Source organism: Macrotis lagotis, chromosome 4, assembly GCF_037893015.1.
Source record: "Macrotis lagotis isolate mMagLag1 chromosome 4, bilby.v1.9.chrom.fasta, whole genome shotgun sequence".
In the NCBI taxonomy this organism is placed as follows: domain Eukaryota; kingdom Metazoa; phylum Chordata; class Mammalia; order Peramelemorphia; family Peramelidae; genus Macrotis; species Macrotis lagotis.
The window spans coordinates 213,851,137-213,995,315 of record NC_133661.1 but is presented as its reverse complement, the minus strand read 5'-3'; the positions used below and the strand labels follow the sequence as shown (position 1 = coordinate 213,995,315).

The 144,179-nt window shown below is 34.4% G+C and overlaps 1 long non-coding RNA gene and 1 pseudogene across 1 annotated transcript; both read left to right on the top strand.

The window, feature by feature from the left end:
• Positions 1-27,710: 27,710 nt before the first annotated feature.
• LOC141520298 (uncharacterized) lies at positions 27,711-139,479 on the top strand. The gene is made up of 5 exons (XR_012477581.1): positions 27,711-27,987; positions 41,026-41,166; positions 41,625-41,678; positions 129,743-129,830; positions 138,810-139,479. It is a non-coding gene; the product is annotated as an uncharacterized LOC141520298 (long non-coding RNA).
• Positions 51,964-55,998, top strand: LOC141520494 (THO complex subunit 3 pseudogene; annotated as a pseudogene).
• Positions 139,480-144,179: the final 4,700 nt, after the last annotated feature.

Here is a 144,179-nt window from a genome sequence, read left to right as displayed (position 1 = left end):
AAGCTATCCCTTTTCCTCATGATTTCTAATATATACAGATATAGATACATATATGTATATATAGATAGATAAGTCATTATAGCTATGTATGAAAAAGAAAATCTTGTTTATACCTGTCACATATATATGTTGTGTTTTCATAATTTAGCTATAAACACACAAATATACAAATAAACTCTCTCTCTCTCTCTCTCTCTCTCTCACACACACACACACACACACACATATTGTGTTTGGAACAGATCCATGATGATACATTGGTATACAAAAGGCCTGACAAGGAACTTCCTTGACTCATGCCAATTATCATGAGTTCAATAATACACATATATGTACATGCATATGCATATATACATGGATACATATACATAATTTGGTCAAAATGAACATCTACCTATATGCATGAAGCATGTTCATGTGTGTACTAATAAGCATGTTTATCATGTATTTGGACCACATGATACATGTATGCAGATATTTTATGTGATGCATATATATATAAATACACTTACACACATGTGTGAGTATGTCATCTTGATAATCTGTGTTTCTATTTATCTCTTCCCTCTATATATTCATGTCTATGGACATAGGGAGGTAGATGGAGATAGATAGGTAGGTAGATAGAAAGATTGATAGATAGTAATGTTGTTAATCCTGAAATATTGAATTGGATAGAAATAAAATCTCAGGGCAATTTTTTTCTCACCTGGTATCACACCTATTACAATCACCTTCTCTTCAAATGTAAGAGCAATAAAAGAACAGAACAAAATGAAAAGAACAGAAGGTGAATAAAAGCATTGAGAAAAGAAAACAGGAATTTTAGACAGCCTTAAGGACAAAGAAAAAAGAAAATAAAGACAAATCAAGTAACAAGTATTTATTAAGTACTTCTCTCTTTTGAACATTTTATTAGCCCTGGGAATACAAGGAAGGAAAAAACAAGCAAATATTCTTTGCCCTGGGAGATTTTACCATCTATGAGGAAAGGCAACTTATACAATAATGTTTGTCTTTCATTTTCAAAGACAACCACAACATCATGATAAGCAAGTGAATTGGATTTGAGTGGGGGGGTGCAAATTACCAGCCTCACTTTCTCCCCCCCCCCCCAAGAGCCATCAGGGTTCAGTGGTCAGGTATGATCCAAGTAACTGGAGATGGCCATGGACACAAGGCAATTAGGGTTAAATGCCTGCCCAAGGTCACACAGCTAGTAAGAGTCAAGTGTCTGAGGCTGAATTCGAACTCCTGCTCTCCTAACTCCAAGGTCAGTGTTCTATCCACTGTGTTATCTAGCTGCCCTTGGGCAACATATATACACACATGCATGTTTGTACATTTGTGTATATATATATATGCATACACATATATGAACTGACTACAAAATAAAATAGAAAGAAATCAGAAAGGGGCTGAGCAAATTGATAAAAATAAAGAAATTACTATATTTTTAGTTATTTAATTAATAAATAGCTAAATGATATCTTAAGTTCTCTTCCATTTTAATCACTGTGTGATTCTGTGTTTCACTGAATGAACTAACGGTGTTTGAAGGGGCAGAACAGGAAATGATATCACAGAAAAAATAAATAAGGGGAACAAAAGCAGCAGAGTAAACATATAAGTTCCTGTCATCCAGTTCTCTATTGATTCACACATGCCAGTTGTTTGGAAGCAAGCAGAAATATGTAAGACACCAAAAAAGAAGTAATAGATACTCTAGGGTCATATCTTAACTAAAATGAATCAATTTTCATAAATTTTTAAAAAGTATCAAAACAAGCATATCGTCTAGAGCACCTTTTCTCAGTTTTTGATACTGAAATCCTTTTAGACTATAAAAAAAATGAATGATGACTCAACCTGCAAATTTTTATGTTGATTTTATGCTGATAGGTTGAAATTAGGCTTCTTAAAATTATTATGAAAATAACTTTGACCTCACATACACCCAGAAATAATCTTGGGAATTCTATGAGGTTACAGGACTATGCTTTGAGAACCTCTGGATTATAGGGTACTTTCATAAGTAAGCACATTATCTAAGAGGTCAAACCTTCACAACCTCTTTGTGGGCGGTTGGTATAAAAGCTTCCAATATGTATTAACTAAGATAAAGTGCTAGGACTTAGAATATCCAGGAAGGCTACATTACAAAGAAATAGGTATATCTGGCAGAAGCAAAAGATAATGATAAAAAAAATCAACTTTACTTCTTAGCCCAATCTTAGAAGAAAGTTGATTTCTTTACCAGCATTAAAAGTCTCTTGGTTTCTTTCTTGTCTGTCCATAACACAAATAATACTGTCAAGTTTTTGTTGCTATTTTGTTTTGAATGAATGAATGAATAAGTAACAGAAGCAGAGTACAGAAGGAGAATCAAGAAGTGAGTCTTGGAGGCAGGCAAAAAATACTAGCAGCTTTGAGAATGTCTGCATTTAAAGATCAGAGTTTTTGCAAAGTAAAAAAAAACTAGGACTTCAACCAAGGTAATCTAGCCAGAAAAACTGAGTATAATCCTTCAGGTGAAAAGTGGATATTTAATGAAATAGAGGATTTCCACGTATTCCTTATAAAAAGACTAGAGGATGAATAGATTCCTAAACTTTTAAACAAGACTCAAGAGGAATTTTAGAAAAGCAAACATAAAAGAGTAATTGTAAGGGATTCAATGGAATTGTGTGATTTATATTCCTATTTGGGGAGAAGACACACGTAATTCCTAAGAACTTTATCATTATTAGGGCAGTTTGGGGTAGTCTGAATAAACAGAGGGCACAGGTGTTTATGTCAATTATGTTGGGATGATCTCCAAAAAAATAGAGGTGGACAGCTAGGTGACATGTGAATAGAACACCAGTCCTAGAGTCAGGAGGACCTGAGTGTCAACTCATATACTTAATAAACACTTAGCTGTGTGATCTTGGGCAAGTCACTTAACCCCATTGACTTTAAAAAAAACAAAAAATGTAGGATTGCGAAAGAAGGGTACACAGGGAGAAGGGGTAAAGGAGGATCAGAATTGGATACATTTTCTCATATAAAGGAGGAAGAACTTTTATAGAAGATAGAAAAATGGGAGGTGAGAGTGGCAAGCAATGGTTGAACTTCACTATTATTGGAATTGATTCAAAGAAGGAAGACTATATATTTCATAAACACATGAATACATGCAAACACACTACACACACATATATGTAAACACATTCTCAATTGGTTATTTACATCTAGCTTAAAGGGGAGGGCAGATTGAGGGAGATGGTAGTTGAAAGCAAGGTAGACTTTTGAGGAGGGGCAGGATGAAGAGAGAGAAAGTTAAAGGAAAACGGGACGAAGATAATTTTAGTTAGTGATCATAACTGTGATCATAAATTGTAACTACTAACTCAAAGAACAGAAGAGGAGAGCAAAATGGATTGGAAACCATATTTCAATAATATATTATATGCAAGGGATACATTTAGAATAGAAAGTCATAGGCAAAATTGAAATGAATGTCTGTAGCAGTCTATTAGCTTCAACTGAAGGGAAGAGAGCAAGGGAAACTATGCTTTGCTAAAAGGTACTAGAGACAATGAAGTAATATCAAAAACTTTTACAGCAAATTTCTCTAATAAAGACATCATTTCTCATTTTAGATAACTTAGTAAAATTTATTAAAATAAGAGCTATTCCCTAACTGGTAAATTATTGAAAATATGAAAAGGCATTTTTTCAGAATAAGAATAATCATGTAGTCACATGAGAAAATGTTAAAAAAATCATTATTGATTAGATAGTCAAATTAAGGTAATTTTGAAGTACTACCTGACACCTAGCAGAAATGATAAATATAGTAAAAGATAAAAGAAAATTGGTGCATTAATGAATTGGTGGAGTAGTGAAATGGTCCCACCATTGTCTGGAGAATAATCTAGAACTACATCCAAAGGACTGTGAAATTATAACTGTGCATCCATATCTATATAAAAATAGATATATAGATATCAATCTTTTGATCCAGCAATACCATTACTATGTCAATACCCTAAAGAAGTCCAAAATGGAGTAATATTATATACATATATATATATATATATATGTATATATGCTTTTTGCACAGCAAAGAATTGGAAATTAAGAGTTGTCCATAAATTGAGGAATAGCGGAACATGCTGTGGCATATAACTGTGATGGAATACTATGACAAATGACAAGGTGGTAAGGGGGGGAGAGGGATTTCAGAAAAAAATGGTAAAATCTATTTGAACTAATACAAAATGAAGGCAAAAGAACCAGGAAATCATTGTGCACAGAAAAAGCAAAATTGTAATGAAGATTAAATGCAAGACTTTGTTACTCTGATCAATATGGGGATCCAAGACAAGTCCAAAGGATTTATGATAGGAAAAAAATGCTATCCACCTCCAGAGAGAAAACTGATTAATTCTGAGTGCAAATTTAAGTATAATTTTATTCCTTACTTTTACAGTTGATGAAGGTGAAGGTGAGAAAGGATTTCACTGCTCCCTACTGGGATTCCCTCTGGGATTGTGGCTATCTCTCTGTCACAGAAAATGGCAAGTTGATGTGTAGTGGGCTTGAATCAGATGGCATTATCATCATCATCATCATCATCATCACAAGCTACCATTTAGTGGTTTAAAGACAAACAGATGTTCAGTGAATTTGATCAAATATTACATAGGCTTTCTTCAAAGAATCATATGCTTACATATGTATATATACTTATATGTGCATGTGTGGATGTACTTGTTTATCTAGTGTTTTATGAATATTATATCATATTAGTTCTCACAATAATCCTGAATTAGGTGTTCTTGGCTCCATTTTACATATGAGAAAATTGAGGTTTAGTAAGATAAAGTGACTTTTCTAGGGTCACACAGTTAGTAAATATCTAAGACAAGTCCAGTATTTATCAATTATGCCTCATAGCTACCCGAATTTAGTGGTCATTTAGTGCAATACCCTCATTTTACAATTGAGGTAAAGGGCATCCAATGAAATTAAGAGACTTGCCAAAGGTCATACAAGTAGTAAGCAGCAGAGTTGTGATTAAAAAACAAGTTTAATGACCTCATATAGATTATTGATTTCACTAACAAAGCTCAGGTTGAAAGTCAAGGATCAAGTGAAAAGAGTCAGTGATAACTAGAAAAAAATGTGGTACTTAGAGTATCAGTGTCTGAAAGAGAGCTTCCATCACAGATAAGGCTGGGGAGAGGGTCAATTTCTTTGTAGGATAGGCACTTCCACAAGATATACAGTCCTTGCTGAACTTCAAAGGAACTGATATTTTCGTAGGCATCTTTCTGGTCTAATGACAGACCTGATAAAATATTATCATTGTTGTTTCATTGTTTCTGTATTCTCTTCCACAGAGTCTGTGACATGATTTTGATAGAACAAGATAATAATAGTGAATTTTAGCCAGTAAAATAACCAGGAAAGAGTTGATGTGGTCTATGGTCTCTTTGAGTTCTAGATTTCTAGGTTTCCACATAGTATGTGACATTTATAAAAGTATTTTCTAATGTATCTCTTCAGTTAAACTATTCCAATATTTTAGATTTGATTTCTTGGTGGATTACCTGAAAGAGAAAAATGTGTGGAATGTAAGAATCATTAAAAATTGCAGAATTTCACATCACCTTATTATATTCAGTTATAAATTTTAAAATCCTTATTAAGCATCTACAATAATGAGTATTCAGATATCATTTTAGTTCAAATACTTTAAGTCTGAGATCCAACTTTTTTTGCCCAAACATAGAAAAATCAATTATAATATTTTAATCCATTAAGACAGTTAAATATTATCAAGAATTGGTATACAATGAACATACTGCCCTGTGATTGCAACAATTGGGCTTTATATTTTAAGAGTTTAAAAACTCAGATACTTATAATCATAACCCATCTTGGGAGGGGAAATTAATATTTTAATAACATCAATGGATCCATAGCCTTTGTGGGTACTTCCTAAAAAGGTAAAAATAATGACCCATCTATATCTTCGCATCCCGTGTAAGTCTTGTCCATATTCTCCAATAAATCTCCCATGGAAAATTATGTGTCAAAAAAAATCTTGAATTTCCTTCTTAAATTTGACTATGGGGGGGGCTAGGATGCTTCAAGGAAAATTATACAGGGAGGAGGATATCATCAAATGAATGGGTTATCTGTCAGGGAGGCAAATTAACCAACATTTCAATTCAATGACTTTCCAGAGTTCTAAGACTGGCCATTCTACTGATTATTGAGTTTCACTTCCTCTGTGCTCCACAAAAGTATTTTAGTGTATGAAGATGGATATGAGGATGATGGAGGAGAAACTGGGATTATGAGAACAACCTGCAAAGATTGCCCAAAGCTTGATTTTTTTGGTGGATCACTGAAACAAAGGTTTCATAAGAATCATAAAAAAAATTGCAGAGTAACTCCATGTCCCCTTGTTACAAAGACTCAATCATAAAACATTTAACAATGTTGCTCTGAAACAGAGACCAAAGCATTGTTTTTTTCTGTCACTTTGTTTGAGTTCGAACTAAAGTTGATATGCCTCATGAAGGGAATCCTTTGGTAGAAAGATGTAAAGTGTTTTATTTCTGCTTCCCCTCCCCCAAAATTTTGTCATTAAGAACCATTAAAATGTGGCATAGAAAGAGAGAAAGGGGCTCACTAAGCCCCACTGAGTGTGCATCTTAACCCTTTCTTGTCTCTACAATGACCAGAAAGTGAGCTAAAAATAATGTGCTAATTCTAAAAGCTGTTGAGCACCTAAACAAGCTAAATAGGAGATGCCAAGTAAATTTTTGTCTCACTGAATTCCAAATAATAAAAATATGCACACTTCAATTTGAAAATTAAAAAGGAATTTGAAAGGGCACTCTACCCTTAGAGCAGCTGTAAATTACCAGCTTAATAAATTACAAAGACTGTGTACAGCTATTTATTCTTCCGTTCAATAAAAAAATATAGTTACTATGGCAACTACCAAATCGCACCCTGTGTATGCTACCTCTGAGATACAAACCACTTTCTATAAGAAAAGATATTTAGTAATATGTCATATGAGCTGAACATTTGTAAATGTTTTCAGATACATTTTTAAAACAGCTGATATACATATGCACAATAACTTGATCTCTCAGTTTCCTTAGTGGAACCTTGACATAGTGGATAGTGTTAAATAGTCCTGAGATACCTAGGTAGAAATCTTGTTTTTCATACTTACTAGTCCTATGATCATAAGAAACTTTTCTTACTTTTAATTTCCTACTATGTATTATCTGTAATATGAAAGCTTTAAGGCAATAAATATTATGATTCGAAAATCTTAGTACAAATTTAAACTACTTCAACTCATAAATACACATACACACATGTTATTATTAAGGACCAAATAAGATAGTCTATGTAAAGTGTTCTGTAAACCTTAAAATAAGTATTATTAGTAGTATTACTGTTAGCTTCTAAAACAATTTTTATTTCTGAGAAAAATTGTGTTAATCAAAAATTATGTATTAACAAATGGATCCTGTCCCAAAAGATTTTAAAATAAGCCCCAAAGACCATTTTTTTTCAATGTCATGAAGGTATTTAATGATCAAAATGTGTAAAAGTTAACTTTTCCTAGGGAACTTGATATAGGGTTCCAACAGTTTTAAAAGCATGCTAAGAAGTGACTTGGGACTAAAGTGATACCTGGCACATTTTTCCAGAATATAGCTTTCAATACTCAGCCAAGACATCGTGTTTCCAGTCCCCAATGTTCCTGCTATGTTCAGTTCAGACTCTGCCCACAGGACATGAAATGGTACATAGACAGGCAGTGTTCACTTAGAGCTCTGTTCAGACAAAATGTTATGAACCCCTCAGGTGCACATATGCTTTAGAAAGACTGGGGAACATGGCTCCACACCCAGCCAGCTGATTTAGCTGAAGGTTAGATCAAGCATTGAGACGTGTTTTGTCATGTCTCTTTGGCTTCCTGTGGAAAGACTCAAAGGGTGGTGATTCTCTCAGAATATGTCCGCACTAGGTAAATAGGAGGGTTTGGGCCACCAGGGTGACTGATGTGGTTCCTTTAATCAAAAACTTGAATCATTTCATATAAAGTTTGCCAAGTTTCTTCCATTCTAAATCTCACTTACTCCTTCACTTTATCTATGAAAATTAAGATTTAGAGAATGAAAGGATCACAGATTTAAAATTGGAAGGAAACTTGAAAGGCATTCCTCATTTTATGAAGGAGAGAATTGAGACTGTGAGATGAGAATGACTTGTTCAAGGTCACTTGGTTAGTCAATGTCAGAGGTGAGCTTCAAACTTAAGTAGTCTGACTTCAAATTCAGAGATCATTCTTTTATATATTTTTTCAATTAATTTTTTTCTCTTTCCAACTTCTGCCTTTTAGACAAAAAGGAAAAATAGAAATCTTGGAATAACAATACACAATCAATTCCAGCTTTGGTTATGTCCTAAAAATGTCTTAATTTGTACTGTGAGTCCATCGTCTTTCCACCAGGAGATGGATACTGTGCTTCATCATGGTTCCATTGAAATCAAGTTTGGTTATTTCATTGATCAGAGTTCTGATGTCTTTCAAAGCCATTTGTCTTTAGACTATTGTATAAATTGTTTCCATCAATCTGCTTACTTGATCTTGCATCAGTTTATGCAAGTCTTTCCAAGTTCCTCTGAAACTCTCACTTTCATAATTTCTTACAACACAGCAATATTTTATTATACTAATTTGTCATTCCCTAATTTTCAATACCCCCTTAGTTTCCAGTTCCTTGACACTAAAAAAATGTTATGAATAGTTTGCATATATAGACACTTTTTCTCTTTCTTTTATCTCTTTGGGGTATAGGCCTAGAAGTACTAGTATTGCTGGGTCAAAAGGTACAGTGCTCTTTCCAGCATACAACATTAACATTATCAAAATAGTGATCCCTAAAGCCTTTGTATATGGGAAATTCTTTTGCTGGACTATTTAGTTTGCCTCTCTCATTATTCTACTCAGTCTATATAAAGAGGTTCTAGACATCATGTGTCTTCTTTTAGTGGAAAAAAAGGAAATTAAAATAACATCCTGATAATGTAGTGGTATGCCTAATAAGGTTAAGGTGTGTCCTCCAGGGTAACAAGATCAAATTCAGGTTTCATTTTATTCCTATTTAAATTTCCTTTCCCCTCAATCTGAAAATTTTTATTTTCCCTTTCAAATATCTCTCCATTGCAAAAAAGAAGAAAAATAAAATCATTTTATCAAATGTGTTTAGTCAAACCAACAAATTCTTGCATTGCTTCTGTTCAATATATATATATATATATTAGTATGGAAATTTGGTTTTCAGGCTCAAATCTCCATTTTAAAAAATTCCAATGAGTAATGAATTGTTTTATTTGTTTGCTTCTGGTCAGTCAATCAGCAAGTGTTCATTAAGCACATACCTTTTCCACACACTATACTAAGATTTAGAGATAAAACAATAGGAAAGAACAGTCCCACAACTCAAGAAGCATTTATTTTAATGGGGAAGACAGTAAGCCAACTGTATGTACAAACAAGTTATATATATATATATATATATATATATATATATATATATATATATATATATATATACAGAATAAATGAGAATTCTCTGAAGGAAGATACTAGAGGTAGGCCTGGTGATGGGAAATAAAAGGCCTCTTTTCAATACATATATACATATTAGAGAAAACCAGGGAAAATAAAGTCAAGAAAAGGACAATTATGTGTAAATAATAGCAAAAAGGCATCTGAATATTTGGGGAAGATTCTCATAACTTGTACATCTTGTATTGATTTTTGAGTTACTTCAATTCTGCTTTGTTCATAGAGGACAGCATCTTCTCTGATGAGGACATACAGACAGTCCTGTGCCAGTGTCTCCCATGAGAGAGACCTTGAGAGAGTCCTTGTATTGCTTTTTCTGACAATCACATAAGTGCTTGTCCTTTGTGAGTTCTCCATAAAATAGTCTTTTTTTCACAAGTGTATATTTGGACACTCAGACAACATGCTAGCCCTTCAGAGATGCGCTCTCTGCAGTAGAGCTTGAATGTTAGGCAGAATAGTGCAAGAAAGGACCTCAGTGTCTGGTGTTTTATCCAGCCGGGGCATCTTCAGAATCTTACTAAGAGAATCTAAATGGAAATAGTTCAGATTTCTGGCATAGAGCTGATAGACTGTCCAGATTTACAGGTATGCAATCATAACGTCAGTACAACAGCTCTGCAGATCTTCAGTTTGGTAGTCAATCTAATATTTCTTCTCTGTACACCTTCCTTCAGGACCTTCCAAACACTGAGATAATTCTGGCATTACATGTGTCAACCTCATTATCAGTGTTTACCTCCTTGGAAAGTATTCTGCTAAGGGAAGTGAACTTATTCACAGTATTCAGTATTTCTCCACTTGCTGCAACTGATGGTTTTACAGGGATGATGTGCTACTGGTTGATGGAAGATCTGTGCTTTCTTGGTGCTAATTGTTAGCCCAAAATTAGCACAAGCAGTAGGGAATCGAACCATACTTTGCTGTACCTCAGCCTGAAAGGCTGCACTGGGAGCATAATTATCTGCAGACAAAAAAAAATCATGCACCAACACTCTCTCCTTTTCAAGATGTGGCAGCTAAACTTGGTACGACATTTGTTCTTTTTGGAAGCATTTGTCAACATGGCTGAAAACATCAATGCAAAAAGCATGGGAGCAAGCACACATCCATGTTTCACTCTACTCAGTGGTGACTGGAAAAGCAGAAGAGCATTGTCCACTATCCAGAATCCAAACAAGCATGTTGTTGTGAAACTGACATACTATACCAATGAACTTCTCCAGGTAGCCAAATTTTGAGTAATTTTCCATAAGCACCAATTACTATCACTATCAAAGACCTTACTAAGATATGCAGGTATTTTTTTTTTTACTCTTGGTATTGCTCCTGGAATTGTCAGATAGCGAATACCATATTGACTATTCCTCAATTCTTTCTGAAGCCACACTGGCTCTCAAATAAATGGCCATCTTCCAGGTGAAGGATCAGCTTACTGATGACCTAACAATAACAAATCAATCTACCAAGGAGGACAGTGGCAAGAATTTTGCCAGCAATAATTGAGAGAAAGACCCCCTTTGATTGTCACAGGACAATTTATTACCTTTACTTTTATAGAGATTGAACTACTAGGGGCATAACCTCCTCTTGCCACTTAACCTGGAAAATTTCAGTCAGCTTTTATAAGAGCCCTGACACCTTGTAAATCTCAACTGAAATAGAATTTCCACCAGGCACTTTGCCATATGAAAGGAGTTTAATGACATTCAAAACTTCTTCATTTGAAACTTCAACTAGGGGTGAACTGGCTTCTACGTGAAGTAAACTATCAGTGACTTCAGTATTGATTGATGATGCTTGTTTAGAACACTATGGAGGTGTTCAGTCCATCTCTCTAGGAACACATACTTATCACTAATTAATATCATTAAATCAACACTAAGTAATTGAGAAATACCATAGGTTTTTGGCCCATGAGTAGCCTTCAGGACCTCATAAAAGCACTTTGGATTGTTACTATCAGCATAGAAATGAATTCCATCTCTTATTCCTGAGTCAAGAATCTTGCATCTCTTTAAACTTTGCTTATACTACTTTTTTTGAAGGAATTAAATGTTGTCTTAGAAATGGATGAACTATCCTGCTTATAAACCCTATGGAGTTCTCATTTTTCATTTAGCAGTATCTGTATTTCATTTTTATGAAACTTCTCTTGAAGTTTGTGGGTATTTTGACCCAGAGAAAATGCAGTGCTTTACACCAAATCTCTGAAAGTTTCCCATTCCTTTTTCTGTTCCATTATTGTTAATTGTGTGTTGGCTCAACTTTCCTTCCAAGTTAGTAATAAACTTCTCCTATTGAGGGAGGCACTTTCATCTAATTAATTCTTTGAATAGTCATTTTGCCTTGGGGAAACCACTTCTGCCTAATGTGAATATTTAGCTTGGAGAGGATAAGTCCATGATCAGCTCAGCATTCTGCACCAAACATTGCCTTTGTCACTTTCACATCCTGTCTGTCTCTTCTCCATACATAGTCAAACTAGATGCCAATGTTGGTTGTGAAAGTGTGTCCATGAAGTTTTATTTCAATTAGGTAAATGGAAGTTGAGAAGGTCGTGGGATGCACACATCTTCAGATGACCACTGCTGTGATTTCTAAACTCATTCCTTTCAAGGACTTCCTGCCATGTCTTGTAGTCTGAGGCTATCCTAGCATTAAAGCTTGTCTTTTTTGGTATATGGATTATAAGGGACTTCGAGTGTTCATAAAATTTTTATTTGACCTTATCAGGGTTCATCATGGTGTGAGTATAGCACTGATGATGGGGCATAGTGTTTTCCTGCAAGCGGCAATCACATTGTCATGAATCTGTCATTCATTACATTTGGTAGGCATAAAAGTTTGTTTTTTGATTAAATTAGTTTTGATTGTAAAAACTTACACCAGCTTCATAGTGCTACCCTTTACTGTGATCATGCCGCCAATTTTAGTTAGCTGGTCTTCATTTGCCAACCTTGTTTCAGAGCTATTATTTGGATGTGATGCAGAATTCTCTCACAACAAGGACTGCTTGTCTTTCAGGTCTACTCTCTATAAGTGTTAGCATATTCCATGTACTGATGATAGTGAAAATCATCATTGTATAAGTTTATATACAATTTTTGTGTGTATTTAGAATTCATGGTGAGATCTCTGCCTTCCATGGTAATCAGACCAGGGTTGGGTACAAAGATAATGTTTTAGGCAACTTTAGAATCCATTCCTTAGAGTCAAGAGTGAGCTATATAATCCTTAAAAGGCTGCTTAGTCTTTCAGGAGGCTGTCATATTCCACTGATGCTTCCAATAAAGAGAAGACCCTATAGCCTGGACTGTCTGTGTGCAGAGTTGTGACTTCAACTTCCAGTATACCCACAACCGCTGCTTTGTCACTTGTCAGTTACCACAAGACTTTCAGATAGGTAAAATGGTAAAATGGCATGGATGATGTCTTTTGATTCATGTGTACATTGGATTGGGGGAGAATTGTACAAGTCATCATTCTCATTCTCTTTTCTAGAGTCATCACAGTTCACTGGCAAGACTGAGTCAAGACAACTGGCGAAGGATCAAGATGGATGATCTTGACATCTTCAATGTCTAACCAAACTCTAAGCATTCCACAACACTTGCTTGCTGCCTTTATGGCCAATGGAACAAATTGTTTAACGTGTCCATTCCACCAGAGGACATCTTCACATGCTTGGAGCAGACATTCCCCTGACAATTTGCCATTGGAATTGAGACCCCTTGGTTACTCTCAAACTGGTTTAGCCCTTCTGCTGTCTTTACTGGAGTGTGGCCACTCACTGTGCATGCTACACACAATTGAGAGTTAGGTAGATCAGGTGGATACCAAAGATAGAAAGTAGCCCTATAAAAAAGACTCAGCAACCCTCATACCAGAGATACTGGTCTTCCCTGAACATACCCTATTCCACAAGAATTAAGAGACACTTGAGGAAGGAAGACTATTTTAATTATCTAGGCACAGGGTGATAAGAACCTGCATCAAAGTATTGGCTATACCAGAGGATAGAACAAGACCTATACAAGAGTTTTGTGAAAGTTTAATAACAGGTTATGACAAAAGATCTTATCACAATGAGGAATAAAGGATGTCACATAGCCTGATAGCCTAGGAAAGTTTAAAAGAGGGCAGAGTTTTAGAAAAAAGATGAGTATTAATTTGGAAATGTGTTTAAAAAATCTACTGTGACTTTGGTTCAAGAGGTAGCTGGTGACATAAAACTTGATTTTTAGAAAAGAGGTTAATGTTAGATAATTTAAAAATGATAAATTAAAAATAGGGAAGCTTAGAAGATTACCAAGTACAGGTAGAAAAGAAAGACAACAGCAAACCCATATGGGTTATGTAATGCTAGTGAATGACATAGATGAAAATCCAGCAAAGGGTATTAGAAGAGAGTCAGACAGTTATTAAGAGAAACAGGAATATTATTCCAAAATCCTATGGAGAAGAGAATATCAAGAAGATAGGTGTGTTAAACAGTATATAAAGTTGCAGAAAGGTAATAAATAATGAGGATTGATAGAAGTCCATTAGATTTGATTAAGAAATCACTGGAAACATTGAAGAGAATAGTGATAGATGAATGATGAGGATGGAAAGAATGTGGTTTTTAGAACAGAATGAGAGAAGATCAAGTGACATTGCAAATGGTTTTATTAAGAAGTATAGCCACAAAAGGAAGGAGAGATATAGGACAATAGATAATAAAGAGGGAATTTTTTAAATAATGGAGACATGAGCATGTTTTTAGGCAGTATAGAATAGACAAAAATTAAAGATTAGTAAGAGAGGGGACCTAGAGACAGAAAAATTTATTAGAGAAAATGAGATATAAGATATAAGGATACATGTAGAAGTTTTACTTGAATTTTGTATATGTATATATATGCCTACATACACACATGTATGTACATATGTATTTCCTATAACCATTCCCTTCTATTTTGTTTGTATATGTATCCATGTATATATATACATATATGTAAATTCACAAGTATTTAAATAATTTATTTTCTTGTCCTAATAGACCACAGAAACTGAGGATAAGAATATTGTCTTCAAATTTTGAACTTGTTTTTTGAAAATGACTACTATTTCCTAGGCTTCTAAAGTTTTAGCAGTGAAAAACATTCTTTGTAATAAAATTACAAAGACAAGATCACTAAATTCTATATTTAGAACAATGGGAAAGAAAAAAGAATAAGTAGTTATAGAGTTCTACAGTTCCAGGCACTGTACTCAGCCTTTTTATAAATATCATCTCATTTTATCAATTAAAAATAATTAATAAATATTTTCAGAAATAAAAATTATAGAAAGGATCTGTATGTATGTATGTATGTATATATGCACACACATATGTCATTGGCATTTTTAGCATCATTCATTAAAATATAGACCTGATTGAAATTCAGCAGCAGCCTTGATTTAAAAAAGGAGGTAGAAATTGAACTAATGATTTAATTAGTATAAGAAACTCAAGGATGAAAAAACTTCTATTAATTGGCAGCTGGAACCTTTTCTGCAATAGTATTAGAGTTACCCAAGGCATTGATAAGATTAAGTGACTTGCCTAGTCTTACACAGTCATGATGTATCCAATTCAGTACTTAAACCCAGAGCCCCCCCCTACCCCAGCTTTGTGGCAAGCTTATTATCCACTATGTAATACTGCCCCTACAATTCAGCAAAACGATCATATCTTTATTGACAAGAAAGAGAGATGTACGACAATTAGTGGGATCTAGAGGTGGCTAAGTGACTAACTGGAGTTTACTGACCAATTTATATCACTAAGTAGAGAAATCACAGTAGAATTACTTGGAGGTTTGTCCTTGACACTTTTCAATGTTTATATCACTGGGTATGAAGGAATGCATAAATGACATATTTAACAAATGTTCATATAATATGAAGTTTGAAGGAGAGGCTCAAGTTTTCAGTGAAAGAATTAGTCACCCCAAAAGACTAGATAAACTAGAACACTATCCAAAATTAACAAGATTAAATTTAATATGGATAAATATAAAGTTCTATGATTAAATTAGGATTTTTTTAAAAAATCAAAGACAAAGCACCAAATGAAAATGACATGACTGGAGAACAGTTCATGTGAAAAACAATTTAATGAATTTGACTATAAGTTCAATGTGAGTAATTAGAATGTTATGGAAGCCAAAAGCTCTATCAATAATCTGCATTAAAGGAAATATCATATAAATTGAGGTAGGTGATATTACCATTATATTCTACTTCAGTCAGACCACTATTAGAGGTACTGTGGTCAGTACTCATCACATTTTATATAGGACGTTGAAAATGTGAAGGCATAATTAAGGAGAATGAATAGAATGCTAGACTTGGTGCTAGAAAGACCTGAATTCAAATCCAGTCTCAGACACTTACTACTTGTCTGACCCTGAGCAAGTCACTTAATAACATTAAGCCTTAATTTCTCCATATATAAAATAGGAATCATAACAAGGGTTACTGTGAGACTAAAATGGAATATTATTTGCAACATACTAAATAAATAAATATAAACATAAACCTCTTATTCTTTGAAGAAATTCTATAAAAAAAGTAATCAAATTCAATAACCATCTTGATTTTCATTAAATTCCAAGTGTAGCTACAATTGTAAAATTGAGCCTCTTCACTGAACTAGTTGTGGTAGGGAAAGAAGAATTTGATCCTTCAAGTGTATGTCGGTTGATTAAATCTAATTAGCAAGGCTATAAAGGTCTATAGGATTTATTTTTAATGGTCTGTCTCCATTTCATGATGCATAAGTGTTCTTCTACCTAACTGTATCTTATCTGCTTGGTAGCTTTGGAACCATTTATTTCTGTCCTCACTTTCTGCAGCCAGTTTCAGATGAGGATCCCTCTTCTCAAAACCAATGGCACAAATGTATCTGTCCCAATAAATGATTTAACTCAGGAGTTCCTCCATTTTACCTTAATCAGATAGGGTCTATTTCCCTTTTATTACTAACCAAGACTCATTTCTTATTCTAGATTGGTCACTATCCATTGCTTAATTTCTACTAACTCATTCCTCATAGTTGCATGGAAACTAATTGATATAATACCTGTGATTTTTACTGGCCCATGATTCTTAAAACTTTAGTCAGTTCTGAGCTGAACTTGCCAAGTGATGAGTTTGTCAATGTTCTCATGACATCTGTCCTGCTACATATACCAGAATTCAGGAATCCTGAAATTCAGGGATAAGCACATAGTTGTTATGTTTTAGGCCTCTACCTTGTATCCTTCCAATTATAAAATAGTTTGATTTGTTTGAATAGAAAAATTTGAGTTAAGATATTTTTCTTGACAATATTGACTGAATGCATTCATAATGCAATTTCATTGTTTATGGCAATAGAGTAAAAACTGATATAAAATTCAGTGAATAATATGTCTGAGGATAAATAAAATTATTCTCCATATATTCCTAATATTTATATTCTATTGTATATGCCTTAATTTACATATTTTATTGCCTCTCAAATATATACAGTTATTCCTTTCACATTCACAACTTTCTCCCTAACAGTTTCACTATATCATGAGTTGGTATAACAAATTAAATGGAATTTTGGGAGAATTTTGGAAAAGCTGCAGACAATATATGAAGCCCAGGAGATGACATAGTATCTATGACCAAATACTTAATTCAAATTTTACAATAAGCTCCTATAAACATCCCATTAAAGGAAAAGAAAAAAATTCTCTGATAGGAATTGTACACAGATTTTTCCTGTTTGTAGGGGCACTATTCCCCTAACCTCTATCATGTGAAAGGGATAACTATGTACATACATACGTACATGTGTGTCTACCAGATTTAAGGCTTCACAATTTCATTACTGCAGATGCTTATCAGATGTTTTTTAAAAGACAGGGAAAGAGGAACAGAGAACTCAACAAACATTCAGATAATTGAAAGTCTTCATCAGTAATCTTTAATGCCTTTATAGCAAATTTGAGTTGTATATATCAAATTTCTTATTTGTAGACAATTAAGTGATGGATAAAGCTAAGTCTAAAATAAAGAAGTCCTGAGTTCAAATCTTCCATTATATACTTACTTGGTCATTGTGTGATAATGGACAAATCACTTAACCTCTATCTGTTTCTTAACTATAAAATAAGAATACTAGTAGGGCTAAACATTAAAGTGTTAAATGAATACTAATTGTTATTGTCATTTTTTTCACTTTTTAAACAGTTGGTACATGCTTCTACAACATCTCTTCCAAAGCCACTACTTTCTTTTTTTTTTATTTTTTTAAATTTATTTTTTATTCTCATTTTGTACAAATGCTTTTTTACATTAATAAAGTATTCTTGTTTACAAGTAAACAAAATACCCCTCCTCCCCCATGAATATAGATAGACTTGTTTGAGTGAAAAAAGTAAAGGGGAGAGGAAAAAAATTAAAATAAAAAATAATAATAGTAATAATTGTAGGTATGGCCAGGTGGCACAATGGACAAAGCAACAGCCCTGGAGCCATGAGCACCCAAGTACACATCCAGCCTCGTAAACCCAACAATCACCCAGACATGTGACATGCAAGCCACCCGATCCCCACTGCCCTGCAAAAACCAAAAAAAGAAAAAAAAAAGAAAAAAAACCCAAAATAAAATAAAATAGTAATAATAGTAGGGGTGGCTGGGTGGCAGACAGAGCATTGGCCCTTGTGCCAGGAGCACCTGGGTCCAAATACAGCCCCAGACACCCAAAGATCACCCCGCTATATGGCCCCAGGCAGGCCATCCAGCCCTACTTGTCATGCACCCTCCCCCAAATAATCATAACAAAAAATGCGCCTGAGTCTTTGTTCCAACACCAACAACTCTGTCATGGGTGGATCTCATTCTTTATGATAAGTCCATCACAAAATTTATTTCCATATTTTTCCACCATTGCCATTGCTGATCGCAACTCCCTTCTTTCTTATTTCTCCATTACCATGTACTCTATTTTCTCTCTCTCCTTTCACTATGACTCTGCTGTAGGGTGGCTGAGTGGCACAGCAGACAGATCCCTGGTCCTGGGGCCAAGAAGCCCTGAGCCCCCATACCACTCCTTAGGCCCAGAATCCACCTGGCCCTGTGGGCCTAGGCAGGCCTTCCAATCCCAGCCCCTTGCAAGAAGTAAGAAAGAAAATGTGTTATATCTGGCCACTCTCCCACCATGGTCCATCCTCTCCTCCTTTATTCACAACCCCACCCCTTCCCCCTGCTCCCCCTTCCTTCTTACTCCAGATGTCTATACCCCATTGAGTATATTTGCTGTTTCCTCTCCTAGCCATCTCTGATGAGAGCAGTTTCCCTCATTCCCCCTTGCCTTCCCCCTTCCATATCATTGCAATAGCTCATTGTAATAAAAAAAATCTTATTATGTGAAATATCTTGGACTATTCCCCCTCTCCTTTTTCTTTCTACCATTCCATTTCCCTTTTTTTTCTATTGACTCCATTTTTACACCATATTTTATCTTCGAATTCAGCTTTCTCCTGTGCTTCAACTATAAAAGCTCTCTCTACCTGCTCTATTAACTGAGAAGGTTCATATGAGTATTATCAGTATCATTTTTCTATGCAGGAATACATGCAGTTCATCCTCATTAAGTCCCTCATATGTCCCCCCTCTCCTCCAATCTCCATGCTTCACCTGAGTTCTGTATCTGAAGACCAAACCTTCCGTTCAGCTCTGGCCATTCCAAAAGGTACCTTTGAAATTCCCCTGGTTCATTGAAAGTCCATCTTTTTCCCTGGAAGAGGACATTCAGCCTTGCCGGGTAGTTCATTCTTGGCTGCATTCTAAGCTCTTTTGCCTTCTGGTATATTGTATTCCAAGCCCTATGAGCTTCCAATGTAGCTGCTCCTAAGTCCTGTGTGATCCTTACTGCAGCTCCACGATATTTGAACTGTGTCCTTCTGGCTGCCTGCAATATTTTCTCTTTGACTTGGAAGTTCTGGAATTTGGCTTTATTATTCCTAGGGGTTGGTTTTTTGGGATCTCTTTCTCTGGGGGATCGGTGGACTCTCTCCGCCTATATTTTGCCCTCTGCTTCTAGAACATCAGGGCAATTTTCCTGCAGCAATTCTTTGAAAATGATGTCAAGGCTCTTCTCCTGATCATGACTTTCAGGTATTCCAATAATTTTTATATTATCTTTCCTAAGTCTGTTTTCCATATCCGTTGTTTTTTTCAATGAGATATTTCACATTTTCTTCTAATTTTTCATTTTTTTGGTTTTGAAGTATTGATTCCTGATTTCTGGTGAATTCATCAATCTCCCTGAATTCTACTCTTTGTCTGAAAGATTTGTTCTCCTCAGAGACTTTTCTTATCTCTTTTTCCATCTGGCCAATTTTGCTTTTTAAAGCATTCTTCTCCTTAATAACTTTTGAACTGCTCTATCCATTTGACCTAAGCTGGTTTTTAGCATGCTATTTTCTTCAGCATTTTTTTGGATTTCCTTGACTAAGCTGCTGACTTCATTTTCATGTTTTTCCTGCTTCTCTCTCCTTTCTTTTCCCAGTTTTTCTTCCAACTCCCTCATTCGATTTTCAAAGTCTTTTTTGAGCTCTATCATAACCTGAGCCCAATTTCTGTTTTTCTTGGAGTCTTCAGATGCAGGAGCTTGTGCTTCCTCATCTTCAGACTGAGTATTTTGGTCCTTCTTGGGCTCATTTGCAAAATATTTCTCAATAGTCTTCTTTCTGTTTCTCTGCTTGCTCATTTTCCCAGCCTGGGACTGGTTTGGGGTGCTTCTTGAGCTTTTGGGACACTCCCTCAAGGGTCTCAGTGTGTGTGGCTCTGTCCTCCCTCCTGGTCTGTGAATGACCATAAGCGCCCCCCTCTGCCAAGTGGCTGATGTGTGTGTGTGGGGGGGTGGCTGCTGTTCTATGGGGGGGCCTAGACTGTGGTCAGGATCTGAATGTGGTCAGAGCCCCAGAGTCCTGTTTCAGGGGCAGAGGACAGAGCTAGGCAGTCTCTCTTCACTCCCTTCCCTCAGCTCCATGGGCTCTAGCCCTAGGGGCTCCTGCTTACTGGCTCCCCCTGCTTCTGTTTCCTGGATCAGGGCTGAGGAAAGATGATGCTGCTTGCTGTGTGCCCTGAAGGCTGGGCTCCACGTGCTCGCCCTGGCAGAGGTCCCCCGCTGTTCCCCTACTTTGTGCCCGGTGCTCCTCGGGGTGCAGCTCAGGAGACTCCCCCGCTGCTGTGAGCTGAGACCCCAAATGCCCTGGGGCTGCCTCCAGGAGGCTGAGGTTCTTTGGCTCTGGCAGGCCACCCCTCTGGCAGGCCGCCTCTCCAATCCCGGGGAGCAGAGCCTTTCTGCTCTTTTCCCCGGTTACCTTGAGTAGGAGAACTGCCTCACTGGGTCCTTTTGTGGGTTCTGTCTCTCGAAAGAGTCCTTAGCTAATGAGTTTTATCAGAGAGCTCCTAAGACTGGATCCCTTCTTGTTGCCATCTTGGCTCCGCCCTACAAAGCCACTACTTTCAATAAGCATCAGTAATTAAAACAACAGCTGTACTTCTAGGCTTCAATTCTTTGCCTGGAATTTTAATAATTCCTAATTGTACTTTCTAGATTCCTTTTGATGCTATTATTCACTCTCACATGGATCACTAAAAGTTTTGTCTTTCAGATTTGACTAGTCGATAGAATTAATGTTACTAGCCTGGAATCCACAGACCCCAAAGGGTTGTTGAATAGATTTCAGAGACTCCCTGACATTGTGTGGTGGTAAGATATATATATATTCCATATATATATATATATGGAATATTAAGTGTTCTCATGGGTTGGAAGTGAATGAGCCCATGAGAAAAACCACATGAAAGTATTATTTGGTATGGGGCTCAAGTTTTAGCCCCTGAGGCTTTTAAATCTTAGGGACAACTTCCTTCCCTTTTATTGAACAAATTAGTATTAGATGCATAGGGGAAAAAGTGGGAGAATTATCCTGTTATATACTGATCTTATTGCAATTTCATAAGCATTAATATACAAATCACTGTCCATTTAAGGTTAGTCATCTGACTCATAGGTATAGGGTTTCAGATGATATGAACCATCTCATTCCTGATAGACTTCCAAAACCCAAATTTATAATATCATGGCAAATTGTAATATGCATCAATAGTTCATAAGCTTGATTTATGGAAGAGTAATATTTCATTATAACTGTCTAGGCAGAAGCATAGTTTTTAAAAAAGTGTCTTCAAGAATGTTTGTTTTACCTGAAGAGAAAGGATTCATGGAATGGCTAATTGCTTAGTATACGAATGTTATGGAATACTACTGTTCTATCATGAGTGGTTGAATTCTAGAGAAGCATGGAAAGAATTACATGAACTGCTAGTGAGTGAAGGCAGCCAAACCAAGATTACATTGATCACATTAACAACAACATTGTGAGATGATTAACTATGATGGGCTGCAGCTCCATTCAGCAGTTCAGAAATCAAGAACCAATTCTGAGAGATCTGCTATGGACATCCCCATTCAGAGGAAAAAGACAATGGAATCTGAATGCATGCTATGTTCAAATAGTTTTTTTAATTCAATAGTTTTTTTTAAAACTTCTCCCATTTTTTCCCTTTCTATATCATGTTTTTTTTCTTTCCCCTTAGTCATAATTCCTCTTACACAAAATGACTAATATATAAATATGCTAAATACAAATGTACACACACACACACACAACAGACTCTTCACTACCATGGAGAGGGGGGGAGGATGGTAGAAAAATGTGTGATTCATAAATTTGCAAATGGATGAATGTTGAAAAACCACTATAACAATATAGTTGGAAAAAATAAAATTTCAATTAAAAAATAAAGTATTCATTAAAATTGATACCACAGTTATCTCTCAAGCGTACTGTTCAGGAGAGTGTGAAATCCCTTAGGACTTGATGAAAAGAAATAATACAAACCATTACTCCCAAATATGTAACATACATAAGTCAATGTATCTTTTCCATATTATAGAATTAAAAAAAAGACATAGTCTATGATAGGCTAAGGTAACTAAGGCACTCCATATGATTTTAGCTTTCTCTGTACAAAAAAGCAAAGGCAAAACAATTTTATCAGGGCACCTAAAGACTCAGATATAGCAAGACTCCCTCCTTATGGGAAATTGCATTTCATATGTGAAATCTAAATTTAACATTTCTTTATCTTCTAATTTTTGGTCTTATGATGAAATATTTTTCATAGTAAATATTTGAGTATTAAATATACAGACCTTGTTGGCACATCCCTCTCTATTTAGGAGAAAGATCTTGAAGGAATAAGAACAGAATCAAACTATAATAAGGCCTTTTCACAAGCACTCTAAATAAGTATGGGAATCTTGGGCATTGATCTACCATAGGGGAAAAATATGCACACATTAACTTAATATTCTGGATAAGTTTTATTCTAAACAATTCTTTCTTCCTAATACTGTTAACTTCTCCAAGACCTGTGCTATATTATTTTTCTCATTTCATATATATTCTCTTAAGCTACCAAGTTACAAGTACCTTGCAATTATTATAATGAAAAATCACTGATTTTTCTTTAAGATAGAACAGTGATACTTCTACTAGTGCATCATCATTAGGTAAGGACTATTGCAAACACTGTATAAAATTCAGATGCTTAGAACATAAAACTCTTGCTTCTCATTATTTTCTTTCCATTTAATGTAATTGTTCATTCAAGAAAGCTTCTCATCTGTTATTTTTATCTATGCAATCTATTGCTTCAAATGTTTTTGCCCTTCTGTTTTGCCAAAAATAATTGTAGTTAACTAGCTACACAGTGAAGTCATTGTGCATCTTACCACATTGGTTTCGTACTTGAAATTGGCTACTGTTCTCAATTCTTTTGTTTTATTATCAAACCACAAAAGAAACACTGATCTTGCCTTCTCCCCCATTCATAGCACAGGTGCTCTTTTTCACATTTCAGGTGTGAAGAATTATTACAATAATCTCAGATAATATTATAACAAGAAAGAAAATTAGATACTTTAAAAACATTAACAGCTTCATTGCATTATTGCAGAGCAATATATTCAAAAATAAAGTAATTCCAAACTGGTTACACATTTTTTTTCTTCCTTTGGGGGAAAAAAAGGATGAACTACACACACACACAAGAAATATGCATTATCCTGAGATGATCTCCATGGTAATGTAAGCTCATCTTTAATGGCATGGGGTGGGCGAAATTTCAGTTTTCATTTCTCCAAATTTCACATGCAAAGTCAGTTAATTCTGTAACAAAACTATGAAAGCTAGATTTTTCTTTTCCAAAATAATGTGGTATCCTTAGGTATGTTTGAATTTTACACAGCTTTCCTTAATATACATTTTTTCTCTATTTTTAAATTAGAAATACTCAAAACTGTTTATAAATTCTATGATTAAAAAACTTTATTAATGTAAGTTGAAGGTAAATGCAGAACCTATCTCTTGCATTCCTATTGCTTTGGTTGTAAATATTATTAACTTTTTGGCAGACAGCATGAATTGAACAAGTGACCTTCTAAGTGGAAATAAGCAACTAGTAAACAATGGAGTTGTTTATTTTAAGTTACCCCCTATTGAGAGAGCTCATTTATTCATCCATTTAAAGTTTCTTCCAAGGTTAATTATTTGAACTTATTTGAAAAAAAACTGGTTCAGATTTTCAGATAGCTTTGAGTTTTGACTTAGATAGCTTTGAGTTTTAACTTAGACAAAAAGAAACTCCTGAATTAAATTCTAACATTTTATTTCTGGGGCATTTAGGAGGCACAGTGGATAGAACATTAGCCTTGAAGTCAAGAGGACAGGAGTTCAAAACTGGCCTCAGACATTTGGCATTTAGTAGCTGTGTGACCCTGGACAAGTCACTTAACCCTGATTTTCTCACATCCAGGGTCATCCCCAGTCGTCCCGTTTCCTAGCTGGCCACTGGATCCAGAAGACTTTAGAGGAAAAAGTCAGGTTGGTGACAGCACAGCACCCCCTCACTCATAGCCAATTCCCTTGCATGTCACCATGTATCACCTCCTTGATATCATGGTCTTCTTTGAGAACAAAGGACAAACAATAAACAACTGATTTCTAGACCACTTTTCCTACCATTCTCCTCTCAAAACCTATATATCCATTTAAGAAATATAAGTAGGCCAAGAATCCCATTTGGAATCTCCTTTTGTTTTAATTGAGGAAGAGAGAGAGAGAGAGAGAGAGAGAGAGAGAGAGAGAGAGAGAGAGAGAGAGAGAGATGAATGAATGTATTAGCAATGAGGGGAGGGCCGAGAGTCCCAAGATGGTATTATGAAGAGTCTGACACAATCAAAATGACTGAACTACAATTATAAATAGACAAACAAATATTAGATATAAATACATTACCATATTTTATTAAATATTACATACACATATTATTAGGATATGCAATTGCAGGGATATTTTCTTTTTGTAATAATGGATAAATTGGAAAAAATTTCAGAAGCTACTTAGTATAATTCCCTAATTTTGCCAGTAAAGAGACTGAGGGCCAGGGAAGATGAGTGACTTTCCCAAACCATACCGATAGTAAGTGGCAGAATCAGTATTTGAACCCAGATCTTTTTAGCCAAATCCAGTATTGTTTGCCTTTACATTTCAACTTTAAAAATCTTCATTTTATGTGATATGAACTTTTAAACCATTTTGAATGTATCTATATTAATATCTATGGAAATTTTCCCTCTTTTTCCTTTGAATAACATTTTTTCAGTGGCTCATCTTCAAGTACACTTTGGAGCTATTTTAGGAAGACCAGAGTTCTCAAAAAACAAAACACATTTCTGTGAGGAAAATGCTTTCAGGGATATGCTTCACAGTGGTAAATCAGCATCACTGCAATATTTTTAAGGGAAAATAAAATATTATTCCATATGAAGAAAACCACATGCTCTCTGAGATCCCTTGTAATGCTTAGAATCCATTATGCTATAGCTGCCATTTCTAAAATGCCAGCAACTAGGTGGTACAGTGGATAGAATATCAGCTCTGGAGTCAGGAGCACCTGAATTCAAATTCACCCTCAGATACTTGATGCTTTCTTGCTGCGTGATCCAGGGCAAGTGACCATCTCCAATTGTGTCGATTCATATCTGACCACTGAACCCAGATGTCTCCAAGGAGAAGGTGAGGTAGGTGATTTAGCAAAGCATCCCCTTACTCAAATCCAATTCATGTGCATGTCTTGGCATCACCTCTCTGATGGCAGTCTTCTCCAGAATGGAGAAATATCATCATAAGAATGCCAGCTCCATATGAATCAATTTGATAATTTCATTAACAATTCAAGAAATAGTAATTAAAATGTTTTATATTTTATTTTTCATGTGTTTTTTGTTCCCTTTTGTTCTGATTCATCTTTCACAATATGATTAATATAAAAACAAATTTAACATAGTTAAAGATATATAAGCTATATCAGAACACTTGGGAGAGGGAGAAAAATATGGAACTCAAAATCTTACAAAAAGGTGAATGTTGAAAACTAGCATTCCATGGAGTTGGAATGATAAAAAATTTTTCAAAAATAGTAATTAAGAACCTAGAATATACACAGCATGCAGAGATTAAATTGGATATTTTTCCTGCCCTCAAAGAATTCCCATTTTGGTAGAAAAGCAATAGAAAATGATAGAAAAAAGAATACAAAGCTTACAAAGAGTGCAACAGAAAATAGTTACAGATTCAAAGTTGACAGATGCCTTCATGGAGGAAGGCATTTGAACTTGGCAATGGATAGGTGGGAATATAGAGGCTGGCATTACAGATGGAGAGAGCAGAAAAAGCAAAGACAAAGTAGAAGGAAACTGCAGAAAGCATGTACAGTATAGCAAAATGTTTCACTTGGCTGGATCATTATACTTGTAGAGAGGAATGGCATCATTATACTTGCGGAGAGGAATGGCGTAAGCTAAGGCTGGAAAGCTGAAAAGTGTCAGATTATAGATGCCAAGGAGTATGAACATTACTTAGGAAGCAACAGAGAGTCATTAAAAGATTTTGAAGAGAGAAAAGATGTGATAAGATCCATAAATAAAGAAAGGCTGTTGAATCAACGGTGTAAAGGTTTGACACGGAATGGGGGAATGAGAAATGGGAAAAGCAGTGAGAAATTTAATATACAAATAAGTATGGTAAGACAACAGCCCCAGGAAGTCAATAGAAATAGAAAGACAGATACAAGGGAGCAATATATCCATACTTTTATTAATTATATATTATTATATTATTAGCTGAGGCTCAGAGGAATTTAAAGTTTCACTCAAACTATTTCAAGTAGAAAGTAGCTATCCAAGAAGGGGGAGGTCAAACATTTCTGTAGCTTTACAAATATTATTTAATGACTACGATGTAAACACAAATGTACATGTACAGCCTTCACTAAACTATTCCCCTGCTGAGGGGAGGGGGTGGGAAAGGAGGGTGGAAGAAAATTGTATAACATATATACATATATATATATATATATATATATATATATATATATATGCAAGTGAATGAAAAACTTGCATAACATGTAATTGGAAAAATAAAAATATCAGTTAAAAATGAAAAAAACCACATTATTATTTCATTTGATCCTCATAAAAACTCAAAGTAGTTACTACCTTCTACTACTACTTATTCTAACCATTTTATAGTTAGAGACCAAGGCCAATAGAATTCAATCAACTGATCAATAGTCACAGAGCTAAAGTGTCTGAAGCCACATTTGAACTTGGGTTTTGTTAGCTCCCATGTTCTATCCACTGGCACCTCCCAACAGAATTAATGAGAGGGAGTAAGCAGAAAGTTGCTGAGATTCACCATAAAAATAACGCCCCCCAAATAAATCCTGGGGCAGCAGAACCAGCAAAAAAAAAAAAGTGAAATAATGCTTTAGCCCCGGAAGTGAGCGAGGTCTGCCGGAAGGACCTCCCACTGGGGTCAAAGGGGAGACCAGGGAGCCAGTCCCAAGCCCCGCCTGGCCTCCTCAGTGTGGTGGCAGGAGCCCAGCCCCAGAACCACGTGGGCCTCAGCGAAGCCACAGGAAACGAGCAGCCGCTAGTGACCACGTGCTTCAGCCTAGCAGACAGCAGGCCTACCGGAAGGCCTAAGCAACTGGGCCCACCCCAGACCGGAAACCCAGGCTGAACAACAGGAAGCCGCCAGCACCATTTCCCCTGGTTGCCTTAGAATAGGCCCCACAGGTGGCCTAAGCAACGGGGTGGAAGCCTCCAGCTCAGCACCAGGTACACCGTGCGACCCCCAAAGCGCCACTCCTTCAGCCCAGTGGCAGGGAAGCAGCCTGGGCCTGTAGGCTACGTATAGGAAGCCCGAGATGGGGCCCTTTCATCCCAGGGGATTTGTGGGAGGAGAGGAAGAGGAGTCAGTGCTGTTCCCGTGTCCTGCCCTCCATGATGGGGAAGGGATATCGGCACAAATGTGGGCTGTGACGGTGATGATGTAATGTGTGCACCTTAAAAGTAGGGTAATGGGAGCAAAAAACCCCAGGAGCAGAGCGCAAATTTTTAAAAAATTCAGAAAAAAAAGTGGGCATGAGTGCAGAAAAAAACCTTGAAAGAGATCTAAAAAGAGCTTGAAAATGAAATCAGAGAGGTAGAAGAAAATTTAGGAAAAAGACTAAGAATGATGTGGAGGATTATGAAGAAAAGAGTCAACTAGAGAAAGAAAATGACACCTTTAAAAAGTGCAATGGGGGGGGGTGGCTAGGTGGGGCAGTGGATGGAACACTGGCCCTGGAGTCAGGAGGACCTGAGTTCAAATCCAACCTTAGACACTTAATAATTACCTATCTGTGTGGTCTTGGGCAAGTCACTTAACCCCATTGCCTTTCCAAAAAAAAAAAGAAATACTAGTTGCAAAAATTGTTTCCCAATTCACTACATTTTTTTCATCTTGGTTACAGTGGTTTAATTTAATGTAATCAAAATTATCTAGTTTGTTTTTGGTGATATTCTCCATCTCTTCCTTAGCCATAAACTGCTTCCCTTTCCATAGATCTGACAGGTAAACTACTCCTTGATCTTTTAGGTTTTTTTTTTTTTATGTCTAAATCCTGTATCCATTTGGATCTTATGTATAGGGTGTGAGCTGTTGGTCTAATCTAAGTTTCTTCGATACTAACTTCCAATTTTCCCAACGTTTTTTATCTCAATAGGTGGACTCTTTGGGTTTATCAAACGGCAGATTATAATAATCATTTCCTGCTATTGCACCTAGTCTATTCCACTCATCCACCACTCTGTTTCTTAACAAATAACAGACAGTTTTGATGACTGATGCTTTATAATATAATTTAAGATCTGGTAAGGCTAAGTCACCTTATTTTGCACTTTTTTTTTTCATTGAATCCCTGGAAATTCTTGACTTTTTATCTCTCCATATAAATTTACTTACAACTTTTTTCTAACTCATTAAAGTAATTTTTTTGTAATTTTGATTGGTAGGGCACTAAATAAGTGGTTTAGTTTTAGTAGAATTGTCATTTTCATTATATTAGCTTGGCCTATCCATGAACAGTTAATGTTTGCCCAGGTATTTAAATCTGATTTTATTTGTGTGAAAAGTGTTTTGTAATTGTTTTCAAAATGTTTTTGAGTCTGCCTTAGCAGGTAGACTCCCAGGTATTTTATTTTATCTGAGATTACTTTAAATGGGATTTCTCTTTCTAGCTCTTCCTGCTGTATCTTGCTAGTTGTATATAGAAATGTTGTAGATTTATGAGTGTTTATTTTATATCCTGCTACTTTGCTAAAGTTGCTAACTATTTCTAATAGTTTTTTGGATGATCTTTTGGGATTCTCTGGGTATACCATCATGTCATCTGCAAAGGGTGAGAGTTTTGTCTCTTCCTTCCCAATTCTAATTCCTTCCATTTCTTTCATTGCTGAGGCTAAGATTTCTAATAGGATATTGAATAGTGGTGGTGATAATGAGCATCCTTGTTTAACCCTGATCTTATTGGGAATGCATCAAGTCTATCCCTATTGCATGTAATGATTGTTGATGGTTTCAGATAGATACTGCTTATTATTCTAAGGAACAGTCCATTTATTCCTACACTGTCTAGTGTTTTTATCAGGAATGGGTGCTGTATTTTGTCAAAAGTTTTTTCAGCATCTATTGATATGATCCTATGGTTTCTGACAATTATGTTATTGATATAATTAATTATACTAACAGTTTTCCTAATATTGAACCAACCTTGCATTCCTAGGATAAATCCTACTGGATCATAATGTATTATCCAGGTGATAACTTGTTGAGATCATTTTGCTAAGACTTTTATTTAAGTTTTTTGCATCTATATTCATCAGGAAGCTAAGTCTATAATTTTCTTTCTCTGTTTTAACTCTTCCTGGTTTAGGTATCAGCTCCATATTGGTGCCATAGAAAGAGTTAGGCAGAATTCTATCTTCACCTGTTTTTCCAAAGCGCTTATATAGAATTGTTCCTTAAATGTTCGATGGACTTCACTTGTGAATCCAACAGGCCCTGGAGATTTTTTCTTAGGGAGTTCAATAATGGCTTGCTGAATGTCTTTTTCTGAGATAGGGTTATTTAGGTTTTTAATTTCCTCTTCATTTAATCTGGGAAACTTATATTTTTGTAAATATTCACCCATTTCACTTAGATTATCAAATTCATTTGCATAGAGTTGGGCAAAATAATTCTGAATTATTACTTTAATTTCCTCCTCATTGGTGGTGAGTTCACCTTTTTCATTTGTGATACTAGCAATTTGATTTTCTTCTTTCTTTTTTTAAACCAAATTGACCATCGGTTTATCAATTTTATTGTTTTTTGATCATAAAACCTGCTCTGTTTTATTTATTAGTTTTCTTGCTCTTGATTTTACTAATTTCTCCTTTAATTTTAAGAATTTCTAATTTGGTGTGTAATTAGGGGGGTTAATTTATTTAATTTTTTAGTTGCATATTTAATTAACTGAATTCTTCTTTCTCTAATTTATTCATCTAAGCATTTAAAGATATTATATATCCTCTGACAGGTGCTTTGAGTATATCATATAGGTTTTGGTATATAGTTTCATTATTGTCATTATCTAAGAAAAAGTAATTAATTCTTTCTATAATTTGCTGCTTGATCCACTCATTCTTTAAAATAAGGTTAATTGGTTTAGAATTAGTTCTGGGTTTATATCTGCCTGGCCTAGTATTGCATATGATTTTCATTGCATTATGATCTGAGAAAGATGTATTCACTATTTCTGCCTTTCTGCAATTGATTTTAGGTTTTTATCTCCTTACATGTGGTCAATTTTTGTGTAAGTGCCATGTATAGCAGGAAAAAAAAAAAAGTATATTCCTGTCTACTACCCCCATTCAATTTCCTCCATAGTTCTATATCTCAATTTTCTAACAATCTATTTAACTCCTTAACTTCCTTCTTATTTATTTTAAGATTAGTTTTATCTAAATCTGAGAGAGGGAGGTTGAGGTCTTCCACTAGTAGAGTTTTGCAATCTATGTCTTCCTGTAGCTCTTTCAACTTCTCCTCTAAGAATTTGGATGCTGTCTCATTGGGTGCATACACATTTGGTATTGAAATTACTTTATTATCTATGGTACCTTTTAAGAGGATATAGTTTCCTAACTTATCTCTTTTTTTAAGATTTTTTTTCAAGGCAATGGGGTTAAGTGACTTGCCCAAGACCACACAGCTAGGTAATTATTAAGTGTCTGAGTTCACATTTGAACTCAGGTACCTCTAACTCCATGGCTGGTGCTCTATTCACTTCACCATCTAGCTGCCCCCTTTCATATCTCTTTTAATGAGATCTATTTTTGCAGCTACTTTTTTCTGAGATAAGGATTGCTACCCCTGCTTTTTTCACTTCAGCTGAAGCAAAACATATTTTGCTCCAACCTTTTACCTTTACTCTACATGTATCTCTCTGCTTCAAATGAGTTTCTTGTAACCAGCATATTGCAGGATTTTGATTTCTAATCCACACTGCTATTCGCTTATGTTTTAAGGGAGATTTCATCTCATTCACATTCAAAGTTATAATTACTAACTCTTTATTGCCCTCCATGCTGTCTTCCTTCTGTTCTTATTTTTCCTCTTTATCCATATTCCCCAGTGTTTTGTTTCTTAATATCACCACCTTCAGTGTGTTTGCCCTCTTTTATCAACCCCCTCCCCTTTTTCCCTTTTAATATTTGAAAGGTAAGGTAAGTTTCTTAACTTGATTAAGTGTGTCTAAGTAATTTTAAGCCAAGTGTGATGATGAAGATTCAGGTGGTTCTCACCTCCTCCCTTCTTCCCCTCAATTACAATAGGTCTTTTGTACCTCTTGATGTAATGAGATTTGTCCCATTCAGTCTCCCTCCAACCTCTCTTTTCCTTACTGCCCCCTTTTTTAAATATGTATTGTTTTTAAATCATTCTATCTGAGTCACAGAAAAGTTATGAGTGTCCATCTCTAATAGAGTTAAAATTCTCAAGAGTTATGAAATTCTTTCTCCCAAGTGGGTATATAGCCAGTTTCATCTTATTCTTGGTTGCATTTCAGGCTCCCTTGCTCTTTGGTATATCTCATTCCAGACCCTTCGATCCCTTTATGTTGATGCATCCAGGTCCTGCGTAATCCTTACTGTGGCTCCTTGGTATTTAATTTTTTTCTTTCTGGCTGCTTGTAGAATTTTTTCTTTTATCTGATAGTCCTGGAATTTAGTCATAACATTCCTTGGTGTTTTCATTTTAGGATCTCTTTCTGAAGGGGATCGATGTATTCTTTCAATAACTATTTTGCCCTCTGGTTCCATGATATCAGGGCAATTTTCCATCATTAAATCCTGTAATATTAAGTCCAGTTTTTGTTTTTCTCTTCAATGTTTTCAGGAAGGCCTATAATTCTCACGTTCTCCCATCTTGATCTGTTTTTGAGGTCAGTGGTTTTGTTGATGAGGTATTTTACATTTTTTGCTATTTTTTCAATCTTTTGGTTTGTTTAACACAATTTTATTGCTCATGAGGTCAATAATATCTGCTGATTCCATTCCTTTATTTTTTAAGAGAAGATTTTTTTCTTCATTTGTCTTTTGCAACTCCTTTTACAGTTGGTCCATTCTGTTTTTGAAGGACTTTTCTATTTGCCCAAATGTAGTTTTGAGAGAATCATTTCCTTTTTGCAATTTGCCCAATTGAGAATTTGAGAGAATCATTTTCTTTTTTCATTTGTCCAGTTGAAGAGTTGAGAGAATCATTTTCTTTTTGCATTTGCCCAATTGAAGATCTGAGAGTTATTCTCATTTTGTTTTTGTCTAGTTGTACTTTCTAAGGATTTGTTTTCTTGTTGCATGATGATAATTTTTTCTTGCAATATGTTAATTTTCTCTTGAGTTTCTTTTCCCAATTTTTCCATTTGATTTTTAAACTCCTTCCCGATTTCTTCAAGGAAGTCTTTCTGGGCTGGAGACCAATTCATATTCTCCTCAGCAGTGCTAGGTCTCTCTGGGTTAGAATCTGTCTCTTCTAAGTATTTCTCCATGGGCTTCTCTTTTCTCTGGACTTTTTATTTCTTGTGTTGGGTGGAGGTGGAGCTGGCTCTCAGAGGTTTGCTTTTGAAGATTCTAGAGGCTTTTTTCACTTGGCTTAGTAATTCCAAGGACCAGCCAGTAGGGGGTGTTGGTTGCTTTCTCTGGAGTGAGGTCCTCAGCAATAGGGTCTGAGTTGACCTTGAGACCTTGAACACTGGGCTGGGCCCTGGGGGCAGGGAGTTAATGTCTTTCTGTTGAGTGAACACTGTTGCCCAGGTCCCTGGCTCAGTTGCTTGTTCTCCAGGTGTGCTCTGAGACTCTGTGCTGGAACTCACCTTCCTATAGCTCCCCCCATCCCCCACCCCAAAGACCCTGCAGTTAAAGTTGGATCTCGAACCCTCCACTCACAGAATGAGGCTGACCCTCTGGCTTCCCCCAATTGCCCTGAGCTGATCCTCTGCTCTCGTCTCCAGTTTCACCCATGGTCCACTGAGACAGACTTTCTTGGTAGGTATTCTTCTCCTAGTTACTCTTTCTGAGTTTTGTTGATCGGATTTTTGTTAAGAAGTTTTTCTCTTATGTTATTTCTGAGAGGAAAGTGAGAGCACCTATCACAGTGCCTGTCTTCTCTCCACCATCGTGGCTGGAAGTCCTATTTTTCTCTTCTTTCATGTAGTATAACCTTAAACTCTAGACAGAAGCCATTCTATGTTGATACCATTTAAAAGTTATCCAGAAAAAATATATTATTCAAAGCTCTTTCTCTATCTTCTCCCTTAGCAAGATCATTCAGTGTGCTCTCCATGTTTCCTTTATCTTTCATCTTTCAGTGTTTAAGTAATTGAAAATTTCATATCATTTATACACAGGTTCATCTGTCCTTTTAAACTCACTTATTTTCATTTTTCATCCTACTCTTAAACAGTTAGGACAGAAAAATCTCCCCAACTCCTTTGTTATCCTTCTCTCTTGTCTTTCTTTCTTTCTCTCTATAAGTATTCTATTTATAAATCCCAAACAACCCCAATAATGGTAATGATTATGCAAATAATACACTTGTATGAGAATAAAAGGAAAACATGTCTTAAAAGGAAATGAGACATAAACAAGTGCCATCAGTCTCCAAAGTGCTTGAAAATGCCCAGAAGCTTACCTAGGTGGTTTTAAAAAGACTCCATCCAACTTCCCTCTCTCCTTCAATTAACCTTGCTTTCCCTCATGCATGAGCATTCCAGGCAGGTTTTAAGATAAACTACTCTTTAGGTAATTTTGTGGGTTTTCTGTTTTCATTTCTAGTATTACAACTATACACTTTTCTATTATTTTTCATTGCAAATGTATTATATTTCAGCTACATCATGGACTAAATAAGCTATTGTGAACTAGTCAGGGATCTGAACTACAATGTATAACATTATTTCTGTGGGAAAATGCATTCCATGTTCCAAACAACAGACTTGTGAATGAACTTTTGGAACACAACTCATTTGTAAGTTGAGAGCTGCCTATAATCATACCTTGAACTCTAGATGACACCCTTCTTCTGAAGAGAACAAAATGCTTTCATATGTAATACACCACTGAGTCTGAAACATTCCAGTCAGGGAGAGGAAGAATTATTAACATCATATTGGAGATGTAGAAATTTAGGTAAAGTATGAACACAAGACATTGAGAAAATTGAAAGCCTTATCTGAAATCAAAAGCTCCAAGTTCAAATCTTGCAGCTAACTTACCTTGGTTTCTTCAGTGAGTCACTACCCTTGACTGATAATATGAGACGGTTGAATTGAATGAAATCTAAGAGCGATCTAGATCTTATATTCTAACTCAATGACAGTTAGTATAAGCCTAATTCATACATATTTGCTGGTTTATTTAATCTTCTTACTCTTGCAATACATAAGAATGCAAAATGATTAGAGGGTCTAGGCTCCTGAATCCATTGCTGTTGAATAAAGTTCTGCTGTCAAATAAAACAGTAGAATTAAATAAAACCCAAAAAGTTCTAGTCTCTGTCATTCAAATAACTTTCTTATTAGTCAAAGTTTCATCCAAATTTATACTAATCAACTGGAACTATGTGACCAAACATACCAAGTTGCTACCATATGTACAAATCTCAGCTTAAATCAATTTTTTTTTCTTTAGGCTAGATCATGCTGTTTACCAAATAGCTCTTATTAGGATGTGGTATGCTGGACATTGATTAACAACTGATTCTCTCCACAACTTTCTACAGTCTTTTAATTTCAATCTATATTATTAAAATTTTCTCCATTTATTTCCTAAACCTGAACAATCAACAAAACAACGAATTATGTCCTGATTTGGAGTTTGCCAGTTTTTGATGTATAAAGACTCACAATGAAATTTTAACAATTGGCTTTCTGGAGTTATGAGCTGGCTCAACACATCGTTTCTAGGAGAATCAAAGAACCCTAGAATTAGAGGTAGAAGGAATCTCAAAGGTGAACTAGTTTAACTCCCTCACTGTTCACTAAGACCTGGAGAGATCAAGTAGCCCATCCACAGGTGACACAAGTCCACAGGATTTAAACCTAGATCCACTGATATGAGATCCAAAGCTTTTTTTCACTATTCTAGATTATCTCTATTTAACTAAAGTTTATTAAGTACTTGACTCTCTAAGAACTTATTTCACTCTGAGTTACTGAATACAAAGTCAAGTAATCACAGGACTCCTCTTGGAAAGACATTCTTTATAGCCTAGTATATACTTCATTTCTTCTTAGTCCACTGTAAAACTAAGAGCATTGTAATTTTGTCAAAAATTTTGAATTTTTAAGGATTTATTCAAATCTACTTAGTCTTTATTCTTCTGACATGGAAAGAATGTCATATCTGGAGTAAGAGGACCTGCATTCAAATCTTAGTTCTGGCACTTATGTTTTGTGTGTCCAAAATATTCATAATGTGACAGTACCACCCTGCTAATGAGGCCATCATTAGTATCTTTGCCAAGAAAATCCAAAATGGGTCATAAGAAGTCAACATGACTGAAAACAACTGAACAATAACAATAACAACATGCATCTCCATAATCCTATATGCTAAGATATTCACTCAGTCATCCCCAATTTTCTATTCCTCACTGAAGGCCTGGTCTTTTCTAATTTTATAGCACTAAGTAATATTTTGCATGAATATGAAAACTGGTCATCTATATGGTAAATTTCTTAAATACAAACACTGTACCTATATCTCTTTACATGCCAGCTAGGTGATCAGTGTTTAGAGTATGGAGCCTGGAGTCAGGAAGATCTGAGTTAAAATTTAGTCCCAGATACTTGCTAGCTATGTGATCCTGGGCATGTTATTTAATCCTGCTTGCCTTAGTTCCTCATCTATAAAATGAGCTGGAGAAGGCAATGATAAACCACTCCAGTGGGATCCAATGGGATCACAAATAGTCAGACACAACTGAAAAACAGCAAAGATTTGTACTTTTAATCAGATAGAAAAACTGAACATGAAAATGTTCATTTAAAAAAAATCATTAGTCTTTTTTGATAGTTTAGTCTGCATTGGCTGCTTACCCTAAATAACACATTTACTTTGATAGGCTTCTCATACAATATCACCAAATAACTTTGATTTTGAAATTATTGGTATCTTTGATTATCTGATAGCTACCTATTGATTTTATGTGGTTTATCCTCACATTGTGAGAATGTGACATAGAATTTCCTTGAAAATAATATTTCTTTAAACTCTTCTCTGGTGGTGGTTTTTAAAATAAAGAGTCATACAGAATTATAGTTATACTGAAGAACAAGAGGATTTTAAAATTAGAATTACAAGGCACCATAGAGGTCAATTCACTCCTGATGTTGAAAATGAGACACTAAACTCCATATTCTTGAAGTGATTTGCTCAGGGTCCTACAAATCTGAGGTCTTTTCCAAATATTAAATTGTTGACTCTATAATTCTGGTCTTATAACATAATAGGCTTTTGTTGTTGTTGTTGTTCAGTCTTTCAGTTGTATCTGACTCTTCGTGTCTCCATTTGGGGTTTTCTTGACAATGAAACTGAAATAGTTTGTCATTTTCTTCTCCAGCTCATCTTACAGATGTGAAAACTGAAGCTAACAAAGTAAAGTGATTTGCCCAAATTCACATAGCTACTAAGTACGAGGCTCAATTTTAACTCGGATCTTCCTGATTCCAGACTCAATGCTCTAGACATTGATCACCTAGCTGTCATATACAGACAAATAGGCACAGTATCTTTATTTCAAAAATTTGCCATCTAGGTGACCAGTTTTCATGTAAAATAGGACAACTAGTACATGTTTGAGACTGGATTTGAACTCATGAAGATGAGGATTCCTGATTGCCAGTTCAGTGCTTTATCCACTGCACCAACCTAGCTCAGTTAAATATTGACTACTTATAATTGCTCAATATTTGTCTTAAGAAGATTACTTTAATCTCGATTAATTTAGTCTTTCATGGTTTGTTCTGTATATAACCATTCAGACATCAATAAGTATTTAAGCACCTATTGTATGCCTAATTCATAATACTGTATTTCCCAGAAAATATTTATTTATTAAGGCTTATTTTCAGAGATGTCTGGTGATAGGCAGTCATTCTTCCACAAATTGCTGTTTAATCTGTTCTTTTCTCTGTAAAGAAGTTCTTCATATCTTTAGTGTGGTGAGTGCTGGCTGAATCCCAGACTAGCAGACCTCTGGCCACCTCATAAAACAAGGGGCAGCATTAAAGATGAACATCCTTATAACTGTTTGTGTGCAACAGGCTTTTTCAATTTCAAAAACATAAATCAAGGAACATGCTCAATTTTATTTTTCTTGCCATTTGTGATGATTAGAGTTGGGGTTTGCTTTCTATCCAGACATTATCAAGTGCATTGTGTCTGTACTCCTAATGGTCATTCAGCAATGTTTTGAATTCATCTGTTTACATAAGCTTTACCTCTCATTCAAAAGCACCTGCTTGGGTATTTGCAAATATTTAATTATAATTTATATTATCATTTAAATATTTAAGTATTAATTCAGTATATTAAGTATGTATTAATGCTGATATTGTCTATTTATATTTAATTATTTTATGTCCATATTTAATCATTTATATTTACTTAATATATTAATATCATTTTCACTCTATCCTTTATCTGTTGCAATAACTGGACTAAATGGTTAGTCTGGATGACAATCTTAACAGGGATTTATATTGGGGCATACTGAAAAAAAATCATGCCAGAGCTTATCTAGGTCTTCAGGGAAATATAGTAATTGGGATCCAGGAATGAAGAGGTATATAGACTTAACTCCTTTCAGTTAAAGCTACTCGGGATTCGCCAACCTAAAGAGAAGACTCAAGGAACAAGAAAGCAAATATCATGTATTAGAAGAGTTGTCAGATGAAATGAAAGTTGGCCTTCTATTTGGTCCCCAGAGGGCAGAGCAAGGAGCAAGAGAAGGAAAGGGTGATTTAGGATCCTTGAAAAGAAAAATTTCCTCATAATAAAAGATATCTCAAACTTAAACAGATGACCTAGGGAAGTAGTAGAATTCTTTATTATTGAGCCTCTTCAAATAAAGACAGGATAGCAACATGCTGAGGGAAGTGTTTCAGAAATGATTAGGACTGGAAGACCAGTCATTTAACTCTTCCATATCTTAAATTGGGTGACTCAATAATACTGATTTTTGTAATATACATTTTATATATATATATATATGTATATATAGATATAGATAGATAGATAGATAGAGACAGAGACAGAGACATAGTCTCCATGAAAGAAACTGCAAAATTTATATAAATTGAGCTTCACAATAATATTGAATAACATTGTTACTTTATTTTCTCCTTACAAAAATTCTGAGAGATTAGTTCTATTGCTATTATTCTTCTTTTACATAGAGGAAACTGAGGAAAACAGAGTTAATTGACTTATCAAGGGTCTCCCAGCTAGTGTCTGAGGCCTTGAACTTAGATTTTCCAGACTTCAGAGCCACACTCTACCTACTGCTCCACCTATTTTGCTTTGAAAATAGTTCACACACTGGTGGACCAGTGGAAGAGACTAGGTGTAAAAGCAGGAGATGATTATAGTAATCTGCTGTTTGATAAACCCAAAGGGTCTGGCCGTTGGGATAAAAGCTCCCTTTTTTGATAAAAATTTCTGGGAAAATTGGAAGTTAGTATGGAAGAAACTTAGATTAGACCAACACCTCACACCCTTTACCAAGATAAGATCCAAATGGTTACAGGACATAGACATAAAAAACAATACTATAAGCAAATTAGAAGATCAAGGACTAGTCTACCTGTCAGATCTATGGAAAGGGGTATGACTAAGGAAGAGTTGGAGAATATCACCAAAAACCAATTAGATGATTTCGATTACATTAAATTGAAAAGCTTTTGCACATAAACCAATGTAACCAAGATCAAAAGAAATGTAGTAAATTGGGAAACAATCTTTACAACTAATGATTCTGACAAAGGACTCATTTCTAAAATATACAGAGAACTGAGTCATATTTTTAAAACAAAAAGCCATTCCCCAATTGACAAATGGTCAAAGGATATGCAAAGGCAATTTACAGATGAGGAGATCAAAGTAATCCACAGCCATATGTTCTAAACCATTATTAGAGAAATGCAAATAAAAGCTTCTCTGAGGTACTACCTCACATCTCTCAGATTGGCCAGTATGACCAGGAAGGATAATGATCATTGTTGGAAGGGATGTGGGAAATCTGGGACACTATTACACTGTTGGTGGAGCTGTGAACTCATCCAACCCTTCTGGAGAGCTATTTGGAACTATGTCCAAAGGGCAACAAAAATGTGCATACCCTTTGACCCAGCAATACCATTACTGGGTCTATACCCTGAAGAGATGAGGAAAAAGGGTAAAAACATTACTTGTACAAAAATATTTATAGCAGCCCTGTTTGTGGTGGCAAAGAATTGGAAATACAGTAAATGTCCTTCAATTGGGGAATGGTTTAGCAGACTGTGGTATATGTATGTCATGGAACACTATTGTTCTATTAGAAACCAGGAGGGATGGGATTTCAGGGAAACCTGGAGGGATTTGCATGAACTGATGCTGAGTGAGATGAGCAGAACCAGGAAAAACACTGTACACCCTAACAGCAACATGGGAGTGATGTTCAACCTTGAAGTACTTGCTCATTCCATCAGTGCAACAAACGGGAACAATTTTGGGCTATCTGCAAAGGAGAGTATCATCAGTATCCAGATAAGGAGCTGTGGAGTTTGAACAAAGTGCAAGGACTATTCCCTTTAATTTAGGGAAAAAAACCAGATAGCTTATTGTCTGATCTTGTTACCTCTTAGACTTCTCTTCTCTTTAAGGATATGATTTCTCTCTCATCACACCCAATTTGGAACAAGGTACAACATGGAAACAAAGTAAAGACTGACAGAGTGCTTTCTGTGGGGGGGAGGAAGCAAGATTGGGGGAAAAATGTAAAACTCAAATAATATCTTTAATAAAAATAAATTAAAATAGAAGAAAATAGTTCACACATATTTTGAACTGATTTAAAATTAGAGCCAAGGGTAGGTGGTGGCCTTGTTGTGAGTATATTAGTTTCACAATTTATAGATACTTACTACTGATGAACAAGGAACAAAAAAAAAACAATTTTTCCCTCAGAAACCCATTCCTAATAAGCAAAAAGGGATCATTCTGGTTTGAGATGGTTATACTAAATATTTCTTATAGCACTAGAAGCACAGTCCCAGTTTGCATTTATTTCTTGGAAGGAGACGAAAATCTGACAGCTCACAATGAAGTAGAAACTCAAGCTAAAACAGACACCATTTTGTGCCCACTCAGTCTTCATCTTTCCAGGGTCATACATGTGTAAGTAGCTGTTTGTTTATAGTTGAGACCTTCTGTGGGTAAATCTGGCAGGATACCAAAGACATTTAGCATAGATATTTCCTTTTCAATGCATGTGTTTGAATTTTCTTTTTTCCTGTTGATGAACTAAGTATAGCAAATGCAAAGTGATTTTCAGGAATTTATTTTAAACTATAAATGCTTCCCCTCCCTTCCTTATGGGAAGGATTCATATTTGGTAGAAAACTGCTTCCTTGTCTCTTATGCAGTCAATTCCCATTCATTCAGTAGTTTAGCAGAATAGAATATTAAATTCAACTTATATTCAACTGATCACCATCATAATGGTGGTTGATAATAAGGATATAGATCTTTATTATTAATGTAGCAATTTAAATTCATTTTTTCCTTTTAAATTTAGAATTTTGAAATCATTTTGTTTGGTATCTTTTTTTATATCACTTTCATTTTTTCATTAGATGCTTTTCAGCAGATGGATAGGACAGAAGATGGAGAGCTGGGGTTGAAATCAGGTAAATCCTAATGCCTAAGAAACTTTCTGTGTGACTACAGACAAGTCATTTAACCTTCTTAGTCTCTCTCTATATATAATTCTTCAGGCAATTAATCAATAACTATCTAAAGGTTCAATCTGGGGAGGAAGGAATAAAGAGGTGTAGAAATATCTTTTTTCTATTGAAGCAAGTGCATATTGTTGATCCAGGAGAAGAGAAGACTTTGGGAACATGAAAGCTGCATTAGGAAAAAATTATCCTTATACTTCATGACCCCACAATAGGAATGTCTATAAAATGAGAGAGTTATATTGAGTGAGCTTAAAGGTCCATTCCAGCTCTAAGGGGCAGCTAATGGCACAGTGGATAGAGCACTGACCTTGAGTCAGGAGGACAGGAGTTTGAATCTGATCTCAGACACTCAACCATCAAACCAGCTGTGTGACCTTGGGCAAACCACTTAACTCTGATTGCCTTGCACCCAGAGTCGTCCAGTTGTCCTGATTCATATCTGGGCATAGCTGATTCTGGTGGAGAAAGTGGGGCTGGTGACTTAGAATAATCCCCTCTTCATCACTCAAATCCAATTCATGTACTTGTTATGGCATCATATCCCTAATATTGTGGTCTTCCTTGAAAATGAAGGACAAATATTTATCTTTAGAGTCCTCTGATTTTCTCCCTCCTCCTCACCGAGAGCCAAGCTTTATAAAAAGGAAGGAAAAATGTGTTTTTTTTATATCCATCATTTCTGAGAGAGAGGGAGGAAGGAAGGAAGGAAGGGAGAGTCAGAGAGACACACATGGATTCTTTTATCTCTTCTAAGATTAGTTTGGTCATCATAATTGCACAACATTAAGTTTTTATCACCTTTATTCTTTCCAGTTGCTTTTTTGTAGTCATTGTGGATATGGTTTTTCTTGACTTTGCTTTGTATCACTTCCTTCCTGATACCTTAAATATGCACGTTTTATAGAATCATGGCCTAGTATACAGTCATTTCTTACTCTTGCTATGTAACTTTTAAAGCATAATAATATTCTAGTACACAGTATTTCTTACTCTTGTCAAAAAATAACATAAAGCCCAACAAACTCTTTCCAAAATAGTTCTTCAAACTCTTTCAGAATCAACCCTACAAAAATTTGTGAAGACTTGCAACTATGTCTTGGCATCTCTAAGCTTTTCTTCTCAGTACCATTTTTACCTCTTGTTAGTGTATCCATTCCAATCTCATTCCAGGAACTGAATGAGATTTTCTCACTTGTGTCTCGATCAAAACCTGCTCTCAGAGCATTGTATGATACTCATCATTAACAACTTGGTGAGCACTCAAGTCAAGATGGTTCGTCTCCTGTCATCAGAGGAAGAACAAAGTCATGTTACTTGTTTGAAAGAAATTTTACCTTAGGAAGTAGGCATGCTCCTATGCCCTTACTTTTTCATTTCTCCTAAAGTTGCATCGCAGGTAATTCCTGGGTATAGCCGAAACTATTAAAATCTGCACCTACATGATACTCACATAAACCAGGTCTGTACAACAGCAAATAGTGAAGTGAAGAGCTGACAACATTGTTTTGAATTTAGGTAATGTCAAGGACTGAATCAGATAATTGAGACATAAATTTACCTGCTCTATTTTATCTGGATCTGTTTGGTTGCATGACCCAAATCCAGGGACTAACTGTCAATGCATTTTATATAATATTTACATGACCAGAAAAAAAGAAACTAGTTCTGAGGAATTAAAACTCAGAGATATATTCTGACCTTGATCAAAGCAGACTAAATGGTTTTATAAGAATTATGTGAATCATTGAGCAGTTGGGGTGGGGGTGGGGAGTGAGGAGTGTTATTTTCATAGAAATACTTTCAGATTACTATTCCACATACATGCCAATATACATATACATACACAAGCACTTCAAAAGGCTAGGAAGGAAATCTGGAAAATGAACCAATAATTATAAAGAATGGTAGAAAAATAATGGAAGCAAATTTAATATTTTGCTCTTAATAAAATGTCATCCTCTTATGAATTTTCTTCTTCCCACACAGTTTAAATAGCAATGAGTACATTTCATCTGGCCTTCCAGATCTCTCAGCACATGAAAAAAATATAATATTTAAGGCCAATCCTACAACTGTATTTTCTTGGAGAGAGAGACTGGGGTGGGGAGAGGGATGGGTGAGAGAGAAATTCATCATAGACACATTTGCTGAAAAAGTCTGGCAGATGAACAAAACATGAGTTTTTGAGAGGCTCTGTAATGGATAGTTCTTTTTCTCACTTATGTACTTATGTGAAACTAGGAAAGATAGTAAAGTGCAAAAAAAAAACCTTACCAACTTAAAAAAAAATACAAAATCTTAGCAGTTTCCACTGTAGCTACTTTTAGATAAGTTATCCAAATGCTCTTAAAGCTGCCTTTTTATTTCCTTGAATTTTGACACCATAATATAATGTTTCATTTCTTAGAATTAGAATCAGAATTAGATAGATATGGTGAATTGATAAATACCACAGCTTTGGCTTCTTTTTCTGCAGGAATAATGATGTGTCATATCTAAAGGTCAAAAACTATTAGCCATAAAATATTAAAACTTTTAACAATTCTCTAATGACTCTCTGCCTTTTTCCTCCATAAACTATTAATAATATTATGTATTTCCTCCACACATTAGTAAGGGTCTCTTATTGTTGAGAAATTTAAAATAAATATTCCTCTTTCAAGTAGGTTTTACTTGAATGAATCAAATTGAATTTGAGGCAAAGGGCATTAGAAAGATGAACAGTTACCTGATGTAGGCTGTAGCATATTAGCAAAGCTGGTTTACACATTTAATATGGTATAAAAGAAATCGTAATAGATATTTATGCTTACAAATGACGGAGTGATAGATAAATGTACAGATAAGAGTCAGACAAGTATTTATGAGGTACCAGGTGCTATGCTAAGTTCTTGGAATGGAAATATAAGCAAGATGGAAAACACATACCATCAAGAAATATTCTAATGAAGGAAGACAATAAAGAGGTGTTTTAAACTATAAATGCATATGGAAGCATATGGAAAAGTGGCATGAGAAATATTAATAATGTCCAAGTTTATAGGCTACATGATGTGTAAATGTACAGGCAGAACAAAGCAAGACTGATAGATCGTTTGTTGATCTCTATTACAAGAACTAGAGGGCAAGCTCCAGTATATCAGGTAGTTTTAATGCAATATTGATGAAAGGAAAACTTATTGAGAGGATCATGATCATCCTCCAGTGTATTGAACAATCACATTTGTAAAAATCCCTGGTCTGTAAAAAATGCAAAGTACAATATTTTATCATGGAGATAAAAGTAATAACAAAATATATTTTAAAATATGTGCATGATGATATTCTAATGTAATTATAATTAATCTTCCTTTCACACTACTCTTTTTTTTCTGGTTGATCCTTTAAATGAACTTAATACTTCCATGAATAAATACTGTAATATACACTGTGGGTATTCTTTCCACTGGGGCACATTGCAACAACACCACAAAATAGGGGCAAACCTTCTCATAATTCCTTACAATTCACAGGTAATAACACATTTCAGCCAGTTAAGAACAATAACCATTTGTTTTTTTTTTTCTTTGTCCTTTTTTCTGAATCTCTCTATGTGTTTTACAAGTTCTAATGAATTTTCCTTCCCATATTTTCTGCGTTAACAAAATTTTGCTATTGTTTTAGATATGAATAAAATTAGTCAATTTCTCTCTTAGGCAACTATGATAGCAATAAAAATAATGCTGCTCCAGGTAAGAAAGCTAAAAGAGGGGCAGCTAGGTGGTGCAGTGTATAGAGCACCTGCTCTGGATTCAGGGAGATCTGAGTTCAAATCTGGTCTCAGACATTTAATAATTACCTAGCTGTGTGACTTTGGGCAAGTCACTTAATCCCATTGCCTTACAAACAAACAAACAAACAAAAAAGAAAGCTGAAAGAACTACCTTGTCAAGTCATCTCTAATTTCTTCTTCCTGCTCTGCTTCTGTTATTTTTATTCTTCAAAGCCTGTGAACCTAACAGTGAGAAGTATCACAAAACTGCTAGTAAAAGAGAGAAGTTGTCAGTAATTATGTAAATGTTGGAGGCAACATATGTATGGAGGTGGGGATTAGGAATGGAACTGTAGACTAAATGAGTGACTATTAAGTCAGTCATGAATTTTGATGATATGTGTGCAGTCACTGAAAGAACTTGGTATAGGACATCTTGACAGGCTAGAACATTGGGCTGAATCTGCTCTGATGAAATTTAATTTGGCTGGATATCAAAACTTCTACCTGGGTTCAAAATAAATCAGCTTCAGAAGTACCATGTGGGAGAAGCATAGCTGGACAACAATCTGTATCAGAAATATGGAGGAATTTTATAGGACTGCCAACTCAAAAATGATATGACAATTAATGTACTTGGGCTACATTAGACAATAATAAGGAGGTGATAATTCCTTTCTACTCTGCCCTAGACATATCCCACCTAGAATCTTTCATTCAGTTCTGCCCAACAAAAACAATGGATAAGATGGAGAATAGTTTAGTGTACTGAATCGTTAAGTACCTTGGATGTATGATATATAATAATAATAATGCAGACAATAATAACTACTTGTAAGGATTATTTTCAGCAGTTGTTTTGGAAGGCTTTGAGTTCCACATATCTCTCCCTCCCTTTCCTGCCTCCCTCCCCTTGACAGAGGATGGCAACTAGGTCAAACATATTTCCATATTAATCATGTTGTTGAAAGAAGAATCAGAACAAAAAGGAAAATAAAACATGGGAGGGAAAAACATAAAACAATTTTTTTTAAATTGGAAATAGCAACATTTGATCTGCATTCAGACTTAAAAGTTCCTTCTCTAGATGTAGTATTTTCCATCACAATTCCTTTAGAATTGTCTTTGTTTGTTGCTTTGTTTGTTTGGTTTTTTAGTTTGTTTTTGCTTTTGCAAGACAATGGTTTAAGTGACTTGCCCAAAGACACATAGCTAGGTAAATATTAAGTGTCTGAGGCCGGATTTGAACTCAGGTATTCTTGACTCCAGGGCTGGTGCTCTGTCCTCTGTGCCACCTAGCTACCCCTAATTATTATATTGCTGAGAAGAGCAAAGTCCATCATAATTGATCATCACACAACATTGCTGTCAATGTGTACAATGTTGTCATGGTTCTACTCACTTCACTTAGCATCAGTTCATGCAAATCTTTCCAGGCTTTTCTAAAGCCTAGTCATTCATGATTTTTTAAAGAAAAATAGTACTTTATCACATTCATATACCATAATTGAACACTAGCATTTTTATTTTAATTTGTTTACAAAATACCTTACAGATATTCATTCTTTTGATTCTCACAATCATCCTGTGAAGTAAGTAATATTACAGATGAGGAAACTGAGACACTTGACATTTGAAATGATTTGCCCAGGATCATGAAGCTACCAGGTGTCTGAGGTACTTGATTTGAACTCAAGTCTTCTGGACTCCCAGTCTAGCACTCTATGTACTTTGCCACCTGGTTGCCTTCTATGAAGATCTATTGAAGGAATCAGTATGTGAGTTGGGGATGCTTGTAGCATGTAGAAAAGAAGACTTAACCATCTTCAAGTATTAGTAGAGGTATCACATAGAAGGGAGATTATATTTATTCTTCTTTGTCCCAAAAGACAAAACCAAGAATAATGTCTTGAAACTAAGAAAGAAAAAAAAATATGGTTTAATGTCAGAAACAAACAACTTCCTAACAATCAAAGGTAACAATAAATTAAATGGACAGCCAAAGGAGATGTGGGTTATCTCTCATTAGAGGTAACTTCATTTATTCAAGTAGAGATTGAATGACCAAATTGAATGATTGAATGATCAAATATTTTGTAGTGGGTATTACTTTGGGGGTTGAATTTGGTTAGATAGCTGCTGTACCATCCATCCATTCCATCCTGCATAGCTCTGAAATCTCAAAGCTGGAAATATTTGTATTACATAGCATATATCTATATATGCACTCAAATGAATATTCACATACATATGTATATACATCCTTAAATGTGTACAGATTTCTATTTATCAGAATTGCATAGTAGACCTAAGTATAGGTTTTCATGTTGGGAAAACAGGTTCAAGTCCTTTCTAGAATACCTGTTACAGACAAATCTCGTAAATTTTTACTGTCACTGGCAGCTCTCTAAGATTGTAAGTTACAGAAGAGTCATCTGTTGGCACTATTGGATGGTTTTTTCTCACCAGAGAATTCCCCATATCATTGATATCATATATCTAGACAAAAATAGTTGGCTAGATCTTTCTAGTGGAAAAGCACCATGGTGCAATAAGAAGAGTATTGGTTTTAGTGTCAAAGGTTCGAATATTCCACTTACTAGTCATGAAATCTTGAGCAAGTCACTTAATCTCTATGGAGCTAAGTCTCCTTTTTAAAGGGAGGTAGGAGAATGGACTAGATGAACCTTTAGCTTAAAAGCTAGGATCCTGTATATCCATATACTTTTGTTTATTTATTTCATTTCTGAATTTATAAAAGAGAACTCTAAGATTTCTACCCCATACAATTTCATTTATACATATATGCATCATGGATAGCTTCAAGACCATATAGAGACAGTCTTCCCCTTCCTCCCTGCAGGTGTGTTATGTATGGTAACTAAAAAGACTAACCAGAAATCAAACCTTTTCATCTCTCCATTATATTGTGACAGTCAAAGACCCTCAGGCACTGACCTTGAAATGAAAACAAGACTTCAGAAGAGGGGCTCTTTAGATATAAAATGTCAAAGAATGACCTAGTAATTGTACTTCTCTATCCTAAGGTATTTTTCATTGGCATTATGTAACAGAGGCATGAGAGATGGGTCCCTTTCAGAACTAGAACAAATGCAAATTTGGGTACAAAATCAAACCTAGACATGATTGACTGGCTGTAGATATTTACTCTTCTGGGTACAATAACAGTGGAACAAAGGACATCTGAGCATATGTATTGCTATTTTCATGCTGAGGGGACTACTTTATTATCATTGCCATAAAACTTTGGAGATGAGAAGGCATGGATTAGTGCCACCTACATAAAAGCTGAGTATTGTATTTATTCTTTCTGGTTAAAAGAAAGGTTAGCTATTTACCAATCCCAAACATCACATCTACATTCTGGTCATACCATGAATTCAATTATACACCAGATCTCTTTAGAGTAAATATGGGAAAAGCATCCAAATTAATTTTTTTGTCTTGGAAATTTGCCATATTAACTATGAATGACAAATTTTCTATATTAACTATGGTGCCCACAAGAGCTTTGATTTAGGGCTAGGGAATCTAATGGCATTTGCTATGATAAAATTTGATCTCAGATAGGCCTGTGATAGTGTTTATAAATTTGCAGAGCACATTCATGTAAAGTGCTGTATGTCTTTGAAGGAAAGATGATTTTGACCTCCATAAACCTGTAGAGGGCTGAGATTATCCCTTAGTAAGATGCTGATAACAAGCCAATCTCCTTTCTGTGAAAGAGAAATTAAACATCTTGAACATAATTATGCCTGCAAGAGCTCCATTCATCAGAACCAGCCCTTGAATCTGGGACCTAAGCACAGACTTAAAGAAGTTTCTTCCATATCAAATTTGGTTTTGTTGCAATTACGAAATCGAATGTGTTCCCAAAATAAGTGACAGTCTCAGAAAACAAAAACCCTATATGCACTGCTGACTTAGATGTGAAAAACATTTCTTAAAAATCTGTTATGCAGCAGGTATTGCAATAAGTGCCAAGATGAAAAGAAAATTAAAGGAAATCATATTAATCTATGCTTCCATAGTTTGGAAATATTTTGTGTGTTAACTTGTGTGTTTTTTTCTTTGATTTTATGTGTATGTGATTTGAATTTGGAGATTTGGAAGCCCTTGGGTTCAAGTCCTTTTTAAAAATATGCTTTGGGAAAATAACTTAATCTTTTATTATTGTAGACAACTCTCTAAGATCTTAATTGACAGAAGAGTTATCTATCTATACTGTTAAAATGATTTTCTATGCTTGGAAATACTAAAAATGGATGTGTATATTTAGTTGTATATGTGTATGTAATAAATCATATGGATTTTTAGGAGTCATGGAAGCTCTCAAGATAACATGATTGAGATTTATAACTGTCTTTTTTGTACTCCTAAATTGATAAGAAACATATTATCTTGCCAGGTATTATCTAGGTCTGAAAATCTATAAATATTCAGGGGAATTCAATTCAGCAATGTCAATATGTAATTCAGAAATGTCAACGATTGTCTATAAAGTACATACTATATACTTGATATCATCTTAATCTCTAACAAAACAAAGATAGGATACAGTTCCCACTCCCAAGAAGCTTGGTAGAGAATGATACATATAAAAGGTGAATTAAGTATTATGCATAGCATTATCATTTTTAAAACATTATGGAACTAAATCTATGAAGGTAAAATGACTCACCCAAGCTTAACTATGAAAGTTATCAAGTCTGACTCCATGTTTAATTTTTTCATGCTTTATGTTGTTGTCTCTCATAAAAGAAATAAAAGAAAAACTTGTGAGAAAGATCAATCATTTTCAGCAACTAAGTCTTAGAGGGGGAGGAAAGACGGGCAGACTGAAACAGAGCGGAAATCTTTATGGAGGAAGCAGCACTTAACTTGTGTTTTGAAGAAAGGTATTCAACATATAAAGAAATGAATGAAGTACATTAGCAAAGGAATAGAGATTGGAGAAGACAGGGTTGAAGCCTCATGAGTCCCCTCCATAAGTGTTCCAAGACCTAATGATTCCCTCAACTTTGCCTGCTCACTAGGTGTGCTACTCCAAACATGTTTCCTGGTCACATATTTTCTTGGCATATCTCATCTCCTACAGGTGTTGCAATAACTTTTAAAATGTATAACATATATATATGTATCTTTTTCAGATTAGACTTTAAATGTCATTTGAATTGAAATAATACATCCTCTGGTTGACTGATACAAAAAAACACATTGATGAAAGTTTCTGGGCCACAGTTTTAAAATAATTGCTGACCAATAATTTGTCTTCAAGTAGATTTCAGGCTACTCACACGTAAAGTGAATGAGAGGTTCTATGAACATAATCTCCGATGGTTATAGTTTTGAAAGGGAAAAAGTTCTTTGCTTTTTTTAGTTCATGCAGTCATTAAGGTTTTACAGTCAGCATAACTTTCAGATAGATAAGAATTTATTTAGCTTTACATGCTTGATGAAGGCACTAAAGTTCATTTTCATTTTATCTGCAAATTAAAGAAAGAACCATATAAAATTATAGGAGTGCTTTAAGGAGACCCTTACAAAAATGGTGTGCTATGGAAATGTTACACAATAGTAACAAGGGTAGTATTAGTGCCCATGATTTTTTTCTTTTGCCAATTAGTTTAACGTCAGTATTGAATCATTTCAATTACTCACATAACACAACTCTACTAATCACTGACAAGTGTGGCCCAGTTCAGGGAAATCCATATGTCTCTTCAAATCCCAGATCTGAAATGCACAGCTTTATGAAAAGTACATCCTACTAATGTCCATATGTAGGCAGACAATAATTGGATAATGTAGTTGGTTTCATCTTCCTTCCCTATTATGCCAATATATATAAAACTTACTTTATGGAAATGAAATGCAGTATTTGACAATTTAAATTAGCACAAGCATATGAATGAATATACATTATATATATATATATATGTATATATTATATATATATATATATTCACCATTGGACCTATCATCTCATTGGTATAAGAAATTTCTAGGGGGGACATCCTTCTGCCAATATGAATACTCTTTAATTTATAATCTTAGAGTTGACTGGGGCAATAAGATCTCTAAGTTACTTGCTAAGGGTAACATAGCTTGTAGAAATCTGAAACAGCCAGTAAATCCATTAATTAGCCAAAAACTGACAAGGCAAGATTTGAACCCTTGTTTTCCTATTTCTCAAGATTGACTGTCTATACATAATGCCATATTGCCTCTCTAACATAGGTACAATAGGAATACAGAGCTTTTTTTAAGGTTTTCTTAGATTCTTGGCACTGAATCATGAAACCTGGATTCTCTTGACTGTTTTGTACCTGAATAAATAAGTGACTGTTGATCAAATTATTTAAGTATTTATGAATGAATACAAGGTTCAAAACTTTGTCAAAGGAAACATTTCATATTAACTGATGATGTCAGTTATGTTTATGTCTCTAACTAGGTATGAGCAGCTTACTAAAACCTCCTAGGCAACCATACAAATGTAATGTGTCAAATATACTAGGATACTGTGTGCCTATGGAACCACATTTTTGGAGGAATATTGAGAAGTTAGCATCTAAAGGAGCGTTATCAAAGTGGAGAGAACTTGAGACTACAGTCCAAATGAAATGTGGTAGAAAGAATTTAGGATGCTTGGCCTGGAGAACAGAAGACATGTAGAGGCAGGGGGAAGAAAATGATCACCTTAAGGAGTCAGAGGATTTTTACATGGAAGCAACACTAGATTTCTTCAACTTTTTCTTAGATGTAATACTGGTTGGAAGTGGAAAAGAGTCAAATTAAAACTTAATGTAGGGAAAAACTTTCCAACAATTAGAACCCAAAAGAATGCCTACCTCAAGAAGTATTGGACTTTCCTCAATGGAGGTCTTAAAAAAAGATCATAGATATCATAATAGAATGAATTCTTATACAAGTTTGTATTGGGCCTCATTTAAAATGACAAAACTCTGTTATTCTTATTTCTAAGTGCTCTCTGGACAGGTCAAACTAAAGTTTGTTTTCTTTATAATTTTGGGTGGTCTGAGAATCACTGAAGTTTTCCATCCAGAAGTATTTGAAAATAACGAAGATAATTTGAAAAGATCTGTTGGGCATCTTCTATTAAATAAAATACTTACTGAAATTTCCTTCATCATAAAAGAAAAAAACAGACCGTGATCAAAATACTATAGTCAAATGTAGTAGCAAAAAGGAAGATTAAAAACATGATTTTAATGGATGTTGATTTTTAACTTGTATTCTAATAGTGATTTCCTTTTGTTATACTGAAAATATAGAAAAGTCAGATAGCTTTGCTATATTTTCAGACTGCCAAATGCCAATAAGAGCAGACTGCACAGTGAGACAAGTGTATTTACTTGGCAATGTGTTACACACTATTGGTAATGATTTTTCAATTGAAGTTGGTGCCTTTTGCTCAGTAATGGTATAAAGTTTTTAAATTGCTTTTAATTATAAGTGAAGAGTAATGGTTAGTATTGTTTGTACTCTGATTATTTGTAAACTTTGTATAATTACAACAGGAGATATAGAAAAGTAGGTTTTAAGATTTATCTAATAAAACTTGCTCCCTAAGTAAATCTCTAATTAAATTATCTTATTCCCAATAAATGGTATTCTTTCGCTACAAACTCAAGGAAACCAATTATTCTTTTATGGACAGAAATAATTGTTTAAACTATTTTTTCTTTATTTCAATTCTTAGTCTTACCCTAAATATTTTTTTTTCAGATAAATCACAGGGGATTATAAGCTTGGGCCAATAATGGAACTTTTTGGGTTCCTAAATTATAAAGAAAATCAGAGGACTAAGAATTCTGATCATAGTCCTGAAGCAGCATGGGCTAACCTGGCACAAAAAAAAATGTATCCTTTGCTGAAACAAATCTGAATGCTCCAAAATGTCCTTTCCCTGATCTGAATATCTTTCTCCTGATATGGTGAAGTAGATCTCCTTTTTTTTTAAACTGTTAAATATTCTTTGTCTCATATAATTACAATCTCCAACCTGAAGTACCAGGTTTGTCTCTATTTTACCACATCATCTCCACCCCCATCATGTACTTATGAAGTTGATGTTTAAAGAAAAGTAGTTGACATTTGTCCCTATTGAAATTCATTATCTGAGATTCAGTCCAATCCTGTGACATGTCAAGAGCTTATCAGAGTCTGACTCTCATATCCAGTCTCTTCAAACCTTGAGTAATATGCAAATTAGATGAACATGCAAGTTCTGAATCCTTGAAAAAAAAGTTGAACAAGGAGCAGACATTGATCCCTCAAGTAGTCTACTGAAGACTTTGACATTGAATCATTAGTGATTACTCTGAAGTATTTGTTCAATGAGTACAAAGTTCATCTCTTTGAATTTTCTGTCTCTTACATCCCTCTCCCCAAACACAAAACATGTTTACTTTACCAAATACTTGCTAGAATTTTCACAAGAATTAAAGCCAAGATCACTGGCCTGCATAATGGTGGTTTGTTTGCTTATTTATTTGTTTGTTTGTTTTTACATAAAAGTTTTCAAGTTCTGTTCCCTTCCATTTTTTCAAAACTTGGAGCAACTTTTGCCTGTTTTCAATTCTGTTGTTGATCCAATTCTATAGTTTCTTCCTGTTCTATTTATTTCAGCTATCAGTGGATTAGCTATTTTTACCCCGCAATTTTCAGTACAAAGGTAATTTTCCTGGACAGAGAAAACAGTAGTAGAGTAAGAATTTAGCAACTTTGTTGTCTCCTTTTGTCACTAATTTCAGTCAAACAATAAATTCCAATTTATAGGCCTACCCAATTTTCTTTTTTTAATTTTCTTTTTATTTCTAGTTCTCAGTTATCTCCCATCCTCAGTTCCTCCCTTCTTCCATTAAGAAGGCAAGAAATATGATGCCCACTATACATATGAAGTCTTGCAAACCAGATTTCCACATTAGCCATGTTCCAGAAGAAAAGATTGTGGGAAACAGTGTATACCCAAAGCTATACTTATACCTATGCCTATGCCTATGCCTATACCTATATTTATACCTATAACAATACCTATACCTATACATATACCTATACCTATACTTATACCTATACCTATACCTATCTATATATCTTTATCCATATCCACATCTATATTTATATCTATATCTAAATGTGTGTGTGTTTTACACATACACACATATCCATATACATACACAAATGCTTCAGTCTATACTCAGAGAGACCATCAGTTCTCTTTCTCTGGGTGTGTATAGCATTTTATATCATGAGTTCTTTGGATGATAAATCATTGTGCTGATCAGAATTACTAAGTCTTTCAAAGTTAATTACCTTAACAATATTGCTGTTACTGTGTAGATTGTTCTAGTTTGCAAGTCTTGAGTTTTTCTGGTCATCCCCTTTATCTCTTACAGTATAATAATATTCTATTACATTCATATATCATTACTTGTACAGCCATTCCTCAAATGATAGGCATTCCCAATTCTTTGCCAGTACAAAAAAAAATCCCTATAAATATTTTTGAACATATGGATCCTTTTCTTTTTTCATTGAGATTTTTGGGGGTATAGACCTAGTAGAAGTACCCCATCTCATTTTCAATCCCATCTTTAGCTGGTATGACTAACCTTACCTTCATTTTGTTTGTTTCAGCTTTCTTTATCAGCATCACTTCCCTCTGAGCTTTAACTATTTTAAGTTATACTTTCCTAATGCTTAAAAGTAAATTATCCATGGTCATGACACATGGTGTGGTGACAGGGACTGGGTCCTAAGGTAGTGTGAATGGCAGTCTATCCTGCTATGTGGTCGGGATGCAGGAGCTGTTTAGGAACCACAATACTAGCAAGTGTCTGGAGCACAGTGCCAAGGTCTCCTCTATGCCCAGGCGTTCCACCTGGCTCCTTCAACAAGACTGACAACATCTTCTTGCTTGAGAAGAACTGCCTGATCAAAGAAATTAACTATTGAGGGCATTTGGACAGTGTGGATCAGCTTTGTTGGCAAGAGTTATCCATACTGCTTTGTTACTGTATCTGGGGACAAACTCTCACCTCTAGGACTTTAGAACTACAAAATACATTACCACTATGCACACTATAGGGGAGAACATTAACATTTGCTAATGGGCAGCAAAGATAAAGTGATAAATTTTATCGATGCTAAAACTCACTATTCAAAAGCAGAGGGGCAGTTTAAATTTGAAGTCATAAAAATCTCCTGGAACATTGCTGACAATATTTTCTTCCTTACTAATGGCAAACATTTCCATTTCATGACCTGAAGTCTGTGAAGTCCTTCAAAACCTAACCTAACAATTGCTTCAGTATCAAATTTGATCCCACATGGAAGTAATTTGCCACAGAAAGTGCTGATGTATTGCTTAGTTTTGGGGACATTGACAAATTGGTGGGTCCACTGCATACTGACTCCACAAAGAGGTTGGGATAAATACCTGGGAAAAGCAGGCATAGTTTTTTCTAACTGATTCTCCCCATCCCCAAACATCCCAGAAGAAAAAGAAAAATTTTTCCTTATCAACAATTTGAATCTACCCCCACTTCTCTTTGCAGTAATGGGGGGAAGAATGAGGTGGCAGAATTTCCATTGTAATAGTAAACTCTTAATGGAAAGAGCACTGCATTTAGTCAGAGCAGTTGTAAGAAGACTATTTGAGATTGTAGGCCTCTGTCCAAAGCTTAGCACTGCTGTTATCTAGAATTCTGTCTCTCTGGGTCTTAGTTTTCTCCTTTTTTTTTTTTTAAAAAAGAAGTATTTGGATGATCTAAATCCTATTATTTGTCTTTCTCAAGGAATTGCCCTATGTACTTCAAGAATTCTAGGAGTGACTACAGTAGGTGAATAGTCTAGCCAGTTTCTTCCTTTTTTCTTATTGCCTTTAATTTTGAGAAGGTATTGTAAAGTTTTATTTGGTAATCTTTTCTGACTCTAAAATTTGTTGGTCTTAGCAGGTGACAACCTCACTTCTTGATCAAAAGTGGCATGCCCCATACTAGTCAGTAACCGCATCTTGAATACAGATGAAAAAGAACAACTGGTGCCTTAGAACTACACTTCTTAAAGGAATAGATTCCTCCTCTGTAAAGAGAGAGGGTTGGATTAGATGACTTTTAAATTCCTGTGATCCATTTTTATAGCACTTGGTTTACAAAATAATTTCCTCACAATAACCCTAAGGGGAGGAGAGGAGGCTATTATCCCCATTTTATATGTAATGAAACTGTGGCATAGAAAGTCTAAGTAACATACCCAGGGGTCACATGGCTGGTAGAGCAGGTAATTCAGCCTGAATGACTGTAGGAGATAAAGAACAATTTCAAGATCCAAGTTACTATCTCATTTGGATGTATCCCCATATATGATGTGTATCTTGACAGCTTTCCTATCTTTATACTCTTTCTACCTGTGGGGTCAGATAGTGAATAGGAATGTAACATTTTGAGGAAAGTATCTTGTAACAATAATTTTGACTTTCAGCTTTTAATAAAAGTAAAATTTAGGGACATTCTTAGATTAAATAAAAAGTAAATTGTTCATTTAAAAATATTTCTTGTTTTTTTTCTTCATGAAATAAAGGATATTCCCTCTCCCCTTTTTACTAAATGGAATGGGGGTCCACAGTTTCTTTTTCCCCCTGATCTTTCAATTTACTTATTTTTCACTATGTTTTACTAGTGAATAGACCACTGGGTAGATGAAACTTTAGCAGCCCTAGATTGATATAATACTTAAATCCTTGTTTCTTGGATTTTCAATTGGGAGGATAGGGACATTGGGCAATTGGGGGATGACATTTAATAATTTATGAGGATGAAACTCTAAGTCATCACTATCTTTCTAATATGTTAATTTTCTAACACCTTAAGCCAATAGTTAGAATCAAACAATTTTTGACTTAGGGGCAGCTATGGAAGAGATAATAACAAAGAAAGAAACTCTTTACAGTGGCTGTCTTGTGTATTTCACTCTTTGGGTATAAATTCAATCAAGCTGCTTCTGAATTCTAGGGAAATGTAGAGCAAAATTATAAATTGGGAATCAGAAGATCTAGGTTCTATTCATAGAGTCACAAAATTTCAGAGTTGGAAGGTTATCAGCCAAAATCTTAAGGAAAAAATTCCTCTACAATATATTCCAAAATGATCATACAGGTTTTTCTTGAAAATTTCTAATAAGGGAAGAGTCAATCCTTTTTGATACTGCCAATTCATATTTGGATAAGTCTAATCATCTCAGTTTGGGTGGGTGGGGGAAAGCACCATTAATGCATGTCACCAAAAGATTCATGTAAAGGAATTATGAGATGCCAGTATTAACTTGAGGAGAATATTGTTACTAATGCCCCTACAAGAATAAGAAAAGATCAGTCTCAGGATTGGTCTTTGGAAGCTATTTGGAATCTTACCAAGAGGTTCTGTCCTTAACTTTTCCATAATTTTTCTCATCTGTAAAAGACATTTTTAAAAATACAGGATGTCTCTCTACTTTGAATTCATGTTTAGGTTAAAAAAGATGTATCCAGTGCTTTGAAATCTTTGTGAAGATCTTTCTAATAAGCTAACATTTGTAGGAAGTTATTGTATAAGAGCAGCTAGATATCAATGCCCTATTTATTAAAATAATTATAGGTACCTTAATTTTTGTTAGAAGGGTTAGATAATAATCTGGAAACCACTATGATATTCACAAACAAAATATACAATTCTAGAGAATGTAGTGCTGCAGAAATAATTCTAGCATAGAATTGGAGGAGCTGGTAAATCCAGATCTGCCAGTTACTATCTATTTGACCTTTGAGAAGTCACAACATCTCTAAACCACCATTTACTCATCTATAAAATGGATCTAATGCAGATGAGATAATTTGTAAGATGCCCTCCAGCCCTGAGTCTATGATACAACTGTATCTCTTCAGAAATATAAGAATACTTGTTGGAGAAAATTTTGAGCTTTGCTCATTAACATGTTCTAGACTGAGGTTCCCTTTCTCTTTTCTTCCCATAAACTTTTTTATTAATATAGAGAATTTCCTAATGAAATCACTTCTGTCCTGAATTGAGGGGGGGGGGAGAGAGAGAGAGAGAGAGAGAGAGAGAGAGAGAGAGAGAGAGAGAGAGAGAGAGCGAGAGAGAGCTGACCTTTGGTCATAGTACTTTTGCAAAGTAAAAAGGTCTTTTTTTCAGTCTAACAAATAGAAATGGGAACCAGACAATTCTCATAGAACAGATGCCCTTGCAATTGTAAATCATTTCCTCTAATAATGCTTGGCATCATTTTTGTTAGGTTTGTATCTCTGGTATAATTACATGATGATTTTAATGGAAATTATAAAGAAGTATTTTACAAAGGAATGGCATATTTTATGTGCAGTTATATGTAAATTTGCAGTTATAAATATGCAAGTTTTCCTTCTCACATGGGTATTTGCTTAAGGATCACTCTGATAAATGCAAACAAGACTCATATTATTTATTAAAAGATTGCTGAGATATATAACAGTAATTGTTATGCCTCTCAGTAGAATTCACTTCTGAAATCGACTGTAATTCCTATTGACTGATAGCACAGAGCAAAGATGTAACATTTGAGAATTGTTGAAATATTAAAAACTGAAAGTTATTTTTTCCCCTTTTACTAGGATGAACAAAGCATTTTCTATGTGTGTGCATTGGAAATATACTGGAAAAGAAGATTAATCACTTGAATTTTTGCAGTTAGATTCTGAAGTTCATGTCCATTCAAACACACTAATAGCTAAGAGAAAAAATCTCTTCATATTTGGAATATTGTACTTTTAGGTATGGAAAGACAGCAAGGAATACTACGTGACTTGATTTCTTCTTCCACGAAGAAGATTGAAGTTGTGAAAAAAAATTCATTTCATAACAATGTTATGCAAGACATGTACATGAAATCCAGGAGCATTCAAGACATTCCTTATTCAATGAATTTCAGTTTGATTCAACTAGTATTTATTGCACTCTGACCATGAGTGTACCATTGTGCTAGGTTTTGTCAGGGATTCAAGAAAAGTAGAAGACATATTTTTATTCCCTGAGAAGTTTATGATTCCACTGGAAAATATAGTAAAGTAAAAGATCACTTAAATTAATGTCATTGAAAATCATTTGGTTTGTTTGGAGTCTCAGGCTAGTTCCTGGCAGTTGCTGTACAACTTTGATATTTTTTGAGTAGTTGCAGCAATGGCATATGGCATCTGCTTTCATCCTGATAATTTGGCTCTTAGGAAACCAGGATTTAAACCTGAAGAATTTTGTGCAAAACTCCCCTAATGATGGAGAGAATAATGATTCAAAGCTGCATGTCTCTGAGGGGAAGAGATAGTGAACAGGTTTTGGATAGGAGAAATATTCTCTCTTTTTTTTTCTTGCAATAAATATAAATGGTTCCAGAATCTATTTAGAGATAGAACCTTGAAAAGAGACTAACTGTGGAAAGCAGACAGGTATGAGATGTCATTGGTCTATGGCCTATCTCTTAGCTGATTTGGGGAATTTATACCTAGGATAAAATCAGGGCCTCTCCCTTGGTTGAGCGAGATCCTAGTCTGCTCCAAACTAAAGAACTAATTTGCCTACTTCTATTTTGCCATATATTCTAATCTGCAGAAATTCACTAATTTCTGTTTACTATTTGCTTGAATAAATGGGATTACTTGCTATTCATTAATTATGAAGGATATGTAAAGCCACAGGCCTTTCATTCTATAGACTACAGGTCAGCATTCATTTATCTTTATAATTGGAGTGTTATCACCAAGCATATTCTAATAGTTCTTCAGCACCAGAGGCAAAGCAAAATATGATATGCTTGTGGTAGGTACCTCCATTTCTGTGTTTTTCCTGCCCCAACATGCTAAGTTTAGATTGAGAGAATTCTAGCTCCAGTGTATTAAGCTAAAATAATGGTTATTTCTAATAGCTAATTCCACATACTTGTAATACCTCCTTGATGTTCTTTTCTTAGCCATTCCTCTTCACATCCTTCAACAGGTAACTCCCACCTTATTAACTTATTCATCTCTCAAATACACATGAGCCTGTCTCATGAGTTTTCTTAACTTAATTCTAAAATATTCCCCTAATGACCTTTCCTGCTTACCAGAATAGATTCAGTGCTATTCAAGAGAACATTTCATTCCAAACTATTTAGCAAATAATGTCAATTCACTATGCAGAATAACGATTAATAGAAAAATGTGAAGACTGGCCAAAGGACAACTAGGAAAATAATTCTCCATTAAAAATAGAACAAATATATTGCTTATAGTACTACAATTATTTATTATACTCACTGCTGCAGTATTGCACTTCATTCAATACAATAATAATTTTTAAATGTTTTCTTACCTAAATTATTTGTTTGAATATGTATTCACAACTTCTTACTGGTGGCCAGTGGAAAACCTGAAGGAAAATTGACGAAGATTTTTAGAGCCTAAGTCTCTAAAAATAAATAATAAATAAAAATTTATCACTTTACTTAGTGTTGGTGGTGTTTGCATGTGTCATTGTCATGTGTCAGTCCTCAGGATTCTAAGGGAGCACAGGCAACTTAAATGATAGCCCCATCTCTTGAACTTCAGTGGAAAAAGGGAGGAGAGCATGGAGAGACAGCAGAAATAAGTTACACCCACCACTTCCCTTCCTTCTCTAAAATTATTAAAAAATTTCAGCCTTTTATCTTCTTACTTAAATACTTGACATTTTAAAAGGAAGTTTCAATATTATATTTTCTTCTTTTCCTACATGATTAGCATAATTAAGATTGTTAAATACTGCAAAGGGTTATTTACCATCAAAGTTGGGTGTTAACTGTTATCAGATTTTAATCCCCTTACATTAACATAAACCAGAGTTTACAGGAAATCTGGTTGTAAGATAGTTAACAATTCAATGAATAAAAAAACCATTATAACTTTCATGTAAGATTCTCCTCTCCTATTAGGTAGAGACAATGATGACTCAAAAGCTGCATATCTTCATGAGAGGCAGAGACAGTGAAAGTACTAAGTATGGTAGTAAGATATTAAATATTGTCTCCAAAACAACTTTATTAAGAAGCTATCAATTGTAGCCAGTTCTGTGCCTCTTCAAGTTTCAGATGCTATGTGTCTGTAGTTTGATGAAATTATCAAGATGATGCTATTGTTGGGGCAGCTAGGTGTTAAAGTAGAGAGACCCATAGGCCCTGGAATCATGAGGACCTGAGTTCAAATTTGACCTCAGACACCTGACACTTTCTAATTATATAACTAACCTTGGGCAAGTCACTTAACCCTGATTGTCTCACAAACAGGGTCATCTCCAGTCATCCTGATTCATATCTGGCCACTGGACCCAGATGGCTCTGGACAAATTAGTACACCATGCCCTCAACTCAAATTCAATTTATGTACTTGTCATGGCATCACCTCCCTGATGTCCTGGTCTTCTTTAAGAATGAAGGACAAACATCAACTCATTAGATGCTGCTATTAAATTGATAACAGACCCATAGGTTTACTATAAGCTCTGGAGTCAGGAGGACCTGAGTTCAAATCCAGACTTGGACACTTAATAATTACCTAGCTGTGTGATATTGGGCAAGTCACTTAATTTCATTGCCTTGTAAAAAAAAACAACTAAAAAAGCAGTCAAAACTTATATTTTATATTTATTTCCTTTGTGACTTTTTGATTTCCTGCCATGACTTTTGTTTTATTACCTGTAACATAATGGGATTGAAATAGACCAGCATTTTTTGGTCAGCAAACCTTTTTTCAACATTAAAATGTGTTGTGAATCCCCATAGTAATTTAATATCCTATTCATAAAATAACTTTGGATTTATTCATTAACACTTGTAATAATTACAATGAAAAATATTTTCCCCAAAACATCAAATTAAAATATTCTAAATAATTATAATTATAAATTATAAAATTTCATTTTACCTATAATTAGGACAACTCTAGATATAAATTTATAAAACCCTAATTATAAAATAATTGTGAATATTTTAGTGGGATATTCTATAAGTATTAAAAGGAGTAACCCGGGGGTGGCTAGGGGCGTAGTGGATAAAGCACTGGCCTTGGAGTCAGGAGTACCTGGGTTCAAACACTGGTCTCAGACATTTAATAATTACCTAGCTGTGTGGCCTTGGGCAAGCCACTTAACCCCATTTGCTTTGCAAAAAAAAAACAAAACCTGAAAAAAAAAGGAGTAACCCAGCATGACCTCATATATTTACTATTATATTCAAGACACTTTATTAAAATTATTTGCTTTACAAATTTTATTGCATATAAAATAACATTTTTAATGAAAATAGTTGCATCTAGAATATTTTAACATATAATCCTATATGAACTTAACTTCAGTGTTGGACTGTTTAATTTAAGGAAATATTTTCAATGCTTGACTCAACACCAGAAATAAACTATTTTAAATCTTGTTCCACATCTTTATTTCCATTTTTTATTTAAATCAAGAACAAATAAAAATACTCATTTACACAAATATGTGACTTAAAAATAACAGGAGAACTTTATATGCTCACTGGTTAAGAGATAGAATTTCTTAGCCATCTAAACAATGAATTAAAATGAATAGCTAGGCTAATCACAGATATATTCAATAATAAGTGAATTTAAATTATGTATATATATACATATTATATATATACATATTATATATGTTGGTATATACATATATGTGTGCATGTATATCTATCTATCTATCTATCTATCTATCTATCTATCTATCTATATATATATACTAACCCTTTTAAAGAAAAGAATCTTTTTAAAAGTAACTTTCTTGTCTTCTATTACTAGCACATGAATATTGTTAAAGTATTACTATTATTGTGTACAATGTTCTTCTGGTTCTGCTCACTTCATTTTGTATCAATTCAGTAAGTCTTCCTAAGGTATTTCTGAAACCATCCTGCTTATCTTTTCTTTTAGCACAATAATACTCTATCACAATCATATCACAATTTATTCAACCATTTTCAAACGATAGACATGTCTTCAATTTCCAATTCTTTGCTGCCATGAAAAGAACTGCTATAAATATTTTTCTACTTATAGGATTTTTTTCTTTTTCTTTGATCCCTTTGGATTACAGACCTACTAGTGATATTGCTGGGTTAAAGGGCATGTACAATTGTATAGCCTTATAAGAATAGCTTGAAATTTTTCTCCAGAATTATTGGATTAGTTCACAACTCTACCAACAGTGCATTGGTGGACTTACTTTTCCACATCCTCTATAATATTTGTCATTTTCCTTTTCGGCCATGTTAGTTGATTAGATAAATGTGAGGTAGCATGTCAGAGTTGGTTTAATTTACATTTCTTTAATCAATAGTGCTTTGATTTCTTCTGAAAACTACCTATTCATATTCTTTGTCCATTTATCAATTGGAGAATGACTTTTATTTTTTATAAATTTGGCTTAGTTTCATATATATTTTTGAGAAATTAGGACTTTATTGCTGTAACATGCCCTCCCAGTTTCATTGTTTCCTTCTAATTCTGATTGCATGGGTTCTGTTTAAGCAAAGACTTTATTTTTGTGTGAGCAAAGTTATCTATTTTACTCCTGCAATTCTTTTTCTCTCTTTTGTTTAATCATAAACTCTTTTCTCATTCATAGATGTGACACATAAACTTTTCTCTGCTCCTCCAATCTACCTATGATAGCTCCATTTAACTTTATATTTTTTATCCATATTGACTTTATCTTGGTATACAATGTGAGATGTTGGCCTATACCTTGTTTCTGCCAATGTGTTATGCATTTTTTTCATCAATTTTTGTCACATGATGAGTTTTTGCACTAAAATTTTGGATCTTTGAGTTTATTAGACACTAGATTACTATGGTCATTTTTAACCATGTCATTTATATATCTTATCTATATATCTGTTTCTTAGCCAGTACCAGATAGTTTTGATGATTACTATTTGAGATCTGTTTTCAAACAGCCCGACATTTGTACTGCAAGAAGCAAAGTTTCTGGGGCAACTAGGGGGCAAAGTGGATAGAACACAGGGCCAGGAGTCAGGAGGACTAGAGTTCAAATCCAGCCTCAGACACTCTATAATTACTTAGCTACTTAGTTGTGTGACCATGGACAAGTCAGCCTTGAAAATAAAAAAAAAAACAAAAAACAAAGGTTCTTAAATTCTTCATCATGTGATTATAGAATCATTAAGACAAAGACAACAAAGATAAATGAGAGAGCTACTCTCCTAGCATGTACAAAATGTAATTGAGGAATGTGACTGTTTCTGACCATTTATTTCAGAATTGGTTTGTGCTCAAAGGTCAAACCCAGTTTGGAAACAATTTGATGTTAGATTGAGAAAGGATAGGAACATATGATCCTAAATCAATAATTTGATGTAAACCAAAATCATTGATTATTTGATCATGATTAATAGATTAAAAAACAGCAAATAGGATTACTTGGAAAAAATTCTAAGAGATCTTTTTTGGTGGTTTCCATTTAGTAGTTCAAGAAAACATCCATAATTTGTAATGATGGGCTAAGGGATTAGTTTTAGATGTTACTTTTTGCAATATATAATTTGCAATATATAATTATAAATTTGAAAGATTATAGGTTTTTGAAAGATTATAGTTTTTTGGTAATTAAAAACAATCATGATCAAATGATCAATGATTTTTTAAACAAATTTTCCACCATTTGTTACCACTATGAAATAATTAATTTGTTAATTTTATTTATTCATTCAATATTTCTAAAGTGGTATGTTCAAAGTACTTTACTTGATCCTATAGGAGACACAAAAATGAATAAAACTTACCTCCATCCAACACTCCTTACTTCAAGAAGTATATGAATTATCAAACTTAATGTTAACCTAGATAAGTGTTTCAGGGATCTGTTTTTGACTCTGTACAGTTTCTTTTAGTGAATTGGAATGAGGTTTTTGAGGATAATATGCTTATTAAATATACAGGTAACAGTGCTAGATAGCATGAAATCATAGTTGAGAGAGCAAATTTAAAAATCCCTTAATAAGTTAGAACTTTCAGCCAATATAAAAAGTATAAATGTAAAAATGTTGTACTTGATATTTAAAAATCAACATCATAAGTAAAAAAATTGAGAAAGAAGTTACCAGAGAGAAACTCGTCTGAGAAAGATCTGGGGGTTTTAGTGAAATGAAATGCAAAATAAGTTAACATTTTGATATTTCATAAATCTTATGAATATATAATCTCTTCAATAAGAATAATCCATCCTTTGGTGCCACTCAGGATGCATTTATGTTTCTCATTCTTTGTCAAATTTCTACAAAAATCTTCCACAGAAATTTTACCTAAAAATACTCAGGTTCTTCTTCTTCTAGACCTTGAGATTGGACAACAGGGAAAAAGCAACTATTATTAGTCTTCATTTTCATTATAAGATCCAGTTACCTCCATTTATGGTTAAAAAATTGAAAAAAATCCATCTCACCTCAGAAATTTAGTGTATTCCAAAAGTTTTGAATCAGTTATTTAGAATGTGGAAAGAATTTTTCTAAATAAATAATACTTTATATGAAGTTAGCTTCTCAAGTTAGCCTTTAAAAGTCTATCTAATATAGTATGTAGTTGAAATTGTATACATAAAAAAGATGCTGTTGCAACAGTAAAATTTAAGCAAAGATAAAAAAACAAAGAAATTGAATGATTTTTTTCATTATCTTGAATGATGATGCTCTATTCAGCAAACAAAATTAGAAAGTGATTTAAAAAAAAACTAGAGGCAGTTATGATGAGTCAAGCAGTTTCTGGGAAGTTTACCAGTTTTACACTTTCTATTTTTCCTCCTCCTCCTCCTCCTCCTCCTCCTTCATCTTCTTGCTCATTCTCTCCTTGATTTTATCTACCGTCTCTTTTTTCTTTCTTTTCCTTTTTTCTCTTTCTCACTCTTCATTCTCCTTCATTTTCGTCTTCATCCTCCTCTTTATCTTTTGATTTCACTCAATAAAAATAATTTAATGCTTGTCAGCCTTGAATGGAATAATCTCATCTTCTACCTGGGTTTAGGAGCAAAAGGATAAGAGTAAGGGATGTGAATGGAGTTTGCCTCAAACTTGGATTGAATGGTTCTGTTTTGACCACCAAGTGGTATCATACATCTAGACTACCTTAGTTAATATTCAGAGTAAATAGCAGGAATTGAACAGGACTGAGAAAAATGTCTTTTTAGAAGGTAGAAGAGGGCAAGCTTCATAATTATATTTATGAGACTTTCATAAATCTAATATTTTATAGCGCATAAGAACTTTCTTGTGTCTTGGCATGAAGTAAATTTCAATTATATTAGATACATGTACTACATATATTTTTTCCAACTAGAAACTTAAAGATCATCTAATTTAAACTCATTTTAAAAATGAGAAAATTGTAACAATAAGAAAAAAATAATTTGCCCAAGATTAAATATCCAGCTAGTGGCAGAGCTAATTCCAAAATCCTGGCTTATTGAAGTTCACTAATAATTCAGAATTAAATATATGGAATCAATAGCTTAAATTTAAACATGAAAAACTCCAATATTTTCATAGAACAAACTACAGCTGATACAGAGAAAAATATTCTTACTTGTTAACTTAAACTGTTAAATCATTCTAGGCCGCTGTAGAGAAATTGAACTGAATCTAACTTGGTTATTTATGAACATAGAAAGCTATAGCTATATTTTTAATCTAAATGTATGCCCATCTATATTTTTATTTCTATCCAACTACATGTAAATATCTATTTCTAAGTCTTTACTATGTCTATGTCCATATCTATTAGCTATAACTATATATTTTCTGCTTGGGGTATTCAAGGTTATATTCATAATTTTTGTTAGGAAATAGTAGTTTTAATTAGTGATCTTTCTCCATATCTTTTTTATTGTACCTTTTTTATATCTATCATCTGTCTATCTATCTATCTATCTATCTATCTATCTATCTATATCTATATACATATGTTTAATTCTCCATATTCATACCCACTTTTGTATTAAAATATTGTTATATATACCTATATATCAAACATCTGTCAGCCTGTATCTATCTATAGCAATGTCTATATCCATTTCTATGAATATAAATATGACTATGGGGGGGGCGATGGCACAGTGGATAGAGTGATATACCTCTAGTCAGGAAAATTCATCTTCCTGGGTTCAGATCTGACCTCAGACATTTTCTAGCTGTCTGACAGAAAAAAAAATATCACTTAAACTTATTTTTCTAAGTTTCCTCATCTATAAAATGAGCTAGAGGAGGGAATGCCAAATCATTCCGGGGGGGGGGGGGTGTCATGAAGAATCAAAAATGACAGATAAACAACTAAAATCAATGTCTATATCTATGTATATATGCGTTTATACCTCTTTCCACACCTATTTCTATCTCTCTAATCTCTGTGAGTGTCTATGTATATCTATTCACTTACATTTATATTTATTATATTTATTATATTTATATTGCAACAATTCCTCAACTGCATCTTAACCATAGAATCTTCATTACTGATAACAGTGAAGAAGTCTCAAAAAGACATAGCTAGCATTTTAATTATGAGATCAAAGATCTAGCAATTTAAAAAATCATCCATTTGACTATGTAAACAAAGAAAATCTGATATGGATGAGAGAATTAAATACAGTAGAATTTTGTAAAGGAGTTACTGGTTTGCCAAAGTCATACACAGGCCCTCCTAGAAAAGGTTTAGGGTAGATAATGTATCCTTATTGCCATCTTAACCTCAGACACAATTATTTTAAATGAAAGAAATATATACTTAGGAAACAAGGAAGATCGATTGCTAATTGTTCACCAAGTATTCAGTTGCCAGTTAGAGTAGCCACTTCTGTAAACTCTGTCAAACATGCCGACCCAAACGCTTCTCCAGCGATTTTCAACATCTGGCTTAAAAGCTTCCCTGTAATTATTTTCATTTTGAATAAGCAAGACTCAGTAAACCCTGCATCTGTGGTGGTGATGCACAAAACATATATGTTTGGAGGAATTCATTAGATGGTGCTGAAGCAAACAGACCAAGGCTCCTAGCCCTTTAGCTGCAGCACCCTTTGGCTGATTAGCCAGAAAACCAGACTTTTTTTTAATGTCTTCAAAAGAACACCCTCTGAAAATGTTGCCTTACTAATTCCCCCCACCCCCACCCGAAATTTTGCCAGTGCCTTTAACATATGGAAATTAACAGTGCAACAAAGTTACAAAGATGTAATTTTCATAGATGTATTCTTTATTATTTAAAGAAAAAATCAGTACTATCTTAAATTTAACAGCTGACATTAGGGTTGGCAATAATTTTTATTGCTATTATCTCAGAACTTTGACAAAATTGCATAATTTTTTGTTAAGTCATTTCCAAATCTAAACAGGGAGAGGATTCTGAAAGAGCCTTTGAAGAAATAGAAAATATTGTTCATCCCATTTTATGACTAAGTAAATATCTTCAAAAGAAGAGGGGAAAAAAGGTCTCCTCGTTGGATATATATATATATATATATATATATATACATATATATGTATATATATATATATGTTTGTATGTATATGTGTGTATTTATGTATGTATATAAGCATCACATCCTATGTAAGTCAGAATATCTCAGAGAAATACAAATTGTTATTTTTTTATTAGCCTCTCACTATTTAAGTCCTTGGAATATTAATACTCAGACCTGTTTTGAATATATTTTAATTTTCAAAGAACCCTTTTTGGAGGATATTTCTCACAACCTGTTTTAGGGAAACTGGAGAGACTAGGTTGGATGATGTATGTTTATTAGCTTCAAAACCACATCTGTGTGCTCAGATTGGAGGAAAGGTCATAAACACAATGAATGTTGCTAGGAAACCATGCCTTTTAGTCAATTTAGTTGTGAAGATGAAAGGGTTTTCTTTTGCTTTTTTTCTTTCTTTTTTCTGTGCAAAGATGGGTTATTTGGATAGTACAATGAATAATCATTTTATTTTGATCTTTAGATTTATTATTTTAAAATAATACTTTTCATTAGTAGACCCCCCATTTTACTGTGCACTTTCTTTTCAAATGTTTGAAATTAAAGAAATGAATAATATTTTCTTTTAAAAGAAAGGTATATTGTAATTTCATTTTCAGGAAATAATTTCTTTGGGAATTTTAGGGATGTCTTTAGTATTTCAAGCAAGGCATATGAGTCACCAAAGACTAATAAACAAATAATAAATGTCAAGGAGCAAGTAGCCAAGTTCCTTGAAATATACATTAAGAGGATCTTTAAGAACATAAGTGCTATAAACAACCTTGGCACATCTTTGTATATTTTAAGAACTTCAGAACTGTGCTCTTTGCAACTTTTCATAAAGATTAACTGAAAAGAAAACAGATGCATGTTTGACTACCTTCTGGGATTAAAAGAGGTTTTGACAAAACAGAATTCTTACTTGAGCATGTGACTGTCCATTTAAACATCCAATTAGAAGCTTATGTTAAGCATCTACATGCCTATTGATTTTGAACCAAATTTCAATTAGGTAATTTATTTTTGAGTTTTTTAGGATCATGTAAATATAGCAAGGGATCTAGGAAACCTAGTCCAATCCTCTTGTTTTGCAGAGAAAGATTTGCAAAGATGTTAAGTGCCATGCCTAAAGTCTAATAGACAGGATATGTCTGAGGTGGAAATTGAACTTAGTGCCTCCATACTGAATCTTGTACTCTTTTCATTACCCTATAATGCCATATGAGGACTTAAATATTATTTGTTGGTGATGAGTATAATAAATCGAGCAGCCTGAAATTATGCAAAAATGAGATTCACTTGAAAGGAGCAATGTGCAGTGGATTTATATTTCAGTGTTTTAAATTTAGGAATGGTGTTTTTTAGACTTTTCTTTTTCACCATCTGGGCCACTTCAGTCTTCGTCATTGACAGCTGAATAGCAGCCATAAGATGTGTGCCTATATTGTATCTTAATGACTTCAAGATTCTAGACAGTATGCTATAATATTAATGGATGATGGGCATTAATGAATGATAATCTTTCTGATCAGCTTTTTGTCAAGACATCCTGATGAATTCTTTAGCAGGCTGACATAATAAATAAGGATCAATAATAACAGCAGGAATACTTTTTATTTATTGTGGAGTCAGTTTCTTCTTATCAACTGCAGAATTTTTTACTTCAGAAGTTCCATTAATTCACTGCTATTGGCATATCTTCCACTGACACTAATTATGATTCTTAATATTTCTGATTTGTTGTAATTTTTGAAAATATTTTTAATGATCTATATTTGGATGAAAGACTTCTCTGAATTTTCCTTGAAATTTGCAACATTGTGGTATAGTGGATAGCATTGTATGACTTGGAGTCAGGAAGACCTGAAGTCTAATTTTATCTTTGTCACATACCAGTAATCACCTTCTACCTGCTTTCATTTCTTGTCTGGAATATGAAGATGATAATAATATACCTACCTCCTAGGTTCATTGTAAATATCAAACAAATGTTTTTTAAAAAGTGCTTTTTGGAGAGAGAGTATTTATCCCAAAAGCTGGACTCTTTGGATTTATCAAACAGTAGATTAATCATTTCCTGCTATCTCTTTGTACCTAATCTATTCCACTGATCTGCCACTCTATTTTTTGGTCAATGATACCAGACAGTTTTGATGACTCATGCTTTATAATATAATTTTTTATATCTGGTTGGCCTAAGCCATCTTCTTTTGCACTTTTTTCATTAAATCCCAGGTAATTCTTGACTTTTTATTTCTCCATATGAATTTACTTACAATTTTTCCTAACTCATTAAAGTAATTTTTTTTGGAATTTTGATTAGAAGGGTACTAAATAAGTAGTTTACTTTAGCTGGAATTGTCATTGGCTTATCCATGAGTAGTTGATATTTGCCTAGTTATTTAATTCTAATTTTATTTGTGTGAGTAGTGTTTTGCAATTGTATTCATTCTGAGTCTACCTTGGCAGATAGATTCCCAAGTATTTTATATTGTCTGAAGTTACTTTGAATGGCATTTCCTCTTTCTAGCTCTATCTGCTGTATCATGCTAGTCATATATAGAAATGCTGAGGATTTATGAGGGTTTATTTTATATCCTGAGACTTTGCTAAAGTTGCTAATTGTTTCCAGTAGTTTTAGATGATTTTTTGGGATTCTCTAGGTGTGCCCATGTCATCTGCAAGAGAGTTTTGTCTCTTCCCTATTCTAATTCCTTAATTTTCTTTTTTCCCCTCTTTTTGCTGAAGCTAACATTTCTAATACAATATTAAGTAGTAGTGGTGTTAATGGGCATCTTTGTTTCACCCCTGACCTTATTTGGAATGCCTCTAGCTTATCCACCTTGTTTATGATTCTTGTTGATGGTTTCATAAAGATACTGCTTATTATTCTAAGGAACAATCCATTGATTCCTATGCTCTCTTTTCTTTTTACTAGGAATGGGTGCTATAGTTTGTCAAAGGCTTTTTCAGCATCTATTGATATAATCATATGAATTCTGTTAGGTTTGTTATTAATATAATTAATTATACCAGCAGTTTTCCTAATATTGAACCAACCCTGAATTCCTGGGGTTAAATCCTACTTGGGCATAGTGTATTATCCTAGTGATTACTTGCTGTAATCATTTCCTAAGATTTTATTTAAGATTTTTGCATCTATATTTATCAGGGAGATGGGTCTATAATTTTCTTTCTCTGTTTTGACTCTTCTTGTCTTCTCTCTTGTCTGTTCTCTCTTGGCCAGAAGTCTGTCTATAATTTTCTTTCACTGTTTTAACTCTTCCTGGTTTAGGTATCAGCACCATATTGGTGTCAGAATGAATTAGGCAGAGTTCCGTCTTCACCTATTTTTCCAAAGAATTTATATAGAATTGGAATCAGTTGTTCCTTAAATGTTTGATAGAATTCACTTGTGAATCCATCTGGCCCTGGAGAGTTTTTCTTAGGGAGTTCAATAATGGCTTGTGGAATTTCTTTTTCTGAGACAGGGTTATTTAGGTGTTTGATTTCTTCTTTGTTTAACCTGGGCAAATTATATTTTTGTAAATATTTATCCATTTCACTTAGATTATAAAATTCATTTGAATGGAGTTGGGCAAAATAATTTCAAATTATTACTTTAATTTCCTCCTCATTAGTGATGTGTTCCCCTTTTTCGTTTATGATACTAGCAATTTGGTTTCCTTCTTTCTTTTTTTAATCAAATTAACCAGAGGTTGATCAATTTTATTGGTTTATCATAAAACCAACTCTTGGTTTTATTTATTAATTCAACAGTTTTCTTGCTCTCAATTTTATTAATTTCTTCTTTAATTTTTAGAATTTTTAATTTGATATTTAATTGGGGGGTTAATTTGTCCTTTCTCTAATTTTTTAGCTGCATGGTTCTTTGATTTCCTCTTTCTCTAATATATTCATGTAAGCATTTACAGATAAAATATATCCTCTGACAACTACCTTGGCTATATCCTATTTGTCTGGGTATGTTGTTTTGTTATTTTCATTATCTAGGATGAATTCATTAATTCTTTCTATAATTTGTTTTTTGATCCACTCATTTTTAAATTGAGGTTATTTAGTTTCAAATTACTTTTAGGTCTTTTTCTCCCTGGACCATTATTGCATGTGGTTTTTATTGCATTATGATCTGAGAAGTATGTATTCACTATTTCTGCCTTTCTGCTTTTGATTATTAGGTTTTTATGCCCTAGTACATGGTTAATTTTTGTGTAAGTGCCATGTACTGCAGAAAAGAAAAGTATATAACTTTATATCCCCACTCAATTTTCTCCAAAGGTCTATCATGCCTAGGTTTTCTAACAGTCTATTTACCTCCTTAGCTTTATTCTTGTTTATTTTGTGATTAGATTTATCTAAATCTGAGAGTAGAAGGTTGAGATCTCCCACAAGTAGAGTTTTGCTCTCTATGTTTTCCTGTAACTCTTTCAACTCCTCTAAGAATATAGATGCTATGCCACTTGGTGCATACATATTTAGTATTGAAATTGCTTCATTGTCTATAGTACCTTTTAGGAGGCTATAGCTTCCTTCCTTATCTCTTTTAATGAGACCTATTTTTGCAGTTGCTTTGTCTGAGATAAATATTACTACCCCTGCTTTTTTTTTCACTTCAACTGAAGCAAATTATATTTTGCTCCAATCTTTTACCTTTACTCTATATGTATCTTTCTCCTTCAGATGAGTTTCTTGCAAGCAGCATATTGTAGGATTCTGGTTTTTAATCCAGTTTGACATTCACTTTTTTATGGGAGAGTTCATCCCATTCCCATTCAAAGTTATAATTACTGACTCTTTATTGCCTTCCATGCTAGCTTCCCTCTGTTTGTATTTTTCCCCTTTTTTCACTTTATCCATATTCCCCAGTATTTTTGTTTCTGAATACCACCACCTTTCTTTCCCCTTTCCCTTTGTCCCTTCTTACTTCCCTTTCTTTTTCTCAGTTTCTTGTTCCCTCCCCTCTCTGCCTTTCCCCTTTTAATAATTGAAAGTTAATATAAGTTTCTTAACTGAGTGTGTGTAAGTTAACTTTAAGCCAAATTTCTCTCCCTCTATTGCAATAGGTCCTTCGTACCTCTTTATGTAATGTGATTTACCTCATTCAATCTCCTCCATCATCCCTTCTCTTTACTGCCCCCCCCCCTTAAGCAGATATTGTTTTTAAATCATTCTATTAGAGTCATGGGTTAATGCATAAGTGTCCTTTATTTCTGGCTAGGTATAGTCTCTCTAATATAGTTACAATTCTCAAGAGTTATGAGAGTCTTTCTCCCAGGTGCGGATATAGCCAGTTTCATCTTATTGCAGAAAATTTTTTTCTTTACCCTTTTTTTTAACATTTTCATCAGAAAAAAGTTGGAAGTCTCCTATTTCATTAAATGTCCATTTTTTTCCCTTGGAAGAGAAGGCTCTGTTTTTCTGGATAGTGAACTCTTGGTTGTATTCCAAGCTCCCTTGCTCTTCGGAATATCACATTCCAGGCCCTTTCATATCTCAATGTTGATGTAGCCAGGTCCTGTGTAATCCTTACTGTGGTTTCTTGGTATCAAAATTGTTTCTTTCTGGCTTCTTGCAGGATTTTCTCTTGATAGTTCTGGAATTTAGCCACAATATTCCTTGGTGTTTTCATTTTGGGAATCCATTTCTGGATGGTATCAATAATTTCTTTCAATAACTATTTTGTCCTCTTGTTCCATGATGTCAGGACAATTTTTCATCACTAATTCCTGCAATATTAAGTCCAGGCTTTTTTTTCTCTTCAATATTTTCAGGGACCCCAATGATTTCTAAGTTTTCTCTCCTAGATCTATTTTTGAGGTCAGTGGTTTTGCTGATGAGGTATTTTACATTTTTTCTATGTTTTTTTTTGTTTAAAAGCTTCTTGTTGTCTCATGAAGTCATTAGTTTCCAGAGACTCCATTCATTATTTTTAGAGAATTTTCTTCATTTACCTCTTGCACCTCCTTTTCCAGTTGTTCAATTCTGTTTTTGAAGGAGTTTTCCATTTGTCCAATTGAGGATTTGAGAGAATTATTTTCTTTTTGCATTTATCCAGTTGTATCTTCCAAAAATTTGCTTTTTTTGTTGCAAGGTGTTAATTTTCTCATGTATTTCTTTTCCTAAATTTTCCAATTGATTTTTAAACTTCCTGATTTTTTCAAGGAAGTCTTTTTGGGGTGGAGACCAACTCATATTCTCCTTAGAAGTTCTAGTTCTCTCTGAGCTAGGTTCTTTACCTTCCAGGAGTTTTCTATGGACACCACCTTTTGACTGACTTTTCTTCATTTTCTTATTATCTTGTGATGGGGGAGGGGCTGGTTCACAGAATTTTGGTGTTGAGATCCCTAGAGACTTTCCTCACTGGATTTAGTACCTCCAAGTAGACTGGCCAGTGGGGGGGGGCGGAACTAGAGGCTTTGCTCACTGGGCTTAGTAACTCCAAGTGGACTGGCCAGTAGGGGGTGCTGCTTGCTTTCTCTGAAGTGTTTGCGACCTTGATTTGAGTCCCTCTCCCTTGGCCTGGAGGGGTGGGTGGCATTGATGGATACTTTTGTCTTTGAACAATGTAGGCTGTGCCCTGGTATGAGGTAGTTAATCTCCCTATTCAGCTGAGGGAGTTCTGCTGCCCACACCTGAGCCTTGGTGGTGGTGGTGGGGCAGCTGTTACTTTGTTTGTTCTGGGAAGAGGACTCTGATCAAATGAAGGTATGGATTCTGCCATCTTCTAGACCAGCTGAGCTAAGTGGATGGATGTCCAGCTGCTCTCTATATCACTCTGTGCTGGAACACCCCGGACTGCTGCTCTTGCAGCCAAAGCCTCTGCCTCCTAGTTGGCTCTCAGACTGCAGCTCCCATGGTCAAAGACTCTGTGACTCATTTTAGGTTAGTCTAACTCTCACCTCATCCCCATTGGCTCTCTGCCCTTGGCTCACCCATGATCCCCAGAAACAGACCTTGCTGGTAGATGCTCTTTTCCTAGCTTCTTTTTCTCGGTATTATCAATGGAATTTCTGATAAGAGGTTTGTTTCAGATTACATATGAGAGAAGATCAGGAGACCTTAGCACAGTGACTGTCTTCTCTCCACCATTTTGGCCAGAAGTCCTAAAAACGTGCTTTTCAAAGAGGTAGGGATGAAGAAAGAATACTACTTTCCCACTACAAACTATATTATAAAACAGAAATTGCAGAAAATATTGGTCAGAAATACTGGAGTAGACTAGGAAGAGTAGAACTCAGGGCAGGGGTGGGGGGGGGTGGGGAAGGTGTTCAACTTAATTTACTTAGGACAGAACTATTTGATTTAAAAACTGATAGAAAAAAATAGAAAGCAATCTGAAGGAAATTAGTCTTAAATCAATATCTTTCTCTATATTCTACAATATATCCTAAAGGAATAGATAACTTTAATATGATAGTTATTACTATTTTTTTTATAAACCTAAAAGTAGCTCAGATGCCTCTCCCAGCTATGGGTAAGAAATATATTCTTAACCAAATGAGAGACAGAAGCAATTACTGATGAAATAGACAATTTTGATTACATGTATCTGAAAAGTTTCTGGACAAACCAATGCACAAAGGATAAGAAGGAAATAATTTGAGTTTCATATATAACATAAATATAGAACAGAAATATTTGAATAAAAGTCATTCCTTAATTTATAAGTGACCAAAGGTAATGTACAACGGAGTTCTGCAAATGAAAGCAATCTATTAACTTTTCTGGAAGCAGCTCCTTTCAGCAGTTCAGAGAGCTAGAACAACCATATTAGACTGGCGAGGGACAATGTTATCCGCATCCAGATAAGAACACTTCAGAATCTGATGAACACTTTATAAATATTATTGCTTATGTATTTCTTTCCCTTAATCTTAATTCCGTATACTGAAAATGACTAATCTGTAAACATGTTTTTCAAAACATGTATGTACAATGCTAATCTGATTGTTCCCCATTGAGGGGTGGGGGGGTTGGGAAGGGAGGATGGAAGGAAAGTTTGCAACTTAAAAATATGCTTACACATATGGCTGAAAAAATAAATAAATAAATTTTATAGAAAGCAAAAGAAAGTAGCTTTTGCCTTTATGATTAATCAAGAAGGACCAATTTATCCTCATTGATCAGAATATTCCCCTGAGAGAGAAACAATTGTGAACTCTTCTGTCTAATAATCCAGTTCCTTTATTTATAAATTAGGAAACTGAGACCCAAAAAAATTAAATAATTTGCCAGAAATCACAGAGATTATGATGCTGCTGCTGATGTTGATGACTTTGACAATCATGAAGATAAAGACCACCTTTATATGGAACTTTAGGGCTTGCAAAAATATATTACAAATTTTATTTCATTTTATCCTCAAAACAATTTTGGAAAGAAGGTGCTATTATAATATCCCCATGTGACAGATGAGGAAAATGAGGCAGGCAGGGGTCAAGGGACTTGCCTGGGATCACACAGCTAGCAAATGTTTTAGATTAGATTTGAGTTCAGGTCTGATTCCAGATTCATAACTTAATTATGTCAACTTAATATCTCTAAGGTAATATTTAGAATCTGACCTTGGGCCATAAGTGCTAAGTTGGTTTCAAAAGTACATTATTTGGGGCAGCTAGGTGGTGCATTGGATAGAGCACTGGCCCTGGGGTCAGAAGGACCTGAGTTCAAATTCGACCTTGTGCACTTAATAATTACCTAGCTGTGTGACCTTGGACAAGTCACTTAACACTGCCTTGCCAAAAAAATACAGTATTCAATGGACCATTGAAGTAATTATAACTTATATTTTTATACTACTTTAAGATAGTCTCTACAGTTTCTTTGTAGTTGATAAACACCCCCCTCCCATATCCAGTGGGAAAAAGGTCACAGATTAACAGTTTAATATTTAGTAGATTCAGATTTGCAAAGAGAAAATGTTCATGTTTTCATCTATCTTCTTTAGTGTGTGATTAGAAGAGAATCACAGTCTTAAATCAGGAAAAGGATTCAGACATTGCCTAACTAAAAACTCACTTTTAGTGGATAACAAATTGGATACAACTGAAATGACTGAACAACAAACATTTATATTAGCAATTTTTATGTGAATCAAAGAATCAGAAACAAAACCAATCCCCATCTGTTGGGAATAGCTAACCAAATTGTATAATAAATATAATGGAATGTTAATGAGCTAAAAGAATTGATAAAAGTGATAAACAAAGAGATTGGAAATATCCATAGGAACTCATGTAGAATAAATAAACATAGTCAAAAAATAATTAACACAATATCTAAACAATGTATAAAGAAAGAACAAACATACTAACACACACATAAAAAATGAGAAGTGAATGTTCCAAAATTATAAAAAGAATCATAACTGATTTTTTAAATTGGAATTCAATAATGCAGTGTTTACTAAATTGGAAAAACATAAATTATCTAGCAAAAAAACCTCTTTATTTGATAAAAATTTCTAGGAAACCTGGAAAGCAGTCTGGCAGCAATTAGGCTTAAATCAAAATCTTACACCATATTTCATAATATATTATAAATAGATATTCAACCTTAATATTAAAAGTATACTACAAAAAATTAAAAGAGAAATTATGTAGCTTTTCAGACTATGGGTTTGAGATGAATTTTTAACCATGTTTGTGTGTGTGTGTGTGTGTGTGTGTGTGTGTGTGTGTGAAAGAGAGAGAGAGAGAGAGAGAAAGAGAGAGAGAATTACAAAAGATTAAATTTATAACTTTGCATGAAACTGAACACCTTATGCAAAACAAAAATAATGCACCAATAATAAAAAGGGAATTATTTAAATATAGGGGGAAATCTTATACACATAAAAAGCAAATGTAGAAAAAAATGTGTATCTGAGAATGATTTATAAATTCTGTATTTGCACAATAAGGATATGTGTGTGTGTGTATTCTCCAATAGAAAAATAATCAAAATATAAGGAAAAAATAGTTCTCAAAAGATGTATTTTTTTTCACAGTCACAAGAAGGAATTCTACTGCATATTAAAAGTAATCCTGAGCTTTCACCTCACACCATACAAATTGGGAAAAGATTTCTTAAGATGGCAATAGTAAATGTTGAACATAATTATTATCCTTACTCCCTCCACATTACCATACTAATGTGCTTATTCTCTAAACTAAATATCCTGTATTTTTTTTACCAGTGCCCATAAGACATTGCTTCAACTCCCCCTCAAAATCCTGTGCTTGAACTGTGGTATATGTATGTCATGGAACACTATTGTTCTATTAGTAACCAGGAGGGATGGGAATTCAGGGAAGTCTGAAGGGATTTGCATGAAGTGATGCTGAGTGAGAGATGAGCAGAACCAGAAAACCATTGTACACCCTAACAGCAACATGGGGGTGATGATCAACCTTGATGGACTTGCTCATTCCATCATTGCAACAATCAGGGACAATCTGGAGCTATCTGCAATGGAGAATACCATCTGTATTCAGAGAAAGTGCTGTGGAGTTTGAACAAAGACCAAGGACTATTACCCTTAATTTCTTTTTTTTTAAAAAATTTTAACATTTTATTTGTTTTCCAATTATATACAGTAGTAATGTGTATCCATCATTTTTTACAAGGCTCTGAATTCTGCAGTTTTTTCCCCTTCTCCCTTCACCCCCCTGCAGAAGGCTGTCTGACAGTCTCTACATTGTTTCCATGCCATACATTGATGTAAATTGTATGTTATGAGTAAACATAAGAATAAGCACAACCCCCCCCCAAGAAGATGAGAAATCTCAAGGGGTGAGAGAGAGAGAGAGAGAGAGAGAGAGAGAGAGAGAGAGAGAGAGAGAGTGGCTCTGTTGCTGGAGTAAGTTGCTTTCTTTATCATAAGTCCACCAGAAAAGTTGCTTCAATATTTTCCCACAGTTGCTATTACTAGCTGTACCTCCACTCTCATTTATTCTATTCTCTCTCTCTCCTTTCATCCTGGCCCTGCCCAAAAGTGTGTTGAATCTGATTACCCTCTCCCTCAATCTTCCCTCTCTTCTATCATCTATTCCCCAATTCCCTCCTCCCTTCCCTCCCCCCATTCCCCCTCATCCCATCTCTTTCCTCCCATCCTTCTCCAGGGCAAGAGAGATTTCCTCATCCTATTAAATGTGTATGTCACTTCTTCCCTGAGCATTTCCGATGAGAATGAAGGCTCACTCATTCCCCCTTGCCTTCCCCCCTCCATTCCGTTGAAAAAGCCTTTTCTTGACTCTTATGTGAAATCTCTCAGCTTCTTCTTCATCTCCTTTTCCTTCTCCCCAGTACTTTCCCCCATCACCCATTGACTCCATCCCTTTACCACATCATACCATTATATTCTGCTCCTTCCTATGTCCTGTCTATATATGCTCCTAACAGCTCTTATAAATGAGAAAGTTCATAGTCCCTCTATGGTTCACCAGAGTCCTGTACTTGGAGATTAATCTTTTTGTTCAGCTCTGGTCATCTCAGTAGCAAAGTTTGAAAGTCCCCTGTTCCATTGAAAGTCCATCTTTTCCCCTGAAAGAGTATGTTTAATTTTGATGGGTAGTTGATTCTTGGTTGTAAACCAAGATCTTTTGCCTTCTGCAATATCATATTCCAATCCCTACGAGCCCTTAATGTAGGCTCCCAGATCCTGTGTAATTCTGACTATGGAGCCTCAGTAGTTGAATTGTTAGTTTCTGGTAGCTTTTAAAAATTTCTCTATGATTTGGGAGTTTTGGAATTTGACTATAATATTCTTGGAAATTTTTCTTTTGGGATCTCTTTCAGGGAATTCTCTTGATTTATATTTTACCCTCAGCTTGTAGGATCTCAGGGCAATTTTGCTGTATTATTTCTTGAAAAATGAAGTTAGGCTCTTCTCCTTGGTCAGGGCTTTCAGATAGCCTAATAATTTTTAAATTATTTCCTTCTGGATCTGTTTTCAAGGTTGGTTGTTTTTTCAATGAGATATTTCACATTTTCTTCTAATTTTTGGCTTTTTTTGAGAGAGTTTTATTTCTTCCTGATTTCTTGCAAAGTCATCAGCTTCCTTTAGCTCCATTTTGTATTTGAATGAATTGTTTTCTTCAGAGAGCTTTTTTTTCATTTCCTTTTTCAGCTGGCCAGTTCTGCTTTTTAAGGCATTCTTCTCCTCATTTGCCTTTTGTTTTGCTTTTTACATTAGGCCTAAACTGGTTTTTAACATATTATTTTCTTCAATTTTTTTGTATATCTCACCAAGCTTTTGATATGGTTTTCATGATTTTTCTGCATCACTCTCATTTCTCCTTCCAATTTTTCCTCCACCTGCCTTAATTGCTTTTCAAAGTCTTTTTTGAGCTCATCCAGTTTGAGCCCATTTTCTATTTCTCTTGGAGGTTTTGGATACAGAAGCTTCGGTTTTGTCATCATCTGAGTATGTGTTTTGATCTTCCATGGGACTAAAGTAATTCTCTATGGTCAGATTCTTTTTCTGTTGTTTACTCATTTCCTCAGCCTAAGACTAATTTACAGCACTTCCAAGGCTTTGGGGTTGTTTTTTTTTTTTTGGGCGACACCCCCTGTGACCTTTATTCCTCCAAGGTCTTATGCTCTCTAGCCTGTGCTTTGATACATAGATGACCACAGCACTGCCCTCTGCTCTCGGGTTATAAGGAGAGATCCAACTTGGTTATTTAGTATGGAAGCCCAAACTGTAATATCTGAGTGTAGGCAAACAGCAGAGTCCTACTCCATGGAGATCAGAGAAATCTCTGCAGACTTCCCTTATTGTCTCTGGGGATGCAGGCTGCTTTCTCCCAATTCTCACTGCAGATTCTGTGGCCAGGGCTCCTCACTCCACACTCATTCTGGTGGAGCAGAGTTCTTTCACTGTCCCTTTAAGCTGTTGCTGGTGATCTCTGGGCTGCATTAGGCTTTGTTGGGCTGGGCTGTGCCAAGGCATTTTTTTCCCATCCCCTGGGTCTGGTGAAACACACCCTCCCCCCAGAACTTCTAAGTTATCTTGGACTGTGAAAATATATCGCTCAGGCTGTCTGTGAGTTCTTCCTCTCTAAATTTTGGCTAGAGCCATCCTTGGTTTTTGGGGGGTTCAGGGCATCAGAGTTTCCCAGGAAATGCTGCCTTCACACTGCTATCTTGGCTCCACCCCTCTATTACCCTTAATTTAGAAAAGAAACTGATATTGTATTGTCTAATCTTGTTATCTTTTTTTTACTTTATGTTTCTTCCTTAAGTATATGATTTCTCTCTCATCACATTCAGTTTGGATCAATATATATACCATGGAAACAATGTAAAGACTAGTAAATTGCCTTCTGTGGGGGGTCAGTGGGGAGGGAAGTAAGATTAGGGGGATAATTGTAAAACTCAAAATTAATTGTAAAACTCAAAATAAATAAAATCTTTAAATATCAAAAAAAACCCAATATTGCTGTTACTATTAAAAAAATCCCATTCTTGTACGTAAAAATTAAATATAGATTAAAATATGAAAGTGCCTAAAAGATACCCAGTTCAAGCTTCTCTTTTTACATTCAGGGAATCTGAAGACTATAGAAGTTAAGTAATTTTCCCAAGGTCACACAAAAAGTAAAAAGAATAATCATCATTTGAACTTGGAACATCAAAAAACCTTAGTATCTAGTATACATTCCACTATCAACAGTTTGGTAGTGTTCTTCCTAAAAAAATGCTATGACTATAATTGAATGACATATCTCAGGATTGGTCTGTCTGACTCTTTTAACACACATTTTGGGACTGAGTTTTCAGGCAAATTTACATGTATAAGTAAAGAGGGTTAGATACAACTTTTCCCTTTAATAATCTCTGTTATACTATATCTTGCTAAATCCACCTCACCCCCAAAACAATCTAAGACTTTTCATAGCATTCATCAATTTCTCAGCAGCCATTGATTCCATAGTCAAGAGAGTTCTGTGGACAAAATAGATCCCAGGCTATTAATCCTTCTTCACAGCCTAAATTGTACCATCGCTTACAGAATCAAAGAGAGCAAGATATCATGTTGAACATAGCTATAGCCCAGCTCAAGTTTTATACTCCTATATGATGTGAAAAAAGTTATACAATTCCATTTTTATAAAGAATTATAATTTAAATAAGTTGGGGATATTGAGATGAAAATATTTATTGCAAGAACAAAAGCTAGTAGGTAAAGAGAGATTAAAGATTAAAAAGAGATGGGAGATGACTGAAAGGGAAGAAATATATTCTAAGAGAATATGGGGAAAGATAGGATTCTGGCACAACAAGTAGTATTGATGTTTTCAAGAAGAAATAACATCTTCCTTCAATATTGGAGCAAAGTAAGTAGACTATAGAAAGATGTTAAGGTATAGAATCCTGGAGAAAAAAAATTCACAATTTAAGACCTCTATTTTCTTGGTAAAATAAGAGGTAAGAGTCTTTGCTGAGAGAAATGGGAAGGGATTGTATAAATGGCTTGAAGAGAAGAGAGATGCTTTGGACAAGACACTGGAAAGTAGGAAAGAAACAGAATCAAAAATAAGTGAACATATTGCCAAGTAGCATTTAGAGTGATATAACTACAATTATATAGGTAATATATTTCTGTAGTCAATATTTGTAAAGCATTTAACACAGGTTCTGGCTATATAAATATTATGTTATTATTGCATATTGGAGATTGTATTGTATAATGTATATATAATGACTATTGTTATTATTATTATTATTATTATTATTATTATTATTTATGAAAACAACACAGTCAAGTGACCTCTTCTAAGTATTTATCAAAACATATATAGAAGTGGAGGGGAAAGTTGGGGTAGGGATATGCCAAGGCTGAAGTTTGGAAAAGGATAAACATCATCAATATCATCTTCTTCTTCATCGTCATCATCATCATCACCATCCTTTGGACATACTTTAAAACTGGTTCATGAAATCTTACAAGCAATGCTTTTTTAATGAATATTATGCAAAATTCATCATCTCCAACATGCATGGAAGAAATAGCTTCCTAGCAGAAGAAATAAAAATCATGTGGACTCCTAATGAGGTACATATTGTCACCATCATTCTATTTGATGAGCTGTAAAGAACATATTTTCAGTGAACCTACAGTGAATAAAAATTTATAGTGTAAAGGGCATTAAATTAGTTTTAAAAATCATTGCATCATAATATTTATCCTAGTCCCATTTCTATCTGAACTCCCTAGAACAGAGAGAGAAAAATGACAACAAAAATAAACACAACAGCAATAGTATTAATAGCATCATAGAATGATTGATTTTAATTGGAAGAGACTTTCAAGTTCAGAGAATTCAGACATTAGGATTTGATTTCTATAGGATTAAAATTTTTAAGATACAATAAGGAATGATAGACTGTAGGCTTCAGTTTTGAATCTGCAAACCAACTTGAATCAAAAATAAAGGCAATAATTATAAATATCTTGTTCTCCTTCAGATAAAACACATCAAACAATATCAAGGGAAAAAAACTGTGCTTTTATATAACAAGAGACTTAATGGCATCCTGAAGTCAAAGCTCAATAGAAAGAACATTTTCAGAGCAATTAAAATCTAAACAATATAACAGTTAACACATATTTTTACAATTACAAAAAATAACATGTGGAAATTATTGTAAGAAAAACCTATATAATGATAATGAAACAGAGCTAACACTCTTAAGATATATATATATATATATACTCTTTGTCAAAAATAAAAAAAATAAACCAAGGAACATTTTCAGAGCATATAATAAACACCTTCAAAACTGAAAGAACAAGCAGACATCACTTCATCAAGTAATAATCATACAAAGGATATTTTTATTGCCATTGGACTTTTTAAATATAAGCAAGTGGTTTATCTCTAATTACAGCTTACCAAAGAAATATGATACAGGAGAATTCCTTCATAGGTTGTATCTACTATAGGAGTAGTCTTAAAATCATTTTTATGAGTTTAAAGAAGATGAGCTTACATCTTAATATTTTTATAATGTTATAAAATATGCTAATTGGCTATTTCATGTTGTTTCATTAGTGTCTGAGTCTTTGTGAACCCATTTTGGGTTTTCTTGACAAAGATATTGAAATGGTTTGCCATTTCTTTCTTCAACTCATTTTACAGACAAGGAAACAGGTAAATATGGTTCACACAGCTAGGAAGTGTCTTAGCCAGATTTGAACTCAGGAATATGAGCCTTCCTGATTTCAGCCAAGTGCTTAGAATCCTAGCTGCCTCTGCTGTTTTATACATTTGTTTAATAATCTATAGATTATTTAATATAAAAGACTATGAGGATTACCTCTGGTCCCAAGATCATTTCTTTATTAAACTGCATTGAAAAACATGAGAATAAGGTGAATAAAAATAATGATAATACAGCACTAATCAACATTTATATAATGTTCCAAGCTTTGCAAATAATTTTACATATAGTATTTCATTTGACCCTTACAATTCTGTGAGGTAGGTACTCTGAATTATTGCCTCCTTGTAGATAGTCTATGGGGAGGTAGGGACAGGGAAGATAGATTGTCTGATCTGATGTCAGAATATTCAAAATCATAAATTCCACAGGAATCAATCCAGAGTTCTTTTTCTGGCTGAGATGAGTGATTGATGACATCTACTCCTGTATCTTTTAAAGACAAAAAAAATATTATTCATTCTTTATGGTAGAGAATTCTAAGGTCTCAGCTAAGTACTTGTCCAAGTGCTTGAGCAGATTCAAAGTTCCTTTCTAAGAAAAAGTTTGGCCCATTCCCCAGGCACCTCTGCCTCCCACCTCCTTGAGGAAGTGGGCTGGCCTGCCATCTGGGTGAGAATGTTAGTCAAACTCCTCAACTTTCATGAAAGAATGTCAGTTCTGCCTCCCACATCTCTGATATCTAAAGCATATGGATCTTGCTTTAATTAAAAACTCGGATTATCCTCAGCTCAATGCAATAGTCATTTTAGCCATGATTTGACTATGAGCTATTCTCTGCCAAGAGTTCAACTGATGATCTAAAGGCTTTGATCCTTGGACTTCAACATATAATAGACATTTGTCTTTTGATTTTATTTTTCCCTCACCCCACTTTCTAATTCTTGGCTGGATTCTAGATAGTTGATAGTAACAAAGAGTGGTCTTCTGGGAAAAAGTTAACTATAACTGTAGTATTAATGAAGCAAATTATACTGAAATGAAGCAAATCAAAGGAAATCACCCAATCAACAAATATTTATTAAGCATTTTCAGTGTGCTCAGCATTGTGCTAAAATGATAGGTATGCTAGTGATAGGTATGATAGCTCCTGCCTTTCAAGGAGCTTGCATTGCATTGGAAAAAACAAATAGATACTTAATTAGATACCAACAGAATACATAGAAAGTAAACGTATAGGGGAAGGTTCTAACAATTGGTGGGATAGTCATATTAGAAATGCCTCCAACACAGGGTGTCATTTGAGCTGAGCCTTGAAGGAAACTGGGGCAGTACATTGCATTTGGTATCAAAGGAGCCCTGCCTTGGAATTTAAAAGCTGTGGGATTATGTCATTGATGTTGCTATTGTTGTTTGCTTTTATTTATTTGGGGTTTTTTAATCATATCATTTAATCATTCTGAGAACTTGAGTTCATAGAAAGTAGAAATAATATTATTTCCTCTGCCTAGCTAAACTATAACATTATCTATAGATGTAATAGCCATTATTATTTCCTATGGTGGAATTCTGGAATCCTGACCATTATTATTTGCAAAGGTTTTCGCCAACAGCCTAGCATCCACCTATATCTGGGACTTGTCATCTCAATTAAATGTTCATCAACCATATTAATATTAATAGAAATAGCACATATAATACATTAAAACATTTTATTGTCATAGTAATCAATCCTGAGAGGTTAGATGCCATCATGATCACGATTTTTACAGGTGAAAAAATTGAGACAGAAAGGGATTAAATGATTTGCCCCGAGTTAGACACTCAACAAATGTCTAAGTCTAGGTTTGAACTGAGGTCTGCTTGTCTGGTGCCCTATCCATTATATCACCTAGCTGCCTTAAGTTCTCAGAATACTTAAGAAGAGCAAATTATAACTTTTTTATTCTTGTATGGTAAATTTTATGACATCCAAGTTTGATGATAGGATCATAGATTTGAATATAGAAAGGACCTTAGAAATCTAGTCTAATCTCATTTTACATATCAAAACTGAGATTCAAAGGGAAATCAGACTCATATAGACTAACATCTATATGGTTCAGATTCAGGATTTGAATCAGTGTCTACTGAACTCCAAATCCAACATTCTACTTTCTATATTACTCTCTTTGGTAAAAAAAAAAAAAACAGTAATGTGTGCTAATGTGCTCTCTCTCTCTCTCTCTCTCTCTCTCTCTCTCTTTCAATATAGAAATAAATATAGTTATAGTCAAATTCAGAGTTTTTTACCATTAAGCGCTCTGGGAAAGCACAACATTTTAATAAAATATACTTCCTGATCTCAAGGAGATTTTCAAGGTAATAAGTTTATAAAACATCAAAATAGACAACTATGATAAGCCATATTATAGGATAAATACAGTAAAATATTAATAATAAAATAATGATAAGTACATTTTATATAGCATTTGGAGATTTGCTAAATATTTTACATATCATTATCTCATTTGATTCTCACAGCAACACTGGTGTTATTATTCTCATTTTACAGATGGAGAAACTGAGGATGATAGTGGCTAAGAGAATTGCCCAGGGTTAAACAGCTAGAAAGTACCTGATGTAAGATTTAAACTGAGGGCTTTCTTAAATTAAATGAGGCCTAAAAAGGATAGTTCTTGTCAATTTAGGAAATAAAGGAAGGCTTCCAAAAGAAGGTAGCATTTGAATTGAGTTTAAAGAATAGTTATGAGGTCATCATATACAATTCAGTCATGACTTTTCTTTCAAATTAAATTAACGTTGATAAAATTTTTAAGAATACTGATAAAATTTTGCATATATCACAAAGTAAACAGTTTAACCTCTATCAATGCCTCATAATTAGTCTTTAATAATTTCTTTATATTTATTCTGGACATTTTATATCTAAGTTTCCATTGAGTTCTCATCTTTTTATTTACCAGTACCTGAAAGTCTTTCAGTTCACCAAATGTCCATTTCTCCCCCATTCAGGTTATATTCAACTTTGCTAAATAATTTATTCTTGGATGCCACCCTAGCTCTTTTGCTCTGCAAAATATAATGTTCTACAACCTTCAGTTTTTTGGTATAGAAGCTGCTAGGCAGTAAGAGGTAATAATAATAATAATAATAATAAAATAATAATAAATCACGAATTGCATTTTGAGAAGATGGATAGAATGGATCAAAGTGTCCTCCATAAACAGACAGAAAATTGCCATGAAAGGAACCTACAGCAGCAAAAATAGAAGAGTTAAGCAGTTGTTTTCCTAGGACATTTTTTTTAAAGGCCATACCATTTTTTAAGTGACTTGCCCAAGGTCACACAGCTAGGCAATTACTAAGTGTCTGAGGCTGGATTTGAACTCAGGCACTCTTGACTCCAGGACTGGTGCTCTATCCACTGTGCCCCCTAGCCACCCCTTCCTAGGACATCTTGGGAGGACTCCATGGACTACTATTTGACCTGAGTGAAGTTGTAAACAACTGGCTAACTTTCCCTAATCAACAAACAAGAAGCCTGGAGGGAAGCCTAATAACCTGAGAAAAATTTCACCTCAGGAATTTTTCTCTAGATAATTATAGATGGCTGAGTTGTTATTGTGCTTGTGGTTGTTGCTATTGTTGCTGCTTCTTGTCATTTATTTTCAAAAAAGACCTTGCTATCAGGAATGTGATGTGCATACAAGTGAATTGAATTTCAATGAGGGGGTGCTGTGCTAAGTCCCTGGCCTTACTCTCTCTTCTGGGGCCATCTGGGGCCAGTGGCCAGATATGAATCAGGAGATGGTCCTGGATTTAGAGGGAGACTTTGGCCTTTGTTTTCTAATGGTTTATTTATTTATGTTCACATTATTACAATAATCTTGTTATGAAAGCAAACATATACAACTCTCCCACCAAAAAGAGAAACCTCAAGAGAAAGGAAGTGTGAAAAAAGAAGTGAACTTCAGTCTGTGTTCAGATATCATCTACCCTGTCTCTGGGATGGATTGCATTCTTTATCATAAGTCCATCAGAGAAGTTACTTCAATATCTTCTCCCACAGTTGCTATTGTTAACTGTATTACCCTCCATTCTACTGCTCCCCACTCCCATTTATTCTATTCTCTCTCCTTTCACCCTGTCCCTCTTCGGAAGTGTGTTGTATCTGGCTACCCTCTTCCATGATCTTCATCTCTTCTATCACCTACTCCCTACCCTCTCCTCATTCCCCCTGTCTCCCGATTTCATTCCTTTCCTCTCATTTTTCCTTTAGGCTAAGATAAATTTCTGTACCCTGTTGAGTGTGTGTATTATTTCTGATGAGGATGAAGGCTGACTCATTCCCCCCTCACTTTCCCCCCTTCCACCCCAATTTTCTGCTTTCCTTCTAATCTTGGCTTTATTTTTTTATTTATACAAAACCTTTAAATTTTATGTAATTGAAACTATTTTTATATCTAGCTTTGCTCTCTAGCTCTTGTTTATTTATAAAGTGTTCATCTCTCCATAAATCCAATGAAATAACTCCATCACACCAAGTTCTCTGGAACTTATAGTCTTAGAGAATGCTTTATTGCTTCAGAAATAGAGGGGTTAAGTAATTTCCCTGGAGTCATATAGTTATTAAATGAACCAGAAATACAAATCAAACCCTCTCTCCCTTTACCAAACTTTGAGTTTGATACCAAGCTCAAAGACAATACATAAGAGTCCCTGCCCACTCCATACTGACTTAGAAAACCATGTAGTAATATTATATATGTTCTGTTGAAACTTTATTTTGTAAAATATTACCTAATTACATTTCAATCTGTTTGGTCTCCTGCAAGAGATCCATTAGGTCCCCAGGTTTCATATTTGAAACCTCCACACAATTCATACTATGTCTCTCATAAAAGGATAAGTAATGATTTTAAAATGATAAAACCAACAATAATCAGCTATCTGTCCTTGCTCAGTGTGGGGATACATCAGACTTTTGGATAGTGTCACATAACATATCTTTTCTGCTGTCTCAGCAAACAGTGTTGGGAGTATTGATTGTATCCACAATAAGATTCTAGATTTGCCACATTATCTCTAAGAGCAATCTTACTGTCAGTAAGCAACTGACAGAGGTGTCCATCTTTGATTTTTATCTGCTAGATTACTATTCCTAGACAGTTCAAAGAAATGATGACACCTTCTCTGTCTCATTTGTGTACTAGGTATATCTATTTAGTAAATGCTGTAGCATTGAATATAAGAAATTCTAAGTAATTATATTATGATATGATTGACTCCAATGCATTGTATCCTGCTAATGCACAAAATACTTGTGTTCCATTTATATTTGCAGTTTTTCAGATTCCCGTTGAAGCTTATAAAATAGTGTTTGAGAAAACAAAAAGACAATATAAAGTTCAATGAGCTGTTGCATCTGTCCACTAGCTACTTTCTTTCTCTAGGGCACTCTTTCAAGATGGATTTGGGCTCAGGAATTGACTTTCTCCCCATATGATTCAGTTTCATAAGAATTTTTGTTTGTACCACTAAATTCTAGCAGATTCCTGCTATAGATAAAATAACACAAGAATCCAGTTCTTATTTACAATATTATTATTAACCATGGAGTCATTTTTGTACTATGATTTCTTCTTTTAAAAATATTACAAAAATATTACAAAAATTACTTTTATTGCTTATTACTTTAATTACTTTTCTTCATTTTATTGAGACCCTGGCTGAAATAGAAAGTAATCCAGTTCATATCGCACAGGTGTAGCCCTGCCTTGCAGGCACGTCAGTGTCAGCAATACCAGGACAGGATGCCTTGGGGAGGAATCAGAATGCTTTTCAAATTTGGAGGCCATTCAGGGGATTGCTTTTTCACCTCAAAGTTCCATGCCCCTAAGCATTATATCCAACATGGGATTAGCCAGAAAGTGAAAGGGAATCTCTGACCATGCTTTATATGATTCCCTTTATATCCCCAATAGTTAACTCAGAACCTGAAATAGCAGGTGCTTATTACTTCTTGAATGACTGAATGTATAATGTATAATATAACTTCCTTGATGATGTAGTATACATAGATTGAGAGAGACTGATAAGAAATAGAGGTCCCTTGGTGTGCTATGGAACCTCAGCATCTGTCAATTCTACTAACAGCAGCAGAAACTTCTGGGCATACTTCTCTGCCTTCAGTTCCCTGAGGCAGAAGCTGTACCAATCACAATGAGTGGACTTTGCTTGAGCTTGATTTTCTTATTGATTTTACTTTTTGCACACTAGGCTAAAAAATGAGGGTCCAGGGGTATGCATAAATAAACTTTTATTTTGGCAAATGCACTGTGGAAAATTATCTAAAATAGTAATCACTCTGAAGTTATTGACCACACCAGAAACCCACAGTATGAAGAACTTCCCAGTACCCAGTGTACTGATTTTTTCTTTTGTTTTTTAGTTTGCCAAAAGAAACTCTATTTAATTTACAGTGACACTCAGTAACTCCATAGTTGTTTCATGTGACTTTTCTGCAATATAGATTTCATATCTTAATCTTTGGTTTTCCATTAACTTTGGTTCCATTTGCTTAATGGAAAACCAAAGATTATATATATGTATGCACTTTTATAGCCTTCTCCCTGCTTCCCCCTGGTTCTTGAACTAAGAACAAGTTGACTTTACATTTTTCCTGATTAGGGTAAATCACTCTAATCTCCTAAAGTCCCCACTCTCACCATTTCTGGAATTTTCCACATCAAAGTACCCCCTTCCTATTAGACAGCATTCTCTTGGGTGTGCTGTTTCCTCCATTAGTACATAAGCCCTTCAACAGTAGGGACTAACTTTGAATTCATATAGTTCGGTTTAACACTGTGCTAGATAATATATATTTTGGTCTTGGGTGAGTTTCACTTACAAAATTGAAAATGTTATGCTTATAAGTCATTTAATAGTTCATAAAGGAGATCTACATAGCCATAGCAAGAGGAAGATACTCAATAAAGATAGGCATTGAGGAGCCCTTGAGTAGACTTAGTTTACCAAAACTTTCATCTCCATCCATCAGTCAAGCATACAGAAGCCTACCTCTCATGGCTATTTTGTATGAGATGATGAAGAAATTAGTGGGAGAGGCAATTGATACCTTTTTTAAATTTAATTTAATTTTTCCAATAACATGTAAAAGTAGTTTTTAACCTTCATCCATTTGCAAGTTACACAATTACACATTTTTCTACCATCCTCCCCTTCCCCATAGCAGTAAACAAGGCAAATGGTAAATCATTTTTTTTTTTTTTAGTTTTTGAAAGGCAAGGGGGTTAAGTAGCTTGCCCAAGGCCACACAGCTAGGTAATTATTAAGTGTCTGAGACCGGATTTGATCTCAGGTACTCCCAACTCCCGTGCTGGTGCTCTATCCTCTGCGCCACCTAGCTGCCCCTCAAATGGTAAATCTTAATGCTTTTTCGAGTAATCTGCATGGAAGATCGGAGTTGGGATATCATTCTTACCACAACAAAGAAGACTTACAATAAATGCTTCATATTCATTCTCCCATTCATGTAGTCATTTATTCATTCATTTTCTTATTAGATCTGGAAAAGGTTATTTTTCCATTCTTACTCTTGAACCTCACACTCAAGAGAAACACTGGGCACAATTACAGTAAAGAAAAGCATGGTATAATTAGCAACTTTAACTAATGTAAAAATTCAGACTAAGGACAAGGGAATACTAGATCCCTTTTATCTCTCTTCCCTATGTTTTGCTCCTTTTCTTTCTCCCAGATGGGTTATGGGAAAAAAGTTGTCTAACAGTCTAATAGGACTAGTAGTCAGAAAGTAGACCAAAAAATTTCCAAATCTTCTCCACAAGACTGCTATTGCTTGTGTACTATTAGGTTTCAGAGGTCTCTGCCTAGACTTGGGTTCAGTTACCAGCTTCTCTTTCAACCCATCCCCAAGCATAAGAGAGAGGAAGGAATCTGCAAACAAGTAAGCCTGCACTCCCTTGCCTTTAATCTTTTGCTTCTCCTTAGACTATGAAGGGGGATTTGCAAAGAAGTTAACAAATGGGCATCATGATATTAGAGAAACTTTGTAACTGAGTTGACACCATGCAAAATTAGTGTTAAATAAACATGGAATTTGTTTGGAAGTTAATTCTAATACCTTAAAAATGGGATACAGCAAACTTGCAGAAGACTTTATATTGAAAGAGAAAGTGGATATGGTATCTTTCACTCTCAGTTTCCACCAGTAGTAATGACCTCTGATCAAAACGCAAATATTGAAGGGGATGGGGAAGAATAGAAGCACTAATGCGTTGTTGATGGAGATGTGAACCTATTTTGTTGAGTAATTTGCAATTATAGCCAAACAGCTAGATAAAATAGCACATGTACTTTGATCCAGCAATGCTACTACTAGGTCTCTACACCAAAGAGACTTTTAAAATTGCAAAACATTTATAGCAGCTCATTTTTGTGTTGGGAAAAGAATTGGAAATTGAGGGGATGCCCATCAATTGGGAAATAGCTGAGAAAGTTGTGGCATATATAATTGAGATGGAATACTAATATGTTATAATAAATGACAAGAAACATGATTTCAGAAAAGCCTGGGAAGATTTATAAGAATAGTTGTAAAGTGAAATAAACAGAATCAGGAGAACATTATGCACAGTAAAAAGTTAGTAACAGAAATATTGTACTATGACAACTGTAAATGATTTAGCTATTCTCAGCAAAACAACAATCCAAAACAATTCCAAAAGACTTCTGTTAAAAAATGCTGTCCTCCTCCAGAGAAAGAACTGATGGAGTCCAAATGCAGATTGAAGCATACTTTTTTATACATTATTATTCTTGGGTTGTTTTTCTTTTGGTCTGTGTTTTCTTTTGCAACATGGCTGATATGGATGTATTTTTATGACTGCATATGTATAATCTATATCAAATTGCTTGCCTTCCTGGGGAGGGAAAGAAAGGAGGGAGGGATTTTGGAACTCAATATTTTAGAATACTGATATTAAAAATTTTGTTTATAGTAATTGAGGAAAATTAAATTAAAGACAAAAATAATTAATTAGATTTATGAAAGCCTCCATTGCTGATAAATCAGTAATACTTGAAGATTTTCCTAAAGCAATGATTTCTTGGGGTTTTTACAGGGCTTCCCACTGCTGCTAAAAATGCAAACTTTTGTTGCTATGTTATGGTTCTCACTGTCTTGGAGCTATGGGGATTCAAATATAGTCCCTTCTCAAGCTCCATTAGTTGTTATGTGAAATTTGATTTGATTCTTATCCCGGTGATTTAGAACCAGCTTTCAACAAACCAATTCACTTTGATGCTGCCATAACAGAGCAGTTTTTGGTGAAATAGAATGAGAACTGAATTTAGTTTCAAAGTACTTGCTTTTATCATGAGATTCTAGACTTATTAGTTTTGCAACTAGAAAAATTATCCTTTTATATCTCAATTATATCATCCATAAAATCAGGGGCAGTTAAATGGTATGGTGGATAGAATGCTGGGTATGGAGTCAGGAAGACCTCAGTTCTAAACCAGTTTCAGACACTTTATTAGCTGTGTGACTAGGACAAGGCACTTAGCCCTGTTAGCCTCAAAGCAAACTATTCCAGTATCTTTGACAAGAAAACTCCAAATAAAAAGTCACACATGATGGAAAAGAGAACAACAATGGATAGTCCTACCTCATAGGATTAGTGGGAGAGGCAAGTACTTTGCAAATTATAAAGGACAAGGATAAGGTAAATGTGAGTTCTCTTTATTGTCTATTGAATATTTAGAGGCATGTAATAAAGTTAGAGAGCCAGGGACTATAAATTTTGGGCTTACTCCCATCATCAATTTACTGAGTGACTCACACAAGCTTTTTGACTTTTTCTTGCCATCCAATCTCATAGGCTGCTTTGAGAAAATCATCATGTCTTACTGTAAACAAATAATAATCCCTGTAGAAATAAAAAAAAATTGATCACCTTAGGCATTTAAAGATATTGATCACCTTAGGCATTTAAAGATTTTAAAGATCTAAGGAGATTGTTGCTGAAAATTTATTATTTGTCTCCAACCTCCAAAATAAGACTGAATGGAGAATTTTCCTAGAGTCACAGTTGAACTCTAGAAAGAACATGAATCTTTTCATAAGTTAAACGAGGAAATCCAAAAGGAAATAAATGCAATCCAAGAATAGAAATTCATTCTAGAAATAAGAATTTTCTCCAGAAAATAGCCTACCAAATACTTCTGAGATTAAACACAATTACTGTATAATCCATAATAGTGTTATATTAATAAAACTATCATTCTTTCAGAGACATATTTTCCCCTCTCTATAAAACTGGTAATATTAACAAATCTGCTTGAAGAGAGGGAAACTTTGAGGAAGAGTCCCAATGCCCTTTACCATGCATAACTATTAGTACCCCATATATGTCAATGTCAATAATGTAAATCCTTTAAAGTATTTTATCTTTAAAGCACATAGAAGTTGAACATTACATAATAAAAACAAACTATTTTACTTGATAGTGAGGTATTTCATGGGAACTATCAGTTACACAGACTACCAGAGAAAATCACTAATTCTACAGAGAACATATAATTCAAGTATATATTGAAAATTATCAGGGCAGCTATTCTGCTCAGTGGATAGAGCACCAGCCCTGGAGTCAGGAGTACCTGAGTTCAAATCCAGCCCCAGAGACTTAATACTTACCTAGCTGTGTGGCCTTGGGCAAGCCACTTAAGGATTGCCTTGCAAAAACCTTAAAAAAAAAAAAAGGAAAGAAACTTATCAAGCACTGGGAAAAAAATCACACAAGGAAAAAGGTTCTAGCTCAGTACAAATGCACCAATCCAACAAAAAATGACATATACATACACATATACACATACATACATATATATATATATATATATATATATATACACATATATAGCAAGAATTGAATTTGTCACAATGATTCTAAAAATAATACAGACCATTCTTCATGAAAAGTAGAGATTATTTGCCAAAAAATAGATATTGGTTCTAGTCCCAATAGGATTTTCCTTATTACAAGACACAAGGAAAAAATTATATGAATTCAGTCTAGAAAGCTCTTTAGATCAGGATAGTAAAAGACTAGAAACACCATGCTAAAAAGTTTGCATTTGATTAAAGAGGAATGAAAGAAAAAGCAATGACATAGTCAGACTTTTTCCAAGATGTTTTTGGAAGACAGGATGATTTTGACAGAGAAATGGAAGGTACCTGATTATAAACAATACTTAAATAGAAATTTAGTATACTAAACCAAATAAGCTTTAATAACCAATAATCAGTAAACAGAATGAACCAATAAATTTCAGTTCCTTGTCTATTGGTAATGATGTAGTCTTCCATTTGGCTTGTGAGGGGGGGAAAAAAGGTAATTCTTGTCTCTCTCTCTCTCTCTCTCTCTCTCTCTCTCTCTCTCTCTCTCTCAAGAGAGAAGGTCCTGGGCAAAGAGTTAGGTCAAGGAAGGTCTATAAACTGCTCCTCTTTTGACCAAATAAGAGAGAACAGCTTCAAGAGATATGAGAATGCTTATATTTAGCCCTGTCTACTATTCCCAAATAAATTATGTCACTGGCTCCCACATATACACCTCTTCTTCGAATCTGACCCTATCCCCTCTGACAACTCTGCTCAGGTAGAGCTCAGGCTCTACCAACATCTTATCTCTTGCATTCCAATGGGTATTTAATGGGCTTAGGCTTTCTGTTGCAAGAAGAAATTTATCTTGAACAAAAAAAAAAGTTTTCTTAATTTCTAAACAAAAGTAGTGATATCAGACATTGGGGTTAAAATAGAATTAGGGTTAGAGTTAAGGTTCTTGTAGAATTATATTTCTCAGTTTTCTATTAGAATGCTATACCCATAATCTGTGATGCTAGAAAACAGAGTGATCTACCATGGAAGAGAAGTAAGGGACTATGGGAATATAATGTGATATTCATTATCAGATGAGTTTAACTCTTTGTTCTTTGTCAGAAGGAGGTTTTCCTGGTATAGGGAAGATAGGATTCTTTTCTCTCTCTCTTGAAAATGAATATGATATAAAGACAAAAATGAATCTAGAAAACTTTTATAAAAGGAAAATACATTCTTACTGGAGATGACACAATTTTAAAAATATCTCGAAAGTGATTTTCAAGTTTTCTTAGAGAAAGGAAAATACCAAATGACTAAAAAAAGTTGAAGACATTAAAAAAAACACCATGACATCAATAACTATCCACCCATAAGCATTCTTTCTCTTCTCCATACAATCTATATAAAAATGTTCTTAAATGATTCAAAAATACCTGTCATGAAAATTTGAGAAGGGAACTGGTAGGCTTTTGCTAACAATTTTCTACAGTAGCCCACATCTTCACAATCACAAAATTGACTGAAAGGTTTCAGAGAATACAAGATCTTTTCTTATTTTTACTGATTATAAGAAAAATATCATTTGACTTCACAGCACAAAATCTTGCCTATCACCCCAAAATGTTTCTTCTAATCTAATAAAATCCATTGATAGATAAAATTAAGTAGATAACTTTGTTCAAGAAAACTATCCATTTTGAATCATAAAAGATATGTATGCTTGCCAAGATCATCAGGTGCGGAATTCACATGAGCTGGCATTGGCTATCAATGCTGAGTACTTATGATCCCATAAGTACTATTTGCAGACATTACTGATTGGACTCCAGAATATTATTGTATCTTAATTAAATATTGACCTCTCAATCTATACATAAAAAGAAATAGGTGAAAAATGTCTTTACATCAGGTTTATGACATATAGATTGAAACAATTAAGTTAATCCATCAATGCAAGTCCTCATAAGACAAGCATTGCAGGTCCACCATGACACTCTACATTGCCTTTTGGATGGATCACAACTTCAAATTTTTAGAGACTGTAGCATTTGAAGTCCCTCAGGTATACAATAAGTATCACTGAGATAAAATTATATAAAATTTTGAACATTATTTTGAAGATAAATGTTGAGGTCATTAAAAGCATTGTAAAATAATTAAGATAATATTATAAATGGAAACCATATAAAGATTCAGTTGAATGTAAGAAGCCTTTATTAATCACCTACCATGGATCAGATACTCTGCTAGGGACTGAGTACACATAGATAAAAACAAAGCAGTCTTCAGACTCAAGAAGCTTATATTCTACAAAGAGAAATCAACATGTGCATAGATAAACCAGGATACATATAAACAATATGGATGCAGATGCATCAAGGAATGAGATGCATAAAGGAGTGGCACTAACCACTATGTGGAATCCATAAAGACTTGAAGACAAAAGCATTTGAACTGAGATTCAAAATGAGGTGTGAATTCCAAGAAGACATAATAATGAGAGGGAGTATTCCAGGATTGGATCACAATATGGACAAAGGAAAAGAGATGGAGTTATTTGGGGCCCAAAACAAGGAGAACAAAAATGACAGTTATATGAAATACTCTGGAGAGATAATTTGGAGCAAGACTATGAAGGACTATAATGTCCTTTTGAGCAGTTTATATTTGATCAATGAGACAATAAGACGTAACCCAAATATCTTGGGCAAAAGATTGGCAAAGTCAGAAATCTTCCAAGATTTTTTGTAAGATAAGAATTATACTGACAGAGGAATGAGTAAAAATCTGTAAAGAGGCATTTTTATCCACTAAATCAAATATGTTTTAGTAGCCAATGAAAATTAAACACATTACAATTTTATATAATTTTCAATTAATTTTAATTGACAAGGAAGTAGTCCCTTTTTTAAGATCATTAGTAAATATTTGATTATTCATTACTAAAACCCTTAATTAACTCAATTCATATATTTCCTGTAGTTCAGGATTCTTATGAAAATTTTGTAGAGAAAGGAGAATAGAAATCCAGGTCAATAGTTATTAATGTTATTTAGGTTACTTTTGGAAGGATATTAATAACATCTGAGAATTTTTTCCTTCAGTCCTCAGTGCCCCAAAATTTGTGTCACCTTCACCATGATGCAATCCAAGTTTTTCCATTTTTCTCTTTTACAAAGCCATCAATAATCACATCTGGTATTCAGAAGTTGGAATTCCAATGTAATGTCTCCACTGTGCTTTAAGAAGAAATGTATTATAATGGACTTGAAAATATTGTTCCTTTCCATAGAACAGAAGCATGTCTGATCAATGGCTCTCATAATAAATGTAACATAAATATTTTATAAAATAAAACAGACAGGGTAAGTTAAATGACACAGTGGATAGAGCACTGACTCTGGAATTAGAAGGACCTGAGTTCAAATTTGGCTTCAGACATTTAGCACTTATTTAGCTGTGGGATCTTTGGTCAGTCACTTAACCCCATTGCCTTGCAAAAAATAAATAAACAAACAAATAAATAAATAAATAAAACAGAGAAGTGGGCCTCACTCACCAGATGAATCTGTCATTACAATGGAGTAGATACAGTTTAGAATCTGACTGAAACGGATTTCTATGGACAGTGAGTTTCTTTGAATATTAATTAATTAATTTGAATAATTAATAGGTTTTTGAGCTTCTGTTAACATATCTTTTTTTTTTAATTATTAGGTTTTTTTGCAAGGCAATGGGGTTAAGTGGCTTGCCCAAGGCCACACAGCTAGGTAATTATTAAGTGTCTGAGGCTGGACTTGAACTCAGGCACTCCTGACTCCAGGGCCAGTGCTCTATCCACTGCACCACCTAGCCACCCTGTGTTAATATATCTTAAAAAGTAATTCACAAATGCTTTAAAATTGTGCTCATTGGACTACAGATTTCTTATGTATATGTTTTGTCAGGGCTATTGGCTCTTCTCAGCCTCATCTTCTTAAGTGTCTTTATGACTTATTCATATAGTATTGAAATAACATTACATATATAGTAGTTCCACAATCATTACTGATTAAAGTGCTGTAGAAATACCAGTTCATCTCATGCATTTCATGTTCCTTTGTTTCATGTCTATTTTCTTTCAGTTTTATCTACAAATATGCTTAGGATTCTTTGAAATAGAAGGGGCTTATACCAGCATCTATGTGCGCTTATTTGCCATTAAATAATTATTTGCTGGTTTTGAGCTAATATTACTTGGAAATCTTCCATTATCTGTCTGTATGCTTTGCAGATGAACTTATAATAGAATGGAATGGGATTTATTAAGTACTTATAATGTGCCAGATATTATGCAAATAGAAAATCATAGTTTATGTTCTCAAAGAGTTCATGTTCTCAAAGAGTTCACGGTCTAAGTGGATGAGACAAAACGTAAGAGAACTCAGCTGAAGGGAAGATGGAAAAGTCCTGATTAGGTAGGAGTGGCAGAGAAGATTATAGAACACTGTGGTCCATCATCTTATTGAAATTATTGTAGTCGATAACATATGACTAATTTAAGTGGTATAAAGCTTGGAAATAGTTGTTGGGAAGGGGCTATTGGGCCTAAGAGTTAGAGTGTAACAGGGCTGAGGATTACCTACATTGATGTTATAGGTGTTTAGACTATAACATAAACTGTCCAGCTTTGGGTAGCCTGGATTTGGAAGGTTCCCAGAAAGTTTCCCATGGCACCTGCTCCTAACCATTGAAATTGGTGGTATTCTTGATTACTATATCATTTTGTTAAGCAAGGAGGCTAAGGGTTTTTTTTTCCTTGACAAATACATTTTCTGATTTCTTTTGGTATCTTTGTTATAACTTCTGTTTTTCATTATTTAAATATCTCTAAAAGATTCAGTCCAATACACATTAATTAAATGCCTACTATACACAAGACACTATCCAAGGTATTAGGCTGGTTCTCTATGTCTGGAAAGTGTGTGTGTGTGTGTGTGTGTGTGTGTGTGTGTGTGTGTGTGTGTAAATATATATGTATATAAATATATACACACACATACATATACATTTAGACAACTATAAAAAAGTAGAAATAGGTACATGAGTAGAGATATTTTAAAGTAGAAATATTTTAAAAAACAATATCAAAAAGTAGAGAGTGCTAATAACTGGGGGATCAGGCCATATATTATATCTCAGGTAAAGGAAGCTGGATGGTGAATTGGTAAAAGGTTGGCCATGAAGGTAGGAGGCCCTAAATTCAAATCCAGCCTCAGACCTTTGCCAGCTATGTTGCCTTGGGCAGGTCATTTAACCCTGATTGCCTCACATCCTGGCCTAACTCCAGTTGTCCTGATTCATATCTGTCACTGCTCCCAGATGGTTTTGGAGGAAAAAGTGAAGTTGGTGGCTTTAGCGAAGCACCTCCTCACTCAAATCCAATTCATGTGCCTGTCAAGGCATGATTTCCCTGATGGTCTTCTTTGAAAAACTAAGGACAAACATCTATATCTCAGCTACACTTTGAAGTATATTAGGGTGTTATTGAACTAGATGAGAAAGTATAGTGCTTTCCTGACATGGGAAACTGCATATAAAAGGAAAGAAGTTAGAGATAGAATATCACATACTGGGAAAAGATGAAAAATCAGTCTGAGTGGAATAAAGAACACATGAGGGAAAGTAGCAAGAATGAATTCTATTAATTTTTTTATTTCTAAATTTTCAAGAACCACAGCTTGTTTTAACAGATTGATTTGAAACTGCTGTTACTTCACACAATGGTTTCTCATATTTAATCTTTCTTCTAGTTTGGTATTGATTTGGACCTTTTTAAAAATTAGTAGATGATCTAGCTGCATATAAACAACCACTAAAGAAATGGCTCCCTATTAGTAACTAGTCATTTCTGTCTTTTAAGTCAATTTTATTAAGTGTGTATGTGGCATTGTTCAATGCTTATCATATCCAGGACTTTCTTTCTCAGTGCTAATTTAAGAAAACATTCATCATGTAAAAGTTTGAAGCTTATGAGTATTCTTCAGGTCGTTTTTTTATTTCTTGGTCATAAATCTTGCTTTCCAACTTTTTTTTTCATTCAGTATTTTTCAGCATTAAAATCATCAAGTATATAATGACTTTATTTGGAAAATCATCTCAAAAATTTTCTAGAATTTCTCTTCATCCTTTTCAATAAATGTTAGAGTCTAAGTAACAATTATCCCCATGATTGTCTATTCACTAATATTCATCATAAACATTGAAAGGTGAAATGATTCAGCGTCCCCATAAAATAGAGTTTGTTGTTACCTTTGGTCACAAAATAAAATCATTTCCATCAACTCCTTTGCCTTTCTGAAGAGGAACTAAGAACGAAAAAAATATTTTATGCCAAAGCTTAAAATTATACTCTCAGGATATCCCATACATAAATGTGTGTGTATAAATATATATATATATATATATATATATATATATATATATATATGATGTTGGTGTATATTTTTGCTACTGTTAAGACATATTATTTCATAAGTATAATGAGCTAAAAACAGAAAACTCCACAGTCTGCATGTTTATATATATACATACTCTACATGTATTACTCTTTAATCACTATATTCTATAATCCTTAAAGTCAGTCAAGAGACATTTCTTAAAAAATTATTATATATCAGTGAAGGTATCAAGCATTAGGGAATAAAAAATAAGTCAAAAACATTGTCCCAGCTCTCAAGAAGCACATATTCTAGTAGGAGAGATAACATGTAAAATATATATCCAATATACATAGGGTATAAATGAAAAATAATCTTAGAGGGAAGAATCTAGCGAGGGAAGAAGGATAAAGTAAGACTTGGATACTAGCTTCCAGAAAAAATAAGTGGAAAGACTTTATGAGTATCATAGAAATGACTGATCAAGCTGCTCAAAGTACATGTGCCTATTATATCAGACTAGACAAAGAAACATAGTGCTAATTTTCAAAGTTTTCAATTTTATATATATGGACATACATTTTCCATTTAGTCTTATTTTGTGGGTTGGAAATGAAGAATTAAAATAACAAATAATAATCTCCTAAAATTTGTAATCACACCATAAGTACAGAGAGTGAATTTTTATTTATTAATTTAATTATCAATTTTATCTTAGTATTTAAAGTTTTTTTTAAATTTTATTTTCTTTGTTTTTTTTTGTTTATTAGTTCTATTTATTTACATAAGAACCTGATGATTTGTTCATGGCAATTCATGAAACCAGTAAAATTCCAACTACCCAACCCTCAAAGCAATGTACTATATAGAAACCACCCAAAACTATCAAGTAGTCCAAGACCACTGATGTCTCCAGTGATAAAGACCCATATTCATGAAAAAACTCCCTAGGAGTTCCATTATATTTCCTGAGCTTTGGGATATCAACTGTAATGGAAAGATTGCTATATGCAGGGAATCAGAAATTGAGAGCTGAATGTTTCCATCTTTAGAATGTGCCTTGTTTGCCTTGCCCTGAGCCATACTGGGAATATGTTAAGAAACTGAGGTTAGGTATGAATTCAGTCTAACCTCTAGGGAACCAATCATCAGGGATTTACTGATCTATCTGCTCCACTTAAAAAAGTTATCTGGCAACCACATGTCATCTTCTGACCAATTTATTGCACAGGCATTATTTTTGTGGAACTAAAGATAATTATAGGATATTAGAGTTACAAGATACAGTGGTCCATTTTGTACCAGGAAAATTAGGGATTGACAGTGCTGGTCCACAAGGACAGGGAGAAGAATATGCCAGGGCAAATGGAGATCAGCAGCATGGTACAGACAGTTAATATAAGAGACTGAACAGACAGACTGATGAGTTAGAAATGATCATAAGTGTAAATCAGTGTCAGATGGTCAAACTCAGAAATTCATAGCCAGGTATAAATTGAAGGTTATTTGGAGGCAAAGTCTAGATTTAATGGCTTTTCTAAATCTGGAACTTGGTGAGCAAGTTACTCTATCGTCTATCTCCTCCCACTCTAGAACTTACTTGAGAAAACCCCTGAGTGTATGAGAATCTACAATTTCTTTCTTTAGCAGTTTGTTTTGCTCTTAAGCAAAATTGAATACAAATATAGTTCCAGTGTGTATAGGTCTAGGTTAATGTGTGCATGAACGGAGAGAAATGAATAGAATACAGGAGGAATGTGTATGCAGGAGAAAGGGAGGAGTGGATTGATAGCCTTGCTAAATGAATGATGGCAAAGGATACCATGATTTGACAAAAATGAATGAATGAATGAATGAATGAAAACCACTTATTAAGCATGTATGGGCTAAGGACTATGGTAAGTACTATGGATAAACTGCATAAGCAATAACAGCCCTAAACTTAGGGAGCTTGAAAAGATAGTCAATATACAAGATATAGGTAAGAGCTGGTCAAGTAGGTACATTTTGATTTAGAAAATCATGGAATGGTGAGTGCATATATAGGCAAGTTGATTCACATGACCTTTCCAGTATGATTGGCAGTACTGAATATTTTATAGCTGCAGAGTAGAATACCGAGGATATTAAGATAGTTCATGACAAGGTTGATGGCAGGAAGATGGTTTACTCAGAATGTGAAGTGTGGCTAGGACAGATACATTATAATAGGCAATTTGACTCACACACTAATCAGAATTACATCAGTCTTAGAGTCACAAATCCAGAGCTGTGTATGTGTTAACGTCTTAGGGTATAGACTCTCTTCTCAGAGTATATAGTGGTGGGGAGGGAACAACACTCAGTAGTCCAGAGGGTACTTTGACAAATAGCATTATGGCAAGGAAATGACTGGGGTTGTGTCTGAAGCATTTCTAGAGCCCTTTTCTTAGTCATTATTAATCTCTAGTAGATTCATTTAGTCTGTAAAACTTGATATCACATTTTCAGGGATTTTGCTGGAGAATTATCATTGTCTTGCTCCATCTTCTAGAATATTTCAGATATATTTACATGATGATAAATTTTTTTTCTACCTCCAGTGCTCTAAAGTACTATAGCTATTTACCATTGGTACCATATTACAGGAAAGAATAGAAGGTAAAAAGCATAGTATGCGTGGAAAGGGTGTGTTCAACATGGAGGACTGGATCAAGCTAATAGCACCAATGCACCAATGGATGAAAGGTCAAATCAATCATTTGTTCTAACTATAACATTAGGAGTAATAGACAACATGGGAGACAAGTGCCATTATGCAAATTTAAGACCTCAATGACTTGTAAAAGGAGAAAATAAAGGTAAAAAATTTGCTTAAGAAAAAAGTCATCTTGAAAGCTCTAGTGGAGCTTGAACAGAGAATCAGATGAGACATTTTTTTAAAAGTGTTGGCCATCATCAATGTCAAATTGTATTCTTTTGATAGCAACAGTCCTGTGATAGTTCATTGTTATTATTCTACAATAGTTGTTCGGTTTTGGTTCAGATAATTTCCCTACAAATACTTTGAACATGCAATTCAGATGTATCAACTGACAAAAAACTGGGCATGTGACCTCCAGAACTATTAGTCTGTCTGATCACCATGAACAAACTAGAGTACAACCCTCCAAACCTTACCAGTTATCTTCATTACAATTGGAGAAATCCATCAAATACTGTTGCCTTTACTTTTATGAGAGTATAAAAGAAAGGAAATGAGGATGGCCCTCTCATTTGGATAATAAATAGTTCATCTGAGATCTTTTAGTTGTTGGATTACAATTATTCAATGACAGGCAAGGTTTTATATTGGAAAAATTTTTCACACATTATACATTTTGTTATGGATGGCTGTAGAAAATATTCTGACTTTAGGGGCGGCTAGGTGGCAATGGATAAAGCACCCACCCTGGAGTCAGGAGTACCTGGTTTCAGGTCCGGTCTTGGACACTTAGTAAATTGCCTAGCTGTGTGGCCTTGGGCAAGCCACTTAACCCCATTTACCTTGCAAAAACCTAACAAAAAAAAAGCAAATATTCTGACTTTTATGATATGCTATTTGTTTTGTGGCTGTTATACATGAAACAATTTATCCAAATTTAGAGAGGTTAAAAAGTTAAATTTTGACCTCTAATACTGGATTCTTCATCATGAAAGTTCTTGAATAAAGGCAGGATCATCACTTGTTGGTACTCATGTAAATAGTATTCTGGATCAGGAATCATTTTGAAGTCTAAGGAATTTTCCAACCCTGAAATTCAGTCAATTTATTTTTTTCATCACACTAAAACAATGTTTAATTTAATCATGAAGGAATTGAGATCTGTATCCAGAAATGTCATCTATGTTGACACTTTAAAACATTACTTTCCATCTATTCTGTATATATATCTTGAATATATAAATCTAGATGCATATTTTTCCTCATTAAAATGTAAGCTCCTTGAGACAGAGGAAGTTTTTGCTTTTTTCTTTTCTTTGTTTCCTCAGCACTAACTCACAGGGCCTGACTGTTAGCAAATACTTAACAAATATTTGTTGATTGTTTGATGGATTGAATCAAATGAATGACTCTTTGATAATAATGGTTCTTTTATAATCAACTTAATTCCTTCCGTTCTTCTTGTGGTATTCTATAATGTTTAGGGCTAACTTTGCTCCAGATTGCTCCAGTCACTTTTACCATTCTGGGAGGGTGATAATGTCAGAATAAACTATCTTCTGATATACATAATGCAAATTAAAAGTAACCAACTAGACTTCCAGCCAATATGGCAGCGAGAAGACAGGCACTGTGCTAAGGTCTCCTGATATTCCCTCATATATAAAATGAAACAAACTTCTTAACAGACATTTGATCAACAAAACCCAGAAAAAGAAGCCAGGAGAAGAATATCTAACTCAAGGTTTGTCTTCAGGGATTGTGCTTGAGCTGGGCACAGAGAGCACTGAGCCGAGACCCTGCCAGGAGGGGTGAGAGCTGGACTAGTTTAGGATCAGCCCTGGAGGCACCGACTGTGGGAAGCGTGGTCCAAGAGCCAACTGGGGAATGGAGGATTTGGCTGTGGGACTGATGGTCTGGGGCGCTCCTTTCTGGGAGGGTGCTGGATGGCAAGTTCCAGCATGGAGAGTTGCAGACATCAATCTGATGGGCTCCTGGGGCTGAAGGACCTCAGACTCCATACTTTCATTTCAGCAGAGTCCTCTTCCCAGAACAAATACAGTACCAGCCCTCCCCCCAGGCTTAGACATGGGCAACAGAGCTCCCTCAGCTGTGAATAGGGAGAGTAATTAACTTGGCCCACAGCATAGTCCACATTGTTTGAGGATAAAAGTATCCAACAGCACTCCCACATCCTCCAAATCAAGGGAAAGGACATCAAGTCAAGGTCACAGACACTCCAGAGAAAGCAATCAGCACCGCCTACTGGCTGGCCCACATGGAGTTATTAAACTCAGTGAGTAAAGCCTCTAGGGATCTCAACACCAAACTTCTGTGAACCAGTCCCACCCCCAACACAAAAGGCCAGCAGAAAGGGGGTTGGGATCCATAGAAAAATTCCCAGAAGGTAAAAACCCTAACTCAGAGAGATCTAAAACCTCTGAGGAGAATATGATTTGGTCTTCAGCCCATAAAGACTTCCTTTCTTCCTTGAAGAAATCAGGAAGGAGTTTTAAAATCAATTGGAAAATTTGGGGGAGAAAATTAACACCTTACAACAAGAAAACAAATCCCTGAGAAATACAATTGAACAAATGCAAAAAGAAAATAATTCTCTCAAAATCTCAATTGGTCAAATGGAAAATATTTCAAAAATAGAATTGACGAATTGGAAAAGGAGTTACAAAAGGTAAATGAAGAAAATTCTTCTCTAAAAAAAAGAATGGAGTCTGTGGAAACTAATGACTTCAGGAGACAACAAGAATCTGTTAAAAAAAAAAACCCAGAATAGAACAAAATGTAGAATAACTCATCAGCAAAAAAATGAAAACAGAAAAATACAGAGGGAAGATAACATGGAGGGCAATAAAGAATTAGTAAATATAACTTTGAATATGAATGGGATGAATTCTCCCTTAAAACATAAGCAAATAGCAGAGTGGATTAAAATCCAGAATCCTATAATATGCTGCTTACAAGAAAATCATTTGAAGCAAAGATATATATATATATATATATATATATATATATATATATATATATATATAATGAAGGTAAAAGATTGGAGCAAAATAAATTTTACTTCAGCTGAAGTGAAAAAAGCAGGAGTAGCAATCATTATCTCAGATAAAGCATTGGCAAAAATAGATATCATTAAAAGATAAGGAAGGAAACTATATCCTCCTAAAAGGTACCATAGACAATAAGGTAATTTCAATACTAAATATGTATGAACCAAATGGTATAACATCCAAATTCTTAGAGAAGTTGAAGGAGTTACAGGAAGACATAGATAGCAAAAGTCTATTGGTGGGCGACTTCAAGCTCCCGCTCTCAGATTTAGAGAAATCTAACCATAAAATAAACAAGAAGGAAGTTAAGGAGGCAAATAGATTGTTAGAAAACCAGACATGATAGACCTATGAAGGAAATTGAGTGGGGATAGAAAGGAATATATTTTTTTCCTGCAGTGCATGTCACTTATACAAAAAATAGACCATGTACTAGGGCATAAAAGCCTAATAACCAATTGCAGAAAGGCAGAAATAGTGAATACATCATTCTCAGAACATCATGCAATAAAAATCACATGCAATATTGGGCCAGGGAGATATAGACCCAAAACTAATTGGAGGGGCAGCTAGGTGGCGTTGTGGATAAAGCACCAGCCTTGGAGTCAGGAGTACCTGGGTTCAAATCCGGTCTTAGACACTTAATAATTACCTAGCTGTGTGGCCTTGGGCAAGCCACTTAACCCCATTTGCCTTGCAAAAAAAACCCCTAAAAAAAACTAATTCGAAACTTAAAACCTCATTTTGACAAATAAGTGGATCAAACAACAAATTGAAGAAAGAATTAATTATTTCATCATAGATAATGACAATAATGAAACAACATACCAAAACCTATGGGACACAGCCAAGACAGCTGTCAGGGGATATATGATATCTTTAAATGCTTACATGAATAAATTAGAGAAAGAGGAAATCAATGAACTAAATATACACCTAAAAATTAGAGAAAAGAACAAATAAAAATCCTCAAATAGCAAATTAGAAATTCTAAAAATTAAAGGAAAAATTAATAAAATTTAAGGCAAGAAAATGATTGAACTAATAAATAAAATCAAGAGTTGTTTTGTGAAAAAAACAATAAAATTTATAAACCTCTGGTTAATTTGATTAAAAAAAGGAAAGAAGAACACCAAATTGCTAGTATCATAAATGAAAAAGATGAACTCACCACCAATGAGGAGGAAATTAAAGTAATAATTTGGAATTGTTTTACCCAGCTCTGCCAATAAATTTGATAACCTAAGTGAAATGGATGAATAATTACAAAAATATGTTGCCAAATCTAATTGAAGAGGAAATCAAGTACCTAAACAACCCTATCTCAGAAAAAGAAATTCAACAAGCCATTATTGAACTCCCTAAGAAAAAGTCTCCAAGGCCAGATGGATTCAAAAGTGAATTCTAACAAACATTTAAGGAAAATTGGTTCCAATTTTATATAAACTCTTTGGAAAAATGACAGAACTCTGCCTAATTCATTCTATGACAGCAATATGGTGCTGATACCTAAACCAGGAAGAGTTAAAACAGAAAAAGAAAATTATAGGCCTATCTCCCTGATGAATATAGATGCAAAAATCTTAAATAAAATCTTAGCAAGATGATTACAACAAGTTATCACTAGGATAATGCATTATAACCAAGTAGGATTTGTCTCAGGAATTCAGGATTGGTTCAATATTAAGAAAATTGTTACATTTGTTATTGTTACAATTAATTATATAATCATATGATTATATCACTAGATGCTAAAAAAAGCTTTTGAAAAAATACAGTAACTGTTCCTACTAAAAACACCAGAGAGTTTAGGAATAAATGGATTGTACCTTAGAATAAGAAGCAGTATCTATCTGAAACCATCCATAAACATTATATGCAATGGGGAAAGGCTTGAAGCTTTCCCAGTAAGATCAGGGTGAAACAAGGATGCCCATTATCATCACTACTATTCAATATTGTATTAGAAATGTTAGCTGCAGCAATAAGATAAGAAAAAGAAATCGAAGGAATTAGAATTGGAAAGGAAGAGAAAAACTCTCACTCTTTGCAGATAACATGATGATATACCTACAGAATCCCCCCAAATCATCTTAAAAAACTACTAGAAACAATTAGCAACATCACCAGAGTCACAGGATATAAAACAAACCTTCATAAATCCTCAACATTTCTCTATATGACTAGAAAGATATAGCAGAAAGGGCTAGAAAGAGAAATTCTATTCAAAGTAACTTCAGACAATATAAAATACTTGGGAGTCTACCTGTCAAGGCAGACTCAGAAACTTTTTGAAAATAATTACAAAATATTTCTCACACAAATAAAATCAGATTTAAATAACTGGACAAATATGGATAGACTGAGCTAATATAATAAAAATGACAATTCTATCAAAAATTATTTAGTTCCCTCCTAACTAAAATTCCAAAAAATTAATGAGTTAGAAAAAATTTTAAGCAAATTCATATGGAGAAATAAAAAGTCAAGAACTTCCAGGGATTTGATGGAAAAAAGTGCAAAAGAAGGTGGTTTATATCTACCAGATGAATAAGAATGCGAATGATTCTGACCTTTATCTCTTAGAATATCCAATTTTCTCCATGATTTAGCTCAAAACTTATTTCTTATATAAGACCTTTCTGGGGGAGTCATTGTGGCTAGTTTTTCATAGATCCCAGATGAAATTAGTCTGTACTACTTTTCACTTACACATTTGCTTAGGTGTTTCCTGTCAGTAAAAATATAAGCCTCTTGAGGGCAGGATCCATCTTAATTTTTTGTTCATTTTATTCCCTGGCTTCCTTCCAATTGTGTCTAAAAGTCCCACTTCCTATAGGAAACTTTTTCCAAAACCTAAGTTCTGGTGCTCCCTCTTGTATTGAATATTCCCAATTCATTCTATATATAACTTATTTGAACATAAATGTTTCCATGGAGTTACTGCCAAGATGGCAGAGAGAAGCCAGGCATTGCATTAAGCTCTCCTGGCTTTGCTTCAGCACCAACGTAAATCAAACCTCTACATATTTTGGATTTACATAACCCCCTAGAAGAATAGAGGGGAACATCTTCCAGCAAGACTGGTCACTGGAGAGCAAGGATGTACTTAAGGAAGAGAGCAGAAAGCCGGTGTCGGGGTGGTGAGGTGAGGCTGGGAGACTAACCTGAGAACTGTGGTGAAAGCCTTTGCCAGCAGGCAGATGGGAGAGCTCTAGTCAGTTGGACTGGTCTGGAAGATCCCAGCAGCACAAACACAGAAAAAGCAACAGGTGTTTGTACCTTGCCAAGGCCTGTGTGTAGGAGGCAGATCTTCCCCACCTCTGATTAATGGGAGAGAGCCTGGGGTTTCTATAGTCCAAGGGCCCAGATAGTGGGAGGACAGCCCAAATCCAGCCCCAGGCCTTGGAAGTGGGCCAGTGATAGCCATCACAGACAATACAGAGAAAGTTTCTGACATTCCTTACTGGTGGGCCCACTGAGTAACCCCTTGAAGTTTCTAACCCCAGTGAGCAAGGCCTCTAGAATCTCAACACCAAAGGTCTGCAAACTACTCCCTTCCCCCCCACAAAGACCCTAGGAAAAGGGTCTAAAATGAAGAAAGACCAGCACAAAGTGGGGTCCATTGAATATTACCTTGGAGATAAGGATACCACATCAGAAAAGGAGGGCGGAGGGGGGGGTAGAGCTTCAGAGGAGAATACGAATTGATCTATAATCCAGAAGGATTTCTTAGAAGAGATCAGAAAGGAGTTTAAACATCAAATGGAAAAAATTAGGAAAAGTAATGCAAGAGAAAATTAACATTATGCAAGAGAAAATTAACACCTTACAATAAGAAAACAAATCTTTTGAAAATACAATTGGATAAGTGCAAAAAGAAAATAAATCTCCCCAAAACACAATTGGGCAAATAGAAAAAGTTAACAACTCTTTCAAAAATAGGATTGGTCAGTCATACAAGAAGACGCAAAAGGTAAATGAAGAAAATTCTTAACTAAAAAAAAAAAAGACTCGAATCTGTGGAAACTTAATGTCTTCAGAAGACACCAAGAATCAGTTAAACAATATCAAAAAGGGGGAAAAAATAGAAGAAAATGTAAAACACCTCATTGGCAAAACAACTGACCTGGTAAATAGATCCAGAAGAGACAATTTAAGAATCACAGGACTACTTGAAAACCTGGAAAAAAAATCTATCCATATTTCAGCATATAGTGAAGAGCAAATACCCTGATATACTTGAACCAGAGGGAAAAACTGTCATTGAAAGAATATACCTATCCTCTCCTAAAAGAGATCCCAAAATGAAAACATCAAGGAATATTGTGCTGAACTCCAGAACTATTACATCAAGGAGAAAATCCTTCAAGGGGCCAGAAAGAAACAATACAAATACCAAGGAACCACAGTCAGGAATACACAGGACCTAGATGCCTCAACATAAAGGATCACCAGGGCCTGGAATATGATATTCTGGAAAGCAAAGCAACTTGGATTTCAACTAAGAATTCACCATCCAGCAAAACTGAGCCTTCTTTTTCCAGGGGAAAAGATGAACATTTAACAAAATAGGACTTTCAATCTTTCCTGATGAAAAGACCATAGCTAAAGAAAATTTGTTTTTAAATTGGAGTCTCAAGAGATACATGAAAAGGTAAAGAAGGAAAAAGAAAAAAAAACTGTTATCCAATAAGATTAAACTAGTTACATCCCCACCAGGAGGAAGAATTTCATAGCTCTTGAGAATTGTAACTATTAGAGGGAATGTGCTTAGACAGAATTAATGGACATTCATGATATATACATGACTTTGCTAGAATGATTTTTAAGAATATCATTAAATAGAGGGACAGTAAAGAGAAGGGGAAGGGGAAGATTAAATGGGGTAAATTGCATCACATGAAGAGGTACAAAGGATATATTGCAATAGAGGGGAAGAAGGGAAGAGGTGAGAATCGCCTAAATCTTACTCTCATCAGATTTGGCTCAGAAGGATTAACACATACACTCAGTTCAGTTTAGAAATTTATTTTATCTTTCACGTATTAAGAGGGGAAAGGGAAGGAGGGATTGATGAATGGAAGGAAGAAGGGGAAAAGAGGAAAGAAAAGGGAGGGATCAATAGAAGGGGGTAACATATTGGAGGAGTCAGTATTCAGAAGCAAAATCCTAGGAAATAGGGATAAGCTAATAAAAGGGTGGGAATCCAAATGGAGGGGGGATAGCATGGAGGGCAATAAAGAGTTAGGAATTATAACTTTGAATTTTAATGGGATGAACTCTCTCATAAAGCAGAAATGGATAGAAGAGTGAATTAAAAGCCAGAATCCCACAATATGTTGCTTGCAAGAAACACATTTAAAGCAGAGAGAGATATACAGAGTGAAAGTAAAAGGCCATGAAGCATAATATATTATGCTGCAGCTGAAGTGAAAAAAAAGTAAGGGTAGCAATCCTTATCTCAGACAGAGCAATTGAAAACACAGGGGGTTTTTTAGGGTTTTTTGCAAGGCTATGGGGTTAACTGACTTGGCCAAGGCCACATAGCTAGGTAATTATTAAGTGTCTGAGGCCAGATCTGAACTCAGGTACTCCTGACTCCAGGACCAATGCTCTAGCCACTGTGAAAATATAGATTGCATTAAAAGAGATAAGGAAGGAAACTATATTCTCCCAAAAGGCAACATGGACAATGAAGTAATTTCAGTACTAAATATATATGCACCAAATGGTATAACATCCAAATTCTTAGAGGAGAAGCTGAATAAGGTACAGGATGGCATAGACAGCAAAACTCTACTGGTAGGGGACCTAACCTCCCTCTCTCAGAATTAAATAAATCTAATCATAAAACAAACAAGAAGGAAGTTAAGGATAGAATGTTAGAAAACTTAGATATGAAAGACCTTTGGAGAAAATTGAATGGGGAGAGAAAGGAATATACCTTTTTTTTCTGCATGACACCTATAGAAAAAATTGACCATATATTAGGACATTAAAAACCTCATAATCAAATGCAGAAAGGCAGAGATATTGAATGCATCCTTTTCAGATCATGATGCAATAAAAACCACATGCAATAAAAGAGCCATGGAAAGCTAGACCTAAAAGTAATTGGAAACTAAATAACAATTTTAATGATTGAGTGGATCATACAAAGATCATTTAAAGAATTAATGATTTTATTTAAAACAATGACAATAACCAAACATACCAATTTGACAATATACCAAATCTTATGGGATACAGTCAAAGCAGTTATTAGGTAATATATCTCTAATTGCTTACAGAAAGAAAATAGAGAAGAAATCAATGAACTGAACATGAAACTAAAAGAGTTAGAAAGAACAAATTTAAAATTCCCAATTAAATACAAATTAGAAATTCTGAAAAGTAAAGGTAAAATTAATAAAATCAAAAGCAATGAAACTTTTGAACAAATAAATAAAAGCAAGTATTTGTTTTATGAAAAATGAATAAAATAGATAAACAAATTACTAGTATCAGAAATGAAAAAATGAATTCACCAATAATGAGGAGGAAATTTAAGCAATAATTTGAAACTATTTTGTCCAACTCTATGCCAATAAATTTGATAATCTAAGTGAAATGGATGAACATTTACAAAAATATAAACTGCCCAGGTTAAAAGAAAAGGAAATTAAATACTCAAATAATCCTATCTCAGAAAAAAGAAATTCAATAAGCCATTAATGAACTCCATAAGAAAAAAATCTCCAGAGTCAGATGGACTCACAAGTGAATTCTATCAAACAGTGAAGGAGCAATAGGTTCCAATTCTACATAAACTGTTTTGAAAGAAATATTTGAAGACAGAACTGCCTAATTCCTTCTAAGACACCAATATGGTGCTACTATCTAAAACAGTAAGAATAAAAACAGAAAAATTATATACCAATTTCCCTAAACAATATAGATGCAAAAACTTTAATAAAATATTATAGCAAAGAGATTACAGCAAGTTATCACTTGGGTAATATACTATTACAAAGTTGGATTTATGCCAGGAATGCAGGATTGGTTCACTATTAAGAAAGCTATCAGCATAATTGACTGTATCAATAAGAACCCTAAGAGAAATCATATGATTATCTTAATAGATGCTGAAAATTTTTTTGACAAATTACAGCACCCATTCCTACTAAAAACCCTAGAGAGTGTAGGAAAAAATTAATTATTCCTTAAAATGATAAGCACAAACAAACATTATATGCAAGGTGGATAATCTAGAAGCAATCCCAGTAAGATCAGGGATGAAACAAAGATGCGCATTATCACCATTATTAGCCAATATTGTATTAGAACTGTTAGCTTTAACAATGAGAAGAAAAAGAAATTGAAGGAATTAGAATTGGTAATGAAGAAATGAAACTCTCACTCTTGGCAAATTATATGATGGTATGCCTAGAGAACCCTAGATGATCATCTTAAAAAACTGTTGAAAACAATTAGCAATTTTAGAAAAGTCACAGGATATAAAATAAATTCACATAAATCCTCAGCATTTCTATTGATTATTAACAAGATACAGCCATAAGAAAAGAAAGAGAAATACCATTTAAATTAACTTCAGGCAACATAAAATATTTAGGAGTCTATCTGCCAAGGCAGACTCAGAAACTTTATGAAAACAACTATAAAACATTTTTCACACAAATAAAATCAGATCTAAATAACTGGGTAAATAGCAATTGATCTTTGGAAAGCCAGGTTAATATAATAAAAATGACAATTCTACCTAAATGAAATGACTTATTTAAATTGAGAAATAATTTTTAAGACTAGTGTTTCTGACAAACAAATTTATTTCTAAAACAGAGAACTCAGTCAAATTTATTTTTAAAAAAATCCCCAATTGACAAATGGTCAAAGGATATGCAAAGACAATTCTCAGACAAAGAAATCAAAACTATCCTTAGTCATATGAAAAACTGCTCTAAATCATTACTGATTAGAGAAATGTAAATTAAAGCATCTCTGAGTACCACCTCACACCTCTCAGATTGGCAAATATGACCAGAAAGCATAATAATCAATGTTGGAAAGAATATGGTTAAGCCTGGGACACTAAGGCATTGTTGTTGGAGCTGTGAACTGATCCAACCTTTCTGGAAAACAATTTGAAATTATACCCAAAGGTCAATAAAAAATGAGCATACTCTTTGATCAGGTATTGCTGAATATCTCTACTGGTCTGTATCCTGAAGAGATCATGATAAAAGGTAAAAATACCATATGTACAAAAAATATTCATAGCAGCTCTATGGTCACAAAGAATTGGAAATTCGGGGAATGCCCATCAACTGGGAAATGACTGAATAAATTGTGACATATGGATGCAATTGAACAGTACTTATGAGGAAATCATGAGAGATAGAATTTCAGAAAGGCCTGGAAAGACTTGCACGAATTGATGCTGAGTGAGATGAGCAGAACCAGAAAAGCATTGTACTTACTAATGACCACATAGGGTGATGATCAAATATGATAGACTTGTTCATTTTTTTTAGTTTTTTGCAAGGCAATGAGGTTAAGTGGCTTGCCCAAAGCCACAGGGCTAGGTAATTATTAAGTGTCTGAGGCCGGATTTGAACTCAGGTACTCCTGACTCCAAGGCCAGTGCTCTATCCACTGTGCCACCTAGCCTCCCCAGACTTGTTTATTTTAGCAGAACAATAATCAAAGACAATTTAAAAATACTTATGATCGAAAATATCATCCATATCCTGAGAAGGAACTGTGGAGTTTATTTGAGAACCAAAGTTTAGTATCTTCAATTTTTAAAGTTGTTGTATGTATTATGTAATTTTGCTATCTCTAATGTTTTCTTTTTTTCCTTTCGGATCTGTTTCTTGTTCACATGTTCAATTTCGATCTATGCTTATCATGGATGCAAATGTAAACCTCTACCAGGTTTCTGTTAGAGGGAGGGGAGATGGAAGGGAGAGAGGGAGAAAAATTGTAAAACTCCAAACCTTGTAAAAACTCATTGGTAGAAACTACCAATATAATTGGCAAATAAATAAAATATTTTTATAATAAAAATAAAAATTAATGTTTGTGTGAAGACTGCCTTTTGCCTTTCTTCATAGCTCTAATACTTCACACATAGTTGGCTTAAGAATGTTTGGAACCTGACTGAATGGAAACACTGATTTTTATAATATGAGAATATTTCCAGAAGAGAATAAAATGGAAGGAGAGAGAAAGAAAAGTAGGGAGTACTTGATGAGTTTTAATTTAGGAATATAGAAATTAAAATAGCTAAAGAAAATATATTGACAAAACTATGCCATGCTGCAACAGAAAGGGCAATACATTTATCTAGTAAGGAACTGATTTAATGGAATCAGGGTAGTAGTTAACATTTTACCTGGTTCCTTGCCAGGGAACAGCTGATAGCTTCGGAGAATGGCAATATCTCTGTCATTTAGTTTCCTCATCAAGAAAATTAGTAGTGTCCAAACCCATTCAGGCCTACCTTTCTTGGACATTGTGTGAAATGACTGATCAACAATTGTAAATGCTTTGAAAACATAGATTGTTAGATAAAAGTTCAATATTATTATATGTGTTTATATTGTGATATCATAACCCAAAGCTTAAAGCTATTTTAGAGCTATAGACAAAAGGGTATCCCGATATAAGACTGTTTGTAAATAATTCTTATCTTTATAACAAGTGGGTAGAGGAAAGGGTTGAGGAGAGTATAACTGAATGCTGCCATCACTTGGGCACATTACAAAAACAAAGCAAAAATAAAAGACCCAGTCTATGCAGAATGTCAGCTAGCATAGCTCATAAGGTAATCGAATTTAAAATGTAAATGAGCCTTGGGAGATGATTTTGTCCTTAATTTACAGAGGATGAAAAGAGACCAAAAGGAGGCTATATGACATATTCATGGCCATATAAGTAACAAGTAAGGAAGAGAGTTGAAATCCAACCTTTTGACTCCAAAGTCAGTACCCTTTCTTCCCCTAAAGAATGAGTTCCTTGATGGAACTTAAATTTTTTTCTTCATATGTTCAGTATCCAATACAGTACCTAGAATATCATTGATTCTTAATAAAGTCTTGTTTTTTGATTAACTTAATGATTTATTTCTATTATACTGGGTTTCTTTTATACCTTCCAAAAATCTGAGCTCTAGTATTCTTGAAATACCAGCCCCTCTTTTTACCAGTGCTTCCTATGCCTAGCCTAATCTAGTATCAAGTTTACTATGACAACCCAAATAACCTGATGTAGATCAAGACAGAAGTAAAATTCAACAGAATTTACAAAGATTGTGTGTGCATAACATATACATATGTATGTATATCTATAATGGAATTATTGTTCTAAAATATCCATAATTAAGTCCCAGAAAGCAATCTGAACTTGGTGAGTGGAATCAGGAACAGTCATTTAGGTTCTTTCCAAAGAAAATTTCTTAATATCTAGAAACTGGTCATGAGAGCTATACTAGAGAACAAAGATTATATTAATGATATATTTAAACATTTTATTTTTTAATTTATGGGATAAAACAAGCATTTTTATAACATTGTACAATAAAAAGATGATTATAGGGGCAGCTAGGTGGTACAGTGGATAGAACACTGGCTCAGGAGGACCTAAGTTCAAATTCAGCCTCAGACACTTAATAATTGCCTAGCTGTGTGACCTAGGGCAAGTCATTCAAACCCTATTGCCTTAAATAAATAAAAAAATCTTTAAAAATGATTATAGGGGCAGCTAGGTGGTGCAGTGGATAGAGCACCAGCCTTGGAGTCAGGAGGACCTGAGTTCAAATGCAGCCTCAGCCACATAATAATTACCTAGGTGTGTGGCCTTGGGCAAGCCACTTATAACCCCATTGCCTTGCAAAAAAAAAAAGAAAACAAAAGATGATTATTACATGAAGCTATAAATCTGTTATGCACAATTTGCTATTATTTTCAAGTATACAAATAGATATAGCCAAAATCAGGAGAAAAGTAATGAACTGAGGAAAAAATTATAGAGACATTATCAGATAAAAATCTCATATCTAAAATATATAAAGAACTTTGTCAAATTTATATGAATACAAGTCATTGCCCCATTGACAAATGGTCAAAGGATATGAAGTGAAGAAATCAATGAAGAAATCAAAACAGTTTATAGTCATTTAAGGCCCCAAGTCATTTTTGATTATAGAATTAGATTAAAAACAATCTTGAGAGATCATTTTATATCTTCCAAATGATAGAAGAAGTGACAAATGTTGGAGTGGATATGGAAAAATTGGGACACTATATTAGTGATATCTTAGGATAAGATTGCTGTATTTTGCAACCTGGCAATTCATGTCCACCAAGTTGTTTTATTTTACCTTTTTCACTTATTTGCTAATTATAGTCATAACTGGCACAGAATGATTAGGACTTTGACTCAGAGAGAAACATCATGAGAAGTATACTTCTTGTCTTCAATGGTCACTATTTCTAGGTCACTATGCCCATAGCCCTGTTGTTGTAACATCCCCTCTCTTGGGGTCTATTTTTCCTCCCAATCCTTCTAGGGTTTGGACCAATGTCATTGTTTTTTAGATTTTTTTGCAAGGCAACTGGGGTTAAGTGGCTTGCCCAAGGCCACACAGCTAGGTAATTATTAAGTGTCTGAGACCAGATTTGAACCCAGGTACTCCTGACTCCAAGGCCGGTGCTTTATCCACTACGCCACCTAGTCAACCCTGGACCAATGTCTTTGAGAATGATCCATTTCCATCACTATTCTGCTGTATAAACTGTCTTCTGAACTCACACTACCTATGCTGCCTCCCCAAATTGAATCTACACAGGATTAAAAAAAAAATTCATGGCTATACCTTTGATTCAAAAAGTACTTTTTGAGAAATTATCAAAAGGGTGGGTTTGGTAATCCTTTTTAGCAGTCTAGTAAAGCTTATGAAATTCTTTTCAGAACACTGTTTTTAAATATATTAAAATATATAAGATTACAAAAGGAAATAATTAAATTGAAATAAATTAACAATATTTTTAAGTTCACAGTTTCCTAATTAAGAACCCTGGTCTAGGGTGATGTAATACGTTTTCTCCCTACCTGAGCCAGAGGATATGTAGCATTTTTACTGTTTTTTAATAGTAAGGTCATTCCCCCCTGTCCAGGCATTTCAGTACCAAATTTGGTGGCAAAAAGAAGACAATTCAAAGACATTGAGAAAAATAATTATAGAAAAAAAACTACCCAATTGGGAGGGAAAAAAATAAAAAGATTCTCTTGGCTAAATGAAAACTCAAAGGGGACATGTTAGCAATCTATAAATACTTAAAAGGTATAAGCAGCAAAGAGTGGGAGGAATTCATCTAGGAGATATTTTGAATCATTGGATACTAATGCTGAAAAAGACCTTTAAGGCTACCAAGTCCAAACCCACTAATTAAAGAAATTAAATGACTTGTCAAATGTTAAATGTTATAGCTAGTTAGTGGCTAGACTGGAACCAATGCTTTTTCCATCATTTAGTGTAATTCATAGAGGAATTACTTTGAATAATCAGTTAAAGAAAACAGAAATGTTATAGTGTCCTCTATTCAATTCAACAAATGCTTACCAAATGTCCATGACACTGCATAAGGTTCTTGGGATATATGTAAAATAATTGGATAATTCTTGACCTCGATGAGCTCACAATCTGGCTTAGATGGGTGGGCATAATAATAATGGTAACCTTTTTCTACTGTTTTAGGAAGTGTAAGTATTGTTGTTCAGTAATTTTCCAGTTATGTCCAACTCTTCATAACCCCATTTGGGGTATTCTTGGCAAAGATACTGGATTTATTTGTCTTTTCTTTCTCCAGCTCCTTTTGTAAATGAGGAAACTAAGGCAAACAGGACTAAGTGACTTACCCAGGGTTATACAGTCAGTAAATGCAATATGCCAGATTTGAACTTGGAAAAGTGAGTCTGCCTGACTCCATACCTGGCAGCTGCATGTAATTATCACTATCTGAAAGATAAATAATTTGGTGATCAGTGAACCTATGCAACTTGCCCAAGATCACAAAGCCAGATGAAATACGGAGCCAGGATATTTTATGTACAGAAATAATCAGTAACACAAAGTAGAAAATAAATAAGCATATAAAAACATGAATATCGTGAAGCTTTGAAAAAGGAAGGATCATTTCAGTCAGAGGGTAAATAAAGGCTCCATGTGGTACCCAATCTGGACTTTGAAGAAGGAGGATGTGAATAAGTGGATTCAGGAGTAGGAGGGGAAGCTTCCCATTATGTGTGAGGGTTGCACAAAACATGAAGGCAGGAAAGGGTGGGAAGAGGTTGAAGAAAGCTGAGAAGTCTAGTTTGACTGGACCACAAAAATGAATACTGAAGAGTAACATGAAATAAAACTAGAAAAGTAGATTGGAACCAGATGCTAGAGGGCTTTGAATATTAGTCTTTATAGCATATGGGTTTTTTGTTTTTGTTTTAATTCTTTGGACAATGGAAAGCCACTACAGGCATCTGAGAAAGACAATGATAGGTTCAAAGCAGTGAATTCAAAATTTTACTTTGACTGTAGGTTGAAGGACAAGTTACAAGGGGAAATGGAAGGATAATCACCAAAAGCATATACCAAACCTTTTGATCCACTTTGAAGATTTTGACTCATTGTTCTACTGATTCAGCTGGGCAGCCTATATTGATTGAAGAAAATTCCAATCAAAATTTTGGCATTGCCTCAGTCCTATTTGCTTTAGTCTGATTATTAAGATTCTCTTTCTGATAGTGAGAACTATTAGCCTCTAGAATCATTCTCCAAGGGAAATGGTGAAGTTCTGTCCATTTAAAGAGTAAAACAAAGTCCCAAAACAAACAAAAGAGAAATCTTGTGACATGTGAGGGAAATGTAGGAGCAAAGAAAACTGATAAGAAAAGTCCAAGCTATAGTTCAATTGTTTCAGTCATATCTGACTCTTTGTGACTCCAGATGTGTTTTGTTTGGCAAAGATACTGAAGCAGTTTGTCATTTCCTTCTCCAACTCATTTACAGATGAGGAAAACTGAGGCATAGAGGGTGAGTGACTTACCCAGAGTCACACCATTAGAATGTATCTGAATCAGATTTGAACTCAGAAAGATGAATTTGCCTATCTCCAAACCTGGTATTCTATATAGACAATGCACCATCTAGTAGCTCTGATGATTTTCCTAGTATTATAAAATAGCTATAGTAAGCCTGAACAAAGAAAAAGAAAAGTTATCACTTTAGACTGTCAAAAGAAACTTCCCATAAAATATAAACAAAAATTGAGGCCTGGATTATATAAATCTATTTTTTTTGCATTTCTCAGTGTCTAAAATCTGATCCATAGTGGGAGTTTAATAAAATATTTATTGTTTGGTTACTAGCAGAAAGACAAGACCAGAATAACAGGTCAAAAGTAAACACATGATACAATGAAAAGATTCCTAGTTCTGGAGTCACAGAATTAGCATTAAAAATCTCTAATGCTTACTACTCACCTGCAAGTAAGGCAATCTCATAGTCTGAGATTGTTAATTTTAAATATTTTAAATATATACTAAAAAAATCCCAAAAATATTAAATGAGAGGGTTGGACTTAATGATCACTGAGGTTCCTTCCAGCTTTAATCTAGGGATTCTTAATATGTGAGCCATAAATTTGAATTTAAAAATATTTTTTGGGGGTTTTTTTTGTAATCTCATATATTTTATTTTAGGCATTTAAAAAATATTCTGAGGAGGGATCCATGGGTTTCACCTGACTGCCAAAGGGGTTCATGATACACACATAAAACCATTTAAGAATTCCTGCTTTAATCCTATCCAAATTTGATATAAGATACTTCTTTCCTATTACTAGAGTCAATATTATTAGCTGTGTGGTTTTAGAGGGAGCTTGGTTTTGGAGGTATAGGGAGAGGCTGGCATTGAGCTTGTTCTCCAAGTTTTCTGGTTTAGTGGATGACTTTCTCTATTCCACCCTGATCTAAAATCCAAGAATCTTCCTCTGCATTTCATGTTCTAGCTTTGTATTTCCAGGTTATCCTCAACTAGGAGAGTTGAACCTACCAAGAGAACTTAAAGCCAGATCTTGACCTTAGAGACCACTTACACAGGGTGCAGACCTATATCATCTACCTTTCTGTCCTGCTTCCTCATGGCCAAGTAGTTAGTTACAAAAATTAAAGTCCCATTACTGATAAGAAGGTTCACTGACAGTATTGGCTACCCTAACTTATGCTCTCGCCAGACTTCGGGTAACTGAAAAACATGCAAAAATGAAGAATTTGATCAGAATCATACAGTATCAGCAAATCATTTTAAATGCTCAGGAATAAGTGTCTTGGGAATATACATGCCCAAGATTTTGCCTACTGTAGTTTGACAAGAATCAACCAAAGAACCATTACCTAAAGAAGGTCAGTCTTTCTCACCATTAATTGGTCATTTACTCCTATGTGGAGATAAAGTTCTCATGCCTCTAAGTACTTAATGTAAGCCACCTGGAAGAAAAAAGGGTCACCACCCTAACACTATATTCTTATACAGATGAACTCAATTAAAACATCACTCTCATATATCAACAATTGACTACATAGTTGACTAAGTCTTTATCAGATAGGAATCTTCCTCCTCTGTATTAAAACTTAATTTAAACTTAATTGTTTTGTGAGTAATGTTCAATAAATCTTCTCTGAGGCTTTCTATAGTGAAATCTCTGTAGCCAGATGTTGATTGTGTACACATTGTTTTGTGTTGCTTGCATAAACATTATAATCACATATAGACAACAGCAGAGCTACAATATTTAGAAAACATTTTTCACACCTCCTTATTAAGCAAGACTATGAAAATTATGACTCATCACTGCACCATTGTTTTTGCCTGTTTTCTTGTGCTGGTTGAACAGTCATAGACAGCTGGTATTAATACAATAGGTGGTGCTTAGGGAATTAATGGGTGATGTATAATATACCACAAAGGTATCTGTCATCTGTAAGAAGCAGTGCAATGTTATAAGATGTATATATTTGAAAATTGTGCTCCAACACAAGTTTTTTTTCCAGTATAAAGTCATACCTTGACGAGGATACAAAATTAGTTTTTAACCATTGTAAGGAGTCTGCCAAAAAAAAGCTGCTTTTATTTTATTTGTGATCCTGAGAGCATTTAAGATACTAGGAGCAGGCATATACGTTCTCCTTTTCTCTCTGCTCCTATCAAAACAACACTAGAGCGCTTATGCTCCAGGGAGATTTGTATAGAATCTGACGCTTGTATCAGCGTTGAAAAAAACAACAAAATTACAGTCTGAGGTGATGCAAATGATATCCTTGGTGCATCTTCCCCATGCTCCTGTGAGGCTCTTGACAGCTGATGGTTGGATTAAACAAAAAGACCAGTAACTTATGACTATTAGCTCAAAGCAATCATCTCTCATTATTTCAATTACATGGGTAAATGCATGCAATCATGTATCAAATCACTTTTCCCTTTTGAAGAGGTTCCTTTCAGAGTAGGATTTCTGCCAGAAAAAATGTGCAAATATTTACACTGGTTTTTCATCCAACTGCACCTTTGTTTGGCAAAACCACCCTATGGCTACAATTCTGAGTGATATTTTGAAAAAGGGGGGAAAAAACAAAAAAGGGAATTGGAAATAGTATACGGTTTTGGTGACTCATTAGCAGTCTGTAAAGGAGACACCTTCCGTTACTTATTGCTACCTGACTTGTCAGAATGAATGTGGCTCCCATTCCCTAAATCACACTACCTGTGAATAGAGCTCTGCTGGCCAATTCAAGGCTCTTTAGGCAACTATGATTGATGACTCAGTGACTAGGAGAAAATTGCCTTCAATGAATAATTCATCAAGCTATCTCTTTGCTGTTAAAGTAGCTGACAGGAAAGTTCTGACACTGCCTAAGCACAATTCACTTACAAATCAGTTACAAGGAAATATTAAAAATAGCTCGGTTACAGCATACCAGCACAGTATCAAGTTGGGGCTTTTTGCTGTCTACATTTACCATCCCTGAGAACATGATCAGTTCTTCCCATATAACTATTGTACTAATGGCAGAAAAGGCAATGATGAGCTAAAAAGGCAATGTGATTTATATTGGCTTTGAAACAATACACTGTTTTTGATCTCACACTGTCTCTAAATTCTAGGTAGACAGTTAATCAAGCAGGCAGCAATATTTAAACATTTTCTCACTAAGAGGGATAAATGCAGTTTGCTAAGAGAGGGCTATTTTTCTGTTGCATGTGGCTATGGGGAGTTAATACACACCTGAAAGAACCATATAAAGACAGGGAGAGAAGGTAGAGGAAGAAAGAAAGAAGAGAAGAGGAAAAAAGAAGGAAGAAGAAGAATAAAGGAGAAGAGGAAGAGGGAGGAGGAGACAAGAGAAGAGGAGGAAAAAAAGGAAGGAGGAGAAGGAAGAAAAGAGTTGAAAAGGAAGGAAAGGAAAAGAAAAAAGGGAGAAGGAGGTGAGCAAGAAGAAAAAGGAGAAAAGATCATAATAATGAAGTCCACACCTAGTTCAGAGTATTCTGACACTTTTTTCTCTCAATCTATGGAACAAAATTGTAAAGAAGTAAAAACTTCATAAAAGGCCCAAAGCAAAAGTTAGATTGGTTTCCACCTACTTTCTTTCAAAGTATTCTCTCTGTAATACTGCGAAGGAATATTATTTCTTGTTTGCCATGATTAAAATCCAGAAACATGCCACATAAATTAGACAAGATATGTTTTTAACATCTTTATCAGTTTTATCATTCTGTCTTGTATGATGGCTGACAAAAATATTCATGCCTCTATGACTAGAGACCCATGGTTTCATGATGTTCTTAATATTTGAAAACATTTTTACTCTAGGAATAAAAAACAAATGTTTTACTCTAGTAGATTTTCTTCCTCATGCATCAGTATAACTGGTGTTCTTTTGTCTACTTTTTTTTTTTTAGGTTTTTTGCAAGGCAATGGGGTTAAGTGACTTGCCCAAGGCCTCACAGCTAGGTAATTATTAAGTGTCTGAGATGGGATTTGAACGCAGGTACTCCTGACTCCATGGCCAGTGCTCTATCCACTGTACTACCTAGCTGTCCTTCTTTTGTCTACTGATAAAGGTCAAAGAAATTAGAATAGTAATATTCTCGTGTCTGGTACAAACAGGAGAACAGCAGAGCTCTGCATTTTTTTAATTCTAATATTCACCTCATGGAACATTAGCTCATCTAAGACTTTCATCTTTGCTTTATCAGATGAAAATGATTTATGGATGAATTTGACCTTATCCCAAACCTCTTGTCATCCTGTCCTTCATTGTGTAGAAATAGGCCATTCTTCACCATTATTTTATTTTGAAACAGCTGAAATCTTCTCCCCCTTTCAGGATTTTTTATTCCTGCTACTTTCTGAAGTATTTTTCCTACTAACTTACACTCTCCCTCCAGACTCTAGGGCCTAGAGGAGCAAATTGGCCTAGGCTGAGCAAACCTAGTTGTAGTTGGCACTCTTGTCTCTTCACAAGTTAGCTAGTAGTACAGAAGGAGCAGTTTAGAGTGTTAGCAACCTTGACATAAGAATTGAAGTCAACTTCTTAATTCATTTCATCCCCTCATTTTTCAATAACATTGATGAATAAATATATTAAGATGAATAAGAGTTTAGGAAAATTCTAAATAATCATTTAAATATATTTGAGGGGAGAATTAGAAAAAACTCACAATTTTTAAAAAATTTCCAAGATTAAAATTCTTATTTAAAAATTATTTTACAAAGAAATTTTATAAACTTTTTTGTTTTTCTATTTTTCTAGAGAAAAAAAATGATCCTTCCCTTTCTTTACCCTCTCTTTTTGTAAGAAATTTATGCAGGTTTTAATTTCTGCTTCAGCTCCCATTGTAAGAAATATACTATTTCCTTGAATGTAGGTAGAGGAGGGGAAGACATAGATCACTGAAATATAACCTTCATTTCTTTAATGTATCTCATAGATCAGTCATCATTAATAAAATAATTCCCAGAAATCTGTTTCCAAAATAGATATCACTTACAAAATGTAAGTCAAAACAGAAAATACCTATTTTAGTAATTCTAAAAGTCTGTATTTTAAAAGTTTGAAAATTCTAACATTTTATTATATATATATATATATTATATCTAATATAATGAGATGGAGCTCAAATATAGGAAGTATCTGCTTCTGATTTAATTAAAAAAATAAACAATGGTGTCTACTATCCCATAGATGATTGTATGAGATCCTGTTGGTGTTCTGAACCCAAATAACTAACTCCATTTCAGTTCTGGTATCTCAAACCATCTGCTGCTAAATATGAGTCCACTTAAAAAAAATCAAGTAAAAAGCCAATGTAGTAATATTTTGAAAACATTCAGCATCATTTACTAAAAATGTGGATGCCGGAGCAAAAATACTTGAAGAATGTATTGAAAAGCAACGCATCTGTTTAATGGCTCTTTCACAGATCCCCATCAGTTTTGCATTGTGGAGAAAATCGCTAGTAACAGCAGTTCTGCATGTATTAACATTTTGCCCTTTTTTCAGCAATGTTTGCTCACTGTAGTTCTGCAGTAGGGTAATAATGCTTATCTTTCTGTCTCCCACCCCTCCACCCCCAATTCATAAAGGAAAATCTGCTTTCTATATAGTGGACATAAATTTAACTTCATTTCCTAGATGCTGATAGTTCTTAACATTTTTTGGAATTGCTTCACATCTAGAAATGGAATTTTATCTCTTTAAATGTCAAGAGTTTATTTAAAGCATTTAATATCTCTTTGGGATCTGGTTGTTGGTGGGAGTTATTTATTTAATTTTTTTGTCTTCCATTTATAATTTCAGCTTCTGATTAATTAGTCATTGGGAGGAGTTAAGATTTTTTAAGATTCTTTTGTCTTAAAATACATCTGCATTTATACATGTCATAAAAGGGGATACAATTAGCACTCTACTTAATTGTAACACATATTTTCATAATGTTTGTAAAACCTGGGAGTTCCTTGCTCAATATTGCCTTATGAGAACTAGTTATATGACTCTGAGGCCTAGATCATCGTGTTGAACTGAACAAATGTGACTAGGGGTGGGGAGGGAGAATAATTAAACATAGCCATAAAATAAAGTCGAATGGACTCATAAAGTTATTTAGTTTTGTCATTTGACTTTCTTCCATTTGCTTTTGTTCTATCGGTGGCTTGTTTTCCTACAATAAACTGAAATAGCTAAGCATCAGAATGCCTTTTAACCATGTTCTCCTTTTAATGATTCTTAATAATTTTAAAAGATGTACTTTTAAAATCATCTGCCTCCTTTCTCTACTGATCCTCCCCACCTCATGCAACCAAATATTGACTGACAGCTTAAAAGTGCTAATCAAATCATTTCCCAGTTATATGTATTCAATATGCTGGCTCTCTCTTTTTATTTTTCGGTAACCCAAATCTTCCATCTAGTGTCTGCACTCGACAGACAGACAGATTTTTAACCAGAGCAAATTCAAGTACAGCTTTTAGACCAGTCAAACCCAAGAGACAGGCAGGAGGGCAGCCCTTCCTCCGTCGTTCCTCTCTCTGCATTAGCCTTTCTTACTCAGGCTCCATCGACCTGTCAGAGTCATCACAGTGATTGACTGCCCCGGCAGATGTGCTGCTATAACAGGTAACTTGATCATCCAGACCCATCTGTCTCTAAGTCCTCTTCAATTCACACTTTGAAAAATATTAGAGATTGGGAGGGGTTGGATTCTTTGTTGTGATCCCCCCCCCTTTTATTTTCTTAAAAAAAAAAAGGTAGGATATCCGTATTTCACAAAAGGTTACCCTGGGGTAAATGAATGGTGATATACAGTCCTTGGGCTTTATCCTATTGAAATGAACTGCCTCCTGGCATTTCAGTATCAACATTTAAAATGGATTAACAATATCTGGGAGAATTTGAAAACCTGATTCTCGAAACACAGTCTAAAAATTAAGGACATTTTTTGAGAGGAACCAATGATAATAATAGAATGATGTTTCAAAGATAACAGTTTCAGTGTGAGTGAGACAGATGGGCTGCTTAACTGTTCTTAGGGAGAGGAGGGGGCCCTGATTCAGTAGAAGCACTTTTCTCTCTTCTCTTCAATGCCCACAGCCTGGCAAATGTTGTGACATCATTAAGCTGAATTGAGGATTTCAGATGGGCCTGGAACAAGAATGGGCAGGGGTAACTCAAGCTTCATGCTGAAATGTAGTTAACTAATTTACTAGTGTCACTATTTCTGATAATTACTTTTCACCAAAATATTTTGCTATGCTTGTGTGCAGAGAGAACTTCATTCTCCAAGTCCGCACCCCAAGTGAGGAGTCGTGCAGGATCTATCAACAGCTTCTATTAAGAAAGATTGTAATCTTGGTGAGCTCAGTGGCTAACACTTTTCTTTTCTCTTTCTCAGTAAAGTCTATTGCATACTTCCCATCAAAGAATGCACATTGGCTGAGAATGACACGGTTCAACATATAAGTTGAAATAACATACTGAAGCAAGCAAAACAAGGTAGAATGAGTGACAACTGACAAAAAAGCAAGTGAACTCAAAAATATATTTTTCCCAAAATAGAGGAATAAAAATATGCTAAGTGTGTACATAAGCAATGACATTTTCAGGATCAGAAAAGATAAATGAGTATGGAGGGAAAAACCGCCAAGGGTGGCCGAGTATATCTCCTCAGAGGCTTAGTAAAAGAAAAAAAAATAAAGACTAAAATGACAACCAGTGAAGCTGAAATTGGGTAGAAATTGTTCAGTCAATAGGTATGATTTAGGAACAAACACTTGTGACATGTCATCCCATTCTCACATAACCTACCTTGGATTACAAATGTTAGTCACATCTATACATTTTTAACACACTTATCACCAATTTCTGATGACTTGCCCAATGCTAAATGTCTATGTACATACTTACCTATTTAAATGCATTTTATCCATAATATATGTACACAGATATATATATATATATATATATATACATACATATATACATACATACATACATACATACATACATTTGAGGAAATTGCTTTACTTGGGTATGGGAGCCAAAGTTTATTTTGGTCAAACTTAGTCAGTTTATGTCACTTTCATGGAGCTAGATGGCCGAATTCCAGCATAATCTTATTTAAGCTCCTTTTTGGAAATAAACACAAACATTCTTTCTTCCCCTCAGAGGAGAAATAGAAAAACCACAATTTTCAAATTTTGAATTAGCACTATCCTTTCTTTCTCTTTTTTCCCCCTGACAGAAATACATTCTTGTTACTAAGATTATTTGAAGCATCAGTAAGTAACAGTTGCTTGGTTTGACTAAAGGAACCACAGGTTTCAAAGCATTATTTACCAAATAGAGCTTCAGCTGATGAATTCAGCTTACCAGAGATCACATGTGGTCCTCCATTGCTTCATTTCCAAACCATATAGAAATATAGATGATGATGAGAGAAGATAAAATGAAATGAGATACCATATTGTTTCAAACAAGCTCTATCAATGTTTAACAGATGCATTAGGGCAAAATAAGAGCATGATATTATAAAAGGACAAAAATAGAATTTGAAGGAAAATTAACAGTGCTACTGAAAATAAAATTTTCAACTCATTGGTCTTCCATTTTAAGCTTTCTGTATTTATCACTATAGACTTCATTAGCTCTGCATACCTATTGGGCAAAGTAGAAACTCCAACTCACACAATTGATGTTCTCTGAGTACTGCATGATCAGGTCTGTTAAATACTCTTGATATTGTGAAGGAAGTGTCTGTGCTTGTCTTACATATATAATATGTATATATGTGTGTGCGTACAGAGATGTATATATGGGTACATTTATAAATACGTATATGCATATATATGAGGGTTTGTATATTCTCTATATTTTTACCTACATCTCATCATGTGACCTGCATTCTTTAAAAAAACAGATTTTTCAGCACTTCATTTAGTTCCTGCTTTCTAAATTCTGTTTCTTGTTTTCTCCTTGGAGTTTTAAATGTTGCTTTAACATCTTTAGGTGTGATATAGATAGATTTAGAGTGATATAGTTAGCAAGTCTCAAGTTACAGCTTTTAAATTCATTCTAAAATCTTTTTTTTTTTCTGGGGGGGGGGACCAGCCATTCTTAGGAGTAAATCACGCTTCATTTATATGGCATTTCTTGCAACCTTACTCTCCAAAGGTGCTGAATTTACTGAATTTTAAGAAAAGTCTATGACTTTTTTTTTAAAAAAAGCAGCAATAAATCCTTTACCCCACAACCTCTTCCATATGCAAATTATCAAGTACACTTAAATCTTTTAAGCACCTGAGTGAAATAGTGGAGGTGGTAAATAAGGTCTCTCTTCAGCATTGCCAAATTCTAATGAATGTTCCAAGATCCATATCTTTAGTTATGGCTTAGCCCATATGATGTGTTTGGTCCTCCTGGACATAATTTGCCTCTATTTTCTTTCATGTAGTTATAGGCTTGAATAAATTAGAACTCTGGCCTTCTAACATTTTTTCAACTAATTATATCCATAGAAGGGCTTCAGTGTAAATATGATTTTAACAGTTTATAACAAGAAAAGTGGCTTCCACTTATATTAAGTTCAAGTTTTGTATATTCAATTACTATTAGCAAGCACTCCACCTACTGGCCCAAAGCATGACAAGCAAGTCTGACACAATATGAAACAATTCAACAGGAATGAGTTTTCCTTCCAAATCTACTCAGATGGCAGACCTGAATCTATATTTAAAGACCTTTTCATGATCCCCAGTTAGGAACTCAGTATTGCTCTGACTTACTGCTCACCAGTGTTAAAGGGATTCCAGGCATTTATATTGGCAAAGTGACAAAGTAAGTGAAAAGGTTCCTAACATTAGCTCCGCATGTGAGGGTAAGATAGCTCACTGAAGGGCAGGTCCTGGCAAAACTAAACAAAAGAGAACAAGGAAATACCTTCAATGGCTTCAAAATGCAATTAATATATAAGCTAAATTCAGAAATGTCTCTATCTCTGTGCCTCTTCTTTATTGATCTTTCCATCAAAAATAGATTTAGATTTGTAATTATATTTGTACAAAGACAAAGAGGCATGGATACAGGAAAAGTGAATGTTGCAATATGAGACATTGATATTTCTTTTACATGGAAATATAGTTACATCCTCACATATATATTGTTGTTGTTTTTTTAAATGTCACACACAGTAGCAATGGAAAAGCAGAATTCGAAAAAAAAAATCTTTAACCATTGCCTCCCCTATGAACTTTTCAGCTTAGTAGTTCCAGTAATGACTAATTATATGACAAACAGAGAGAGATTAGTAGAGGTATTACAGAGAAATCAGAAGAAATTGAACCAGCTCTATTCTACAATGTCAACACAAAGTATAAATCATAACCTTTCTCCTACCCCACCCACCACCCTCATCCCAATGTCTCTTTTTAAGGACAGCTTACTATGTAATTATTGCTACTGTGCCCATATTATAGTATATTTGAATGTGGCAATAAACAATATGGCAATTAATGTGAAATAATACAAGAGAAAATCAAAGCATGCAGGCAAGATATAGAGGCAAAGCAGTAGGAACATAAGAAATAACCTTAATGGGCTGTGGAATGGAAATGTTTTCTGTAATATTGTCTCATAGTGGTAATGTGAATGCAGGTAGGAAGAAAATGGGCATGAGGGTAGGATGAAGACCACTAAATTATATAACAATATGAAAATTCTTTCAGGTCAACTGTCTTTTACCATCAACTTTCTGCCTTCCCCATGATTAATAATAACAATAATGATGATGATAACTAACATTTATATAGAACTTCAAGGTTTACAATATGCTTTACAAATATTATCTCTTTTGATTCAATAAACCTATCACATAAGTGTTATTATTATCATCCCATTTTATGGAAAAGGAAATTAAAAAAAAAACAGAAGTTGTGTTTTGCCCAGGGTCACACAGTTACTAAATGTCTTAGAGCACACTAAATTCAGATGTTGCTAAATCCAGGTCAGCTCCCTATTCCCTATGACTGTACCATGTCCTATTAGCTGTACCTGGAAGCATTATCCAAAGTATTTTCATTAGCATGAAGTCTTCTGCCTCTGGAAGTTCTCCCACTAATGATCCAAATAAACATGGATAGGATATGGTACCAAGAGATGGAAGAGGTAGGGATTCCATATTGAGGAATACTTGCTTTTCCATCAGGGACTGGGTTTTAATTGTTTTAGTTAAAGCCCAAAGGAACAACAGGATACATTCTAGGTAGAGCAATTGCTGTCCCAGGTACTGTTATTCTTTTTTTTTTTTTTTTTGATTGTACTAATAAGGTGTTAACAGCTGAAAGAATTCATTCCATTCAGCTTTTCCTCTGCAAAGCAAAGAATGCCGAATCTTAGCACATGACTACATAACAAAATTTACCTGACCCTTCTAAGCTAAGCAAAACAAGACAGAAGGCCCTCTTGATAGGATGTATCATATATATGTTCTGAGGCTGTGCTGCCCATATGTTCAATAGGACTGTTGAATCTCAAAGTTATAATAATTTGCAACGAGGTGCCAGAACCAATTATTAAATATCATATGATCCAACAGAGATGAAATAAAAATATACAGGGTCGATTTTTACTGGCTTTGACTATTATAAAGCATTTAAAATACTTGAATTTACAGTGTAACTTGAGGGTTGTATTAACGACTTCCTTATGCTTGGATTTTGTTCCCAGCCGGATATCATAAGCTAAATGCAGATGGCACACTTTTCCAGGGACAAAGGGATTCTCGCCCTTATCCATTTTTTTGATTTGTATATCAACTCAGGAAAAGGAGATATGCTATTATGATGTCTTCTAATAATGTAAACCTTTATTCAAAAGAGCAAGTGACAGCCAAAAGTACAATTCAAGTGAGAAAAAAGGTAGTGTGTGATTAGATCCCAGAATGATACTATCTCAGCCAAATAGCTGCCTATAGTGTAGAAAAAGAAGACAGTTAAACTAAGTGCAAACAGTCATAATTTATTTACCATGACATTTCTTAAACACAAATGAGGGGACATTTTAAGTGCCACTTCCCATCTTTTAACCTAGGTCAACTGCTTCACACTCATCTTTACATTTGGCCTCTCAATGAAGCCTCTGTAAGACATGGGTCATGTTTTTTTCCAGTTTGCGCCTGAAGTGAATTCATTGGTATAGAAATAACACAAATCAGCAACTCCTCCATAAGTTAAAAGTCTTCTTTGAGTCACCTAGGGAAATAAGAGGTTAAGTAGATTGCCTATGGTCACTATGAGCCAGAGAAAACCCTTGAACCCAAATCTTCTTGACTGGGGAACTAGCCTCCTGTCCTCAGACACCTACTGATTATGAGGCTCTAGACAAGTCACTGACTCCTCTCTGTCTCAGTTCCTCATTTGTAAAATGAGCTGGAGAATGACATGGACAAGCCCTCTAGTATCTCAACCCCACATGGTGTCACAGAGTCTGACACAACTGAAATATCACAAAAACAGCCAAGGGAAGAGAAGAAACAAGTTCTCTGAATATATTTCCTTGAAAAATCAAAGTCTATCAAAGGTCAGAGATAACCTGAGCTTTCTTTCTAGTGTATCTTTGTAGAAGATGCTCCTGTTTCTTCACCAATATAAATGAATTGTGTCTGTAAAGATTTCATTGTAATTACTCTAAGAAATTAAGGTATTTCTATCCCAAGTTATTGGAGCATTGCAAGTATAGGACCATGTTTGTCTATGTATGTTTACAGCACCTGTCAGCCGATACATGAGAAACAAGAAGAGTAATGTAAACCGATCCCCCTCTTTTGCTGAATATTTAATGCAGTCTGCTAGAAAGAAAAGCACAAACATTCTACTTTTCCAATGCTTGTCTTCCTTGCCCTCTTCTAATTTCCTCTGGGGAGAGATGGGTTTCGATCTTGGTCATTGCAAGTGCCCATTTACTTCAAGATATTTGCTTTTCAGTCTTGGCTTTCTTCCTGTCTCCTAAAACGAAATTTATTTCATTTTAGCCACCTCAGAGCAGACTTGTGTGTATATATTTTCAAGGAAATTGGATTGTCCATATGGATTTTTAAATCAGTTTTCAGCTCAAGTTCAGAAATATGTAAACTGTTGTGTTGTTGCATCAGGCAGGAGTGGAGCGCAGAGCTCAAATGTAGCTCATTGGTCCTATAAAGTGATCTTTAAATGAGACAACTAGTAAGTAAGTTGATTAAAGTGGCCAATAATGGGAAAACAAGTGCCCATTCCAAGAGCAATTTCAAGACATTTAAACCCAGAGAAGTTGCATTATATGTTTTTATTAAATTGTAGATATATTCACACTTATTGTGGCTGGAAATTTGAACCAATATTTTCTATCTTTGGTTTCCTTGCTTGAGGATTCCTTAATGCGCTAAAGATATAATTCATATCAAATGACTTTTAAGTTTGCAAGTTACTGTTTCTAAAGTTGTAATCTTATTTCCGTTGACAAATGGACTGTCATATAAAAGAATATCCAGTCTAAGATTAATGTAATGAGACTTTAAAGTTCTTAAAACATCCTGATTCTTTGTCATTTAACTGTATTTACAACACAAAGTATCCAATTTTAAACTGTATTATCATTTAGCACATCAAATATTAACTTTCAAAGAAATATTCAATTCCTGTGTAGAGCTTAATTTGTTGAGTTTTTTTAAAATAATCTTTAAAAGAAAGAAAAAATTTAAGCTTCTGTGTATATATATATATGCATATATATGCACACACACATAGTTATATCTTTCTATGTGTATATGCATACATATATTATAGAAACTTCATGAAAGTACAAAGTAAGTATTGTAATAACTCTAGGAATGAAAATTTTTAAAAGAATTACTATCAAAAAATTTAGGGTATCTGGATAAACAGACATATTAAAGCTATGAATTGCTATGAATTTTGGGTGTTAAGAATCTTTCATATTAGAAGTAATGCCAGTATTCTACACTGACAGATAATAGTAAGGATAAATTAGGGACAAGGGATGATCAAACAGCTGACTAGACAACTGGATTGGAATCACATAAAACTGTTCAACTGCATGTTAATGACTGGAAAACTGAAATGCAGCTGTAAGTGGATTTCCTAATGTCTGATTATAGTATAGTTTTGCCCTGGGCCAATGCAACACTGTCTGACTTCCTTTCAAACTATCAGTTTCATTTCTCTTGGCAGGTAATCCCCCATGAATGAAAAGATTTACAAGGATGCAAAAGTGTTAGGCAAAAACATTGGTTAGGCAAAGAAGGGAATATCACCACTGTGTATGCCATATAATTTTCTAATTCCACACCTCCCAGTGTGCCTAATACTCTAATGTGGCTACATGGGAATTAGCCACTTCCCCCCACACACACACTTTTTTCCTATTATTTAAATTCAGCAGTATTTTGATATTTCTATGTGTAGTTAACTAATAATCACATAGTCTGAGAACACACAATTGGAGAAACTCAGATATGCAAAGGATATCATTTAAAGAGCAATATTAGTTATTTTTAGGAAAGTTTGTCCTCATTTTCACAAAATTTAGAAAAACTTCCCATTCTCTTCTTCTCATGGGTTTTCATGATATTTACTACGTTTAGAGATTCTTTTAAAGAAAAGTAGAAGTAACCATATGTAATACATTATTCATAGCACTATGAGGAGAAGGTAGCAAAGATCTAGAAACAAGGTAGCTATTGATTTAGAAAATTGGTTAGAAAACAGTTGAACAAATTGTGACTCCTGAAAGTAAAAGAATAGAATAAAGCTAAAAAAAATTAAAAATAAACATGGGCAGATCTATATGAAATGATAAAGTATGAAGTTAGCAAGAGAAAACTATCATAATGAAAATTTAAAAAAACAAAAATGAAACAGCACTTTTTAATTGTGATGACTTAAAAGTAGAGCAAATGAAATTTAGTATTTTCTTGGAAGGGATGGGGGACAATGGACATGGAATATTGCATATATGATCAGATTCAATACTGTGTTGAATAGTGTTGCTAATATTTTCCTTTTTTTATTACAAAAGTTTTTACTTTTTCAACTTTTTGTTCTAAAGATTGAACCCACTGAGGGAGGAGAGGATAAGGAGTATATTCAGAAAAAATTATATAAAAACAAAAGATCGATTTTTAAAATAAAAATTAAAAATAAGTAGTATGGCATGGCAGATAGAGATTTTTTTGGATTCATGAAGGCATGAATTCAAATCCCACTTTTGCTTATACCAGCTATGTCATCAGAGGTATTTGTCCTAGCTCCTAAGTGTATCTGGATAATTCTTAAGTATTGAAAGTTACAGATTTTTCCCCTTACCCTGTTTCTAATAGTCTAATAATAATCTAATAATCTAATAAAATCACAGGTTTAAACACTAGCTACCCAACCCTAACAGGCACCGGAGAGAAAAATACTTCAAAGTTCTTTTTAAAAGATACATTTCTATATTACATGCCATCAAAAGTGATTGAGTTAAAACAAAATCTGAAGTCATATGTAAAGGAAAACAAACTTTCACTGGAGTACTACTAGGTATAATGAAGGTTTATGCTAAAAAATAGGAAGTCAGGATTATGGCAGAGAGACAATAGCTTCTATTTTTATTTACACTACTACCTATAAAGTATTGTAATTTACTCAATTCCATTTCGATAGATGAATCAAGGGTTACATCATCAAGATGATCTAACAGAAAATAACTTGATGGAATAAGTAGCCTTGAAACTTGTTCCTTCCCTATAACTGTAAAAGCCTCAGTACCCCAAGGATATCTGAAGAGGAACTGTATACATGAATTATCTGCTTTCCAGGAAGACCCAAAAATGTTGGAAAAGACTGATTTATTCTCATGGTCTTGTAAACTAGGGGTTATGAATTCAATTGAGTTCTAACCACCTGGAAATTTAGATTTATATATATAGATTTGACTACTGACTCAGGAACTGAAAGCTGTATGATACTCCATAAAGTCTCTTGGCCTTAGTATCTTTATCTGAAAATTAGCATCAATAATAATAGCATCAGTCAACCAAAAAAATTATTAAGCCTCTACTATATCTCAGGTATTGCTCTAGGTCTATGCATAGAAAGACAAAATGAACTAGTTCCTACCCTCAAAGACTCTACATTCTATTGCTCTGTTGTGAGAAATAAATGAGGTAATTTTGTATAAAGAACTTTATAAACCTTGAAATACTATAAAAATTATATCTATGTTACTAGTACTATGTAGCCATACTGCTATAATGTTATCATAATACCTTTCAAGAGAAGTTCTTTTTAATTTTCTTCATAGGATCTTAGATTTCAGTTTGGCAGAAATCTGAGAAGTCATCAAATCCAGTCTTATGCTTTAGGGACATCATTTTGACAGCTGAGAAGAGGATGAAGTGTACTGGGGAGAGACTTGAGGCTGAAAACCCCAACAGAAGGTGATTATAGTAGTCCAAGAATGTAATGATAAATCTCTACATCAGGGTGACACCTCTAGGAATGAAGAATAAAGACTGTGTGTATTATAAAAGTACTAATAAGACTTGGAAACAGATTGAATATATGGAATGAATGTGAGTAAGGAGTTGCTGATGGCCCTGAGGTGCCTAGTGGCTAGTTTGGCATATCTGGGAGGAATATGATAGTACTGTCAATAATAAGAAGAAAACTGGGAGTTCAAATATTTTTTCTAAAGCACTGGCGTGCCCATGTCACCTGCCCCACTCAATAAACTCTGGTTGTGCCCTAAAACCTGCAGAATAAAAGATTATCTTTTGTTTGACATTTAAAGAATTTCACAAACTGAATCCTTCTTATACTTTTATTCTTCTTACTATTTACTCCCCTTAGTATACTCTCTGATGCAGTAACAATGGTCCACTTCTGTACCTCTTACAGGATACCCCAACTCCTAATTTGGTACATTTGCTCTGACTGTCTCCTGTAAGGAATGTTCCCCCTTCATCTCCACTTCCTGGTTTCCCAAGATTCTTTACTGACTCAGAAATTTCCATCTCCAACCCTGACTTAGTGATTTCCTTCTGAAATCATCTTTCATCTAATCTGTATAAATCTTGTGTGAGTGCAGTTATTTTCCTTTTTTTAGAACTGAGCTCCTTGAGGGCAGGGATAATATTTTTTACCTGTGTTCCCTAGCATAACACAACAGTTGGTCCTCTCAAAAAGAACCATAACATCAGGGAATCATGAGAGAGAGAGAGAGAGAGAGAGAGAGAGAGAGAGAGAGAGAGAGAGAGAGAGAGAGGACTTGATTTTTGTTAGAACCCTATAAGAATATAAGGATAAATGGAATTCTCTCTGTTTTCCAAATTAAAATAAAACCTAAGATTCAGACAGTTCTTTCTAGTAATCTTCCAAAATCCAAAAATGACAGTTTTCATTTCAGTCCTAAATTTACAAAGTTTTCTCAAAACTAGTTGATCCTAAACATTGACAACTTCCCCTATGCTATCACAAGCATTGCTTCCCAAGTTAAAAAGGGGGGGGGGAGCTTCTTTCAGAAATAACAAAAGTCCTGAAAAACTAGTCTTATACGTGTCTTCAATTGAATTGCTAGAAATTTCAAAATACGGACCTCACCTCACTTCTGCAATATCAGAACAGGTCATAGGCAGAGCTGATGGGGCTAAATGAGAATAAAAATGGCAGACATTGTGTTTCAAAAGAATTCAAAAGAATTCAAAAGAATTAATAGGGCCTCCTTCTTCCATAAAGAATGTCACCTAGCCCAATGCCCTTTACATAAAAGGAAATGGAGCCCCAGTGCCTTTAAAGTGTATTGCCATCATCCCGTAATTTGCAGAACTAGAATTGGAAGCCAGGTCCTCTGACTCAAAATTCTGTAGTCTCCTCAGTGAGTGTCAAAAACCTTCTATAAACAGATACATCTATTCAACTCTGGCACAATATTTTCAATGTAAAAATTGACTACTTTTTCATATGTATGGTATTCAAGATAATTTCACACACACACACACACACACACACACACACACACACACACACACACACACAGACAAAGAGTCTACTTTGTATAAGGAATTTTTACCAAGAGATCCTTATGGACTGTGATAAGATATATCCAAGGAGTTCCTGTGTGATTTACAATGGTCCATATTAACCAGCATAAGTACAAATTGGCAAGACTGATGGTTGTCAATTAAATTTCTCTTCAATAAATTAAAACCATTTCACAATCATTCTGTCCAATTTTTTTTAATTTCAAAAACAGTGTGGAAATGCAAAACCTGAGGGAAAGACTATAAACAATTTTTTAAAAGGAAAATTGTTATTATACTACTGTACAATTTTGTATAAGAGTTTGTTCTGTATTGTAGGCCTCCATAGAGGCTCCTGAAGGTACAAGTTACGCTTTATGATTTGCAGTGTCAAGTGTGATCATCCAAAGTTGTTTAACCCTGTGTGACTCTTGCCCAGGTCCTCCCATGAATTCTATCCAACATGGAGCCTACCCAACATTGCTTGAGGATATTCCTCTAGATGTCTTGAGCTTATGTGGATACCAGTGAAGCACATAGATTATCCTTTACCCTTTTCATATTATGTGCAAATAATTGTGTGTACACTACTTAGCTGCAGTTCTCTTTGGCAACATTTTTCTGTATATGGTTGCTGCTCTCCAGTCACATCTGATTCTTCATGAGCCCATTTGGAGTTTTCTTGATAAATATAGTTCATTTTACAGAAACAGGCAAACAGGGTTAAAAGATTTACCCAAGGTCATAAAGCTAGTAAGTGTTTAAGGTCTGATTTGAACTCAGATCCTCCTGATCCCAGGGCCCCATACTCTCTATCCACTGTACCACTTAGATGCCTTCCCAAACATCTACAAAAAACCATCAAAAATTCACTCAATCACTTGATTGTTTCTCCAAAACAGAGTCTGTGAATGTATCAAGAAGAAATAAATTAAGGTTAAGAGAAGTAATATTGACTTATTTTGTTATCTTTCTCACATACATACAGAGCAGAGGATTACATTTTAAATTCCAGTCCTGTCATTTACTAGAAGTCTTACTTTGAGCAAGTAAAACCTCTCTGGCACTCATTTTTTTCTCATTTTTAAAATGTAAAGGGAGAGATTCTTGGTTATATCACCCTCTGAAACCCCTTTCAGCTCTAGGAGTCCTATGAATGGAGTATGCACTTAGTATATGTTTTTTGAATGAAAAAAATGAATGAATTAATGAACATAAAAGAATGAGTGAGTGAGGTCAAATATTTTAAACCATTTGGCCCATCTTCTGTGTCTGCCCAGGACCAATCTCATATACAATTAATTAATTAGTTGAGAGAACTTTTGTACTTAAATATGTACTTGTAAATAGCTACAGATGCAAATATATGGAACCAAAAACTGCAAGATGAAGACAAAAAGCCTGGCAAAGCCACCTATTAAAAATGCAGACCCCAGTATTTTAGCCTTATGATGGCTCATATGGTTTGAAACATATGCACTTCTAAATATAGGCTAATTTCATACTCTATTAAAGAGACATTGTAGGAAACAGATCTTTTGGTTAACTTCACATTGGCTAATTAATAGCCTGCTTGTCAAAATGCATTTAAGAAGAAAATTGAATCCATTTCCCCCATTGTATGACAGGTCCAAATATACACAGATATATAGGAACTTGCTATTATTTATGAATTCATGAATGTATTTTTGTATGATTTTTAAAATGCCTATATTTTATATTAGATTACTTTTCTGTCTACTTAATATTGAATGATTATTGAGAAAACCAAACTGAATTGGCTCCTTTGACCTCAGCAATCTTACACATAGTTAAATATTTATGGTAGACTAGAACATGAGAGTGGTTATAGAGGCTCTTCATTTTTAGCAATTAATTTTATTGACAGAACAATATTGAATGTGTCTTTATCAGAAGGGCAACATAATTTACATTCTATTTGTAAAAAAAAAGTGGTTACAACCTGTTCCAATTCCCTATGTCTGAACAGACATGCTGCTCTCTTCTCTCCCTCTAACCACCAGACTATTTTTTTCCTGATCACATTAAAAGCAATCAATAGATTTTGTAATGTCTGATAACACTCTTCCCTAAAAATCAATGAAGAAACTTTTCCATGTCATTTAATTTACATAACTTAACTCTCCAGTTATTCTTCAGAGGTGTTTTGTTTTTATTCAATGGATTGGATGCTGTGTTATGTTTTCAACAGATGTGACTTTGAGTGCCCTGAAGAATAGTTTTCTGCACTAAACTCAGAATTCACAATGAGCATGCCCTCTAATGATTTCCTCATCCTCAACAGACACTTGAAAAGTGACACAGAAACCAAGGAAAAAAATTACTTAAAGGATCAGTTACATCTAAAATGATGAAATCAATAAAAATATTTTCTCTGGAATTCTTTCTCTCTGATAGGCAAAATCTTTACTTAAAAGCCACATTAAAATTTAATCACAATCTGTGTGCTTTAGCAATTGATAATTTCTGGACAGCTGTCTTCGGCTTTGTTTAAGTCTTGTGTTCCTTCTGCTTAAGTCCCGTCTTTTTATAGCTCCATTAGGTATACTGGGTTCTCAACTTTCATTTGTTAATATTTGATCACCTCCTGAAATGGAATTTATGGATTTACTTTCTTATTTTGGATTTACATGTGTGTGTGTGTATAATGTTATGAATTTACTTTTACAACCACATATATATACACATATATAGTTATTTTCTCCTAAGTATATATTTTAATATTACAATATATGTGTATATTTATATGTGTAAATGTTTAAAGTTATATGTGTATGAAGTATGTACCTTAGAGAAAGTATATGTATATATAAATATACAATATATACCAGAAAAGCATACTTTTAGAATCTATGAATGTACAAGAAAATGAATTATGTTCAGAATATGAGAAAAAAAGTTTTTTTTTTCATTTTATATATAGACGCCCGAGACGGAACATTGATTGTGATATTTTAATTTATCCTTAGTAATTGTAAAATGACTCTGTGTTAATAATGTTTTCAAATAAGTTAGATAAAATATAGTACATTCATGTTAGTGAATGTATATGGATGCCTATATTCTCAGTATTTGAGAAAGACAAATATTGAAGTGTTCAGCTTGGTTATCATTTCCTCACTGAAGCTCAGACTAACGTAAGAGTAGCTACTCCATTCCCTTGGTTCCTTTTTTTCCTTATGCCTCAGGGGATCTGACTAAGGAAAGATTATCTTTCACAGAACTTCTTCTGATTACAGCCTAACTCTCTGACCACCTGACATGACTGGTCAGACTTACAGAGATAATGTAGTGTTTATTATAGAAGTATTTTAAAGGAATCAATATATTAGGCTAGCATTTACGTTTTCAAAGACTGGGAGAGCTGATAGAGTGGTCATATTATCATGTCTTGTGGTAAAACATTTTTCATTCTGCTATTTTAATGTGCTTAAGTAGATCAATAAAGTTAACTGCATTTGCTAAGATTCAGACCAATAAAATGTATACCTGTTCAACAGATTAAATGAAATGCCGGTATTTACTTTCATCTGGTTGTGTATCAGATGCTAATTAATTAAATACTTCTGCTGATATTAATAAATAAGTAATAATTAGATACACACATTAAAAAACATAATTCAAAGTGAAGC